General features: G+C 38.4%; 1 protein-coding gene, 1 long non-coding RNA gene and 1 pseudogene across 3 annotated transcripts; all 3 read right to left on the bottom strand.

The window, feature by feature from the left end:
• Positions 1 to 12,542: 12,542 nt before the first annotated feature.
• Positions 12,543 to 13,350, bottom strand: LOC128562349 (zinc finger CCHC domain-containing protein 17-like; annotated as a pseudogene).
• Positions 13,351 to 46,903: 33,553 nt separating this feature from the next.
• On the bottom strand, positions 46,904 to 110,226 carry SLC38A4 (solute carrier family 38 member 4). 2 transcript variants are annotated; one of them, XM_053555439.1, is made up of 16 exons: positions 110,097 to 110,226; positions 75,990 to 76,220; positions 73,211 to 73,301; positions 72,353 to 72,468; positions 69,565 to 69,638; positions 69,024 to 69,116; positions 65,151 to 65,232; positions 64,979 to 65,061; positions 64,792 to 64,850; positions 63,689 to 63,964; positions 63,476 to 63,555; positions 62,110 to 62,210; positions 59,693 to 59,817; positions 52,073 to 52,217; positions 50,879 to 50,976; positions 46,904 to 49,188 (listed from the first exon to the last, which is right to left on the bottom strand). In XM_053555439.1, exons 2-16 carry the CDS (start codon positions 76,106 to 76,108, stop codon positions 49,087 to 49,089), a joined length of 1,644 nt encoding a protein of 547 aa, XP_053411414.1. In that variant the 5' UTR covers positions 76,109 to 76,220; positions 110,097 to 110,226; the 3' UTR covers positions 46,904 to 49,086. The 2 variants fall into 2 exon arrangements, with proteins under 2 accessions (XP_053411414.1, XP_053411413.1); XM_053555438.1 differs by lacking the exon at positions 110,097 to 110,226 and adding an exon at positions 87,378 to 87,475.
• A 14,982-nt stretch (positions 110,227 to 125,208) lies between these two features.
• LOC128562426 (uncharacterized) lies at positions 125,209 to 126,549 on the bottom strand. Its single transcript, XR_008373421.1, has 3 exons — positions 126,404 to 126,549; positions 125,841 to 125,940; positions 125,209 to 125,413 (listed from the first exon to the last, which is right to left on the bottom strand). It is a non-coding gene; the product is annotated as an uncharacterized LOC128562426 (long non-coding RNA).
• Positions 126,550 to 144,179: the final 17,630 nt, after the last annotated feature.

Raw genomic sequence — 144,179 nt, 5'->3', positions numbered from 1 at the left:
ATCCGAGGACAGCAGGGAATTGGGACAATGGGAAGCCATCTGCAGAAGGATGCTTTAACAGATGGCAGAGTGCTTACCACGATGTCTTTATTTGGCACTGAGTAGGTGAATTTCCTTTTGCCAACTGAAGAATAGTGGACAGTGTCTTTAATTTCAAACATTTTGTATCTGCAAGCGTTCCTGCTCCTCTCTCTCTGTTGTAAGTTTGAAGTGCTTTTGGTCCTACAGGTGCGGTTGTAGAAGAAACATTCAGAAAATACCTGGGAATTTGAAGGAGAAATACGGCTGAGCCTAGAGGATGATCCATTAATAGCTGGAAAAAGCCACCACCAAGGACAGCTGTTTGTATTATGGTTGTGGAAAGAAAAGGCATCAGAAATTCTGAGTCCCCTGTTGTTAAAAGTATCCTATGTGCCAAAAAATGAAGCCTAGGGGGTTTGGAAGGATCTTCTGTAAAGGGGTGCAATGCTTTTCCTCACAAATTAGAAATAGAATATAAACAGAATGGGGAAATTTGTTCAAGGCACTCATCAACGTGCCCTTTCCATTTCTCCCTGTCTTCTTTTCCTGAAGCAGTCAAGGTATGTAGGTAGAAAGAGAGTGTCTCTAGTTACTCCTGAGAATTTGAGGTGACAGAATGTCACATGAGCTCCTTGAAGTTACGAACCACATCTAAGGTGTTTTTTTTTTTTTTTTTTTGGTGTCTTCTACAAATTATGGCATATAAGAGGCATTCAGTAACCAGGTTTTGAATATATTGTTTTCAGTTGACATTTATAGGTCAGACAATAGGTACAGTAAAAGCCCACTTACTTGTAACTATTGACGTACTTGGTTAGACAACTGCAAATTTTGATTAAGGCAGAAAATTATGACATTTCTATACCCTGAATACCCTGAATGTTTTATTTTCACTTAAAACGTTTTCATGACTGATCTTTCAATGCGGTGCCAGGGCTTTTTCCTAGATAGGGACTAATTGATCTATCTGTTACCCTCTGTTACTGCCAAGCTGTCTTGGTTATGATAGCTTTAAATAAAGTTTAATGCCTGCTGTAAAAATTCCTCCTAGTTTGGTCTTCAAAACTGTCTTGAACATTTTTAGTTCTTTGACCTTCCACAAAAATTTTAGAATCAGATTTGACTGTAAGTCAAATCTTCCCTCCCCACTATAAGTTTGGGATTTTGATCAGAATTATGTATTGACTATAATGTTACATTTAAAAGAAAGCAACATCTGGGTGAAACTTTTTTCTCTCCATTTTTCATGTCATTATTTCTGTCTCAATGAACATTTATAATTTTTTTCCCAAAAGGTCTTGACATTTAGGAGTCCTAAGTAGTGAGGACTACAGGCAGGCACCGCTAAGGCCAGCGAATTTCTTCTGTTTCTAGTAGGGGATGAAGTTCTTGTTTTGTTGCCCAGGCTGGTCTCAACCTCATGGGTTCAGGTGGTCCTCTCCTCCTACATCCTCCTCAGTCTCTGGCAGTACAAATGTGAGCCACACGCCCAGCTATTTCTTGGAACCTTAAATTTGTAATGGTATCTTTTAAAAAATTACATTAATTTCTTGTTGCTGGTGTTTCTTAGTGAAATTTTCAAATTTCTTCTTCACAATTAGTAAATAATTCCTCAGCAAATTTTGACAATCTGTTCAACATCCAGTAAATAATCTGAAATCCTCCCAAACCCCAGACACTCTCTTGGTCCTTACAGCCTCTACCATCCTCTTTTCCAAAGCCTCATGACTTCTAAAAGCGTAGATTAATTTTGTCTACTTTTAAACTTTATATCAACGGAATTGGCCCACAGGTAGTCTTCTGCACCTGTCTCTCTGCACGCAACATAATGTTGTGGAATTTATCCATTCTGTTCTACTTATTAGAACTTGGATAGTAAATCACTATATGAATATACCACAGTTTATTTACACATTCTATTGTTTATGAACTCTTGTTTATTTCTAGTTTGGTATGATTATGATGGGTGGTTCTATGAATGTTTTTATACATATTTTTGATAACAAATGTACCCATTTATGTTGAGTTCATACCTAGAATTTGTATTGCTGGCTCATGGGGTCTGTACACTTTCAGCTGTAGGAGATATTACCCGAGGGGTTTCAAGAGTGGTTTGGAATTTAGTAATCCTGATTTATACTTCTTCCAGCAGTGTATGAAAGTTATAGGTGGTCCACGTTCTCACTAATGCTTAATATTCCATTTAACCTTCCAGTGGTATTATAACTATAATGTGCATTTCAATGGTGAATAATAAAGTGTGTCACCTTTTCACAAATTTATTTGCTTTTTGGTCATCTTTTGTGAAGTGTCTGTTTAAGTCATTTCAACCCATCTGTAATTATTGAGTTGTGGGGATTCTTTACATATCCTAGATACAATTTATTCCTGAATATGACATGGAACGTAGAATAGTTTGTTATTGACTACCTCTAGTTATTCTTGGTTTTGTCAGCTAGTATTTAGTTGATCTTATTTATATAGACAAATTATTCATCATCATATTTCAACCATATTTTATGTGGCCAGGGTTTTAATTTTCCTATGTAGTTACCAGTTTCTTTGTCCATCCTTCTTTCCTGCATTTCATTCTGCTTCTGTGTTCACTTTCGCTCTGAAGTACCTCACTTAGAAGTGAGGCTCTGTTGGTGTTAAGCTCAGTGGTAATTGTCCAACTTGTATTCCTGGGGCTTATTCTTCGTGAATAATCTAGTGGGGTATAAACATCTAAGCTGACTGTTTCAGTGCTTGAATAAAATTGGTTGACTGTCTTTTAGTTCTTATTTTTGCTTTGTCCAGTTGTTGTTACTTTGTAGAGGATCTACTTTTTTCTTTAGTTGTTTTAATGACCCTTTGGCTTTGAATTTTAGGCAATTGCCCCGGTTTTGGATTTATTTCATTATAATTTTTGACCCCGAGAATTTTGGTCTTTTCAATTCTGAAAACATTTTATACTATTTCCTCTTTTCCTATCTCTCTATCTTCTCTTTTTAGAACTTTTCTTGGATTTACCTTGTATTTTTCTCATTCTGACTTTCATACCTCTTAAGTTTTATTTTATATTTTCCAACTTTTTATACCTCTCTGGGGATTTTAGTTTAATGTCTTCAGATTTATATTTTAGTTTATGAATCATCTCTTCAGCTGTATCTATTATTTAACCAAATCCTCTGACTATTTTATCTCTTATTACACTTTTTATTTCCACAAGTTATATCTTAATTGCCTAACATTGTTAGGATATCTTATACTATGCTTTGATTTTGATTCATCTGTTATGCATCTAATCATTTAAACATACATATTTTATAGTCTGTATCAAATAATTATAGTATCTGAACTTTCTTGGGGTCTGCTTCTTCTCTCATGATAGCTTTTTATCTTTACGGTTCCTAAGTATTAGCTTGTGAGCTCAGTTTTGACAAAACTTCGTGTGTAGGTTTTGTGTGGTATTCATAGTATTGGTTGTAACATTCAGCAAGTCATGGAGTAGAGTTATGCACAAATGATTCAAATGCCCCAGTCATTGCACTGGTGGAGCTTTCCCCAGAACTAACAAATAATAAAATTTTTAACAAGATGAGCCATCATCTTGCACCAGGGAATAAATATTTGAGCTTCGCATACAGCAAGATGGCATTTTCTTCTTCTTAATTCTCTGAATTTTCTTTCCAATCAGTCTCTAGTAACAAATGATCTTGAAATCTGAATACTTTAAATGTAAGTAATATTTTTATTCCCCTCAGTTTCATCTTCCTTTTGCATTACTTATAAAACAATGAAAAGTAGATCAATAAATTCAATCGGCAGGCAAAATAGAAAACAACAATCAATTTAGCTTGAGGCTGACCCTTTTGTAAACCTGATTCTTTAAAATCTCTGGTTGGCTCAGTGAGTAGGGCACCAGCCCCATATGCCGAGGATGGCGGGTTCAAACCCAGCCCCGGCCAAACTGCAACAACAACAAAAAAAAAAAATAGCCGGGCATTCTGGGGGGCACCTGTAGTCCCAGCTACTCGGGAGGCTGAGGCAAGAGAATCACGTAAGCCCAAGAGCTGGAGATTGCTGTGAGCCATGTGACGCCACAGCACTCTACCGAGGGCAGTAAAGTGAGACTCTGTCTCTACAAAAAAAAAAAAAAAAGTTGATATATGTAGCCAGTTTTTAAATATTTGTTTTGTTTGATATCGTTTTTTACTTTAGATATGTGAGCTTAGGAACATGAAGCACTTAGTAGCTAAGTTAAATCCATCGATGTTTAAAATTCATTAAGTGTAACTATGCATTTTCATTTTCCTTGTTTATTCAGAAAAGAGACTAAAACTGTGAATGTTATGAAAGACAAAGAGTGTCTGAGAATCCATCCCACATTAAAAGAGGCTAAGGAGATCTGAAAACTAAATGCAGAGAGGATCTTGGAGTAGATCTTGAACCAGGAAAAAAAGAAAGCTATAAAGCAGCATTCCCAACCATTTTGGTTTGAGGAACTGGCTTCACGAAAGTCAATTGTTTGATGCTCCAGGGGTGGGAGGACATTAGATTCTCATAAGGACCCTGCAACCCAGATCAGTTGCATGCACAGTGTAAGGAGGGTTTGCCCTCCTATGAGAACCTAATGCTACTGCTGATGTGATAGCAGCCAAAGCTCAGGCAGTGATGTGACCAATGGGGAGCAGGTGTAAATACAGATGAAGCTTCACTCCTGCTGTGTGACCTTGTTCCTAACAGGCCATGAACCAGTACCTGTCTATAGCCCAGGGTTGGACAGAAGCTGTGAAGGACATTAGTGGGAAAATGAGAGAAATTGGAGTAAAGTTTAGAAAATAAGGTTATGTAATGTTAAACTTCCTGATGTTCTTAGGCTATAAACTCATAAGTGTCTAGGGGCAAAGAGAGAGAGAAAGAAAATAATAAATGTGACAAATGAGAAAACTGAGTGATGGCTATCAAAGAGTTCTTTATAATATTCCTGTGAATTTTTTTGAAACTCGAAAATTATTCCAAACTAGAAATATAATAAAAACATAATAAAAGTATAAAGGCAGCACCAGAGAGAAGTCCTTTGATGGAGTTCAGAACCCACCTATTAAGTGAAACTTGCATTTTATTGATGTTTCTTTTTTTTCTTTTTGAGACAGAGTCTCATTATGTCACCCTTGGTATGGCAACACAGCTCCCAGCAACCTCAAAATCTTGGGCGTAAACAATTCTCTTGCCTCAGCCTCCCAAGTAGCTGGGTCTACAGGCACCGGCCACAACACCTTGCTACTTTTTTGTTGCAGTTGTTGTTGTTTAGCAGACCCGGGCTGGGTTCGAACTCACCAACCTCGGTGCATGTGGCTAGTGCCATAACCACTGTGCTATAGGTGCCGAGCTTTCCCTGATGTTTCTTATTGTGGATAAATACATTACTTTACCTGAGACTCTTACAATGGTGATTGTAAGTTACAGAAATTTGAATCTAATTTGGGGAACGTGAAGAATCTGACACCTAAAAGGACTGTAATAAAGCCCAGTGCCCCTTCCCTCCTTCCTTTTGCAGCCATTCTCAACTGGATATTGAAGAAAAAATTTTGATAGTATTGATTGCAAAGTCCAGCAAGTGAGGGGGAAGAATTATATATAATTCTCAGGCCCAACCAAGAAGAGTTTACATCAGTGTCTATGCTCATGCAAATGCCTCATATATGAATCTGGACTGAGGTTAGAAAAAGCTTGAGAACAGCTTCTTCGCATATTATAAACTCTCAGTCATGTTTATTTTTCTGAAATTATTTCTTATAAATTCCATATGTTAGAATCTGATGTGAAGGAAATGAAATTGTATCTAGTGATTCTAGATGGTTTTCTTTTATATTCTGTCATGCTTTCTTTTGTTTTAGTGATTTTATTTTTGAGAAAGAGTCTCAAGCTATCGCCAGGGGGGTAGAATGCTGTGGTTTCACAGCTCACAGCAACCTCAAACTCTTGGGTTCAAGTGATTCTCTTGCCTCAGCCTCCAGAGTAGATGGGATTACAGGTGCCCGCCACAACCCCCGGCTATTTTGTTGTTGCAGTTGTCACTGTTGTTTGGTCCAGGCTGGGTTCAAACCTGCCAACTTCAGTGTATGTGGCTGGCGCCCTACCCACTGAGCTTCGGTCGCTGCCTACTGATATATTTTAAAGCCTTTTCTGGAATATCAGTTAAAACATGCATAAAAGGAGAATCATTTTTCTCTCTCAAGGTAGAAAATATGTTATTTGAATAAAGAAGTGACTATGTTTCTAAACAAGGGAGCAGGAGATATGATCTGACCATATATTATTTAAGACACAGGCTAGGAAATATAGTTGAAACTTAAAAACGTTGGGAACTTCAGGTCATTTCAAAGGCCAAACAGACAATGGGAAGAATATTTAAAATTAGGATTTGCCTAGAGAATTTAAGCTGTATTTTATTTCATTCAATAAATATGTCCCAAATGGAATTCAATTTCATTCAGTGTGTTCCCATCATTATTTTTCTATTTGTCAATATTGTAAAGGCATTGGTGATACATTCATTTACTTGTCAGCTGTGAAGAAACAATTTTATGTACTTGCTTAGAAATTTAAGATCAAATAACTATTTATTAAAATGGTATGATGTTATGTTTTAGCCCAAATTGTTGTATCCCCAAAGTGTGTCAATGAATCACATTCTATGGGTTTTATGCATTTAGAAAGTGGTTTGGGGCATCAAAGGGGGAGGGGTGCAGAATCTGTGGGGAGGGCTGAGCCCCTGCCGACCACGCCCCCCACAAGCCCTGCAAGGCGGGAGGCGCGCGCCTGCCTGGTGGCAGTTGACCAACGGCCCAGCTGATCTCAAAGAGCTCCACCCGGGCAAAACGGAGACAGTCATCAGAATGAAGAAAGACCTCTGCCTGCTTCGCCTGCTGGCGTCCCTGCACAGGCCCAGCGTGCAGCAGCGCTTCAGGGAGGGAGGCACAGAGAGGGCTCTTGCCCCGTTGCCTGCTTTTTCTCCGCTTCTCCGGTGCTTGCCCTGCGGCCTTGTGGGGTGCTGCGCCCTCTTCTAGGGAGCCAAGATGGGAACTGCTGCGCTGCTGGTGGTAACTGCTGAAGGCAGGGACTTCGCTGTGATGATGGAGCCCTCCACTTCCGGTTTCCTCCAGCCGCCATCCAGGAAGAGGCCATGGTGTAATCATATTTTTGTCCCGAAAAGGATTTCTGGATGTGGCCTGCCTTGAATCCCGCAGATGGCATGAACTCTGTCCTCTGGGGGTCGTGGCGACGGCAGAGCACAGGGCTCAGTAAGGTCTCAGCGTCTCCTGCCTCTGGGGTTGATCCCTGGCTACCCTGGGATGTGGTCTAGTGAGGGCCTCCTTGTGGCGGAAGGTAGAGCTGTGTCTGTGAGGCCCAGTTCTACAGAAATGCAGGCAGGGATCTTGTTATCAACTGAACGGTTCCACAAAGGTCTGTGTAACAAATGGCAAGACTCTGGCCACCATGGTGTGTAGAATTATGCCCAAGCTCCACATGTCCACTGCAAAGCCATCATAATTTTGACCCCAAAAGAGTTTCAGGGCAACATGAGGTGCCCATCTTCTGGTATACTGTAAATCGTATGTCAAAACCAAATTCAGCATTTTGATGCTGCGATAGGCATCTAGAAAGAAATTTTAGAGCTCCAGGCCCTGGTGGGCAATTTTTTTTTAATGGCAGTATTGTATTGCAGATGCAGTTTTCTGGAACTTGCCTCTGGCCTCTTCTTCTTTCTTGCAGCCATGCTCTAGGATGTAGTAAAAGAGCTCTCTGCCACTGGTGTACTCTGGGACTAAATACAGGGTATCTGCGGTGTCGATCACTTGAAAGAGCTTGATGACTTTGGGGGGATTCAGGGCCTTCATTATATCGACCTCTCAGTATAGACTTTGGAGGCTGGGGGAGCTCTGCTGACCTTTCGGGATGACCTTCATGGCCACCTGGGCCCCAGTAAGAATGTGCCATGTCAGCTTCATTTTTTGAAGCTTCCTTGGCCAATTTTCTTGAGAAACCCATAATTCTTAATAAAGGTCTCCTTATCTGCAGAGTCAGAGGCCATGCTGTGCTACATAGTGACCTCTTTGCTTCACTAACTACACATCCTAACTAGGAATGCTAACTAAACCACTAACTATACAAACTATGCTAACTAGAAATACTAAAGAATATGATTGAAGTTGCTCTGCTGACATTTGTGGATGACTTTCACGGCCACTTCAATGCCAGTGACAATGTATGGCCAGCTGCACCTTGACTATAGCTGGGCACTGGATGGTGTCACCAGGATTCACCTCTCCCAACCTGTGACTCTGCTTATGTCCCTCTGTATTGGAGAGGTTCTCAAGTCCTCAGACTTGAGAGGACTGTTGATGTTCCTGTCCTGAAGGACCTGCCACTCTAGTGGGAGTGGACAGATATACTGGGAAGACAGTGGCTCCCACAGAAAATGGACTCCTGATGTAAGGAAGATTTGTCAGGAGAAAATAGATAACCTACGAACATACAGAGAAGGGAATGGTACTGAACTTGCCTCAAGACTGGACCAGAGTCTGTTACATTTCTTTCACCATCCTGGGGCTGTACCATCTTCCACCTGCTGCTGTTTGTGCACCACTACTTCCTCTTATCTTCAAACCCAGCGGCTCTTCTTTATTTACATCACCCTGACTTTGAAGTATTGTCTCCTTTTTTTTTTTTGGCCTGGATAACTAAAATGGCTTTCTAATTTTTCTCCCCAAATTCACATACTCTTGCCCATTCGTAATCTGCCATTTCTCACTTGAACAGAGGGATTTGTGAAAAGTGGAAAGTATTCAATGGTTTTGTAGTGTTCCTAGAGATAGACATCAAAATTTTGGCCATGGTGTGGAGTGGTGTCCCCTCTAGTGCCCTTGGTCAAGGTACCCTCCCTGTCAGAGGGTCCTTCAGCCCTGCCCTTTGTCATTCTCAGGAATGGCAAAAGGTTGGCTGATGACAGATGAGAGAAAAGTGGGCCCCTGCTGTGAGCACCAGTGCTAGAGGAAGCACTTTTCTCATACTGCCGTTATGACCAAAGCAATGATCTGGGTAGAGACTGTTCAGTCAGCCTAAGCCCAGAGCAGAAATAAAAGGGAGCAGAGCTGTGGTGGGAGATGAATACTCCTGACTGTTGGGCCCTGTGATGTGGGGGTTGTCTGTTACTCAGCATCACCTCGCCTTCTCTGACTGATGCATAGGGTCCATCAGCTCTCATTTACTATATCCTGTACCTTCTTGGGGACCCTCTGGCCTTTCTGTAATTGCACATGTTGCTCCCTCCTACCTTAGACATTTATTTATGTCATTCTTTCTCCTTTGCCTGGTTCACATTTCCTCACTAGTGAGATCAATTTCAGCTTAGATGTGAAATTCTCTGGAAAGGATTGCTGGGACCTGTGAAAAAGGTACCAAAAATTCATTTTCTTTGTCATTATGTATCTTTCACTAAACTATAATTTCCTTGAAGACAGAGAGTGGTATTTAGCTCAGGCTTTTTGAGTCCCTGCTCCATTTCCACTATGTTTGAGACTCCTGCTGGGGGGTGGAGGTAACAGGTGAGTCAGCCATGAGCCCTGCTCTCTCACACCCAGCCCGTAGTGGGGGAGACAGACATGTAAGCAGCAGGATTGGAACCTGCTGTGCGTTTGGGCAGGTAATGAGGATAAAGCAATGTCAGGCAGAGGGAAGGCAAGAGATATTGCCTGGAGGAAGGAGTCTCAGTGGCTTTAGAGGAGGAGTCAGTCTTCCAGGTGGAGAGCTTGCTGGGGTAGGTTGGGAGGTAGCTGTAGGGCATGGAGACAGGGTGCACAACATTTCCAATGGGAAGAACCAAATTTGAAATGGGAAGAACCTTGACCAGATGCATGCCTGCCACCTTTATTCCTGGGAATTATAGCCTTTTTCCTTCAAGATTTTTGCAAGTAACAAATGCACACGTGGTGAGAAGCAGAACTATGTGTCATGGACATTAACAGGAGGGATAGTTACTTCTCAGTGGGAAGGGAGAAATCCAGGGCAGGTGCAACAAGGATTCTTCTCAGTTGGGGTCATGTAGGGAAGGAAGATGGGCTCACCAGATGGAAGGGCACGAGGAAAAGGCATAAGGCTTGACTCTGTAAAGGCAGTGGGAGGAACAGGGTCTCTCTGGCCTCTCAGAAGGAGGGGAGGCTTCCTGGGGGCCAGCTGGCTGCATAAGGTCGTGTTGGCATGGCACAGTAGGGCCATTTTCTGTGGTGACCCTGGCCTAAAGGGTGACAATGAGCCCTTGCCTGGCCTCTGCTAGTTGAGCTATTTTATCAGTATGGGACTGCTGGGAGCCTGCCTACTTGAATGGTGGGCATAGGCAGCCCAAATGGATGGACGGGAGGGAGCAAGGGTTCAGGCCAGCTGAAGGAGATTTCAGGCTGTAGGGTTGATAACTGGAGAAGGTGAATCTGCCAAGTATCAGGGTCTCAACCAGGCCAACTCCAAGGCCAGTGGACTTCTCCTGGGTTGGAGTACGTGGGGTGGGATGCCTCGTACCTGCTGTCTGGGCTTCAAACTCCCAGGCTCAAACTGGATAGGATCTCTGGGTCAGAAAGTAGGTGTCATTTAGTGTGCCGTGTCTGATTGACCAACCCTGGCAGCCTGCAGTGCCAAGCTGAGCTGTCAAAGATGCTTTCATGTTCTATGAGAAAGAGTGCTGTGATCTATTAGTCAAGTCTGTTGTGGGTAAGGAAGGGGAGACCTATGATATGTTTGCCAATCATTTCTCATTCCTGGCACACTTCACCCTCATTTTGTGCATGGAGAAACTGAGGCCCAGAGGGAAGGATGCCTTCATCCAGTTTCAGGTCCTTCTGCCTCCTGTTGTAGCCTACTAGATTCCTATTATGGACATGATGAAAACTGCTGCGTGTGACAGGGAAACACTAGATCCATCTGGACCCACATTGTGTTCCTACTCTTTTTTTCTTTTGCCTATATCTCCAAATATTTAATGGGTTCTATACATTAAATATTTTATTGGATAATGAAATAATGATCGCTTGGAAATGTACCATTTAGTTCCAGAACACGAACATTCCCAAGAACTTGCATCCATGCATTTGTAACTTGTCCAACCCCAGAGGTCACTGCTATCCAGAATTTCATATTTGTCATTCTCTTGCTCAGAAGGTTACTCTATATGTCTAAACAGTATATTGGCATTTGTCCAGCTTTATGAAAATGATATATGTAAACTTCTGGAATTTGCATATTTTTATCAACATTTACTGTTTCTAAGCTTTATCCATGCTGATGTGTGTAGCTGTAGTTTATTTGCACAGGTATGAAATGTACAAATATTCCAGTTTATTTTTGCATTCTGTCAATGGCTATTTGGGTCATATCTGTTTTCTTCTGTTATTAACAATGCTACTATGAAAAAAATAAATGTCATTTGATGCAAATTAAAAATGGCTCAAGCCCTGTTAGAGACAACACACATTTAAGAGAAGGAAAAGGCAGTGCTCTTGGAAAGACAGTTGAAGAGCTTGTTCATGGTGTTGTGGGAGTGAGGAGTATGTCCACCTGTCACTCAAGCCAATCAATGGAAGAGAAATGAGAAATCAACAGTTTCACTTTTATTTATAGAAAAGTCAACAATTTTGGAGAACAGTGAGGATATCTCCTCAAAGAGCTGTTCTGCTCTGTTTTTCATTGTTGTATTTATACTTTCACAGTAAAAGTATTGTAATTATTCATCATAGTGTATGTTAAACAGATTTTTTCATAGGTTATAAGGTTATAAAATATCTCCCTATCTCTTTTTTTTTTTTGTGCCGGGAATTTAAGCAGGGACCTGAAGTAGAATCAATTGACTCACACAGTAGTAAATACAAAGTGAACAATGATCTTGGTTTCAGCTGTCTGGTTCAGTGGTCCGCTGGAATGTCATATGCTAGCTAAGTCACACTGCAAATGATCGTTTTCTGGCTGTAGCCACTGCTGTCACTTCTAGCACAGTAGAACCAGCTTGGGGGATGAAAAGAGTTAAGCACCACTTCTTAATACATTCTCCCTCTGCCCCCATGTTGGATGTGACAGAGAACACTCACCAATCAGCCCATAAAGACCAATAGGAAGGGGCTAATCAGTCTCCAACTATAGCCAGACTTACCTCCACAGCAGTCCCTGTGCCTCTAGCCTGGACGCCTGTGCAGAAATCCAGTTCTGGCAGTGACAGCTGGAGAAGGCACTAGGACCTCTTGCTGAATGAAGTTGGATGAATGAATGTGTGAGCTGCAGGGGTCACTTGCAAAGAGACCAGGAGTGATAAGGAAACAACTCATTCAGGCAGCTGCTTTTGAACTCTAGTTCCCAAACCTGCCTGTTGCATGAGGGGAAGCCATCTCCCACGGGAGTGAAGTTAACAGGGTGGGAAGCCATATTCTCACTATTGAGTCTTTCTAGGATCCAGGGCTTTCAGGTCACAACCACCCTCTGCACTCTTTCTACTCTCACTCCGTGTGCTGCTTCTTACGCTTCTTTTTCTTTTCCTTTTTTGCTGCCTTGCTGTCTTTTGATGTGTGCCTTGACCTCTTGCCTGTGTCACTCTCAGAGTCTGAGCTGTCGGAGTCAGAGGACTTCCTGTCTCTATGTTTCTTTTTCTTCTTTTCTTTTTTTCTTTTTCTAGAAGAATTTTTCATGGGGTCAGGCTCCTCAAACTCTGCTGACTTTGCTTCTTCCTCCTCTTCTTCCTCGTCCGGTATCAGAGAATATTTGGTCCCACCCAGTTGCACGAAGCAGTCCTTTGCAAAGTGGCCTTTACAACCATACTTCTTGCAGGTAGTGTTCAGGACAGCCTGGAGGGTGATCTTCTGCCCAGTGTAATCTGGGAAGGAATGCCTCCTCCTCTCTTCTTGCTCAATGATAACATTGTTTGGATTGAGGTCTTTCCCAGTCCCTTGGTTGACAACTTCCATGGACAGGGATACTTTTATTCTCTCAGTTTTCATCTCTCGGCCAATGAGCTTCACCCATACTTTGTCTCTGACATCTACTATCTCAGAGGGCTTATCCACTCGGCAGGATGACATATGAGTTCGGTGGACCAAACCTTGCTTCGACAACCTGGGATTTTGATAAAGGCTCCATAGTCTGTCACCATAGCAACCTCTCCTTGGAAAATAGTGTAGAGAGCAGGCAAGTTTTCCATGGTCTCAGGCATTCCTGAATTCATCTTTAATATTCTATGGGTCCTCCATTTCTCTTCTACTAAAACTAATTCAAGTGTCGCAGCATCAGCTCCAAGACACCCAGCCGCAGCGTCGCACGAAACACCAAACTCGGTCATGGTGCTTTCACCCCAATATCTCCCTATCTTAAGTGATTATATTTTAAAAGCATTTTTACTTTAGATTAAATTTATACTTAGTCACTACTTTTCTAAGTGTATTATTAAGTGTACTTTCTATACTGGCTCCTTGACTGGCACCATGGTCCTTGGAGCATTCAATTTCTTAACTCTGTCTACAACAGAAGGTCTATGTACATGAATAAACAATTCCAGATGGCATCACACAGGCCCATCCAGCCCCACCAAGGTCTGTCCAGTAGCATCCTATATGTAATGGTTATTTAGGGTAACAGTGGCTGCTATCAATGGCATGCTCAGAGGTGGCTGCTTATCAGCTTATGTGGGGCGGTCCACATAGAGCAAACTCCATGAGGGTTGTCTCATCACAGCATGGTCCCCAGAATCACCCTGGATGATTGTGATTATCAGTAAAGTTTGGGTAATATGGGTATGCAGTATAGACTTTCATGTCTTTCCAAATCGTTTTTGGTTGCCATACAAATATAAGACACAATGTGAAGCCTGATCTAAGGACAGTTTTACTATTTTAAATCAATAAACATTCATTAAATATCCAGTATGCCAAGAAATTTAAGAAGAAACGAGCTAGAGGATTTTGTTTCTTAAAATGTGATCCATGTACCACCAAATCATTATTGTCCTTTTTTTTGTTTGTTTTAATGCAGATTCATGAATTTAACCCCAGACTCTCTGAATTCATTATTTCTGTGGATGGGGCCTGGGAATCTGCACATTCAGTGAGCATCCTGGGAGACTCTTGTATATTAAAGATTGAGAAACTTTGCTTCAGGACATTTTAGCTAAATGAGGCTTTAAAAAATTCTATGAAAAAAAAAAAAGGAAGGGATGACTTCTTTCACATAGGGAAGATGAGGACGGATTCCCAGCAGAGGAGAGACATTTATGTGAGGCCTTAAACAATGAATGGATTTTACTAGGGAGGAAGGTGAAGGAAACCCAAGGAAAAGGGTCAAGTATGTGTAGAGGCGAGCAAGCATAATTCAAGAGGAGAGAATGGCTTACTATGGGTAGGGATTAGGGGACAAGTGATGGAGAGGAGAGAGAGTGAGGAAAATACAAGAATGGAAAAAGAAAAGAGCAGAGTAAGGGTTGTAAGTGCTCACTAAAGAGACAAGGACTGGTTTGGAGTCTCCTCATTGCTACCTCCTTCAAGTTCCCAGCAGATTCATGCTGTTCTCTCATTGCCCCGAACATGAACATCTATTAACTGATGGGCAGATAAATAAAATGTGGTATGTCCCGTGATTGAATATTTAGCCCTACACAGAATGAAGTATTGATACATGGTACAACATGGATGAACCTGGAACACATAATGCAATGTGAGTAAGCCAGGCACAAAAGGCCACGTATCATTATGGTTCCATTTATTTGGAATGTCCAGAATAGGCGACATCGTAGAACAGAAATGGCTGCCGGGGATTGGGGGGCAGGAGAATGGGGAGTAACTGCTCATGAGTATGGGGTTTCTTGCAGGGGTGATGAAAATGTTCTGGAATTAATGATGACGGTTGTACAACTTTGTGAATATGCTAGAAACCACTGAATTATACATTTTAAATGGGTGATTTAAATTTCAATTTTTTTAAATGAATCTAGATTTTGTTTTATTTCCTAAGAGCTTCCCCCATTGAATATCCTCTGAGAAAATCATTTAACTTCTTCCCAGAGAACAGAGTGAGATAAACATTATAAGAAGGAAGATTTTATGTCAGTGTCATTCAATCATTCCAAAAACACTTAGTGATTCTCTCTTGCTAGACATGAGGGATATGGTTTGAACAAGACAGAAATGGACTCTGCTTTTAGGTGGTATACAGCCTAGTCAGAGAACTTCCTACACATGGAATTGTCAGTAGTAAAACAATCTCCCTCCAAAGGTGTTAAGACTCAGGTGGTCAAGCAAAGGCTGGATGATCACCTGTTGGAGTTTTATAGATGGAATTCCAATCCTGGTAAGTGCCAAGTCTTACACAGCTTCATTAAGACCCGAAATTGTGATTCTCTGGCAAGCCTCAATAGTGCGCCAGTGGTTGCTACTTTGTCTTTAGTATTAAAGAACATTGAAGAGCGCTTCTAGATTTTGGCCCTGTTTTTAGAAATACTTATTACAGAATTGAAGGCATTAACAAGAGAATGCGTATGTTATGTTCTCTACTGAAATTATAACTACCTGCATTTTACTTTCTCACATCCTCTTTGTACCCACCCTGCTAAAGCTATGCCTGGGTTTTATTGCTTTGCTTCTGTCTGTGTGACTTGCCTCACTTTAAAATTCATTGCAGTAGTAATGATACAAGAGGAAGAATGATAAGGGTTCAGGTTCTCTTCCAAAAGAAATGGGACTCTCAGGATGCTTTTTGAATAGGTGTAGAGTCAGAGAGACTCACCTTTCAATCATGGTTTCTCTTCTTAATATTAATAATCAGGCATTTAACTTGCTAGTTTGTCGAAACGTTACAAATTATTTATCATGTCGGCACACAAGATGGTTTCTATAGCACAAAGGAAAAGTAAGAACTAAGAAGAGTCTTTTTTCTTTTCCGTAACAGTTTTATTCAGACTATGCATTTGTTTTTGAATCTGAAGATTAGCTAAATTATCTTAACCTTGAATAGGTAAGCATTGAAGATAAACGTGGGGCATTAAACAGAACATTGCATCGGAATTTGAAGATTCCAGTTCCATTTGTGATTCTGATGTTTGTGATCATGTGATCTTAAACTTAAGTATTTGAAATTCATCAATTCTTTCCTCTACCAAATATGAGGGCTACACTAATCAGAATTTTCCAAAAGGGTTCCTTGATTAACAATATGCAGTGTTTCTTAAATTTATTTGAGAACCAAACAGTTTTCATAGAGCATCTCATAACACAGTGTGGCACAGAACATATGCTGAGCAATGCCACCTTCACAATATTTTGGGAAGGCCTTCCGAGCTCCACGTACTGAGGTGAGCTCACTTCTGCACCTAAGAGTTATCTGAACTCTAGAGAATCCCTTAACCCAGTGGTTCTCAACCTTCCTAATGCCTCCTAATGCTGAGACCCTTTAATACAGTTCCTCATGTTGTGGTGACCCCCAACCCTAAAATTATTTTCGTTGTTACTTCATAACTGTAATTTTGCTACTGTTACAAATCGTAATGTAAATATCTGATATGCAGGATGTATTTTCATTGTTACAAAGGGGTCGCAACCCAAGGGTTGAGAACCACTGTCTTAACCTCGCTGAGCTTTAGTTTTATTTCTATAAAATGAGGATAATAGTGATCCTACTTACCTCAGAACTCCATTGGGAGAGTCAAATAAATAATGCCTTCTAAACCTTAGAAACTGCAAAACCTACACAGATATGAATTCTCATCATTATACACTTTTAAAAACATGATGGTTTGTTAAGAATATTCAAGAAAACATAGACGACAGATGTGTGTGCTTGTTTATTCTGACAAGAGTAATATGCAAATTTTCTTTCTTCTATAGCAAAGGAAATTTCTTGATTTTTCTTTGGGCTTAGGCTTAGTATGATGCATTTTGTAACTATTTATGATGATCCATACCCTCAGAATGGTTACTGATATAATTCATTAAGAAATGAAGTGAAACCATGAAGGCTCACTGTGCTCTTCAATTGCTAGGGGTGGGGGGTGGGTGGCGAAAGCACTCATAGGGGTTGTGTTTCATGCACTGTTTTCATAGAACGAATTCAGTGTCTTTGTACATGGGAAACAGAGTGGTTATGGGAGGTCGGGGGGAAAGATATTATAGAGATATGTGGTCAAATGGAAAGAACTCGATTTGGAGTCAGAAGACCTAAGTGTGGTTCTGATTATGTTGTTCACTGGCAGAGTTATCCTGGGCAAGCCATAACCCTGTGAGAATCAGATTTCTCCTCTCTAAAGTGGGCGTTTTGATAAGGCATCATATGGCTATTATAAAAAAAATGGAAAATCCTTTGTAACTCTAATTTTCTGTAGAAATACTAACCATGTGGTTTTAATAAAGTATTTGAAGCATATGCTGAATTGATGAACAAGAAACCACAAGAAAATTCTGATCATATAGGCTTGTACCAGCTTCTTGACCCTTATTTTTAGCATTAAAAAGCACATGAAAATATAATACAGATTATATTAGTTTGCAATACCACCAGCAGGGTAAAAGTTTCCTTCTCTGTACATCCACACCAGCTTTGAGACTTTGCAATGTGGGCTATTCTCACTGGGGTTAGGTGATATCTCAGAGTGGTTTTGATTTTCATTGCTCTGATGATTAGGGATGATGAGTATTTTTTTCATGTGTTTTTTGGCCATTCGTCTGTCTTCTTATGAGAAGTTTTTGTTCTCTTGCCCACATAATGGGATTGTTTGCTTTTTTCTTGTTGATTACTTTGAGTTCTCTTTAGATTGTAGTTATCAACCCTTTGTCAGATTCATAGCATGCAAATATCTTCTCCCATTTGAAGGTTGTCTGTTTGCTTTAGTTGTTGTACCCTTAGTTGTTCAGAAGTTTTTTAGCTTGATCATGTCCCATTTATTTATTTTTGGTGTTGCTGCAATTGCCCAGGGGTCTTCTTCATAAATTCTTTCCCCAGGCCAATTTTGTTAAGAGTTTTCCCCCACACTTTCTTCTAGAATTTTTCTTGTTTTGTGTCTTAAATTTTAATATTTTATCTAGCAGGAGTCAATTTTTGTTAAGTTGTGAGAAGTGCGTGTCCAGTTTCAGTCTTCTCATGTGGCTAACCAGTTCTTCCAGGACCATTTATTAAATAAGGATCCCTTTCTCCAGTGTATGCTTTTGGTTTTTATCAAAGATTTTATATTTTATCAAAGATCAAATGGTGATAAGTGGCTAGGCTTATCTCTAGATTCTCTATTCCACTCCATAGATCTATACCTCTATGGAAAGAAGTATGGAGAATATTCAAAGAGCTAAAAGTAGACCTTCCATTTGATCCTACAATCCCATTACTAGGTATCTATCTAGAAGAAAAAAAATAATTTTACCATAAGGATATTTGCACTAGAATGTTTATTTCAGCTAATCTCATAATTGCCAAGACATGGAATCAACTCAAGTGCCCATCAACCATCAACCCATGAGTGGATTAATAAACTGTGGTATATGCATACTATGGAATACTATTAAGCCATAAAAAGATGGAGACTTTACATCTTTTGTATTTATCTGGATGGAGTTGAAGCATATTCTTCTTAGTAATGTATCACAAGAATGGAAAAGCAAGTATTCAGTGTACTCAATACTATTATGAAACTAATAGATAAGCAACTACATGCTCATATGAGAAAAAACCATAATTATATCCAAATGGGGGAGAATGGGGAGGGGAGAAAGGGAAAAGGGGAGGAGGCAGGGAATTGATAATCTCTCATCTAATGTACACAATTTAAGGGTATATAGCATATCTCCTAGGTGAAGGGCTCAACTATATCTTGAATTTTACCTTTGAAAAACTCAAACAATGTACCCTAATCATTTGTACCTTCATATTAATCTGAAAAAAGATTATAATACAGTATAAACACATAAATTATATAATATACCATGTACAAAAATAATATAGCATGGAATTCAATATCATTTAGTTTATGGTAGACTTTAAATCTATGTTTTTGTACTCTTAACTTTATTAACATGGGCAGCATGGGAATCCTTTAAGAATTATTTCACTCAAATACAGATATAAAAGGAGCATTTTCAAAAGCCTAAAATTTCTAAGTAAAAGTCAGTGCACCTTTCCTTCTCTGCCTTTAAGACTCCATTCCTATATCAAAACAAATACTAACGCAAGGTATAAAGTACCCTTATTCACACGTATACAATGCTATCTTTCTGGAAAATGTATTTTCAGAAGCAGTTTAATCTGACATCTCCATTAAATAGAATTGAACTCAGGAACTGGTTGTCCAGCTTTTTATAGAATGAATCAAAACCCTAAGTTTTACCCATAAATAATATTCTTTTATGTTATATCATAATCAATAGGTATTTCTTTAGAGAGCATTATGAAGGATGCATTATAATAATCAGTTATACATAACCACATTTAATGAATTGGCCTCTTAGTAAATATGAAAGATTCTTAATTTCAGACAACTTTTTAGTATAATAAACATGAAGGTAAAGAACTGCCTTTATAAGTTTGGAAAAGAGAATGCAATGTTATGTATTTTTTTTCTTGTGTTGATTTCAAGATTATTTATTGGCCTTCAGCTATGGCATGGGTTGGAATCCATTTTCTCTGCAGTGATGATGAGTACAAACATATGGGGAAGCTACATTAGTTAGTTAGAGAAGAAGCTAGCATGGTCTAATGGGAATGGTTTATTAAGAACTAGTATAAACGCTTGATTAGAGAAGAACTAGAAAATGAAACAGGCAAGTAAGACAGACCTTGAAATACGTGAAAGCCTCAATGGCAACTAGAAGAAATGGATATGGCTCAGATTATAATTTGCAATGTTTCCTGTACATCTGGATCCCTGGGTAAGTTCCTGGTCTAATTACAGCATCACTAAAGTTACATGGTCAACTCGGAGAAAAACCTAAAGATATCAGTAGTCTCCTAAATGTTGACTTACTGGAATCCTTTCTATAATCTTAAGCCCCAAGTGTGGAGGTGACATGTTCTCCTTAGACTTGGGTCCAGAAAACTTGCCATGTATTCCTTAAATGAAGGTTATTGCAATGCAATTTAGAAAGTTTCTTAATAGGAGATATTTGTTTTGCAATAACCAGGTCAAATCTCTTTGGAAGATAGGTTTCTTGACGTTCAGGCCGTTAGCTTTGTGCTTTCATGATCAAGTTTTATATGCTTTCTTATATTAGCAAGCACTACATATAGAGATTCTTGCAGGAGTTCCACTTACTGTTTCTTATTGAAATGATATATTTTTTACTCATCTAATCTTCTTTTTTATAGCAGCCCTTTAATTCCTTAGCTTTCACCTCTATGATCTCTTTCCAGTTTATTTATAAATGCTTTGTAGTCCCTAGGCTGTTCATTCATTGGGGTGTGGAAGGTAAAGTAATATGCCATTTATTATTGTTTATTTTTGTCAGGTTTTATCTGTATGGTAGATTATTAAAATGACCATAAATTCTTTCCCTCTCTCATTCTTGTAACATGATGTTGTAGATCCTCTCTTTAAGGGGGTTGATCTCTATCCCCCCTTTGAATATGGGTTAGTCATGTGTCTTACTTGGCCAATGGGACAAGAGCAAACCTGATGGAAACAGAGTCTTGAAAAGCACTTGCATATTGGGGCTTGCTTTATTGCTGGGCTTGGAACTTCAAACAAACCATTAAGTGAACAACTTGACCTAACCTGCTGAAAGATGGAAGAAAATTGAATAGTGCTGGTTTACCACACAGATGCATGAAAAAGTCCAGAAAAGACCAGATAATCCTGCCCAGGCCAAAACAACTATCCAATTGACTCATGTAATAAATCACCCTTAAATGTAATAGCTTAAAACAACAAACATGTATTATCTCATAGTTTCTATAGATAGGAATTCAAGAATATGGCCTCTCATAAGGCTGAGGTCAAGGTGTTGACGAAAGCTGCAGCCATTTCATGACTTGAGGGGGAAGGGTCCACTTCTGATCTCACTCACATGACTTGAGTGAACTGCAGGTACCAGTGGGCTGTTGGCTGGAAATATTTATTACTTACTACATGGGCCTTCCCGCAGAACTTGCTTTCCCCAGAGTGAGAGATCCAAGCAAAAGCCAGTGGAAGGAGCCCCCAAGGCAGAAGCCACAGTCTTTTTATAACCTAATATTGAAAGTGAGATCTCACTACTGCTACCAAATCTATTAGAAGTGAATCACTAAATCCAGCCCATATTCAAGAGGAAGGAACTATACAAGGTCATCATAACAGGAGCACTCTCTTTGAGTCTGCCTATTTCATATGCCTTTAGAAAAATAAAATTTCTCATTTTCTATAGACATTGTAGCAAGTAGCTACCTCACAAATTTTAAAACCATTTAATAGATCAATTACAATTTGTCTCATTGAACATGCTTTTGAAAGCCCAACCAATCAATATTAGCACCCATTTCTGTAAATCCATCAGTTAGGAATGAATTTATATGAATGAGCACACCTCTGAGTATGACCACCTGTCAGCCAAAGTGTCACCCAAGTAACTGTGGTTCAACAGATGATGTTAACTCACTTATGACCCTGATGATGTGCTGATCTTTAAATTCCATGTATCGCTTAAACCTTCTGTGAGACCAGCAGTTGCTTGGCCTGGAAACAGTGCCTGGGCAGCATCACTGTCTCCCACCATGTGAGCAAGGAATCCAGCCTTGTGTTTTTGTTTGGGTGTTTCAGACAATGAGTGAAGGTCTAGACCCCTCTAACAATTCAATAGATGTTTTTAGCCACTAAGTGTTTAGTAAGTTGTTAGGCAGCAAAAGTTAACTGATACACTGACAAGTAGCAGAACCATCACACATTCTTCTGTTTTTCATCCTCAAACAAAGTAGAAGCCTGACTCATTTGACATGGAAATCAGAAAGTACAGATTGCCAACCATTAACAGAAATGATGGCTTGTAAAAGTGGCTAAGAGTCGAGTTATCGTCATGAATTCAGATTAATTTGTGATTCAAAACATTTTATTTTGTCATTCCTTTTAAATTCTCTAATTATAAATGTCTTAAGTGTTTCTGACACATAATCTGTTAAATGCATCAGGGCTTGACTTCTCCTCTTAAAATACCAAAGATGCTGGTATTAATACACAGAAGGCATATTCTCACGTAACTGCAGAATTATATTTGAGAAGCTGGTATCTGGAAGGCACGTTTTAAAGGCTCTGATTTATTTCTATTGAGAAGGCAAGAAAAATTATTGTGCTCACATGAGAGAGAAAATAAATTCAAGAAGTGGAGGAGGGGTTACCATGCTAACAATGTAACCTCACATAGATCTGAAATTAAAAAAAGAAAATTCTTAGAAATGTGCTATGACTAGGCTTCCCTCCATATATATAGGTTTTCATGTGAAGCCCCTAAAGTGCAGCATTGATCAAAAGATGTTTATTCCATGGTATCTTGTGCTCATTTTCCAAAAGAATAGCACATTTTTAAAATTCTGAGGTTCGTCAGCAACCAGATGTTCAACAAACCCTACAAAGAAAGAATGTATCAAGAAATAGTCTGAGAAATATTACATATTTAACTTAAAACACATCTCAGTGAACACAAAGAAGTGGTGCTGAGAGGTTTCAAGCTGTAATAAAATCAAGGTTGAATTTTAAATGCCATAATAAAGAATTCCAAGTATAATTTTATATTTTACTTCCGAAGTATTACTGGGGTACCAATGTTTTGGTTACATGACTTGCTTGTGTACAGTTTGAGTCAAAGTTGTGTCCACCACCCAGATAGAATGCATTATACCCATTCAGTATGAATTTAACCTTCCTCCTCTCCCCCTCCTTCCTGCTTACCTTCTTTGAGTTTTATTAACATATGGGTGTTGATCCATTAGTTTCAATTTACTTAGTGAGTACATGTAGCATTTATTTTTCCTTTCTTGAGATACTTCACTTAGAAGAATGGCCTCCAGTTCCATCCAGGTAATTACAAAAGGTATTAGTTCACCATTTTTTATGGCTGAGTAGTACTCCCTGGTATACATATACCACATTTTATTGGTCCTCCCATCCAAGTATAGTTTTAAAGAACATAGGGAGCTTTTGAAATTGTTTAAACACCACAATGACATAATCAGAGCCATGTTTTGGTACTATCACTCTGGTGTATGAGTGTGACAGAGAGTGATGGGGAGGTGACAGATAGCAGCAGAACAGTTAGGAACCATGGGTCCTGGGCACGCACTGCTGTTCTACCACTCACCACCACCAGACTCTTGTCTATAATACAGTGTGAGGTTGAGCTGTAAGTGCCTGAGGTCCTTTGTAAAACCTAAAATAAAACCCACAACTCTTTAACTCTCTGAGGATTTATAAAGCAAATTAAATCCACCTAAGAGTTGAAAGAACAAAAGCCAACCTCGGTGAGTGTTGATCAAGGATAAGCCCCCTTTGTTTACTTCCACCATCTCCCAGTCCAGAAATCCCACCTACCTAATAATCGCCAGATGGCCATGAGACTCTGCTTCACCGCCTCTGGTAACAGGGACCTCACTCTTCTGAAAGATGCCGCTTCATCTTTTGCTGGGCAGGTCTGTGTTTTTATTGCTTTGATGTCAAGGTAAAATGTGCCTATTATAATCAGGTCTGATCTCTGGAATTACACAGAAGTCCACTCTTTCTTCTGTGAGACGACTAAATGAGAGCCTGGTCTCCCTAAACTACAGTCTAAAATATTTTTAACTGTTTTCAGAAGGTGTGATTTTTGGAACCTTCACCAACTTGAGCATCCAGAGTGAGAAGGTGGCAGCTAGGTGAATCTCTGTAGTGGCATTGTCTCTTCCTTCAAACTCTACCCTGGCCATGGCTGTCAGAGTGACAGCACAGTTCAAACATGCTCCCTCCAAGATCAAAACTCATGTTTTCCTAGTGCTCAGGCTCCCAGGGTGAGGCTTTTGGAACGACCTGGGAGTGCTCCGCAGATCAACAAACTGGCTGGGACTGAAGAGTCCTCATTCCCAGTGGGAAGGCTGCACTTGAGCTCAATATGCCAATGATCTCTGGTCTAGAGGCTTCTCATGGCAGGAGGAGCTGTGGATTCCTATGAAACCTTAAAGTTTGCAGGTTCTGGGCAGCAAGCATTTCTCAGTACTCCCCTGATTAGCAAGCAGTTAAATCCAGACTGCTCAGCACCTGCATCAGAAAATGTTGGTTATTCCCACTTAGAGTTCCACTTTCAAGCTCACACCTTAAGAAAGTGAGTCACAAGAGTTCAGGTCCCCTTTACTGTAATGCTATTTGCAAACTCATCGTGTGTTTGGCGACATTGCTTTGGGCCTCATGCAACCTGCTGAGTCTCAGGGGTGCTGAGAAGAGAGGACCCTCCCAACCTCCTCCTTCTGGTCCTTGGGTTACACACCTGCCCCATAAATTTTGTTCCTTGTACTTATGTTGAAATTATGAATTCACCCCCATCCATCTCACCTCAGAGCTGTAGTACACACACATACATACACACACACACACACACACACACGTGGTTCCCATCCTAATTTCTTCCCCTTGCTGAGGGATTAGGTCCTAATTTTATCATTGGAAATATTTTCTCTTCTCGAACCCATGTGCACTGAGTTTGTCTCATAATGGATTTTCTGAAAGCAAAAGTATTAATTCCAATCACCCATTTCTTACTCAAGAGGCCATACATGCTCTTAACCCCCCAAAGAGAATGTTACTCCACAAATACGCCTGTCACCTGAAAATCAGGTCTGGGACAAGAGACTCAGGGCTCTCCAGGCCTCCAAGAAAAGTTCCCTGCCTGGGAAAAGCCTTGGCCAGCCAGGCTCTGGGGTGTGCCCCAGCAGGAATGGGGTGCCAGGCCTTCTTTACACAGATTTCTAGTCCTAGAGCCTAGGCTTCCTGGTAGTTTCTTTGTGAAGGTGGGGATTTGGTTCCCTGAGACTTGTACCATTGTCATCACACAATCACGAGCAAGTGGAAAGAGTCTGCTACTGGCTGCAAGTTCTAGGTGGCTCCTGGGTGAACCAGAGACCCTTGGGGAGTTGAGGGGGCCTACAAGTATAATCCAAAGAACAGGAAGGCTGAGGGAGAAGTTCACATCTGTTCTTTTTCTTTTGCCAAAACATCTTCATTTTATATCAGTCAGGGGAAGAGGCAGGGCCATTTCCCAGAAAGGCCCATTTTCCTTAGTAGAGGCAGACCTGATTTCCTCCCAGTGGTGTTGGTGACATGTCTTCTGAATATGACAGGTCATGGTGAATACTGCAACCGGCTAAGGAGAGCTGGACAGGGTCTTTTCACTGTGTGTCAGGCACTGTTCTAATTGCTTTACAAATTTTAACCCTTTTAATCCATAGAACAGGAATCTGGAGAGGGCCCTCGCAGTATGCTATTTGATAAGGAAGGAACTGAGGCACAGAGAGTTAGTAACCTGCTCCAGGTCACACAGTGAGTAAGAATGACAAGGCCAAGATTTGGACCCGGGCTCAGCCTCTGCACGGACTGTCTCTCCAGACATGCCACCCCTTCAAGACAGCCCCAGTTTGCCTTCCCAAGTCCTTCTCTTTACTGGAGTATTTACTCTTTTCTGAATAAAATCCGTTTTCCTCAACTGCATCCTCTTGTGCCGGTCACCCAGCACCATCCCTGCCTAAAAATCTCCCACCTAGTTTGGAGAAAGTCCATCTCAAAGATAGCATTAAAGTGAAAGAAACTAACATTTGCTAAATTCCTACTATCATTTGGGTACTATGCTAAGGAAATTCACATAAAATATTTTATTGAATCCTCAGTCTAAGTCTTTGACATAGGATGGTGGATTTCCCCATTTTCCAGATAAGAAAAATTTCCCCCCTTGGCTGGTGAAAGTCAGCACTGTACTGAGTGGGGCTGTCTTCGCTTTCCCTGGGCCTTTCACATTGGCACTTGGTGCAGCTCTCATGAGACTTTTCCCTCCCATACATCATAAATGTTTGTATGATAGACCCATAAAGAGACTTCTGATGGCAGGAGTCATGCTCCTTTCCTGCCTGGAGTAACCAGCCTAGTCCTTTGTACCCAAGTCAATTAATAGATATTTGTATAATCGAATGAAACGAATTGAGGACCAGGAGCCTTTATGGAGGAAACAGGCTCACTCTTGCCAACTCCAACACTTCTTCCAAGTTCCTGAATAACAAGCTGTTGGTTTCCTGAAGTTGCTAGGCCTTGAGGGAAGAGGAAGTGAAATAAAACAAGCAGGTACGTGCCTCAGTCCATCAGGCGGGGAGCTCCTGCTTTCAGATGTGACAGCTCCCCACACTATGTGAGTGCCCTGCGCTGGCAGCCAGCGCAATGTGTGGCTGCAAGGGCACGTGTGGACTGCTCGGGAGCTGAGCCGCAAGCACAGAGGTGCCAGAACACATTAAAACACCACGAAAGTGAGTTAACTTGAATTTTACGTGGCTCCTGCAAAAGTAAGTAATTCGCTTGGCAGCTTCCTTTTATCATATGCCATGTTTTTACTGAAATGCGTCTGTTAATTAGCCCATGTTTGTTGTCTGCCAGCTGCCTCAGTCAGCAGCTAAGGAGCCCAAGGCAGCATGTCTGTTTCACCAATGCTGGATTTTGAGTTCCAGAAAATGAACAAAATGGGAACAAAAGAAAATACCTTCCTTTCCAATACCTGCTGCCTTCTTCTCTCTCATTCTGATGCACAGGGCTGAGAGCCATAAAGATAATCCAGCCATTCAGGGGCTGCAAAAAAATAAAAAATAAATATAAATTGCAAGTTGTCAGTCCTCCTTATCGTGCTCTGATTCTGAACAGCTGAAAAACAAGAGATATTTTCAAATATATAAACTTAATGATACAGTTGCTAATAAAATATAGCAGAAGAAAAGAAGGAGCGTAGCTTACATTTTATCCTATAGATAAGGTTGCATACTGGGCAGTTAAGGCAGCATGATGTAGTAAAAATTGGGTTTGAGTCAATCAAAGGCTGTTTGTATAAATGATAAATTTGTATGGGGAAATAATTGGATGCCTGGAGACCAGGATAATAGCTGTGACAATAGTTCTGTAAAACTGTGGTTCTCGAAATCTGAGGTGCAGACCAGTCCCAGTCCCTGGTCTATTAGGAACCAGGCTGCACAGCAGGAGTCCAGCAGGTGGCAAGTGAGTGAAGCCTCATCTGTATTTATAGCCGCTGCCCATAACTTGCACCACCACCTGAGCTCTGCCTCCTGTCAGATCAGCAGCCACATCAGACTCTCATAGGAGCATGAACCCTACTGTAAACTGCACATGCAGGAAAGGGAAGAGTTTGGAGGACTTTGTTTTGTGACTTGGGTATCAGCTTAACCATAGTAGAGTGCCAAGAAGACTCCTGAAGCCTCTGATTCTATGTCTTAGTTCCTGGGTGGCATTTCTAGATCCACTCTAAGCCAAAAGAAACATCCTTCCCTGAAAGGAAGAACTCTGTCCTGGCAAGTCCTGCTGACTAATGATCCCTTGGGCTTTGAATAAATATTAGAGGTAGCCAGACAGCTACCGCTAATAAAGGGCTTTAGGTGGGACTAAGCTGTGACCTGGCACAGTCCCAGCTGCAGTAGCCTCGAGGAAGTGCACTTCTCTTCCATCTCCCATAGCCCAAGCACAGACTGCGAGGGAAGGGAGTGAGAGACGTTGATAGTCCAGGGAATTCTCCCGTATCTTACCCAAGTCCCCCATAGCAGTACCACTGGGAGTCTGCAAGAGTCACAGCATCACTGGGCTTGGGGCACCCCCAGTGCTGAAACAGCTGTAGTGGCCAAACTTAGAACCAGAGTGAAACACTCAATTTTCTTTGAATATCTAAAAAGCTTTCTTAAGGCCAGTGATAAAGTTTGGATGTTTGGCTGCTCCAAATCTATATTGAAATTTGATCCCCAGTATTAAATGTGGGTCTTGGTTGGAGATGTTTTGGACATGGGAACAGATTTCTCATAAATGGCTTGGTTTCCTCCCTACAATAATGAGTTCTTGCTTTATTAGTTCATAAGAAAGCTGGTTGATTAAAAATACCCTGGCACCTATTCTTCCCTCTCTTTGCTCCTTCTCTTGCCATGTGACATACCTGTGTGCCCTTTACCTTCTGACTTTATTGAAAGTTTCCCAAAGCTTTCACCAGAAGCAGCTGCTGATATGACGTTTCTTGCATAGTCTGCAGCACTCTGAGCTGAGTAAACCTCTTTTCTTCATTCATTACTCAGCCTCAGGTATTTCTTTAGAGTGGTTCAAAAAAAATTGATGGGTTCAAACAAACCCACACTGGAAATATATTAGAGTAAATACTTACCTCTTCAAGGCCCAGACATTGATGAACATACACAAGCATCAAGAACATCCAGGAAAACAAGACTTCAACAAATGAACTAAATAAGAAACAAGCAACCAGCCCCAGAGTGATGGAGATATATGATCTTTCAGACAAAGAATTCAAAATAGCTATTCTGAAGAAAACAATGAACTTTAAGGGAATACAGAGAAGGAATTCAGGAGCCCGTCAGAGAAATTTGACAAAGAGATTGAAATAATAATAACAACACTCGAGCAGAAATTTTTAAGCTGAAAAATGCACTGGCAAACTGAAAAATAAATCTGAGTCTAGGCTTTCTTTGGCTTCAATGGCAAGCCAAAGAAAAAATTAGTGAGCTTGAAATATATTTGAAAATATACAGAAGAAAAAGAAAAGAATAAAGAATAAAAAAGAATGAAGCATGTCTACAAAATGTGGAAACTAGTTCAAAGGGGGCAAATCTAAGAATTATTGGCCTCAAAGAGGAGGTAGAGAGAAAGACTGAGGTAGGAAGTTTTCTAGAAGAAACAATAACAGAGAATTTTCCAAACCTAGAGAAAAATATCAATATCCAGGCACAAGAAGGTGACAGAACACCAGGAAGATTTAATCCAAACAAGACTACCTCAAGGCAGGTAATTATCAGGCTAATGGAAGCTCCAATATGTCTGGCAGCAGACTTCTTAGGAAAACCTACGGGTCAGGAGAGAGTGATGTAACATATTCAAAGTGTTGAGGGAAAAAAACTCTTCTCCCTAGACTATTATATCCTGTTATTTACACACACATACATATTTCATCTATCCATGCATGAACTGATGGACACTTAGGTTGATTTCACATCTTTGCTATTGTGAATTGTGCTGAAATAAACATTGGATTGGGTGTCTTTTATATAAATATATATATATTTGTTTTTAATTTCAGGTTAATATAAGGGTATGAATCGTTTGCTTTTGTTAGGTAAAGTCCATGTTGTAGTGGAGCTCTTCACCCAGGAAATATGTCATATACCCCGACATTGTGTCCATTAGGTGATAGGTTACCAAACCCCTTCTGTTCTCCTCTCTCCCATCTTCCCCCTTTTACCTCTCTCTTGCCTCTACTTGAATGTGGTTTTGTTTTTCTCTCACGTGATGTGAGTGTTGTTCATCTACTCGTTTCATATTAGCATCAAGTACATTGAATATTTTATTTTCCATTTCTATAATACTTTACTTAGGAGGATGTTCTCCAAATTCATCCAGGTAAAGACAAAAGATGCGAAGTCTCCATCATTTTTATGGCTAAAGAGTATTTCGTGGTATATATACCATTATTTATTCATTCATGGACACTTGGGTTGTTTCTACATCTTGGTGATTGTGAATTGAGGGGCAATAAACATTCTAGTATAAGTGTCTAAAGTCATTTTGTCAAAAATACACTTAGAAATGACTCTTTTTGACAAAATGACTTTTTTTCCTTTGGATAGCGGTGGGATTGATGGATCAAATGGCAAGTCTACATTTATTTCCTTGAGGAATCTCCATACCGTTGTCCTAGAAGTTGTACTAATTTGCAGTCCAACCAACAGAATTCATTTCCTCGTGTTTTCACCAGCTTAGTTTTGTTGTTATTTGTGATTATATATAGTAATTTAAAGGAATGGCTACAAATTCTTTGCACCTCTCCATCAGGAGGTAAAGTCCATCCTCCACTTCTTGAATATGACCAGGTTTATGAGCTTTAACAGATAGGACATAGAGGAAGTAATATTAAGCAAGTTCTGAGTCTAGGCTTCAAGAAGTGTCACAGCTTCTGCTCTAGCATTGGGAATCATTATTATTATTATTATTATTATGAACAAACCTAAAATAGCCTTTTGGAAAGCGAGAGAGTATCTGAATACTCCACTGCATCTCAGCTATTTCAGATAAGGTCCCAGAAATGGGAATGAACCTAGACACGAATAGCTAATTCTGCCCCAGACCAGAAGGACCACCCAGTTGTTCTCAGCCCAAACTCATAACCACAGATGCATGAGCCAGATAACATTCTTATTGCTTTAAACCACTAAAGTTTGGGATGATATTTTATATAGCAATAGACAAATCAGCAGAGATTTATAATTTTTTTTTAGCATACAAGTATTCTCTTCTTTAGTTTGACTTTCTGACAGTGCTGTAGTCAGAAGTCTGAAGGCAGTTAAGAGGTCGTATAGGTGGAACTTGAGAATATGTCTTCCTTCAAGTAGGGAGAAAACAATTTCAGAAAGGGACAGAGAGGGTGATTCTGTAGTTAAAGGGTGTTTAGGATAGTTTGGGGAAACCAAAATCCTCTCAAATATCACCATTCTAATTCTCACAGTTCCACTCTTTCTCAGTCAATGCCCTAAGAAATTCCTTGGTTCTCTGACCATGTTTTGATCCAAAAATTAACAACACTGAGACTAGAATTTTCTTTAAGTTCTGAAGTGCAGTTAGAAGCATCCAACCCTTGGTGGAGACGTCATATTCCTTGTGTCTCTCATACTGTGCAATGGAAGTAATTCCCATCTGCCTAAATAATTTCTTCCATATGTACTTTATCTATATGGCTACAGGTGATGGTTTCAGGAGCAGTTTTGCCACTGCAGGTTGTGAAATGTAAGCATTCCATTCTTTAATGCAACTGGATTTTCACTGCTTTCCAGCCCAACCAGATCAAACAACCAGTCCCAGTCAATCAAGGTGGCCTGGTTAGAGTAGCAGATAACAGAATCCATCAAGACAGTATAAGCAGAAAGATATTTATTGTAGGGAATTAGGCGCTTTAAAATTTTGAAAGCTGAAGAATCAGAATCTAGGCTGAACTTTCAAGAATGACTCCCACAATGGTATTGCAAAACTGGCCTACCAAGGGATCTTGTGTCACAGCCACAACCAAGAACCTGAGTAAACAGGAGGCTGCTGTCATGACTGCTGGGTCCCCCCAACCTCTGTCATGATACGAGCCAGGTAAATGGATACACAGCTTCTTACCTCTAAATGCCCATAAACGAGGTACAGTCCCAAGTGACCACTTGCTCTTATAGCTGATACATAAATGCCTCCACAGCACTCTTCTACTTGAGAACTAATAGAAGCATAGCTTTCCCTTCACTCAACACCCTTGAGTCTTCCAAATCATATGCAGGTACATTCTGTTTGGCCTAAGCTATGTGGCTTGCTGAATTATATATATAAAAGAGTCAAGGAAGCCTAGTCTTTCACTGGCTATCCTCTGTTTCCTGACTGAATGAAGCACATCTATAGTCCAACAGTATCAGCATCATTTGTAAGGAAACAGATCAGCAAGACTTTTTGCAGAATATGGCGCAAGTGTTTAAAGCTTAGCACAGTGTCAGTAAGGTAGGGAACATTCCATTAAAGTCAACTGTTAGGATCATTGCTATTGCCTAGCATTGCTCTGTAATGGAAAAAGGAAAGTCCAGGGTATGGAGTTCTTGGCAGAAACACACCTTTCCAGAAAACACACCTTTTCTTTTTTGTTTTGTTTTGCTACCAGCATCATGCTTTTTTTTTTTTTTTTGTAGAGACAGAGTCTCACTGTACCGCCCTCGGGTAGAGCGCCGTGGCGTCACACGGCTCACAGCAACCTCTAAGTCTTGGGCTTACGCGATTCTCTTGCCTCAGCCTCCGGAGCAGCTGGGACTACAGGTGCCCGCCACAACACCCGGCTATTTTTCTGTTGCAGTTTTTGGCTGGGGCTGGGTCCGAACCCACCACCCTCGGCATATGGGGCTGGCGCCCTACTCACTGAGCCACAGGCGCCGCCCTACCAGCATCCTGCTTTTAAAAGCTTCTCCAAAATACCTGTGCTGGAAGGGGGTTAGATTTTGCCAAGTCACTTTTCACATTGTCCCTTTTGTATCATTAACTCTCTTCATCAATTATCTCAGGGAAAAACTTCATTGACAAGAATTCCTCTTTCTGTGTCTCCTTCCCCATCCGTGTGTTTCTCTTTGTCTTTCAGCTCCCTGGAGTACCTCCCCTTTCTCTTCCTTTTCCCCTCTTTGTCTCGCTTTTCTGCCTTAAAAGTAGGATTTTTACCTTATTAGAAACATTTGTTATCACCCTTTTCCTAGAGCAAAGCCCTTTTTACCTTGCAATAAGGCCTTAATATTTGCAAAGCACTTAAGATAGTCCCACACATAGTAAGTGCTGCTGGAATATTCACTTTTATTTATTTATTAATTATTTTTTAAACAGACATACTTCAGGCACATTCTGGGGCCCATAATACCTTAGTAGTGATTTCTCTTAGAACTTTAGAACTAAATCCCTTTCGAAGGGATCCCAATTGAACCTATTTTATGCTCGATTTTGCTCTTAGGTGAAAAATAGCAGAAGATGATTTCAGCGTTACCCAGAAAGGATGGTAAACCTCATTAATGCTGTAGCTGAGCAATGCATCTATTATTACATAATTAAACAAGCATTATAAATGAAAATAATCCAGTTGTTTTAGAGGCTCAAGTCTTCATTTTTGTTAAACACCTAATTTCTCACCTGTACTTCTTCCTAAGAGACACTGGTTTTTCAGAAAAACCCAGGAGTAACTGGAAGGAAGCCATGTACCTATTCATCATGTATGCATTTGTATTGAGGATAATTTCAATCATAACCTAAAATTTTTAGAGGAACTTGAAGATAGCAAGAGAGTAGAGGCACAGTGAGAGACAGCAGCCCTTTAAGCCTGACAGTGTGCACCAGAGACTGGATTCCAAGTCACACCCCACAAAGCTGGTGGCCTGGAGGGCCTGGGCCCTGAAGCCGTCTTCTCAGATGTGCGATGTACAGGGACGGGGGGATGGGTGGGAAGCCCTGTGTCTGACTCACCTGTGATCCTTCCAACCAGCAGATGCTTTCTCCTCTTGCACTTCATGCCTAGTTAGGTTTAGTAAGGCTGTGCTACGGTCTTTTCACCTGCACTTACTTCCTTTTGTCTTCCTTGGATGTGACTGGCCCATGTGGACACTGCCCATGCAGAACTCTCAGACTCTGAGATAACAGTTGTATTCCTTTGGTCTCTTCAAAGGAGCCTTTTACAACGTCTGCCTCTCAGCTTCTGAGCATGAGGAAGTGGTCATTTTAAACAAGCATCGCAAGAGTCCTCTACCTTGGCACCTTCTTTGTTAGATTAACCACTTCAGGAGTACACAGGATGGCAGAATGGGAGCTTCACATCCATAAGAATGTACATTAGCAGAGCCTGATTCAAAGACCAGCAGCTCCTGATGTTTGCAACCGTCCCTTACATGAAGGTGCATATATTGTAAAGGGAGTCGTAGGAGGGATGGCGATGAAAACCTGCACATAGTTTTTGGTTAAGCGAGGATTCATCTATTTTCTCAGGCCTGGCCGGGTCCTCCCAGTGCAGTCAGTGTGATGGGCAGATGACTGCCTTATGGAGAGGGTGGCCATGTAACCCCATTTCCCCGGTTTGTGTATCATTCCTGCATTTATCCAGTTCCTAACCTCACTCACACACACGTCCAGGTTCAGATGATGAGTTTCATGGCCAACTTACTTATAAAAAAACAAGCGTCAGGAAGTTCCAGCCATTTTTCTGGTAAATTGTTGTGATTTCTGCTAATTGGGAACTTCATTGAATCTTCAGTGACAGCAGTAGAGTGAAGAAATGCCTTCTCGCTAATCTTTACCATCCCGAGTGCTGTACCCTTCCTGCAGCCGTCTCCCCAAACTACACAACCCCGACCACTGGCGCCATGTTGCTCCTTCCCAACCTCTCTACTCCCTTCCCTTCTTGTAGATGTTCCTTCTCCTGTCCTCTTCCTCAAAATTATTGTTCCAGATTATTTCAAAAGGATATTCTCTTTTTTTAGGAATCTTTGCTCAACAGTTCACTGTGTTTTGCAGCTGCCCCGTTAAGAAGTTATTTGTCTGAATTTCACACTTCACTAGTGACTCCTTCTCTCTTTCTTGTATCCCACGTCCTGCCTTTTCTTGGATTACGTTTTAATTTGAGCAATATTTTCAGAAGGGTATGTGGGTGGCAAATTTTCTAAACTGCTCGCATATTGGAAACGATCTTCACTTTGTCTTCATTACTTCAAAGGTAATCCAGCTGGGAAGAGTTTACGACTCCCTTCCCCTCAGAATATTTTGGCTATAGCTTCAGGATTTTCTTGCTTCTCGTCTTCCAGAGCGGCACTCTGGTGCCAGATTTATTCTAATTCCTTTATAATTTTCCTTTTCCTTCCACTCCCCTTCCTCTTTGAAATGTTATATTCTTTCTTTTTATCCTTGGGATTCATAAAAATCACAAAATATGTTGCTTCTCAATATTTGTGGGAAGGGCCTAGCGGGGCCCTTTTGATCTGAGCACACATGTCTTTCTTTAGCACATAGAAATTTCTTCGGTTATTTCTTTGAATTTATTTTTCCCTCTCCACTCTCTGTTCTCTCATTTTATTAAATAAATATTGGGTCTCCGGATACAGCTTCATGTTTACTAACTTTTCTCTCATGGTTATTTTTCTTTTCTTTTCTTTTTTCTTTTTCTTTTTAACTGTGTTCTTGGAATTGTCCTCAGCTTAAGCTTCCAGGTTGCTAAGTCTTTCTTTAGGCCTCTCCTTTCTTCAGTTTAGTCTTTTTACTGAGTTTCTGTTTTTAGCAATCTGATTTTTAACTTCCGATAATGATTCAGGGCTCTCATGTTTAGATTTCATAGTATTTCATTTTCATTTAATGGATGTGATTTTCCTGAACTCTCAGGAAACACTCCTGTGATTGATTTTTAGGACTTGCTTAGTTTCTTGCATTTACTGTGCTTCCCTTAAAGTTAATTCCTCTATTTATGCCACTTACTGGCTTTGCTTTCTTTTTTCTCAAGTGTGGGGGCCTGTGTGACTGGGGGGCTTCCTCTGAAGGCCACAGAAGCTTGTCTTCTGACTTAGGGACTCCATGTGTGCAGTGAAAACAAAGTGACTGGGACATGACCCAATATCTTTCTTGAGCCCCAGAGCTCAGGTTGGACATTCCTAGATCTAAGCTCTATTTTTTGGAGAGGTCTTCTCAGGATCTTAGACTGGGAGCAATTGCTAACAGGCAATGACTTGGATAGTGGATTCCCCTACTGTTAGGTTTTGTCTAAGTCCAAATCCATCTGCTTTATATCTGAGAGGAATTTCTTAATATTCTGGTCTGCCAGTGGCATAGCTTTCTGGTTTTCCAGGGCTTCTAAGCTTTGTTCTTTGCTTTTCTTCTTTTTCTATGACATTTAAAACAGAGCAATAAGTGGTCCATCTATTTTTAAGACATATCCATACACTAATCGTGCTAATCCCAAGACAAGTTTGCCCAAACTGAACCCCTACGGACTTTGTGGTCAATGTCACACATCTTGCTATGTGCATCCATGCTTAATTCTTCTAATGTCTAATTCATTTGTGGTAGGACCTGTAGTTCCTCCTCTAGCCCACACTCTGACTCCCCACCATATTTTCTACCAAATCAGAGTCTGAGATCCTGGCTAGACTTCAACATGTTAAAGTAGGAAATTTCATGGTCTCCAGGGTAAAATAAATCTGTATTAGGATCCTGACTTCACTGCTGATTAGTTGTATAATTTTGACTGTTTTGAAGTTTAGTTCTCTTTTACATCAAATAAAAGTAACAGTAAGTACCTCTCAGTGTCATGAGGAGTATATGAAAGTGGAAATGCTTGGGACATAGGCACCACATAGTTTTCTTTTCCCTTTCCATGAGGACAAGATCTTTCCCTTCTGCTTCTGTTCTGTCTTCCAACTTAGCACAGTTCTGAAAACAACTGTTTATTTGATAAGCACTTATTTACAAAAGCCTTGTTTATTTTAATGATATTTATTTTTATAAAATTTTTACTATAAATTGAAAAATTATAATTGCATACATTTATGAGGTCCCAAGTCTATTCCTCCTAAATGAAATATTTTATTGATTTTTAATTGACAAATTACATACATTTGTGGGGTACGATGTGATGTTATCATATATGTATACAATGTAGTATTATTGAATCAAGCAATTAACATATCTATCAACCTCACATACTTATCATTTTCTGGTGATGAGAACATTTTCAATTTTCTGCCTTAGCAATTTTGAAATAGACTTTATTATTACCTGTAGTCACCAGCTGTGCAGTAGATCTCAGAAGCTTATTCCACCTGTCTAAATGAAATTTTCTACCCTTTGATCAACTTCTCTCCTCGCCCCTTCTACTCGATAGGCCCTGGTAAACACCATTCTACTCACCACTTCTATGAATCCAGCTGTTTTAGATTCTACATGAAGGTGAGGTCAGGTGGTGCTTGGCTTTCTGTGCCTGGTGTGTTTCAATTGGCATCATGTCTTCCAAGTTTATCCATGTTGTCACAAATGGCATAATTTCCTTCTTTTCTAGGCTGAATGATATTCCATTGTGTGTGTACCATAGTCTTTATCCATTCACTCACTGATGGCAATTAGGTTGATTCCACATCTTAGCTATTGTGAATAACGCTGCATTGAACATGGGAATGCAGACATCTCTTTGGCGTACTGATTTCATATCCTTTGGATATATAGTACACCCAGAAGTGGGGTTGCTGGATCATACAGTAGTTCTCTTTTCATTCTTTAAGGAAACTTCATACAATTTTAAGCAGTGGCTGTATGAATTTATTTTACACCAACAGTGTGCACATTTCTCCACATTCTTACCAGTATTTATTGTCTTTCATTTTTTTCATAAAAGCCATCCTACCTGATGTGAAATGATATCTCATTATCATCTTTATCTTGTATCATAGTACAAAAGTCAACTCAAAATGGATTAGACTTAACTATGAGAAACTATAAGTTAAGTTACTATAAGAAAACAGGGAAAAAGCTGACTGACATTGCTCTAGGGTAGGCAATGATATTTTGGATTTAATTCCAGAAGGACAGGAAACAAAAGCAAAAATAGACAAATGGGATTGCACCAAAGTAAAAATCTCTCGCACACAGCAAAGGAAACAATTAACTGAATGAAGGATAGCCTGCAGATTGGGAGAAAATGTATGGTTTGCAAACAGTTTGGGTTAATACCAGAAATCCATAAAGAACTCAAACAAGGTGAAGAAAACAAATAACCTGACTTAAAAATGGACAAGGGACCTAAATGAACATTTCACAGAAGAACACATACAAATGGCCCACAGGTGTGTTTAAAAAGCTTAATCATTAGGAAAATGCAAACTAAAATCACAAAAAGTACTTCTGACTGCTTGCCTCCACCTGTACAGACATGGATATGTATCAGACACCACGCTGAGCGCTTTACACATGCCAACTCAGCAAGCCTCACCAAGTGTTAGTCAGGAGAGTTTTCCAAAGTTACAAAGGTAGTAAGTAACAGAATTAGAATTTCAATTCAAAGAACTTCAGGTTATAGTCCTTATTTTTAACCACTGCATCACATTGCCTATATTTTTCCTAGTGAATTTAATCTGCTCATTTTTTGGCACTTTTCTTATTGGTAGTCACCTCTGTAGATATATAAACAAATTCTCTCAATTCTTTTTTCTTTTTTTTTTTTATTAAATCATAGCTGTGTACATTAATGCGATCATGGGGCACCATACACTGGTTTTATAGACCGTTTGACACATTTTCATCACACTGGTTAACATAGCCTTCCTGGCATTTTCTTAGTTATTGTGTTAAGACATTTACATTCTACATTTACTAAGTTTCACATGTACCTGTGTAAGATGCACCACAGGTGTAATCCCTCCAATCCCTCTCCCTCTGCCCACCTCCCCCCTCCCTCCCCTCCCTTTCCCCCTTCCCCCTATTCTTGGGTTATAACTGGGTTATAGCTTCATGTGAAAGCCATAAATTAGTTTCATAGTAGGGCTGAGTACATTGGGTACTTTTTCTTCCATTCCTGAGATACTTCACTAAGAAGAATATGTTCCAGCTCCATTCATGTAAACATGAAAGAAGTAAAGTCTCCATCTTTCTGTAAGGCTGCACAATATTCCATGGTGTACATATACCACAAAATTCTCTCAATTCTTATCTCTCCTTACCCACCTCTCAGAGTCATACACTTCTCAACCAAGCTGTATCTTTCTCCATATTATAAACATCACTCAAGATTCACTTTTCCATAAAGCCACTTCTGGTTCATAGTGGGCCCCACAGCATTTCTATGTTTGCATAGACCTCGTATTTTTGTCCTTGGTATTCTTTCCCTCTAGTAACTAATTATTTGTGTGTATTTTGTGTTCCCTAAGGTGACAGTATCTCTTCAAAGTAAGGTTCTTTGTTCTGTATTTATTTTACAATCCTGTCTCCAATATAATTGGGACCATAATTCACTTTGCCAACCCCAAATATTCAATTATATGCTTCCTGAGTGACTAGAAAAACCCTGTGGTTACTTACACTTAGATTCAGGGAGTAGAAGCCAAAGTAACAACATAATGGGAAGTGCGTCTGGTCTATATACAAATTTCGTATGACAAAAATAACACTTTCAAGTCAGAGAAAGGATAATGATTAACCTAAATGGATAAAAAATTATGTTCCCTCTTGATAACTGTATTCGAAAATAAATTACAGATAAAGACTTAAATTTTTTTTAAAGAAGTTTAAAACAGAGTATTTTTATGACTGAGAACCCACAAGAAAAATGAAAGTAGAAAAATGATAAATAAGACTACATAAAAATAAAAAGCTACCCTATAAAAAAAGACATTATATAGGATGCTAAAAAGCTAGGCAGGTAACCAAGTATCCAGGATATAAAAAATATGAATTGGAAAATATATTCTAGGTAATGAGGATGTAAAATAGAGCAGCCACTGTAGAAATCAATATGGAGCTCCTTGAAAAGTAGACTTGGCACATGAGCCAGCAATTCTACTTCAAAAATTATTAAAGACAGGATCTTAGAGTGGTATTTGCACTCTTATGTTCATTGGAACATTCTTTGCAACAGCCATGAGGTGGAAGCAGCCCAAAGGTCCACTGATAAATTAATGGATAAAGAAAATGTGGTGTATGCATACATATAATGAAGTATCATTCAGCCTTAAGAAAGAAAGATGTCCTGTAATATATGCTACAACTTGGATGAAACTTGAGGCCATCATACTAAAAGTGAAATAAGCCAGTCACAAAAAGATACAAACTGAATTTGGCTGTGGCAGGATTCCATTTACATAAAGTATGGAAGCAATCAAATTCATGGAAATAAAAAGCCCCCTGCTAGGGGCTAGGGGTAAGGGGGCAAAAAAAAAGAGTATTTGTTTAATGCATGTGGAGTTTCAGTTTTGGAAAATGAAAATGTTCTGGAGATCTGCTACACTACAAGGTGTGCATAGTTAACACTACTGTACACTTAAAAATGATGAGATGGTAAATTTTAGGTTTTATGTCTTTTACTCACATTCAATAATCAGAGCTTTAAATCTCAGTTTGTGAGAAGCTTTATATGCAATTACTCCAGAAAGAGGGAAACTGGCTTGTATTTAGCCTCAGCTCCAAATGCCTGGCATCAGACCTTATTCTAATGGCAGGTTTTCATACCAGGAAGGATGACTGAGAACATGAAACTAGCAGCCTTCTGAAGGGGCAGTGGGCACGCAGGGTGTCAAACAGGCAAGTGTTACTGATTCAGTAGGTCTCTCCTGTTCTGCAACTGTGGTCACCTCTTGATGGGAGGAGCAGCACACACCTGGTGGGTTTGGGTTACCATCTTTGGAAACCATCTACCGTATTTCCTTTCCTCTATTATAGAAATCCTTCAGCTCTTGAATATTTTGCTTTACCCTGTATTTCCCATCAAAGTTCACTTAAAAAGATTTTGAGGGAATCTTTTACTTTAATTTTTAATTTAACGGGTCAGTCTTTTTTTTTTTTTGTAGAGACAGAGTCTCACTTTATGGCCCTCGGTAGAGTGCCGTGGCCTCACACAGCTCACAGCAACCTCCAACTCCTGGGCTTAAGCGATTCTCTTGCCTCAGCCTCCTGAGTAGCTGGGACTACAGGCGCCTACCACAATGCCCAGCTATTTTTTGGTTGCAGTTTGGCCAGGGCCGGGTTTGAATCTGTCACCTTCGGCATATGGGGCCAGCGCCCTACCAACTGAGCCACAGGCACCACCCAGATGGATCAGTCTTAATAGGACATTTACATTTTATATCTCTGTCTGATAATGGAAAGACATGATGGAAAGCCAAGTTCACACATCAGCAAGTGAGAGCAAGTTTTCTCAGAGTCTTGCTCTTAAGTCTCAATTCATGGTTTTTAAGTGCTTCACCTCCTCCACTTTTGTGAAAGATGGATGTAGGTAAAAGTGTAATGTCATCTAGGAAGGATTCAGCTCTCCGTTCACAGAGGCCGCCCCAGAGTGTGGCTTCCAGCTTCTGACAAGTTGTTCATTGTTACGTGGAATGGAGCTATCCTCAAACATTCCCATGGACTTATGGGTCACAATTAGGAGATTGGCTATGCCAGATACCAAATAGAAGGCAGAGACATCAAGAAATCATCATTCAAAAATATTTACTGGCCAATATAGGTAAATGCTAGGCAAGGTGCTGGGCGTATCCGTAAATAAGTCAAGCAGGATCTTCCCTCACAGTTTATGGTCTGTTGGGGTACACAGGCAAGGAAGAAGTAAATTTTAAATACAAATAAAGGGAAATTAAATACAAATAAAGACCTGTGAGAAGATCAGGAGAGTATAATCAGTAGTATACTGGTAAATGTTTAATAGCTAGCTCTACTAAAAAACAAAACCAAAAAAACTCTTCTGACTATTTTTCTGTATTTGCCAAATTCCATGGGCTAAAGACACACACCAATTTCAAGCAACAAATGACATCACTAAGTGGAGTTACAAAAAGGGGTATAGTTCTTGAAAATCATACAGTACTCCTCTTATTTGCAGAGAACACATTCTAAGACCCCCCCAATGGATGCCTGAATCTGTGGATAGTACCCAAATCTACATATACTATGTTTTTTCTTATACATATATATGTATACCTAGGGTAAAGTTTAATTTATAACTCAGGCACAGTAAATAATTAACAACAACTAAAAATGGAAAAATTATAACAATATACTGCAATAAACATTATGCAAGGATGGCCTCCCTCCCTCCCTCTCAAAGTATCTTGTTGCACATAGTGCGTAATAATTTCAGATCATGGTTGCCATGGGAAGCTGAAACCACAGAAAAAGAACCCATGGATAATGGGGGGCCTACTGTTCAAACCAACTGGAGGACTCTGCTGGATTCAAACTAGTTGAGGTAGAAGCATGGGGATCTCAGGAAGGCCATCTAAGATGAAAACTGAAGGATGAGAATGAATGAACCAAATGAAGAGGGTCACAGGGAAAAGTTGCATGTACAGTGTGTGTCAAGGCCTGAGCAGTGACAGAGGTCATGACACTCTTGGGGAATTGCCCACCAGTGTACTGAGTGGTTTATAAGTAAGGGTAGATGTAAGAGGGTCATGTGTACATGGGCTTTGTGTATGTGGTATGTATATATGCATGGGATGGTACGTACATGTGTATAGTATGTTATGTGTACATGGTACAGTGAAGTATGTGTGTGTCTTTGCTTGTGTCTTGGTCAACTTGGGCCACCATATTCAAATGCCATAGATGGGGGTGGCTTAAAAACAGACATTTATTATCATGGTTTAAGTGGCTGAAAAGTCCAAAATCAAAGGCCTCTTCCTAGTGTGCAAATGGCTACTTTCTCACTGCCTTTACATGGTGGAGAGAGAGCTGTGGTCTCTCTTTTCTTATAAAAACACTAATCTCATCATGGAAGCCTCTCATGACCTTCTCTATACCCCTACATTATTTCCCAAAAGCCCCACTTCCAAATACCATCAATTGATGATTATGGCTTCCACATATGAATTTGAGAGAGGACATAGACATTTGGTCCACAGCAGCAAATTACTAAGAGAAGAAGCAAGGGGCTGGTATGCAAAGAGTTGTGTAAACCACCAGGCCACCTTCTGACTCTCTACTTTAACACAAGATCCTGCCCAAACCATGGGCCAATCTATCCTTCAGGGAGATTTGTAAAATAGCACAGGAATCCAGCTATTTTACAATTTTTCACTTGGTAAATTTTCCTCTAGATCAGCGGTTCTCAACCTTTGGGTTGCGACCCCTTTGTAACAATGAAAATACATCCTGCATATCAGATATTTACATTATGATTCATAACAGTAGCAAAATTACAGTTATGAAGTAGCAACGAAAATAATTTTATGGTTGGGGTCAACATGAGGAACTGTACTAAAGTGTTGTGGCATTAGGAGGCATTAGGAAGGTTGGGAACCACTGCTCTAGTTGAAAGGCCCTCTACTTGTTATGCCCTAACTCCATCTTGCTAAAGACTTTGCTAAGGGCTTTTAATACTCCCTTGTTAAACTGGAAGCTCAGCTGAAAGAGTTCAGTAATAATTGTAAAATCCTGTGAAACCCCCGCTCTCCCTTGTAAGCGCTTCCCTTACCAGGTGTTGGCTCTTGTGAAATTCCGCTTGCGTTAAGGATTCCTCCTCCCCTACCAAAAGCACCTTATAAAAGATTTCCATCCTTGCTTCTAGGGGTGGAGAGACTTTGAGGTATGAGGGAGCTCTAGGCTCAGCCAATCAATAAAGGACCCTTGCTTAATTTGGACTCAGTGTGCCGGCTTTCTCTATTTCACTAGCTTGGGGTGTAACATATTGACTCAGAAGGTTCCTAGGGATGATCCAGTTCAGTTCACTTGTGTTTTCCGACGATAGAGCGTGAATGGAGAGAAAGGCTTTTCCAGAATCAGTGATGGTAAATGGCTTCTAATGCTCACACCCCCAGAGCCTCAGTCCTCATTTTTCTATCTCCCTCAGCAGAGCTGGAGTTGAAAGTAAAATAGTTAATTCAACCCTTGACTTGAAACAAGTAGCAAAATACCTACATAAAGCTCTATTAAACAGTACTTCATTTTATAATATTTTGAAACAAAATGGCCCATGTGATGAGCACTTTTCTTGGGTAATTATTTGATGAAATAATCCAACTTCTTGTTTTCATTTTTCTATGCAGCAAGACGAGGAATTCTATCCTTTTGGCAGCAGCCCTACCCTTGCAGTAACCCATCAGCAGCTGGCCAAGGTTTGTACCTTTAGGAAAAAGATAAATGCAAAATGGCAATGATTTTTTGGCTTTCTTTAAATTACCGAGTTAGCATAGACTGAAATAAATGCTGATTATCCATCTGGGAACAAGTTTGGACCACAGACCAGGCTTAGACAATCTCCTACACACCCAGTAAAACTTGGTTAATTCTGCAGAATTTTAAGTTAACGTGCTGGCAATAATAGAAGAAACATGCTCATTACTCTTTGGAAAACAGCCAAGTTTTCCTTTGAGATAACAATACCGGGAACCTAATAAGAGAATAATCAATCTCAAGTAGATTATTCACAACTGACCCTTTTGAAAAACTTCATGAGCCTGAGCCAGGGAGTCTGAGTCATGCTGAACAGAGAAGAAATGGATTTTTGTCTTTCTTCCTTCCCCCCCAGGGCTGGTGGAAAAACTCCAGCTCAGTGATACTTATACTTGATGTCAAAATAAGAGTTAAGGGAGCTCTCTAGGATTTATTGCTAGGCTAAAACACTGTCTGAGCAAGGCTTAAGACTTACAGAGACCATGAAGTTCAACTGCAACATAGTTCTCCTTCATTCCTGGGGGCTTCAGTCTCCTTTTAGTACAATGTATATAATATATATTCTTCTTATAAGTGTTCTAAGCTAATTAAATAGACCAAAATGAAACCATTTTGGAAAAAATTCATATTGTGGTGAGTTTGTGTTTTATTTGGTCACCGTCTGTAACCCTTGTTTGGTCTGGCCTCCTTCCCACTTCCAAACCACACACATGCTCTACTATCCTCACGTTAGAGAGGCATGCAGGGATGCTGATCATACCATTTTGTGCTACCATCCAAAGAAACTCTAGAAAAATGGCACCCATATCCTTTTAGCCACAGGACATTAACAAGAATTTTTTTTTTGAGAAATAAAAAGCGTATTTTATAAAATTTAATATTTTTGGTTTTAAGATGTACTATTTATGAACCACTGGAAGAGAAAAACTACTTCCAATTCAATGTAGACACAGTGTTTTATCCTTTTATTTCTGTCAATCTTGCTAGAGGATTATCTATTTTATTGATTTGTCTTTAAGAATCAGCTTTTGTGGCCAGGAGCAGTGGCTCATGCCTGTCATCTTAGCACTCTGGGAGGCTGAGGCAGGGTTGATTGAGCTCAAGAGTTGAAGACCAGCCTGAGCAAGAGTGAGACCTCATCTGTACTAAAAATAGGGGGGAAAAAAAACCAACCTAGCCAGGCATTGTGGCAGGCACCTGTAGTCCCAGCTACTTGGGAGGCTGAGGCAAGAGGCTCACTTAAGCCCAAGAATTTGAGGTTGCTGTGAGCTATGATGACACCACAATATTCTACCCAGGGTGACAGAGTGACACTGTTTAAAAAAAAAAATAAGGTTTTGTTTCATTGATTTCATCTATTGTTTTCCTATTTTCAGTTACACTGATATCAACACTTCTCCTTATCAGTTGTCTTCTTTCCGCTTGCTTTGGATTTATTTTGCTCTTCTTTTTCTAATTCCTCAATGTAGAAACTCAAGATTATTGACTTGAGACCTTGCTTCAACTCTAAGGTAAGCATTTTAGTGCTATCAATTTTCCTCTCAGTACTGCATTAGATGCATCTTGCATATTTTGATACGTTGCTTTAAAATTTTTACTCAGTACTATCAATGTTTAAATTTCCTTTAATATTTTTTCACCATGGATTCTATAGAAGTGGGTTGTTAAATTTCCATGTGTTTAGAAATTTCCCTATTGCCTTTCTGTTATTAATTTTTAGTTGATTTGATTATGGTCAGAAAACACATGCTGTAGGATTTCAATTCATTTAAATTTGTTGAGATTGGTTTTGTGTCCCAGGATATAGTCTATCTTGAAAAATGTTCAGTGTGTGGTTTAAAAAGTTGTGTTTTCTGCTGTTGGTGGTGGAATGTTCTAAATATATCGATTAGAGTCTATTGGTTGATCGTGTTGTTTGCATCATCTATATTTTTGCTGTTTTTTTGTCTAGTAGCTCTATTATTTTCTAAAAAGTGGTGTTGAAGCCCCCAGCAATAATGTAGATTTTTCTGCTTCTCCTTTCAGTTGTCACAGTTTCTGCTTCATGTATCTTGAGAACTTTTGTTTGATGTGCGCACACTTAGGATCATTATCTCTTCCTGTTTATTTGATCTCTTTGCCATTACATAATTGATAGGAACAAATAGATACCTGTTGTCTATAGTAATTTTCTTTTCTCTGATGTCTGTTTTATCATACAGTACTATGTGCTGATTATGGTTTTATACAAATATTTGATTTACAATAACTTTTTCCAAGTTACTTTGTATCTTGATAGATGACCCAGTACTACCTAGACAGGCCCAAGATATTAAAACATTGAATTATGATAATAACACTCCAATTCATTTTATCTCATTAAGACATGAATTACAGAGCTTCAAGTTATACAGATCTGGCCCCAGAAAGATGTAATTATGACATCTTTAGGAAAATGAGTAGGTATGCCATAGATTGGGAAAATTTGTTAGCAATGTGACAAAGGATATGTATCCATATTTAAAGAACTCCTAAAAATCCACAATAAAAGAATATACAACCTAACTTTAAGAATGGGCAAAAAGTTGAATACACCCTTCACAAAAGAAGATATATGAATGACCACTAAATACATGAAAAGTTTTCAACACTAGTTATCAGGAAAGTAGAAATGAAATCACAAGGTCCCATTTCACACCTAACTACCCACACCTCTCAAAGTACAAAGACAAGGACAAATGTTGGGCAAGAATATGGAGCCACTGGAACTTGTATAAAGCAAAGTAGAAATGAAAATGGCAGAACAATCTTAGAGAATCTTTGGGAAATTTCCTATGAAGTTAAGGGTACACTTAACATAAGACTCATCAGTCCCACTGATGGTCCATACACACGTAAGCCTGAGCACTTACATGTTGCTTCTCTTGCCCCCATATGTTCCATTGTTTTTATTTTACTATTGTCATGTTTCTTCTATTTTTTCACATCCTCAACGAATTCTCCCTAATTAACCATAAGAGATTTATTTCTTCTACATTCACTAGGAGTTATACATGTGGTGACAAAAAAAAAAATCAGTATTAGATGTTTATTTTGCAAAATAAGATGACAACTATTGTCTTGATGATGACTGTAGATATTAGCTATATGTCACAGGTAACAATGAAAATGGAACATACGAGTATACCAATATAAGAAAAACAACATTCAGATTTTGAATTTTGTTTCACATACAAATAATTCAGAGCCTTCTTTAACAACAGAATGAAAGCCACAGAGTCATTTGAAAAGTTCATTTATTATATACCAATATACACTCTCTGTAATAAAAAATCCTCCCAATACATTGAACCATCTTATAAATGAAATATGAAAATAAAAATTTCATCTGTTTACAAATGGGGTTAAATTAATCAGCACAAGATACCATATGTATGTCTGCCCTGAAGTATATGCAAACTCTAATCCTGAAAATGGCCATGAGAAAAAATGATGCTTTATCCTTTGGCATGATTGTATTGCTCTTGAATATTTATATAATTATACATGTTGATACGTTCAAGCTAGTCATTTTAAATGTAAAGCATTCAAAATATATACAGAGTTTACAGTTTTCCATTTTGGGGGTTGATCATTGATATTTACACTTACGTACGCTTCAATTAAACATTTTTTAACATTCAGAAACACTTTTTTCCACTTTCTACTTTAATACACTCTTCAGATGAAGGAAAATGGAACTATGTCTTAAAGATGATACTCAGCAATATTTTTCAAAATAATGGTAACTCAGAAGTTATCATATTTTCTAGTTATGATCAATTTCCATTAACAAAGTGCATCATTTTATAGTATTATGCCTGTAGAAAATAACACATAAAACCAATATATATTTTCTTGGGCACAGCTCAGAAAAACTACTGAATATGATTTAATTTTATCATAGTTATATGATACTTGTATTTCATAGTTGGCTTTGCTAAAATATAAAAAATACAAGTGAACACTATGACTTGGAAAGAAAAAGTAATAAGTTCCAGAAATTCTAGGCACTGAGTAGCAATTTTTAAATCCATTTTATGTAAGTGTGTTATAGAAGTGCGCAAGAATGATAGTTTGCATTTCTTAGTAGTGTTAGCACTTTTGTTTTTATGGGACAACCACTCGATGTTGTATTTAAATAAGAAATGAATGTTGGCAAACACCTATGCAAGCTCAAATGAACTAAATGCTATTTTAGACATGCTAATTTAAAAGAACAACCTTCGTGTATAATAATCATCTGCAAGTAAGGAACTGATTGTCTTGTAGATGATTATAATATTGGAAACTTTGAAGAAGAGTTACTGAACTACATAACTTAGGTTTCAAATTTGAAATATTCCCAATAAACAGATACATACAAATGGATTTTTGAGCCCACTAACTTAATTCCCTGCCCTCACCCCAATAATATAAATGTTTTGACCGTGAAGAAAGAAAACTACACATGTAAAAAATAAAAATCAAATGTACCATACGTTAACATTCTGATGACTATAGAATAAGGTTATATACATAAACATATAGCAAATCACAGTTTCCTGCACTGAATGTTTATCAAATAAAAATGTATCAAACAATACTGGGTAGTGTATGTCCACGTGAACTGTGGTCTTCTAAAAATTCTGCGTGAGCATGGAAGACGAGAGGGAGAGCATTGTTCAAGGACAAAAGTATGACGAAAGAACTAGAAATAACATTAAAAAGCAGGTGCTTCCAGAACAGGCAGTTTAGCTATAAGAATGATATTTGTTGTTGCTCTAGAATTTAAATCAAGCCCCTCTCTATGTTTGGTAAGATGTTTTAACATGTACCCAAAAGTCCATTGAATGAAAGAAGTCATTAATTCAGTGCCACCATCAAGATGGGCAAAAGATTCCGTTGCTGTTGACAGTAAGATGCTCTAGGCTGGTGTCTCATCATTTGTATACCTTGCAGGGATGGTTTATGAGCCACACCATTTGCCTCAGTTGGTAAACAGACCCAGAGTTTTTGGTGTAAAACTGGGAGAAGGCATTAAGTGGTGATAGCTTTGCTACCAGGGCATTTTTGTTTAATGTTCTAAGAGTACAAGTATTTGGTACTTTTGGGAGGGGGGAGTACTATCCAATAACCATTGTACACAGCTATCATATCTGCTCATACAGCAGTAAAAATACACCATGGTCATCTCACACTGCTCTAGTAAAACCTGGGTAGAAAAGTGCACCACAGATTTTAAACACATAGACAGCCATTCTTGCCAAAAATGACGATTTTCTCTTCCGCAGATGTCTGGTGATATTACTAGCAAATGTCTTTGGAATCCTCCGGTTATTTGCTATGAATAACATTCCAATCAGGATAACTCAAGTGTCTTTTGGTGCATAACTTACAACCATTTCCAGTAGAAGAAAAAAAAAAAAGTATTTTTCCTTGTGTTAGTGATGTTTGGAATTTGGAGGATCATAAATCCAGTCAATTATAATAAGTGCCATGCTTCCAATCATGAAGATGATTCCAACCACAAGGAAAACTAAAGCCTGTAATTCAGAGAGAACTTGTTAGGGAGTGCAGAAACCATAATTAGCACAGTTTGTTCTTATAAGTTGTTTACGTAAGGCGGCAATCTGATTGGCATATTGAACCATATCCGTATTATTTTTAATAACTCAGGTGCCATGCCTAACAGAGCAGTCAATTTAAAACCCTAGCTGGGGAAAAAGGAGGAGCACATGGGAGAAATATACCCTAAAGCTTAGGGTAAATAATCCTAAAGCTTCAATAATAGGATAGTGGCTATCCTATTGGTAGGATACCTATTGGTATCCTATTGATTTGGTACATCGAAATGATGGAATACTCCATGATCATTAAAAACCAAGTTATAGAAAAAGAGGAATCTTTTGGTGAAAATAAGCAGGTTATAAATGAATAGTACATATGATATAATTCTAGTTTTATAAAGCAAACAAAAACAAAAAGCCTAAAGATATGTTTCTACAAAAAGTGTAAATATGAGTGTTTACATACATATAGTATACACATATGTTACATACAAGTATATATGTCTATACATATATATAAAATATTTCAGGATTTTAACAGTAGAAGAGGCCTTACATATTACCACATGGATTGACCTCCCAATTCTATATAAGAAAGCATCAGCTAAAATTTTTTTCATTAGAAAGAGTCTAGGATATAATTTTATTCATTTTACATCTGGTCAAACTGAAAATGGGTCACAAACAGGACAATCAATCTGCTAACGGGACACTGTTGTATAAGTCCAAGCAAGATGGGTTACATAGAGGTGAAAGTCAGGGGCAAGATGATGGGAGGACTTTTCATTTTTTATTGTTGGGGATTCATTGAGGGTACAAGAAACCAGGTTACACTGATTGCATTTGTTAGGTAAAGTCCCTCTTATAATCGTGTTTTGCCCCCCAAAGGTGTGTCTCACACCAAGACCCCACCCCCCCTTGCTCCTTCCCTCTCTCTGCTCTTCCTTGATGGGAAGGGTTTCTGATACCAAACTCTCCTGAAGTTCCTGAACAATCCCAAGAGGTGAATAACTTCAAGGCAAAAATTCAGAATAATTCAGCTGTTATGGATAATATTTAATTATTGGAAAAACAATTATTTCTAGCCTATGTTTCTGTAGTCCTAATTATGGAAAAGATATTTTCCATAATTGGTAGGATCCTCTCTAATTTAATGAGACTATACTATTTTATATCTAAAGAGATTAACTGAAATACAGATGATTCTGTTCTGGCTCTCAGTCCGTAAGGGACAGCAGAGTCCTCTGGAGGAGAAAACAAAGGCAACATTTTCCTTTCATCAAATAATTCAATAATTTGAATTATTTAGTAACAGTGCTGGAGATTCTCCTTCCTTCCTGCATGACTTCATGTGAATATTGCAGTAGCTTAGTATTGGAAACAGGTATACACATAACACCCGAGTCCCAGCGGGAAAAGTTATCTGCATTTGACGTATACAAGGGACTCAACACAAGACGTTTGATACTCAAAGAGAAGAAATTCTAGTAGAATCACTTGAGTTTCAGAAATCTACCCCCTTTCTCTGTTACCAGAAAGTTCTAGGCGGTTCTTGATATTTGGTTCTTGTTCATTGATTCATTTTTCTGAACCACGTGTATTTTCTGGTTTATTCTAAGTAGTCGAAGAGCAATTAATAATCAGGGAAATTATAAGCCTTACTTACCCCGACCTTTTGGGGTGACCTAAGAGGTTCTTTCTTGACAAGCCTAAGATAAAAAGCTGCTGGAAGAATAAAAATCAGCATGGTGGCAGACGAAGCCCCTGTGGAGACAAACACAGGGCAGGTCACCGTCTCACCCAGCATGGGACATACCCAAGGGCATGTACTTTAAAACAACGAAATATTAAGCTATCCTATTCTTCTTGGCCTTAGGAGCACACATTTAAATCATGCAAAGCTTGTTTGTAGAAGATGTGTTTATACGGAAAATTAAAATGTACCTAGCATTATAGTTGCATAAGTATATATAACGTAATAAGAAATAAAAAGCTGAATTTAATGCACATTTACAGGGGATTAGTAAAATAAATGTATATCGAGGAGACGGAACACATCACTTACCCTTCCCATCCACCTCTTACTTTTCAAGTTGCCTACACCTGATTCTTTTAAAGCTTTAGAAGATGTGTAAAATGAGTAACTCTTCAATCAGTAAAGCAAAATGTAAATCTTAAGAAAAATAATATGCTTTACAAAATCAACCTATTCCTCTGAAAATAACTTTAATGTTCAGCTGATATTCCTAGACCTAGGAGACCTTCTGGTAGGTAAAATCTATCTTTCTGACTTTTTTTCCAATGATAGAGTTAAGACCTAAGTCCAAATCCTGGTTTGACTTCCATGGGGTGCAGTTTTTCTTTTTTTTTTTTGTAAAGACAGAGTCTCACTTTATGGCCCTCAGTAGAGTACCATGGCATCACACAGCTCACAGCAACCTCCAACTCCTGGGCTTAAGCGATTCTCCTGCCTCAGCCTCCCGAGTAGCTGGGACTACAGGCGTCCGCCAGAATGCCCGGCTATTTTTTGGTTGCAGTTCAGCCGGGGCCGGGTTTGAACCTGCCACCCTCGGTATATGTGGCCGGCGCCTTACCGACTGAGCCACAGGCGCCGCCCGGGGTGCAGTTTTTCATCTGTCAGAAAAGGCAGTTGGATTAACTGACCTATAAGGTAGTTTGTTCCCAGTGTCAGTTGGGAGGAAGGGAAAGTGACCAGTTGAGCCACTGAAGCTGATAGATTAATGGGAATCTGTGAGCCTGAGAAGGACCCGTATCCTAATCATCCAACACTGGCTCCTGGTCCACCATTTAAAAAGATTTCAGTTTGGGTTGACTAAATAAATGTCTTTCTGAAACTTACCTATGAATCCAAAGATGTATTTTATAGTTGGCACAAGGATAACCAGAACATTATTAAGTGCAATAAGAACGGCTGCAATCAGGAAATGTCTTATCCAGCTGAAGGGTCTTTGGGGAAATAATAGCGTCGTCACTGACGTACGAATCTGCAACAAGGAAGTCGAAAGGCTAGGTCACTGCTTTGTATTTGGCTTTATCTACTGCCTCAAATATTCTCCTCACTTGAAAGCATTTTCCTTCTTTTCCCTTTCTTCCCCATCGAAAAGATCTTGATGCTTTTTTGCCCAACTTTTTTATATTGTGGTAACATACACATATTGGTGTGAAGTGCAGTTATGCACCATATAACATCATTTGGGCCAAGAACAGACCACAGATATAATAGTGATTCCAAAAGATTATAATTCCACACTTTTGATGAACTTTTCTACGTTTAGTTATGTTTAGATACATAAATAACTAACACTGTGTCACAATTGCCTACACTAATTCAGTACAGTAACATGCTGTAAAAGTTGGAGGCCCGGGGGCAACGGGCTATACCACGTGGCCTAGAGGTGTAGAAGGCTAGGCCACATAGATTTATACTATTACACTCTCTGATGTTCACACAGTGATGATGTACCCTAACAGTATATCCCTGTTGTTAAGCAACGCGTGACTGTGCATTCACATGGTTGTCAAAACTTGATGCTGAGTTTTGATTTGAGAGAATGTCATTTTCCCTTGGTAATATACTGCATTCACTTTCCCAATTTTCAGAATTTTTTGCTAAAAATAATCGTTGTCAGACAGATAAAGTAATAGGTAAACTATATAGTGCAGACGCATGGTAAAACCCTCGTCAATCACTAATCCTGTCTTGTCAGACTGGATTAAACCTTCAAGGCAAGCACTGAATTGATTTAGAGGAGATTGTGAAAGGAATTTTTACCAACCTAGGTTTTTCTTAATTTTGCATTTTATTTAACATTTTGGCACTGATATTTTTCAAAAGATGATATTTCTGCATTTACTCCTTTCTCTTTCTCCCCTATTTCCTCCCCACACCAATAGATTTTAAAGCCACAAAAAGACGAAAAACAGGAGGACTCAGTCATCTTAACATTCCTCGGTTTCCAGATTACTGCCTTACACACAGAGGACACTAATAGATGTTCAATCAACCTGAGCAGTAGAAATCTTCCCACTCCCTTCAGGACCCTCCACCGATTTCAGCCCTTTTTCAGCACTTGAAATAAGTCGGTGAAAGGTCAAAAGAGTATTTATTTGCAGAGGCCGCTCAAGTTACTCTGATGTAACTGGATAAAGAGATCCCTATGGGCACAGGGAGGGAACACTGTTTATATTTGTACAGCTTAACAAAGTTGAAAACACTCTTAGGAATCTTTTAGAGGATTTTTTTTTTTTTTTGATGTGAAATTACTCTGCTGGCTTTTCAATAAACACACATTTCAGTTAAATTAGAAGTCCACATTTGGGGAAATGCCGTGATTTATTTTGACTTAAAAATTTCAGTTCTAAGATCTCTTAACAGTGTGGTGGTAAGCACTCACTTAAACGAGAGAAAAATTTAAGACATATTGTATGAGCGACAAAAAAAATTGAGCCCAAACTGCTTGACAGTTCTCATGTGACATTCCTTTCATACCACTCCACCAAAAAAATTAAAGCCATCTGTTTAGTTTGAAAGGCAAATTCATTTCAGAATGACAAACCAGATAGTCTCTGGAAATAGTTTAAGAATGACTTTGCAAAGGATTTTAAAAATGGCATTAGTGAAAATTATAGAACTCATTCTGACAAGAAAACGGAAGAAAGCAAATAGTTTGATGTTGTTTTTCTCAGCAGCTTTTAAATTTTCTATTATGACCAGCAATTAGTGCTTATTGAATATTGTCCAAACTGGTCTAATTAGTAGGCTTAAAATAAGGTTTTTAGTGATACATAGATGGTGCGTCAGGACTTACTAAATGGATAGAACAAATATGTAGAATACAAGTTCATTTTCAGAAAGAGTTTAGAATGGGCAGTTAGCCCTTTGTTAAAATGGTACACTCGATGCCATGACCTGAGTTAGAAGCAATCCCGTGAGTAAATACATGAATGTTAATGCAGCTTCCTAAGGCCTCATAGCCACCGGTAAGACTAAGGTTTGGCCCCATAATGTAAAAGTACAGAAAGTTTATGGGAAAAAGGGTAGAATAGTTGGAGTAAGTAGCGAAATGTTCCTCCTCATAGTGAATAAGGAATAAAAAAATTCCAAACAAAATGAAAGGCAAATAAAGTTTCCAATGCCTTCCTAAAGAGGGCAACAGAGCAAAGAAGAGCCAGGAAGCTTGTGAAAAGGACAAGAAGCAGATTTGCTGGCTATTTCTCGTTAAAGTATTGCCCTGAGGAGCCAGACTGGGATCAAAAGGACCACAGCAGTTCTGTTTACCCAGGTCAGGACAGAGGCATTTCTGGCTCATTACCTGCAGAGCCCGTCTGCTCGGCCACTTATCTGTGTGCCCTTTTCTTTACTGACAGAAGCTAATGTGGGTCGGATGCTGTGGGTGGGGGAAGTCCCCACCAAAGCCTGGGCCTCTGACCCAGAAGGAATCCAGAAAGGTTTTTTGCAGCTGTAGAGAAAACACCTGTTATTGCCAGAGAGAAGGTCCTGAACAGAGCCTGTTAGGAGGTGCTGTGTGCTGATGGGGGACCCAATGAGAAGTCCGAAATGTGGGACTGTATCATATTGAATGGAGTAGAATTGAAAACATTTCCACTCAGATCAGGAACCAGGCAAGGTTGCCCATTGTCTCCACTGCTTGTTAACATTGTAATGGAAGTCTTAGCCATTGCAATCAGGCAAGAGAAGGCAATCAAGGGTATACAAATAGGATCAGAGGAGATCAAACTTTCACTCTTCGCAGATGATATGATTTTATACCTGGAAAACCCCACAGACTCAACCACAAAACTCTTAGAAGTGATCAAGGAATACAGTAGCGTCTCAGGACACAAAATCAATACTCACAAATCAGTAGCTTTTATATATACCAATAATAGTCAAGCCAAACAAATAGACAAGGACTCTATTCCCTTTACAGTTGTGCCAAAGAAGATGAAATATTTGGGAATTTACCTGACAAAGGACGTGAAAGATCTCTATAAAGAGAATTATGAAACTCTGAGAAAAGAAATAGGTAAAGATGTTAACAAATGGAAAAACATACCATGTTCATGGCTAGGAAGAATCCAAATTGTTAAAATGTCCATATTACCCAAAGCAATTTACAAATTTAATGCAAACCCTATCAAAGCACCACCGTCATACCTTAGAGATCTGGAAAAAATAGTACTTTGTTTTATATAGAACCAGAAAAAAACCTTGAATAGCCAAGACATTACTCAGAAATAAAAACAAATCAGGAGGAATCATGCTACCAGACTTCAAACTATGCTATAAATCTATAGTGATCAAAACAGCATGGTATTGGCATAAAAATAGAGGGGTAGATATGTGGAACAGAATTGAGAACCAAGAGATGAACTCAGACATTTACCATCATTTGATCTTTGACAAGCCTATCAAAAATATAAATTGGGGGAAAGATTCCCTATTTAACAAATGGTGCTGAGAGAATTGGCTGGCAACCTGTGGAAGACTGAAACTGGACCCATACCTTTCACTATTAACAAAAATTGACTCTCACCAGATAAAAGATTTAAACTTAAGACATGAAACTATAGAGATTCTTGGAGAGAGCACAGGGGAAACACTTGAAGAAATTGGCCTGGGAGAATACATTATGAGGAAGGCCCCCCGGGCAATTGAAGCAACACCAAAAATACATTACTGGGATCTGATCAAACTAAAAAGCTTCTGCACAACCAAGAACAGAGTAAGTAAAGCAAGCATACAGCCCTCAGAATGGGAGAGGATATTTGCAGGTTATGCTTCTGACAAAGGTTTGATAACCAGAATCCACAAAGAACTCAAACTTATTAATAAGAAAAGAACAAGTAATCCCATGTCATTGTGGGCGAGGGACTTGAACAGAAGCTTCTCTGAAGAAGATAGGTGCGTGGCCTACAGACACATGAAAAAATGCTCATCATCTTTAATCATCAGAGAAATGCAAATCAAAACCACTTTGAGATATCATCTAACTCCCATAAGACTGGCTCACATGGCAAAATCTCACAACTACAAATGTTGGTGTGGATGTGGAGAAAAGGGAACACTTTTGCATGCTGGTGGGAGTACAAGCCAATATGTCCCTTTTGGAAAGAAATATGGAGAATACTCAGGGATCTAAAAGTAGACCTGCAGGGTGGCTCAAAGGGGTAGGGCGCTGGTGGGTTCAAACCCAGCCCCGGCCAAAAACTACAAAAACAAAAACAAATAAAATTAAACCTGCTGTTTGATTCTGCAATTCCTCTACTACGTGTATATCCAAGAGACCAAAAATCACTTTATAACAAAGATATTTGCACTAGATTGTTCATTGCAGCTCAATTCATAATAGCAAAGTCATGGAAGAAGCCCAAGTGCCCATCGACCCATGAATGGATTAATAAATTGTGGTATATGTGTACCATGGAACATCATGCAGCCTTAAAAAAGATGGAGACTTTACCTCTTTTACGTTTACATAAATGGAGCTGGAACATATCCTTCTTAGTAAAGTATCTCAAGAATGGGAAAAAAATATCCAATGTACTCAGTACTATTATAAACCAATTTACAATCACTCACACTTTCATATGAAGAATAGATCACAACTATGGCCCAAGATGAAGGAGGGAGGAGTGGGAGTTGGGAGGGAGGAAGGAGGTCAGATGGAGGGAGAGTGAATGGTGGGATCACACCTATGGTACATAATGCAAGGGTACATCTCAGATCTAATAGTATAGAGTATAAATGTCTTAACACAATAACTAAACAAGATGATGTAAGCATTCCTAATTCTATATGAAATCAGCACATTGTACCCCATAAATGTATTAATGTATACATGATCTATGTGTTTATGATTTAATAAAAAAATAATAAAATCACAGTAAGATATCAAAAAATAAAAAAGAAAGAAAAGAAAAGAAATGTGGGACTGAGAGCCCTAGTTCTGAAGTCTTAAAAACAAACAAAAACCAAAACAAAAACACAACAGCAAAGCAACCTCTCCTTGTTGCTTAGAAGTGACTCACACTTTCACTTTGCGAGTTTGCTGTGGGACACCTGTGAATCACTATTCCACTGCATTTCCCGGCAACCCTAGGCTACATTTCTATGCCTACAGCTGCAGAACTTCCAAACAGACCTGAAGGCTACACAAGGGCAACGCATGATTTTCCTGTGATAAGAAGAAATGCAAGTAGCTAGAAAATCTGAGACGTAATCTTTTTGAAAGGCATGGCCGGTAGAATTTGAGTCTGTGTGTTCATGAGAAACTCGTTAGGGTTCATTGGTTTTTAGTTTTTCCCATGGAAATATGGGAAGTTACTGCACAGAGGGAAGCACACACCGAAAGTGGCATGAAGGATGGGTCCTCTGGAAGGAGCTGCCATTCCTAACAGACACCCCCCCATGCTCCCTCCCACCACTGCTAAGAGGGAAGGACCTGGGGCTGCCAGTGAAAAACCTAGAATCTTAATTCACGTCATTTAGTCAACAGGCATTACAAGCAGTTACTATGTGCCTTTTACTAAGAAGGAAAAACTAACTTGATTGTGGAAAAGAAAGATAATAAGTGAAGTAAAGGAAAAACAAACCAACCCTTGTCATATGCCTTATCAGGCTCCTGGGAAAGAGAGCCCAATTGTCACTTGTTGAAAGAAAGGAAACACAAAATAGGTAAGGCTGATAAATTCTAATCTAGATGAGGTTTTATCTGTTTTATTATTTATATGTGGGGACATACCAAGGGAAGTAAATAAACTTCTTATCTGCACAGCATCCTAGGGTGAGGAGGAGACAATGTGCAAAATGTCCCATCAATGCTCGTTTTGAATGAAAATGCGTAGAGAAGGGTAGCAGTTATTTTTCTGACTTTTTGTTCTCATGGTCAATTTTGGTTCTAATGGCATCTAATGTTTACAAAGTATTGCTCTTCCTGATGGTCAAATTTCTACTCGTGCTTTATCTTTCACGCAGGCAAAGAATTTGTAAGGGGAGATTTGGGTTGTCAATGTTGAGGATTTTCAAGGTTTGCCAGTACATGACTTTGCTTCCCCCCATGACTGCAGCATGCGGCAGTGTTAGGCTACGAGCTGCACCGGCTCAGTTATCAACCAGCTGTGTGACCATGGCCAAGTCCATCAGTCCCTGGAGCCCACAGCGGGACAACACTAGGTGGATAGGAATGAAGCAATACTGAGGCACACACAATTCTCTTTCATAAAACGCTCAATGATGTACCAGCCTACTGTGTGCCAAAATTTAGTAAACAATTTCACACAAAAGGAAGGGCTACAGATATTCTTTTCTTGGTGAAGCTGTCTGCTTGGAAATTTTACCCTAACGTACACCTTCTGTTTATAGCTGTCTTCTGTCTTGTACCCACGATGAAGCTAATTTTAGGCTAAAACTGTGTGCATGTCATTTGAAATACTTTCAGACATAGTAGAGGCAAGACATTATTTAAAGAGTAAAATATTAGCCACCATAGTAATAAGGATCTGATTTCATGAAAAAGGAATGTGCCAAAATATATTTCAGCACACAAGCTGCATTTAAAGCAATCATAGTGTCATTATATAAGTAGTTCTCATAGCCAGGCCCTCCCTGTATGGAACATTCTGTGCAGGACAGTGCTGGTTACTGTGTGACTTATTTTTCCCCCCTGAAATGTATGAATAAATTTAGTGTTTAGGAAAGAAGAGTTGGCAGGAGGGTGAAGAACTGTGTTTATCCATAGGTGGCAGTTTTAACTCATACAGCTCAAATCTCTACCACCAGCCCGGCTCATGTTATTCCAGAACAAACTGACGCCAAGGGCAAGTGCCAAAAAGGGGTGACCAAGGTCTGAGTCTGCCAGAGGGCATGTGTTGGTTTTTATTGTGGGGGAGGTGGGTGGATGAGAGAAAGATAGAATAGATAACACAATTATGTTTTCTGAAATTTTCTCTAGTATATAATTTGTTTAACACAAACCCTCTTCTCATCAGCCTTCAAGGCATCAGATTAAACAAGGTGCCTTTTGGATGGTATTGCAACACAAAAAAGTTGAGAAGAAACTGAAATACCTTCAAAATTGTGGTGAAATTCAACATGATTTGAAAGTTAATGTGGCTTTGGTTTTCAAATTTCAGAAGTTACACGAACTCCTATTCCTTTTTACTAATCTCCAAGACAGAAGCTCAAGCTCCACTTTTTGAATTTGAGTTTAAAAGTAAATTTCAGGATTTTTTTACCCCAAACTTAAAAAATACTTACCACCTAAAAGTACTTTATCTATCTACATATTATGTGATCAATTTTAAATGGCTCCAAAATGCTATATGAAAATAATGATGGCTTCTAGAATTGCAACAGCAAACTCACATTATAATTAAATCCACATTTAATCAAAATACAGCACGGCCACTAATCTATGATGTCAAATACGTTTCCTTCATCAAAGCCTTAGGTACTTACTGGGAACAGGACAATGGGCACAGTTAGCGTTACTGCCACAAGGACGGCCAGGCGTACCATGAGAAGAGGGGTATCAAATGTGTATACTTTGCTGTAAGCATGAAGTAATTCATCTTCAACTTCTCCTACGGACAGGAAGAAGGCAACAGGTTCAATTGGTGTTGTCAAGTTGGCACTGGTTGCTTGCAGCAACATTTTATGGAGGAACATGGTACAGCAGAAAAGACCCAGGTCTGGGAGTCCAGACACTTTGGTTCTTACCATGTGTCTGAGCTAATTAACGATGAACCTTTTTTAAATGACCAAAGGTTTTGAACACAGGTTTTTTTTTTTGTGGGGGAAGTGAGTGGATGGTGAAAGAGATTTATTACAGGTAACTATTTTTTGAGAATCTTTTCTTATACGTAAGTTACTGAATGTGACTCCCTTTCTCATTAGCCTTCAAGGCATCAAATTAAATAAGGTAACTTTTGGATGTTATTGAAACACAACAAACTGGGAAAAAATGAACAAAAGGGGCCCTAAAGATTATAAAGCTGCAAGAGCTCATATGAAATGGCTTAGGAGCTCCTTTGCATCAGGATATCGCTCTCTATATGATACAGAAACATCACAAACCCTCAGAGAGGCTGAGGGGCTCCAATCAAAGAGAATAAGAGGCATAAACCCCACCAGCTTGGGGCATGGGAGGGGAGGGGGAGATTTGATGGAAGGAGGATAAGCGGTGGGACCATTCCTATGGTTCACATTGCAAGGGTACATGTCAAATCTATGAAGTAGAGAGTATAAATGTCTTAACACAATAATTAAGTAAATAAGGTGAAGGCTATGTTAACTAGTTTGATGTAAGCACTCCTAATTGTATATCAAATCAGCACATTGTACCCCATAAAGGCATAGATGTGGACATGATCTATGTGTTTATGACGTAATAAAAAAAAATAGTCTATCCACAGGGGACATGGTCTCCTGATGGAAGGGAGGGGTTAAGTAAAAATAAAAGAAAAAGAAAAAGAAAAGAAAAAACCTCCACCAGCTTGTCTTTCCCATTCCTTCCCTTTCCTTCCTCTGCCCCCATCTGTCCAGCTGAGCCTGACGCCAGTCATCCAAACTCAGTCTGGAAACTCAGGACAAATGATCTCTAACATATTTTCAAGTTCAACAATTATGCCTCTTACGACACTATCACAACGCTGAAACATATACTCCAGGCTTTTTCAAGTATTGGCTTGACTTATGAAACTCACTAAAGTGTAATTAACATGCATGTAAGGATAAATTAGTATGATTTTTCCAGGGTTGCCCATGAATAATGCTGTAGTTTTAAGATGCTGTCCTCCTTGAAAACACATCCATTCTGAGTTCTAGACACAAATGGCAGGAAATATTTACTCAATCAGATGTAGTTTGATTTTATCTCTCCTCCCCTTAAGGTCAGACATACAGGGATAAAAACACCTTTGGTGATATGACCCTGACTTTCATTAGTTCACCATCAGCAAGAAGTTAGCATCTAATAGAAAGCACGTGCTTGGTTAATAGTCAAATATTAGTCTAATTAAAAAAAAATCTAAACAAACGATGATCTACTCCTGAGTCTTTTTTCTCTACAAATTTAATTACCAAATGATTCAGAAAAAAAAATTCAAAAAGAAAGGCTTATACAAAAAATATCTTTACATTGACACCCTGATTACTGTGAACATGTGCTACCGGTTCAGTGTTTGATTCCATAAAATTTGTCTGTAGGGCCATACTTCATAGAAGGAATATGATTCTACCTGCTTTGTTTACTGTTAACATGCCAGAGAGGAAATGTTTCAGGAGTAATCTAAAGTGGCCATAGTCACATATTTTGTTTTTTTGTAGTGCATTCCTAGATTGAAGGAAATTCTGTCATGTCCTTATCTTTCTTAGAAAACCATTCACTATAACCGAATAGGATAAGCCAAAAATTTTACCTAATACAAAATCCTCAGATTTGACTCAACTGGTAAATAAGAAGCAAGTTCATACTTGAAGACTTTGTAATGTTTCTGCCATATCCTTGGTAGTTAATTTTTCCATCAAAAGAGCTTTACCACATGCAATTGGATTCATTCTTGTTGCTTCTACCCTGAACTGGATTAGGCAGTCTAGTCAAAGAAATAGCTATCCCTGATGGAAAATAATTTAGTTGGAAGGATTTTTTTTTTTAAATAGAATATCTGTGGGTTCACAGATTGTAACTTGTTAACCAAGCTGGTTCAGGTCTCATTTCCTTAGGTCAAATAACAAAGCTAGAATAGCATGTGAATTGAGAATACATCATCTATAGATCATGCTTATAAAGGGCAATTAAAAAATTCTATCTAGCCGGGTCAGTGATCAGTCTAACCAGGATTTGCACAGACAATGACTTTGATGGAGTGGCCTACCATAGAAGGTTAGGTAGCCAAAGAGGGCAGCAAGCAGGTACATGATGAGCATCCCCGTGATGGAAATATTTGACACTGTTTGCATTTTCCTCCGGGACCGACTGAAAAGAAAAAGAACACTGAGCTTTGTTTTTTAAAAACATATGACAATGTCACTTTTTAAAATTAAAATAAGAATAATTTAAGTATGACTGTATTGCTCATAATGAAACTTCATTTCTTGTGCGTAAACTTATAGCTGATATAAATTTGTCTTTAAACCAGTGAGGGTTGGTTTCCATCTTTCTTAAACACTATTCCTCCAGTCTTCCTCAGTCTTAGCAACAACCATTTCCCCATAAGGGGAACAGTCTATTTTATATCAATAAGAAAGCTTATCTACTGAATAATTAAGAATGCAATTAACAGAAAGATCAACCTGGCTTCTAATGTAGAAAGCTTTTGAATTTCATGATGAGCTGATTTTAATAACAAAAGGAATCTACTAGATTCAGCAAAATAACTACTGCCAAGAGTTCAGACAACCAGGAAGCCTGATATTGTTACTGGAACAGCTTCTGGAAGTCCTTCTAGAGGGCACCCAGCTGCCTAAGGTCAACTGTCGTCTTCAAGAGTAATGGCATCATGTGATTTTCAAAGTAACTCAAAGACTTCAAAATAATTTATGAGCAAATCAGAATTTGTAGGGAAAGGGGTCACTATTTAGTGAGAATGAAGACTGAGGTTATTGACTTCTGGATTAAAGAAGTTGAGAATTACCATATGACACCCTCCCTTAAAGGTAAAAAAGGAAGATGCTATAGTGAGCTCAGATCCTTTGTCCCCAAGCAAATGTCAACAATCTCAAAGAGAAGATAATATTGCATATGAACAAATCATAGATCATCAGCTGAAGGAAGAAAGATATTTGAGCCAATGTCTTCATTACACAGATAAGAAGACGAAGGACAGATATTGGCACATTTCTTGTGCTGAATGTCTTTTAGACAAGGGTTAGGAACTGACCATAGAGGACACCAGTGGCTTATCAAGGCCACCATAACCATAATTTTTGGTATCCTGGGTGTTGCCATTCCTGTCCAGATGACATCATTTCTTCCCACCAAAATTCAAATGTAAATTCCCAACATCTTCCTAAACCATTACAACCATTTGCTGATCCTCATTTCCCTGCCCTGAACCCTCCCTTCAGCCATTGTAGTGGAAAGATGGGAGAGAAGGAGGCAAGCAAGGTATTAATGAGTAGATGTAGCACAAACTTCTTCTGAAGAGAAAGCTATGAACCATGTTTCCTCTTAAAGCACCTTTGAACATATGAGCAGATTTTCCAAAGCAAATTAGAATGCTAAAATGATGTCTGCCTTACTCTTTAAGTTCACTGTAGATGGGAAGAACCTCAGGGTGGCATACAAAAGCAAATGCTAGGATAGGAATTGCATAGGCCGTCTGAAAAACAAAGACAACACCACATGTTTAGCATTCCCACACAGATGCTGATCTCAGGCCATCTCATTTTGTGAAATAAAAGCTCAGAGGCCACATTACTTAGGCTCATGACAGGTCTGGGCCTCTCACTTACCCGAGAGTTGAATACGAAGTATTTGGGTTGACACTTGTCATCACTATGGGCTTCATACTCCACTCCACTGTCATGAAGAGAGCCCTTGGCCTGATTCTCATCCAGCCTGGCAGGATTGCGGTGGGTGTAATCCATCATGAAGTTTACATCTGTACTCTCAGAGTTGTTGGGCAACTTTATCACATGCATTGGAAGTGTGTTGTTGAATGTCAGATTTCCAACATTGTGATCCAGAACAGGCAGAGGGCAGGGTATCTGGAATTTCTTAGAAATCACCTAGACCCAGTCAAAAAAAAAAAAAAAAAAAAGTCAGCCTTTTAAGGAAAAACAATGAAATAAGCATCTAGATGTGGGCTTAAGGGGTGGGGGAGAAGGAGCTCAGTTGGGATTCAGTTTAGACTAATGGACAACATAGACTCCCTCTTGCCTCTGTTATCAGGAGAGAGTTGGAACTCTGATTGGCAGCCCTGCCCCTTAGAGTCAACAGGACAGCATTTTGCACGAATCCCACCCAAGCCTCTTTCATGTTCTTCCATATGAAAGATAATCATTTCTTTGCTAAATTTCATATCCTTTATTTCTTCTAACTAATTATGGCATGGGTTATCACAAATTTTCTATTCTTTCTTTACTTTGTGGGGGAATGAATAAATTTTGGCATTCATGGTAGTGCAAGAAATTCTCCCTTTTGTCAAGGGCAGGGAGAAGATTTCTATAATCCCACGGTGGTGGCCTTCTCTTAATGGGTAGAATGCATAAGAGAGAATAGCTGATTCATGGGTTCATGGTTTAGCCCACTTCCTCCACTTTTCTACGTACTGGGTTATTGTAATGTTCCTGCCTGAAGTGTTCCTTTTGTCCAAAAATATACCCAGTGTGCCCAGAACATACCATTAGCAACCACCTTAGCATTCAAACTCAACTATTTTTAAACTCCTGGATGCTCTTTTTTCATTCCAAATTAGTATACAAGAAAATCCTTTGTGATGCCAGAACCACGTCATGCTAGTGAAGTGCTTTCACGAACATGAAAACACTAATTCAGGCACAAAAAGCATCTCATGCTCACCAAGCTACAAGAATCACGTCAACCCATCACTTACCACACTGACAAAAAACACCATGCAGGTAAGAGAAAATCCACTGGTATAACCAAGGTAACCTAGGAGTCAGCAGAAAAAGTTTGGAAGGTGAATATGGTATCTATGATCAGCTTATCTACAAGACTATGACATAAAATTGGAAATATTTTCAGCTAGAAACATATTTTCAGTTGGAAAATATTTTTACCTAAATTTTTAAGAAGAGAAAGTGGAAGAATAATTCCAACAGACACAAATATGATGAGGTAGTTGCCGTCCAGGTACCATTCTCTAGACAAGAAAGAGAGACAAAAATATTAGGATTGGAAAGACCAAGTAGAATGATGGGGTTGATATCACAGGGGGAACATAAGACATACCCAGTATTTTCTTCAAGTCCCATGAATGCTCTGATTACTTCAGGTAGTTCATATTTAATGATAAAGAGGTAGCTTGACATTGCTAAAACAGAAAATGTGGCAGCTTAGTGGTAGTGCATAGCACTGAAGTCATAGTCAAATCGTAAGAAGTCATGACATTTTGGGCTGCTATTCTCTGTAAGATGAACATCTAATCCCCCAAATGGAAAGAAAAGCCACTGTGTATTCTGTACTGCATCCAAGTTCTTTTCAAAAATAAACATTTGTCCCTCTAGCTCTTGTAAAGGTGGACCTTTGCTAACAGTATTGGTGTTGATTCTGTGTTAAATCCAGCTTTAAAGTTTACAGTGAAGCTGTAGTTTTAAAGTTTTATCCAGGTCAATTATAAGTCATAATGGCCTGTACTGAGTATGCCTGTTTTAGTGTCTATCACTTGGGCAATGATCCGGGAACAAAAGGCCTGGGCTCAACCAGAGGGGGGCAGAGCTGTGAAGCCTGGCTCGCTCCAGGTGGACGCCAATCTAGTTCTCTGGGTTCTCCCTGAGAAGGACACAACGTCTCAGACCACTTGTTGTTGAAGCTGGAGATTTCCTATGCTGATAAAAGAATACAAAAGATAATTGTTTTCCCCCACCCTTTGTCAAATAAGAAATTATGCAAAGGGTCAAAATTTTATGAACATGTAGGTACATGATATGTAAGTTAGCATGTACTCTTTTGAAAATCTGATGTAATCTATAAATGCTCTCCCTGGAAAACCGTATATGTATCCATATGTATAACAATTTTGCCTAAAATTTTAAACACTGTTGCAACACCCTCTTTCTCAAGTCATCCATACAGTGAAGTGTGATATAAATTTGTTATTTGACACACAGTCAAGAGATTCAATTAAAAATGAAACTGACTAGATTCACATGGAAACTTTACATATATGCTACATCCTTCTGGTGGATTTTTGCTAAAAGGCATTTAAAACAGATTATCTAGGTTGTAAATGGAACTATTAATAGTTTAAAAATATTTTCTTAACTTCAAATGTAGATAATAAGGGTGATAAGAATTCTCCACCTTATTTAGATCTGCACATTACTTCATTTGATCATCTGAACAGCCCTGTGAGATGACCAGGTATATATTGTTATCTTCCCTCTGCAGTGGAAGATCTGAAGATTTTGGAAGTTTAAATGAGACGTCCAGATCACACAGCTTGAAAAGGACAGGCTACCTCTAAAACACAAGTGCTCTAACTCCTGGTCTGGTGTTTCTGCCAAAGTAAAATGATTTTTAGAATAGCTGATATATCTTCTGTACACATTATTTGGTTAATCTTTACAGAGATCCTGGCTAAAGCTAAATCTTACAGAGCATAAACAGAGGAGACATTTCTGATTAACTGACTCAGTGAGGTCCTGTTCAGTGTGAGAGCTATTAATCGCTGACTGTCAGTGATGTCACCACTGTTAATGTGTTTGGTCTTCAAAAATTCAGAATGATCCAGACCAGTCTGAGTAAGGTCAACACTATTCTGCTCATTTTAAAACATTTGCAGTAAATGTTAATTTTTTAGGGGATTGGGAAAATTCAACATGCTAACGGTGGGATCGTTAAATATAGAAATACACTTTCCCTTATGCCAAATATAAGCTAATCATGGAGTATCCAAAATAGGAGCATTTTCTGGGATGGTATTAGGAAATTTCGTCTTACTTCCTTGAAGCCACATGTCTCATAGGCATGTGGCTTGACCTAGAGACCACTTTATAGTTTATTCCATTATTTAGAAGCCTAATAGTGGTTGTATTTGAACTATAGATGCTGCTGCTGCCACTCAGCTACTGGAGTTCAGGGATAAATATGGTTTTGCCTGGTTATTTCAGTTGTCAAAACAAGTAAATAAGATCAACTATGAGGCGATCCTATAAAATTCTAGATACTTTAAATCTTAATATGGCTGAGAATTTGAACCAAATGTAAAGCAGTCTATTCGGTGGGATTTGAGAGGCTTCTATACTTATTCATTGCAGCATTTTTGTGAAAGTGAAAAATTAGAAATAATCCGGCTACTTATCAATAAGGACTCTGTAAGCCAATCATGGTACATTTGTATAATAGAAAACTCAAAAGCTGTTAAAAGAATAGCATGCGAATATATTCAAGCACATTGTTAAATTTGAAAGCAAGCTGAAAATCAATATTAGGAGATGATCCAATTTTAACAATACCAAATTAGACTTGGAGAAAACCTACAAGTAGATATTTCTGAGGGTGACTTAGGTAAACTTTTCTTGGTAATTTATATATTTATGTAATATTTTAGACTTTCACAATTAACATGTATTTGTTTTACACTTATAAAATGTTCATTTAAACACTAATCGGGGGGCTCCAGAGACATGTATACTGAGGCAGAGAACCAGGGAGTAAGGAAGCAGGTACTAACATGCTCATTATGTGCCATCTTTTTTTCTTTCATCCTCACAATGACTTTGTGGGAGACTCAAAAGGCACGTAAAAGATCAAATGGACAGGATTGGGCATTTGATTGGACTTTCAGAAAAGAGAAAAAGCGTTTTGGCTGACACCACCACCACCCAGATTTCTGGCTTAAGAAACTGGATGGCTGCTGGTGGTATTCATTGACAGAAGAAAGAACAAAGGAAAAGGACAGCAGGTTTGGGGAGTGGGACGGAGGTGAGGAAATAAAGTGCCACCGTGTGGGAATACACTTGGGGCCAGGCAGCAGGACGTAACCAGCAGGACATCTGAACTATGGGTCTGGATGCCTCCTGAGGGTCAAAGACACACAGAACCAGTGTGAAGCTGGTAGACAAACATGCCAGCTAGACCGCTGCTAAGAATACGTATTTCCAGGCTCTACCCTTGAAATTATAATACAGTGGGAATTACAAGGCTCTGTAGAACCAACAAGACTGTGGCTTATAGTCCTGCCACCTAACCAGAGTTTTGCCTTAGTATAACTCCTAATGGAGTTGGGCTGGCCTCTCCAGCGGGCTGGCTCTGTGCAGGCTGTGTCTCAAGGACCAAAGCATTTCACTGTGTCCCCCTTGCCTGTCCCAGACACCTGCCTTTCAATTTTATGGAATAAATTAAATTATGCTTAGAAACATTAACTGTTGTGACAATGACAGAAATAAATACACGTTTTACTTTTTAAAAATAATAATGCTGGGTGGCACCTATGGCTCAAAGGAGTAGGGCGCCAGCCCCACATGCCAGAGGTGGCAGGTTCAAACCCAGCCCCGGCCAAAAACTGCAAAAAATAAAAATAAATAAAAAAAAAAAAATGATGCGGGGCGGCGCCTGTGGTTCAGTCGGTAGGGCGCCGGCCCCGTATACTGAGGGTGGCGGGTTCAAACCCGGCCCTGGCCAAACTGCAACCAAAAAATAGCCGGGCGTTGTGGCGGGCGCCTGTAGTCCCAGCTACTCGGGAGGCTGAGGCAAGAGAATCGCTTAAGCCCAGGAGTTGGAGGTTGCTGTGAGCTGTGTGAGGCCACGGCACTCTACCGAGGGCCATAAAGTGAGACTCTGTCTCTACAAAAAAAAAAAAAAAAAAATGATGCTATCACAGCACCAAAAATCAAGAACGCTTTTATTTTATATTTTAATTCTAGAATTAAATTGGTAGGTTTTATATATTATTTCATTCTTATATATTGATATTTTTAATAAAAGGACAGTAAATCTACTTAAAAAACTTCATTTTTTAAATTTAAGAATTATAAGGCACAAGAAGGAAGCAGTGATTTTTCTGTATTTAAAGTGCTCGTTCATTACCATAAGAGAATTTTCTTATTTACTGAACATTCTATAGAGAGGTTAAGTAGTCCATTGGAAGCTATATCCTCTTACCTCCAATGTTCTGCATTGTAATGGAAACAAAAGCTCCAATTTTTCCAGGCCATCCAAATGCTTTTTCCCCTAATTTTTCATAAATTAAAGACCCTACAATCAAAGATGAAATAGCCTTGTTAAAAAGACCATATTAATGACCAAAATATTTCTATAATATAATTCTACACTGGAGTCTCAAACATGTAAATAAACATCATCTAGAAATTATAAATAGCAACGATGCAACCTCAAAAACCAATATGTTAAAATGTTCTTCAGGCAAGAAGCAATGGCTTCATTCATTTCAGGGGCTCATAGCAAATCCAATTGTTCTTTCTACCATCCACTAAAAGTTTCTTTTTTTTCTGAGCTACTTGACTTTCACTCCTCCCTCTTATTTGCCCGAACAACTGAAAACATTGAGAGACCGTGTCACTGAGGTCAGAAGAAAATGAAATGAGAAATTGACTGAAGTCATCCTAAGGTTATAAAGCTCTAGACTGAAATACTCTTTTATGAGAATCAAAACAGAGTGTCTTGGATTTAAGGGGAAGCATACCTCCTTCCTTGGACGTCTTTAATAAAAGGTGAACTGAATAGAGGGATAGTATGGCCACAGCAAGCAGCATGATTCTATAAAGGGAACAGAGAGTCAGTAATAAGGTTTCTACAATAAGTAAGTCATAATAATGTTAGATGTTACATAGATGATCACATGGGTCTTTTTAATCACCAACTTTCCAAAAGCATGTGGATTTGGGGGAAGCTGAGAGATTCCAGAGCTCTACACATACCCTTTAATGCCACAGAATTAGCATTTGCTGTATTTTACATGCCCAAACCTGCTACCTTACATTCCTAACAAGTATGCTTTAGTGTTACTCAATTGTAGAACCTGGCTCATAGCTTAGATGCTAAGAGTACAGCAAAAATGAGCAAATACTGCATCTACTTACTTAGCACATGCACATATGGCCATTGTATTTGCATGATGGTCACATCAACATTTAGAACTAAAGGGCTATTCAGTTGCCTGACTGAATCTTAACCTAAAAGCTAGGAATCCAGAAGCCAAGGCATGCAGACTCGGCTCCTCACTGCTGTTCCTGTACATTGGTGATACAAGGTTCTCCGCCAACCAGAGAGTCAGGCAGTTGCATGTGCAATGGAAAAGGCAGAGAGAGGTAAATCCAGGGGGCAGGAAAATTCCTTTATTCTATTCAGAAAGAAATCATTTCTGGTGCCAGAATCCTTTCACATGTCCACACGCATGTGTAGTTTCTTCATGTTTACACTGATCAGCATTTTTCCAAAACCAACAATTGGAGCACAAAAATAAGAGGGTAGAGAGAGCATCTATGTCATAAATAAATTCTTACCCGATATTAAAAGAAATCTTTCTTTATTTTACATAAGAACACACTAAAGATTTTTTCCACAATTGATCTAACTTTTTGGTAATTCCCAATAAAACTCATGTTATAAATGTACATTTGAACCATGAGTTACACATTTTATATTCACTCCAGCTATAGCGTACTCTCATTTTCATCAACATGTCTGCCACTCAGTTGAACCAATGACGTAGTGTTACATATTTCCACTTGCCTTATGAACTTAGCTATTCTCAAAGAATAAAGAACATTTCCTATATCCTAAACATGTACTTGTTTTGGCAGAGAATACTAAAAATAAAACCAATGGAATACTATGTTATTTGCGATGAAGTAAGGGAGAAAACTGAATCTAGTCTGTGCTACTTTGACACACAAAACACCCCCATGATATTTAACACTTTCACTGCTTTGACCAAATCAATCTGTTAAAAGGTTATAGCCCTAAAATGAGGTCCTTGTTTTAAGAATGGAATATTCTTCTCCTATGAACATGATCTAGGACTCTGGGGATTTAGTAGGGGAAGTGTCTTGTACTTCTTTCTATTCATCAGTTATCTACTATAACTTTCTAATAAGGAGAAGGCAGTCTTTTTTGCCTTAAAGGTAATGCACTTTACAAAAGCATGCAAATACATGAATACACCTCTAACCACGAAGACCCAAATAATAAAGAAAACCCTAGTTTATTTCAAACACAGTTTATAAAAGTAAAGTTATAGAAACCTGTTCACCTGAAGAATATTATACACAAAACAGCTCAAAGCACTAACACAATATAAATGTTTATAGTGCTGATCCTTAGCCCTCAAATAACTGTCTGATGATCTAATCATATGTGATGTTCAGAACATAAATAATATATAAATATATATGTATATATATATACACACACACAACGTAAATGTTGCATTCTTAGACTGTTATTTAACTCTCTAGCCCTGCATTTGGGATTAAGGTCTGCATCAACATTGAGGCTTAATATTAGATTTCATTCTTATGAAGCATTCCACTGCTGCCAACTATGTCTTAGAAAGGCTGTTCATAATACACATACATGTCTGTGGTTGTCCATCACAGATGACCCTGTAACTATCTCACAGGTCAGCATGAGACGCTGCGACCCCTCAACAGTATTTGAGCAAGTTAGGTGAAAGCACACAGGTTTGAAATAAGCTTCAGTCATTCAATGAATATTTTCTGTACCAGGCACTGGGTTAGGTCTTGGGGATCAGACATGTGGTGAGCGAAAACAGACATGGACTCAACTGGCTAGAGATGATAGTGTTGCAATGGAGATGAAAATTAACCGAATGAATCAGACAATCGCATTAAAATATTAAAACTGTGGCAAGTATATAGTAAGGTGATTTCCCCCAGCCATGGAGGTCAGGGAAGGCAGGTGAAGCTGAGCTGAGATGTGAGGAATAAGGAGATGAAGGAGAAAGGGAAGATTTCCAAGACCATGTGTGAAGGCTTCATGGTGAGGACAGTGGCACCTGCTTGGCACAGAGGAAAGGCTATCATGTCCAGTGTGTCTGTCACAGATGGGTGAAGGGAATGGAGTCTGAGGTGGGGCCAAGACATGCAGGGATCTTCAGTCTGGTTTGAGATGGGGATTTGTGCTAAGAGTGAGATAAAATCAGATTTGCTTCTGGGAAAGATCTTTTCAACTGCTAAAAGGAAATACTTCGTGAAATGGGCTGGGGAGGCAGCTCCAGCCTTTAGGTGGTTGAGCACATAAATTTTTTGCCATTTGGTTAGGGATAGTTGGGTGAACAAGTACCCCGATTAGACTGGTCTGATTCTTCCTTGGGTTGCTGTTTTATCTAAAAACAAAAGGAACACACTAATTCTTTCTTAGATTTTTCATCAAACTTCAGATTGTTAATTGAAAAATCACCAAGTATGCATGGACTTCATTGCCAAATGTAGACATGTACACTCACTTACATAAAAAGTATGATCCCTGTGTTGGCCATGGCGTAGGACAAGCCCAGGATTCCGCTGCCCATGATAGCGTTACTCAGGTTGAATGAAGACATCCCAAAGGAGGTGGTTCCGGGATGCTTGAAGAAAAAGGAATGTATCAAAGCAAACATTTGCCAAAGGGTAAACTTTGGGGGGTTATTGGGAGGTTATTCTTTTTTTTTTTAAATTAAGTCTTTTGTACACAGATCATAAATACATTTATGCCCATTTCAGTGTGTTAATTATTTGTACAAATTGGAGTGCTTACATCATACTAATCAGTATAGCTTTCATCTCATTTACTCAATTATAGCATTAGGACATTTGTGTTCTACACATGACAGAACCAACTTGTACTTGCAATGTGCTCCATAGTTGTGTATGGGAGGTTATTCTTATTCTCCCATTATCTTTAATGGAGGAGCTTATAGCCCATAATTGAAGACTAAGAAAAAAATCACAGCAAGTAAAAACCATTATTCACCATCAATAAAAGCATGTAATTTTCAATGGAATGCAGCGCTTGGTTTCAGCCAAGGTCTCAGTAAAAAAATAAAAAATACAAGTGGAGTAACACAAAGAAGGGGAGACATGTATGACTGCAGATTTACATTTGGGTTAGAATGGTTTCTCCAAAAAACAAGTAAATTTCATAAATGATTTATGCAGCCATATGGCGAACAGGAAAAACAAGCCCTTATTCCAGTAAGGGCCTAAATAAACAGAGAATGTGCTGATCAAAGCTTGGAAAATTTCAGTGACAATGTTTTCCCACAGAGATCTAGGTAGCTCAGATACCCTCAGTCCTGTTTGCTGGCCTGAAAGCGGAGATTCACTTACATGTTCACCGTCATAATCTGCCAGCTTCTTCTCTCCATAAAATCCATTTGTCAGGAATTTCTGACTTTCAGCATCTTCATTAGCAAATTGACTGAAGATGTACACACATGCACACAATAAGAAAGTAAAAATAGCCAGGTAAATGTTCTGAATTATATTCACTATTCAAGTGATCAACTAACTGAATGAGGGGAGGAAAATGAAGACACCTAAAATTTTTTTCTTCTCCTCCTTCCCACAAGTGCTCTTACCAGACTAATAACTGAGCATCATTTACAAATATACTTTGGGAGAGAGGAAGGATGTGATGAAGGAAGGAAATATTATTTTAAGTTGAAAAATTTTTTATGCCATATTTCTTCCTTTCCACATTAGCCATGCAAGAAAGAAACTAATTAGAACTCATTTGGTTCCCATTTAGGGCCCTTCCGAAGAAAAGGTCCCAAGTGATGACTCTTGAGTTTTCTGAAGTGCTACCATAACATACTCAGATGATCTTATGAATTCAGCCAATATTTATGAAATGCTGGGCACTCTGATCCTTGTCTCATTTGATGCTCAAAATATCCCCATGAGAGGAATTTTCATGCTGTTACTCCAGAGATGAGGCAATTGTGGCTCAGAAAAGTGAAGTAGTGTGCCCACATCCGCAGGACTCTAAGCCTATGATTTTCCGTGGCATCAGAAAGTTCCAGGCAGGGCCCTGTAGCTGGTACTTTCCCTCTTGGGGGGCTCTGTCTATTTATACATACAAGCACATTTGCAGGAAAGTAGGTCAATGATAGCTCTGTGTTATATTTGGTTGTGTGCGAGCATCTTAATAGCTCTGAAAATATACTTGGGTTATTATTAGTTAATGGATGAAGTTAAAATAAAATTATAATATTAAGGCAACCCAATAAATTAGTAGAAGAGTTGGGAAGAAGAGGAGACTTTAAAATGTTGCTGTCCATAGAACTTGTGATTATGGTCTTCTTGGGTGTGGGCTGGAAGCTGCACAGCTTGGTCACAGAGCCACCCCCTTACTATGCTGCTCAGCCCCTGCAGTCACACACCAAGGGTCTCAGAGGCTATGGACCTAAAACCAGCCAAATTCCTGTAAGACTTGACTAATGAGACCTGCTGCTACCACTGCATTGCTATATTGCAAAATATCACACAGACTTATCATATAAAATGCCCAGATATATATGCTTCTTAAAAGTGCTTTCAAATTGGATAGATTGCAATTTTTAGGACATTTCTTACATGAAAGAGTAGGATAAAATAATTGAAGAATGTTTTATTAAAGTGATCCTGAGAAATAAAGTAGAAAAGAATTGTTATGGAAGAGCTGTACAAATTACTTTTTATAAGAGGAACTAATCCTAAGTATTGGGTGAGGAAGAGGAGTGGCAGGGTCCTTTTGAGAGTAGAGAACAATATAAGGTGTGCATAGAAATAGCAGACAAAACCACAAAGTTTTATGTACTTTTCTAGAACTCAAGAAAAGTAGACAGCACTGAGTGTACAGATGAAGAACCTTCTCCCCTTATAGCTCATGGAAAGCCCCGAGTTGTCACCTGTCTCAATTTCCACAGGCCCCGTCACCTTTCTGTGATTTACTCAGCAATAATTAATATGCCTGCTATGTGAAGACTGGTACATAATGTTTGCTGTTGGAAACTGAGACCAAAGGATGAAATGAAGCCTAAAAGAGGCCTGAAAAAGGTCTATACAAACAAAAGTGTCACCTGGAATTTAAATTCGAATATCCAATGCTTAATTTCTTTTACTTTAATCAATGAACCAGTGTCTATACTCCATGAGTAAGCGTTTAAAGTGTAAAATTTGAAAGTAAATAGATTTTCTCTTTTTGAGGCATTTGCATGTTCTTTTTCTGGCATGAGATGAATTGTAGTCATAAAACATACCAAGAGTGTAATAATACAAGAGAAATGTCCCCAGTGTGTTAAATGTTTTGCTACCAAACCCAGCATCCATTAAAAACATAAGTATAATGATCCCAAATAAATACATTATGCTGGAGTTCTCAAAAATTTACATTTAAGGGTTTAATCCAAACAATTATGGACAAAACCCATCTTTCTAAAATGGTTATGAAATTGCAAACCTGATGCCCCATGTTTAGGCCAGCAGTTAAGAGGTAAGTCATGATGAGTGGCCCAGAACTCACTGCATGAAGTTTAACAAAAGCACTGTTGCTCTTTCCATTACGGCTTTGTGAAGACCCAGTGGAATGACCCTAGGACGGTTCTTGGGAAGGTGTCTCCTACAGCTTAATCATCCTTGGCATAGTTGTGTGGATACCTCTCAGAAACAAAAGAATCCTCATATTTGGATCAATTTACTAAAGATAATGAAGTAAAGGAGAAAGAACAAATCTTTATCGACTACCGTCTATATTCCAGGCACTATTTTAACCCTCATAAAAGTAGCTATTGATTTGCTATTCTATGGTTTCCACTGACGCTCAAAGAAGATAAATATTGTCTCCAAAGTCAGGCAACCACCCCTGAGACTCCAAAGCACTATGTTCTACCACACTGTTTTCTCAAGAGTCACCTGATTGAGAAAATGCCATGATCCATGTCTCGGTGACCTCTCTAGCCCAACAACCCTGAAGTTCAGGATCAGGGAATTGATGCACCAACATCAATGTCATTGTTATCTCAAATTTATGTGTAATAAATCCAGTTCTTCCAATGAGACCCCTGTTTTCCTGTCCACAAACCTGTGTCATTTTTTCTGTAGAACCTGGTAATTTTTAAGCCCCTACCTGCTCATTGCGGCCTTTTCTGAGCTCCCCATCCCGGTGTAGCTATCTGGGGCGCTGTCTCCACTGCTGCTCTCATCATCTGGCTCGGTGTTGACATTTCTCAGCTCCACGGGATCCATTTGAGCTGTCAGCGCTTTCTTGTCCACACACAAGCCCCTTCAGTGTAAATAATATACTGTACCTTCAGTTTGAGGCTCTTTCACTTTGTGTTGATGTTCAGAACACTCTGTTCTGCAAACAGAACACAATATAAATCATTATAATTTTCTTTAAATTAGTTAAGTGAATATGAATCACCTACTTTGAGTGTGCTCTCTATAAAACATGGAAAGGAAGTAAACTTCTGAGTCACATAAGTATGTCCTTACCCAATACAACAAAGAAAAAATGGAAGAGAAGCAGTAAAATTACTAATAATTGCTAAACCAGCAGATATTTATGAAGTGCCTATGTATAATGAATGAGGCAGATGCTTTACTAGTCACTAAGGAAAGAAAGAGAAATCTTAAGACATGGCAGTGGTCTTCAAGAAAATGTAGGTATTTGTAAATACAGTACATGCTTTAAAAGAAAGGGAAGCAAAACTAATTGTTGATAAAATTCTACCAAGGCAGAATTGAACAATGTCTTTGCTAGTCATACCTGCAAAGAAAATTACTGCTTTAATTTAATTGGGCACGAAAGAATTACCACTACCTAATGCTTGAGAATATGCAACACAACACATAATATCATGCTTAGGAAAACACTTTCTGGGTTCTTGGATCCTGAAGCCTAACTTAAAAATAGTAACAAAAGAAAAAATACAGGTTTCCTATTGAATCAGCATCAGTCACCATCCATATCAAATTAAAATGTGTTTTAACAACTAAGAGATCTAGTGTTTAGTCTCTGCCTTTAATTTGTTGGATCTCAGCACAAAGGCATTTAACTTTTTTGACCTCCTTTTCCTAAACTATAAAGTGAAAAGGGGTGGACTGGCATTGTGTTTTTAAAAATGCCAAACCTTTGTTGTATATTGTTGATACAATTGCCTCTGAAATTTTTACTGTTAGATTCATTCCATTATTTTGAAATGTTGTACTGGGAGAAACACTATCACTCTTGGAAAGTGTGGTTCTGAAATTTGTACTAATCATTTGCTAAGAAAATCCTGAGTACAGAAATGAACATAAAAATTGCTCCAGAAGTCCTGAAATCCATAAATCACCTGATGAACAGAAACTGCCACATACAAATGCCTCCACAATCCAAATGCCATTGCAGTACACCTGTGGAAGGCTTGGCACCACACCTGTGGAAGGCTATACACACTTGAGATAAGTTTACAACCTCAAATTACAAAAGTTACAAAGTACACATGGAAAAACTCACTAGTATGAGTGTCAGTAGGCAGAAGAAATGATAAGATTCAAGCCTGAGGAGCCATAAACAACAAAGCAATTTAAAAGGTTAAGTTAAAATTTTAAGCAGTTTAAAATTTTAAGTTAATATAATAAAAAGTGATTAAAAGATGTAAGAGAGTAATATCCATAGGGGGGGAAAACATTTTAAAAGAAAAACAGGCTAGTGTGAAAAAAGAGCCAAGGAAAAGGGAGGGGGCAATCTAAAAATAAAAATTAGAGTCACTGAAATTTGAAAAAAAAAAACAGCTGAAAGGAGAGTTATAAAATTGGAAAACAGATCTATGGAAATCACTCAAATTATAGCATAAAGAGAAGAAATAATATGAAGGAGAAGTTAAAAGACAGGAGGAAAAACAGAATAAGAAGTCATTCTAATATGAGAGAACTGTGAGATGAGGAAGAGACAAAATAGAAAGATAGTGGTAGAGAATTGCCCAGAAATGAAGAAAAACAGTAGCTCTCCAAATCTAAAAAAGTGAGGGAGGGGGGAGGATGAGCGGAGGGAGGGTGATTGGTGGGATACACCTGTGGTGCATCTTACAAGGGTACATGTGAAACTTAGTAAATGTAGAATATAAATGTCTTAACACAATAACTAAGAAAATGCCAGGAAGACTATGTTAACCAGTGTGATGAAAATGTGTCAAACGGTCTATAAAACCAGTGTATGGTGCCCCATGATCGCATTAATGTACACAGCTATGATTTAATAATTTTTTAAAAAATTTGCATTTCCTAAAAAAAAAAAAATCTAAAAAAGCACATAGAGTTTCAACTAGGAATAGTAAAAATGAATCTATCCATTACTATAAGGCTATCTAAGTGCATAACATAAAAATATCAATAGAAAAAGCTTAAAAACCACCAGAGAAAAATACAAGTAAGACAAGTTAAAAGAAAACACAGAAACTTGTGAAATGAATGTAAAGGTTTTCCTCATCTATCATACAGTACCAGTCTTACTTCCCAGCAGCAACCACTAACAGTTGTTTCTGGTTTTAGTTCATTTAAAGTCAGCCATTCTAAATTTAAGTAATTTGCTAAAACCTCTCTGACTTGGTTTACCAGCTTTAGACTAGTACCTATGAAAGGCCAGAAACTCAGCATACCTTTTTTCTATCTCCTTTCTCCCACTCTCCTATTTTAGTTGATGAAATACTTTCACAATGTTGAGGATCATAATACTTTCTTCCTGTCCTATAAAACAACTAAATCTTCATAATTTGTCTGTAGATTATTTCTAAGCACAGAAAATTAGATCAGCATTAGCAACATAAGATTAATGTGCAATGTTAAGAGTATGTCCCCAAAGAACCAAGTGGTATATTTGATGACATCATAAATGAAATATAATTCTATGTTTTCAAAATGTTGAAAGGAAATTTTCCATTCACTTTTTATTTTCTGAATGGCTTCCTCCTCTAACCTCTGGATCCTGCTCAGTTACTAAAAGTTCTTAAATGCCATTCCCTCTTTTTCTCTTCAGCTTATTCTGCATTATGCTTAAATACTGCCTTGAATAACTTTTTTTCATACAATGGACCTGTATTTGTAAACAGGACTTCTGCATTGTTTTATGTCAGAAAATGTCTTTATGTTGCTTTCAAACATTGTTGATTGTTTGAATTCTAGATTCAGAACCATTTCCCTGAAAATACAGATTGGGGGGGGGGGGTCAAAGACTTGTGTGTTTCTCCTGTTCAAAAAAATGTTCTAGTACTTAAAAACACGATTTCTTCCCTGTTATTTGCTTTTTCTAACACTTCCATTTGTCAGGTATTGGACCTCTTTGTCCGTGTTTTTAAGTTTTTCTTTTTATTTTCCATCTGTTTACCTTACTGCTCAAGGGTCTGGGTATCTCCTCATGTCACATCTGAAATAACAAATTTAATCTTCAGCTATGTCTATTTTATTTTACAACCTGTCAACTAACCATTTTTATCAATCATGTTTTTAATTTCTAATAATTTGTTCTTATCCTCTTTCTCTCTTTTTAAAATCATCTTTCTCTTTGTTTTATGGATGTATTATTTTCTCAAGTCAAAGAATATTGGAGGTTTTCAAAAGTTCCTTTTGTTCCCTAAATGATGTTTCCTCTGGCATTAGTTATCATTTGTTCATCTTGATTCTTCTCTTTCATGATACTGATTTCTTAAATATTTAGTGATCCTAGGTTGTCTGCTCATATTTACAAATTAAAGAATATACTGGTTAACTTAGACAGCTAGTGCTTAGGGTCTCCCTGAAATTATGCAGAACTATTTCTGGGTGGCCTGCTCCCTTATAGGTTCTGAATAGTAGCCTGCAGATTGTCTGGGTGGAGCCCATCGCAGAGGACCCCACTCCCAGGTGCAGCTGCCACTCTAAGAGAGGAAACTCTGGCGGTTAAACATGTTACTGAATTTTCCTCTTGGTGGAGTTTCCATTCCTGCTTGTTATACCTCTGTCTGCTATGGTGGCACTAGTACGTAACCCTAGATCCTTCCTTGGGCTTTCTTTGTAGACTGAATCATAGGCTTATCCTATGGGCCAAAATGGCAGCCCAAGCACCATCACATCTACACCGAAGTTCCTTGGTGTGTATCTGATCCTGCCTGCCTGTGATCCAGGCCTCCGCTTTGGACTGACTTAACTCTTGCAGAGCTCCCGCTGGAGAAAGCACACTTACCCTGGTTCCTTTTGTTTTTCTCTAAGTTTCCAACTCTATCTGCCTTTTGGTTTCTAGGAATTTTAAGAATTTCTGTTTGTTGATGGCACCCCTATTGTTTTTCACAGTTTTTGTGGGTTTGTCCTTTTAAAAACTATCATTTTTTTAAGTTTCATTCCTTGACTTCCTTCCCTTCTTCCAATCTATTCCCAAGATTTCATTAGCTGTGATAATTAAGCTTATGTGTCCCCTTGACTGAACTAAGTGATGGCCAAATAGATAAAACATTATTTCTGGGTGTGTCTGTGAAGGTGTTTCTGGAAGAGGTTAGCATTTGAATCAGCAGACTGAGTAAAGAAGATCTGCCCCTGCCAAGGAGGATGGGCATATGCCAATCCCTTGAAGGGCTGGACAGAACAAGGTGGCAGAGGAAGGTGAACTTGCTCTGTCCTTGAGCTGGGACGTCCATCTTCTCCTGCCCTTGAACAACGGAGCTCCTGGTGCTTGGGCCTTCCAACCCTAGGATTTGCACCAGCAGTCCCTTGGTTCTCAGGGCTTCAGCCTCAGAATAATTTATACCATAAGCTTCCCTGCTTCTTTAGCATGTAGATGGCATATTATAGGACTTCATGGCCTCCATAATCATGAGATACAATTCCCATAATAAATCTCATCTATATCTATATACATATCTTTATCTATATATATTTCTACATCTATGTCTGTTTCTATTTCTATCGATTTCATTCTGTTGGTTCTATTTCTCTGGAGAATTCCAACTAATACATGTTCCAAAGACTCCTCAGGTTCCTTCTTTCTGCCAAGGTCTCTCTTTTGAGTTCCAGTTGCATGTGTCCATTGGCCTAACTGATATCTCAAAGGCAGATTAAATCCAGCATGTCCAAAAACCTAACTTGTGATAGTCCCCTCTTTGTCCAATGTTTTCTATCCAAAGAATGTTGTTACTATTTTATGCAATTACTTAAGCCAGAAGCATAAGTCTTTGATTATAAATTTTTTTTTCTTATCTACCACATCCAGTTCTTTACAAAGTCTGGTTGATTTTACAGCTAAGTGAAATATTTCTTTCTTTTTCTTTTTTTTTAGACAGAGTCTCACTCTGTTGCCTTGGATAAGAGTGCTGTAGCATCATAGCTCACAACAACCTCCAACTCCTGGGCTCAAGCAATCCTCTTTCCTCAGCCTCCCGAGTAGACTGGTCTATAGACACCCACCACAATGCCCAGCTATTTTTAGAGACAGGGTCTTGCTTTTGCTCCGCTTGAACTCCTGAGCTCTAGAAAACCATCCACCTTGGCCTCCTGAAATAGTTCTTAAATTAGTCTACTTCTTTTCATTTCTTCCACCATCACTCTTGTCCAAGCTACCATCATTTCTTATGCTGTCCACTGTAAAAATCCCTGAATGGATCTCCATGAATCCTCTCTTGCCTTCCCTAACCTACCCATTCATTCTTGACAGAATAGCCAGAATGATCTTTTAAACACAACAACAATGACACAGATCATATCATTTATTTGTTTACAACACTTTAACATCTTCTCTTTACTCTTAGGATAAAATCCAAAATTCTCAGCATGCCCAAGAAGATTCTACACAGTCCTCCCATTCCTCTGGTTTCATCTCCTCCCACACCCTTGCAACTGTGTGCCCTCCATTTCCAGAAATTCATGTGTTCTCTATGACCTCAGGCCCTTTACACATGCGGGTCACTGTGCTGGAATGTTCTCCCCTCCCCTATTCCACCTTTGACTTATCCAGCTCCTCTAGGCAGCCACAGGAGAGTCTCTTTCATCTTTCATGATATCCAGTTTAGTCTGGAGGACCAACGAAGGTTTCTTTGAGTTTTTTGTTGCCAGATGTACACATGTCTGCAGTCCTGGGGCCTTCAGAGAAAGTCTGTTTTATTTTGTACTTAATCATAGAAAACTCACTGATTCCATTTGTATTAAGCCATGTTAATCCCAGGATTAAAAGAAAAAAGAATATTAAATGCCCATGTGGCACTTACCACATGTCAGTGTCTGTTTTAAGGCTTTACATTTACTCTTCAGAGAAGCCCAATGAGGTGAGCACTAATTTTTTTTTTTTTTTTTTACAGAGTCTCACTCTGTCACCCTGGGTAGAGTGCCGTGGAATCATAGCTCACAGCAATGTCAAACTCTTGGACTGAAGCAATCCTCTTGCCTCAGCCTCTTGGGTAGCTGGGACTACAGGCACCTGCCATAATGTCAGGCTAGTTTTTCTATTTGGGGTAGATATCAGGTCTCATTCTTGCTCAGCCTGGTCTCAAACTCCTGAGCTTAGGCAATCCACCCACCTCAGCCTCCCAGGGTGCTAAGATTATAGGAGTGAGCCACCATACCCACCTGTGTGAGTATAAATTTTTGTTATTATTCCCATTTTACAGATGTGGTAATGGAAGAGGAGGTGAAGTGGCTTCCCTGCCAAGCCACTCTGAGTTGCTGTCTCTACCCCAGAAAGATATGCAGGAAACCTTATTTCATACTATTTTTACCATATATAAAAATATTCCATTTTGGCCTTGACTAAGGGAAATCTCATAAAAGTTGGCATATATTTTCATAGCTCATCTATTCAGCTTTGGAGATTTGGTTACTGATCTATTTCAAGGGGATAAAGGCTAAATGCACAATTTTAAAAGAATTAGAATATTATGAAAAACTAAATATTCTACACCATTTGCCTGCAGCACAAAGTAAGTAACTTGAAGCCTTTAGACTACCTCATACTTGCTCAAATTTAATCACATGATTATACTTAAACGTGAAAGTGTTTTACAGATGGCATTTATTTATTTACTCAATAAATATTGAGAATAAAACATAAGCCAAAAACTATGAAAGACACAGAGAACGGATAAGACAGGATCCCTGCCCCAGAGGAACTTGGGTTTTTTTCTGTGAAAATGCTTACTGAACTAATTGGTGACTCTCTGCATGAGTAGTATAGAAAAGAGCAATACTGGCAAACACCGTGATTGAAAAATATAATTTTAGTAAGTGTAGATTCTTCTGCCTCTTGCCCTCTCAGGACACAGTACCTCCATTCACCCAGTTTCTCATGGGAGGAGACCGGTTGTCAGCCTTGACACCTCCTATTCTCTGTCCTTCATCTCCTACTCAAATCCAACCTGTGCCCAAGACCTATCAGTCCTTATTTCCACATCTATTTAAAATTCATCACTTCTATCTCCATGACCATTAGGTTATTCTAAATGACTACTCTAGTAAAGGCTCTACCATGATTTTCTCATCCCTTTTTAGACTAAAGTCAACTCTCACAATTTGCTGTTAAGTGCCCTCTACTTTAACCCAGATGTAGATCTGTAGTCCCATACTGAATCATACCCCGTCACTCACAGAGTAACTCCTGGCTTCTTTCATTTTCCCATTGCCACATCAAGACCTTTTAATGTGCTACTCCCTCTGCTTGGAACGCTCTTCCCCACATTCTTAACTCAAGTGTCTCTCACTGTTAACTAAAACAACCTCTGTTAAGTCTTTAAGGGTCATGTGGTTGGAGGGACCATCCCTGCCTCCACATCTGAGCTAGACGCTCCCACCATGTGCTGTTGAAGCATGTTCTTGCTCCTGCATAGTACTCACCGTACTTTGTAGTTAAGTTTAATTGTGTGATTAATTGATAAATAACTGTCCCCTGTCCTCCACTAAGCAGGAGGCTTCCTGTGGATGGAAACAGTCCCGCCTTTGTAGACTCTACATATTTCTAGCATCTAGCACAGTGCCTGGTGTTATACTCTACTGGGACCAACACAGCTTGATCGGATCACCTTTATAGATACAGGTTTACATTCCTCTTATGGTTTTCTAGGCTAATAAATCAAAATGAAATAGAAATATCCTCCTCTAGATACCAGGAGAAAGAACAGTTTTGTTGCACAAATAATGTTCAAGATGCTTCTAAAATAAAAACCAAATTTGGTTGGATAGAATGTTCTATTGTCTAGCCTATCTCTCCATTGAAATTAAGTTTCTCTGTGACACAAAGATCTTGCAAAAGCAGACTGGATATTCCAGTGCAGTGATCAACTGCATTGTTAATTCAATGTATTCATCTATAAGGATATAAAACCAAAACCGGAAACAAAAGAATTTATAACACTATCACAAGAGAAGAATTCCAGTTCCATCACATTTACTAAGAGAGACAGAAGTGTTCTAAGTAGCTGATCTTCCTATCTACACTGTACTTAGTCAACATGACCTTCCTATCTACACTGTACTTAGTCAACATGACCTTCCTATCTACACTGTACTTAGTCAACATGACCTTCCTATCTACACTATACTTAGTCAACATGACCTTCCTTTCTATACTGTACTTAGTCAACATGACCTTCCTATCTACACTGTACTTAGTCAACATGACCTTCCTATCTACACTATACTTAGTCAACATGACCTTCCTATCTACACTGTACTTAGTCAACATGACCTTCCTATCTACACTATACTTAGTCAACATGACCTTCCTATCTACACTGTACTTAGTCAACATGACCTTCCTATCTACACTGTACTTAGTCAATATTCTAATGTCTTGTTCATTGAATAGGAAACTCAGAAGCTCAGAATGGAAGATTCTCAGAACAGCAAATTTCTCAATTTTTACTATGTGGTTCAACTTCAAAGAAAGGCATAAAATTTGGAAAACAAAACTACCCCTGGGGTCAAGAAGCAGAAGTTCTGACCTTCCCTAGTTACTGCAAACATTTATTTTACCTGATAAGTGAAAGCGACAAGGAAGTTAATGGTGTCAGAACAGATTTCCCATCATCCCTATGTGTCTGTCTTTCATGGTTTGCCAGTACTGATAAAACTACTCTGAAATCTAGGTTTCAGGAACAGATAGCCTCACATGTCATTTACCCTTTGGTTGAGCAAGTGAGCAGTAGCTGGTCATGCACCTGCTAAAAGCTAAACTATCTTGTACCCAAGGAAGTGATTTAAATCTCTATTGAACATGTACCGCAGATACATGAATGTAGCTTTGACAGTGAAAATCAATCTAATATTACCTTTATATTAAAATCTCTTAATTTCCCCAACAATGACAGTGAGATTTCTTGTTAATCTAGGGCATGATTTCTCAAAGAAATTAGCTTCCACAAAACCTAGAAAAGCAACTGCCAGTAACAACAGACCATACTTACTTAACTATTTCCCATTGCTGGTGCTAATATTTTAACATTTCAATTCCTTTGCTCTACTCAGATATAGTTTAGAAATAGTATCTAGGAAGAGCTAGAAAGTTAAAATAAATAACCTTATGCTCAGGTCTTTTCCCTTTGCTAAAAATATTACATGCGTGCTAGCGTAAGAACTAAAAACCAGCCATTTGATGAGGTATAAAGAATTATTTATAAAATGTGAATATGCTATTTTGCTTACAGACTTCCTAGCTCTCTTTTTAGAAGACAGCCTTTCTAGTCATCTTAAATATAAATTCCTACATAAATTTTAGTTAATGTTTTCCTAAACAGTAGTTTCTAGAATGTCCAGAGATATATAGCATCTGATATATACTATACACGATATTGACATAGTTAACTCTCTCCCGCTCTCTTTTTTTTTTTTTTTTTGAGACAAAGTCTTACTCTGGTGCCTAGGTTAGACTGCAGTGGCAGTCACACAAACATAGCTTACAGCAAACTCAACTCCTGGGCTCAAGTGACCTTCCTGACTCCTCATCCTGAGTAGCTGGGACTACTGGTGTATACCACCATGCCTGGTTAATTTTCCTATTTTCTGTTGAGACAAGGTCTCACCATGTTGCTCCGGCCAGTCTTAGACTCCTTCTTGATCTCAAGGGATCCTCCCACCTGGGCCTCCCAAAATACTAGGATTACAGGCATAAGCCACAGCACCCAGCCCACAGTGAACTCTTTATGCTACATGTTTTAATTCATGATACTTAATATCTGTGAAGAATTATGGATGCAATATATTCCTAAATGTCTACATTCTTTATAATAGACTACCCCTCTAATAAGATAAATTATTTTTATTTTCTTTAAAATAACTCATATGTTAAATAGCTTCAATAACCCTTAAAACATATTGTGTAACACGTATAAGAAAACTCAAGAGTTTAACCACTAAAACTATATTTTTGAGAACTTAAATGTTGCTAATTGGGGATATAAATGTAATACTTTTTAAGAAATTCCCAGAGCTAGGAATATAAATGTAACTACTTTTCAAGAAATTCCCAGAGCTAGGAATATAATTATATTCCAGATATAATTATCTAAATAGAAAACTGAACTGGAGGATCTTGAACTGTAAAACAAATGTCAATCTTTTCTAGAAAGCATACCTAAATTGCTTTTATTTGTCAAAAATAAAATACTTTTTTGACCAATGTCCATGAATATGACCTAGATCATCAGTTGAAATATTCTTCCATGCAGTTACAAAACACTCTTTGTGTTTTATACTTTTATACAAAACATATATAATGTCTTATATAAAAACACTTTGCTACAGCCTGGGCATTTAAAACTATCACCATATGCTCAAGATGCAGGGATACTTCAATCCACTGGGAATTTTCTCCCTGTATGTTAGTAAATTTGAGGAGAATGGCTCTACTTTCAGATAATTGATTCTTCTTCAAAATCTAAAGCTACGCTTATATTCACTTTAATTTCCAGGCTTCTCCTAATAATTTAGCTCTAAATATACGAAATATACTCCTTCATTAAAACAGCCAACTTAAAAAGACAAGGTAAGACACCACTTTCTTTTTATTTGGTAAGGATACAACCTAAACCCTTAGCTGTTCACATCAACTGCCTTCAATGTGATATTTCTCCTTTGATTAGTCTAAATTTATGTGGGTTTCTGTTTTGTTTTCAAGATACAGAAAAATCTTTAAAGGCATAATATTGAGAATGTACTTCTAAACTTTTCTGTTTTTTCCTAAGATAAATTAGTCATCTCTTTGTTACATTCAATGATCAACCAGAAGATGTAAGTAACTAAACACTTGTTACCTGTACCTTTTGCAATGTTTCCTTTTCCTATTATCCATCGTTCTAATTTTATGCTCAAATCTAAAATTCACTTCAAATGTAAATTGCGATCAGGATCTGGGTAAATAATTTTAATGTTTGACATTATATTGAGTTGATCTTTCCTAAAAAAGATCTTTTTACCCTATTTGTATTTTCAAACATTTTAATTTGCAATGAATAAACAATACCATAAAAAGAAAAAAGTAAGCATTATTTTAACACTGCAAATATTCATGTAAACATAGCTGTACCTTAATTATTTATCCAGTCCTGTGCAGTCTTCCTTGAATTATTTGGAATGGCCTTCCCCTGTAACAGCGTTGACTTATGCGAAACTTTGGGGATCTAGACAATGATTTAAAGACCAGTGGGAGTGAACAAGGCAGGCCAATCAACACCACCACCTTGCCCCCAACACCTCCCTCTCTCCAACTTGCGTCAGCTCTTGAAAAAAAAAGAGACACCAAATCAGTTTACTGTTGTACATTTGGATTCAACATTGGTTATACAAATTACTATTTGCTTTTAGAATTTTGGCTTTCACACAATAAAACACTCACTGAAAGTTTTACCTTGGGTGGTGTCATTCTGTGTCAAGACTGTGTAAGTTAGTTGGTTGAAAAATCCTGAAATGTTAAAACTTTTTTTCAAAAGATTTCTGAACTGAAGTCAAAGTAAAACAATCTAATAATAATAGTTAGTGAGTCAGACTGCCTAATGTAATATTCAGAATTATAGAAAGTATTGATTACACAGTGAACGAATTATTTTCTTTTGGACTATTGACCTCTTCAGAGGTAATTTTACAGAATGACAGACACTTCCAAATAGTACCACGTTACTTAAGATGTGCCGAGGTTGGAAATCATAGGCCATTATCAGACACTGCTAGGCTAACACTCCAAAGGCAGTGTGCTGAGTCAGTAAAAGGCCGTTTGGTATTTTTAAACCATTTCTAAATGGACATTTTTCCCCCTTCTAAACAATCTACTTAGCTCTTTACATTTCAGAGGAAGAGTTAAAATGTACTAGCAAATAATTATTCTGTTGTGAAAATGGATCAACTGGACGTTATTTTCAAAGTGAGGTAGGAAAACAGATTAGAAGTCAACCCAGAATTAAAGGGTTTTTTTTCTTTTAAGTATTTATAGTGTGAATGAACAATCTGATAACCAGTCAGAAGCAATGCAAGAGTACAACAGTTGTGCCAGTTCCTGCATCTATAAAAAAAAAAAATTAAACACTGTTCCTCAAGTAAGAAGTTCTTATGTTGATGCCAGACATTAAACATTTAACAAAATGTCTAGTTACCCATTTCTCTTTTCCTTTCCAAATGTGCTCATTTGATATACAATTAATAGCTTTACTACAGAATATCTACTTTACTTGTCTCTTAGCTTGTTCTTTATTTTATTTTTTTGAGACAGAGTCTCACTATGTGGCCCTCAGGAGAGTTCTGTGGCGTCACAGCTCACAGCAACCTCAAACTCCTTTGTTCTTTATTTTTTGAGGTTGCCTGTAGTTTTGTTATTTATCAGATGAGAGTTATTATGGTCTAGAGAAAAAACGTTTATAACAATGTACTAGTTTTAACTGCAGGCAAATCTAAAGAATATTCCTTTTAGACTACTGTGTCTATCATTTAATTGTGACCTTTTGAATTTAAGATTTCTTTCTGTTTGCAAAGTTACCAGATGAGTATAAGATGAACCAAGCAAACCCTTGCAATAATTGTTAGAAAATCAATTATTTATGTTTTGGTAAAATTCTGTTTAATCGAGGGTCAACTGAACAAGAATGAATGCACTCTACTATGTGCATTAATATTATAATATCTTCATATAAAATAGGGCAGAGATAAACATATACATATTAAAGTTTTACCTCCCTTAAAAATTTTAGCTTTGGTTCCCTTGTAATTCTGATCTTGAGGTATACTAAATTAATTATCGTAAATTACCATGTTGAATCAAAACAAAGACATACGTAGAAGACTTCTATTGAGGAGTCTTATGTATCTTTTGGACCTACTCTAGGTAACAAAATTCTTATCACAAAACTTTTCTCATGCATGTGAAAACTAATTTGGCAAAAGTGAATTAATATAACTAAGCAACTAGTTTTTTGTTTCTCTTTTCCCCAGATCATTTGATATGCTTAGGAACAGCAAAATTAATGAAGAAGTGTATGATTTGGCCTTGACAAAACTCAAAGTGATTTTCCTTTCATAAGGAAAACACAGAATTATATTCAATCTTAGCCAAAAGGGTAAGAAACGAAGAAAATACAGACTGAAACATTATAATGTTCTGAGTATTTCTTAAACTCATGCCATAGTGTAATCTCATATACATTTAATGGTGATAAATTTATACTGTTTTGGTTTTTAAAACATGGCAAATGGAACAGGTTCAGTCAGGCTCTGGTTTGGTTCGCATATTACTGTAGAAAGAGGCAACGGACCAGAATATGCACAGACTTTTAAAATGAATACAATGAAAAATCATAAGTAGTGAATAATGAAGCAAGTCTTGGAATGAAATGGCAAACATTTTAAGTAATCCTCCATATAAGAAATTCAAGTAAGGGGCGGCGCCTGTGGCTCAGTGAGTAGGGCACTGGCCCCAAATGCTGAGGGTGGCGGGTTCAAACCCAGCCCCGGCCAAACTGCAACAACAAAAAAAAAAAATAGCCGGGCGTTGTGGCGGGCGCCTGTAGTCCCAGCTACTTGGGAGGCTGAGGCAAGAGAATCACGTAAGCCCAAGAGTTGGAGGTTGCTGTGAGCCGTTGCTGCCACTGCACTCTACCCAAGGGCAGTACAGTGAGACTCTGTCTCTACAAAAAAAAAAAAAAAAAAGAAAGAAATTCAAGTAAGTGCTACCATGAGTAAATATATGAGACTTACTCTGTGTCTATGTAGGGGTGGGTGGTGGAGGTTCATATATGCCCACATAAAAAGATACTTGGTTTCCCAGGCTATAGCATAATTAATGGCAACAGAACTGCACAATGAGCTCCAGGACTCCAGACGATGAGGAGTCTCCAGGGAAGTCCAAGGTTTCAGGGAGCCCATGGACCCTAAGCAGGGTCTTAGAAGTCCATGTGAGATTCTAATAGGTAGAATCTTTTTCTAGAAAGAAAAAGACATCCTGGATGAAAAATGCAGACACACTATGAAAGCATATTCTGGCCTGAGTGGGAATCATTCTGGCTGCAGTGGAGACTTTCTGGAGCAAAATAGGATCTTAGAATGGAATAGTGCGCCCTGCGAAAGGGAGTAAGCGTAGGGAACTTGGATTTTCAGTGATGAGGAACTTTTGAAAGTTTCTGAAGAAAATAACAAAATCATCAGAGTAGGAATACAGGAGGAATGATGAGGGGTGGGGATGGAGGTGAGGATGACAACAGAGAGAAGGCTGACTGATAGTTTGGGTTTGGTGATATTTGCCTATCTGAGAATGATGGCAGAAGGAAAGATAGGTGAACAGAATTTCAATGAGGATCAATGGTAATTTGAGACTTTTTCTTGCATCACTATTTCTTTTTATCACTTTCACTAGCTCCTAACACATGTTACGAACTTTATGAAAAGCAAGAAACAAGCAATAAAATCTTCATTTTTCTTTACATAGAGAAAGAGACTATATGGTGATAATTCATCTATTTCAGCACTCCTTCAATCAATCTGTGCCTATCATCTTCAACTAGTACAGAGAAGGTCCTAGAATATACTTCCCAATATACTGTTATCATCCCATTTAAAATTTGCACCTTCAATGATGTCCAGTTGTCCAGAAAGTTCCACCTGGATCAAGTTAAAATTAGTCAACAATTACAAAAAAAAAAAAAAAAAAAGAACCTCTCAGTCAGATGATCATGGCATTTTGCAATGACGCTGGGAAAGATAACCTCTTGTTCTCATAATGACTGTACCCAAATATCTAATTTTAGTCATGGGACAAAATAATACTTGGAAATAGAATTTGGTTATAGCCAAATTGGAAGAAGATGGGTAGAAACAGCAATGAGCAAGAAACAAATTACCTAACTTTTAACAATTTTGTGTTGGCTCTGTTTCTGTATTCATTACTTTTCTTTCCTCCCACTTTGTGTTTTAGGTCATCTACTTTTTTTTTCTTGTTCCTTTTAAACTTTGCTATACTACATTCCTTCTCCAAGAAGCATTGCCTTTTATCATTTTCAGTTCTTTAGATTCATAAACTCATAATCTCATCAAGTAGATCAAGTCCTAAGACTCACCATGTCAGTTGTCATCGTCAACTAATATTTGTGTTTCCAAATATGGACAACATTTACATCAATCAAACTGCTTTTTATACTATTATAAGTAAATCTCTATCTATCTTACCTACCAAGTCTTTCTAAAAAACAGAAGACACTAACAAAACTGCAATTAGAAACAATAATTTGATTGCTTCCTTTTAACCTAAGATACTGTCTGACTCAGTTTTTAGGTCTGCAGTGTTAAAAATAATTTTTGATGTCACAGGTTTGGCACCCCAAATTCTTCATCTTATTTCTGTTTTAATAGGGACACTTACAGGGAAAAAAAAGCACAAAGCAAACAAACAAACCCAAGAAACTCCACAGAGAAATGTTATAGAAATTTTCCTAAATTATCCAAATAGCAGAATTCCATGTTATCATGAAGATAAGCACTTACATACTTGTGCTATCATATTCTTTGCATTACTTGTAGAGTGACAAAAACTAAGGTGTTCTACAGGTTTCTTTTTTCATGATTCTATAATAATTAATCTCAATTTACAGAATAAAAAATAAGAAATAAACGAAGATAAAACTGAAATATTACCTCCCTCAAAAGCCACACATCAAATCAATTGCAAACAGAGAAGTAAAGATTAATAGTTTTCTAAGTCCCCCTTGGTGGGTCCTCTCAGATATACATAAAAGTTGATTGAGTTACTTCTATTTTTTGGAGGATCAGATGTATTTTTTAAAAATTGTTTTAGTTCCAAACAGGATTACTAAACTGTAGTACATTTAAAATTTTTCTATTTAACAAAATAATACCTTAATACACATACAAACACAAATGAGCATATCAAATAGCCTCATTCAATGATTCCTTCAAAATGTCTAAATTTGAGACCCTCCCAAGTATGAGGCCCCACAGGGACTCAGGGACAAGGACTTTGGCTCCTAGTTGAAGCCCCTGGCAGGGACCCTGATTTTCATTCTAAAAACCCCATCAAGTGAAACCCAATGACCCATGAGTTCTGAGGACATTGCTTAGTTGATGGCATCTCCCTCTCTCTGACCCAACATAAACCACCTTTACAGTTATACAATTGAGCGTTTTGGAAGTGTTTGAATAGTCAACCACAATATTGCAAAATTAGCAAATAAGTTTGGTTCAAGTTGACAAATTTATTGACTTTGCCACAGACCTGAACAGAAAACTGCCTTCAGTCTCAGCTGGAAAAAAAAACTAGTTGGTAGATAATCCATCATGTAGATATTTTGGTCCATTTCATTTTTTGATTCTACATTGACATGATGCAGAGAAAAGTGTCCCAAATTCATTCTAGGTTTCTACCTAAGCAGATAAATCACATAACAAGGTCTGTGAAACTTATGGGTGGTTAAAAAAAGACTGAAATTCTAAATGTTAAATTAGAAATTTTAAAAACTTGCTTTAAAAAATGATTCTTAGCCTTAAATATACCTATTTTGAGAAAACTAGCACTGCCATGAGATCTACAATTAAGTATAACAACACTTTCTAAACAAGCAAATCACCTTGTTCCTATAAATTCTTCACATAGAATGTAGCATTAACACAGTGCTGGGTTGAATCAACTGCTTTTCTTGTAACTGGTAAAAAATAGTTTACAAATTACATTCTTAGATCACAGCACATTGATTTCTGTTGCTCTTTTTCATACCACTACCCATCCATTTTTTTTAGAAGCAAATCAAATTTTGATGCATTTTGATTTTGCAATTTCATTAGTGATTGGACTTGTAAACCTGCTATCAACTTTCTTGAATTTGGACTCCAACCGTTTCACAAGCTGTGACCTATTAGGCTGTATGGGAGACTGAAAGCACTCAGGAGGACTTTGAAAGGAAATGGTATAAAAGAATCAGTTTCTCTACTCACCAAAGTTATATTCAGGCTGGCCTTTTTAGTATTCTATCCAGAATGTTGAAATAAGGAATGCATATCCTTCAGAAAGTATTCTTCACATGAATTTGAGAAGAAAGAAGTTAAATAATAGTGTTGTTGACATCTCCAGAATCACTTTTCAGTGAATTCAAAAGGATTTCCTGAGTCAGGTCTGTTCAGTAGAGGAGAGAGCAGGTTTCTGTACTGAGAGCTCATTTCTACTGATGGGGTCCAAGCAACTCAGGGTAGAGCCATGGTGCAGTCAGCGTCCTTCCCAGGGCTTTACTGATCAGCATGCCCATTCTTTGCTATGAGAGTTAGTAGCACTCAGCATGGTTACATTCACTGAACTTTTTGTTCTTTATGGGTTGCTTTAGTTAGGAATTATAACTCTTGGAGGGCTAGGAGTATAGTAGCACCAGTCTTTTTTTAAATAGAGGTATGCTTACCCAGAAAAAGTAAATGTTTTGACTTCACTTAACAGGACAGCAACAGAAGGGAGACTTCCAGGCACATGGCCTATTTAAAAGTTGTGGGGATGGATTCAAGTGTGTCTAGACAGTCAATTTGGGATAGTTATAAATAATCTCTTTTGTTTGTTTGCCTCGATTAACATTAGACTATGCCTGACTCATAGTAGGTACTGTGTAAATGTTGAATGAAAGCCTTTCTTAAAGGCACTAATTCAATCCGTGCATTCAGAACTTTTCTTTAGAACTTATCTATGAAGTTGCAACAGGAAACATTCTAATAACTATTCTAACTGATGGATCTTGTGATATATTAAATGCAATAGTTCCTCCTTATGCTCAGAGCCAATTGTAAGACATAAACGTGGGTTGCAATATTCAAGGACCCATTAGTTGCTTTAGAGAGAGCTGCCTTCCAAAAATATTAAGCAGTAATTACAAATCATGTATTCAAAGATAAGGACCTGGAAAAATTATAATTATGATGTTATAAAAAGATATAAATCTAATAATATCCCTGTATTTTTTTAAATTATGTATACAATATATAAAGTATATGCAAAAGGAAATAACATATATCAACATAATACTAGTTATTTCCAGACTATGGAAATATAATCTTTCTTTTTTCTCATCTATACTTGCCAACTAAGTTTTAAAAGTTATGAATTATTTTATTACTAGAAAAAGAATAAACATAATTAGAAACAAAAACAAAGACTTCCTCTTTTAGGTTTTTCAACAATTGTTAATCAATCCCAGCCGTTAACCTCCAGTTAAAGCTCTAGTTTTAGAGAGAATATTTTTAGTCCTTGACTAGCAAACAACTCCCTGAAAAAAAGTTTGATTCTGAATGGGCGCTTATGAGCTATTTAGAATCTGGATAAAATTATACATCTTAAGCTTGTTATGAAAGGATGAATGTTTTGTTCCCCACCTACAGGATGCAATTATTGTAGATCTCAAAATATTGTTGAGAAAAATGGGGATCAATTTTTTTTTTTTTTTTTTTTTACGATGCTGTGAGACAATCTTTATTACGACATAGTAAGAAGCCTTCTCATTCATTCACTAGTATAACTGAACGCCTACACATGCCAGGGGCAAAGACAAAAGAGATAATAAAAAATAAGACCCAATCTCTTCTTTCAAGACCTCATCTCCCAGGTGAATCCATACTTACATAGGCCATGCTGATAAAGGGTCTAAGGGGTAGGAGAAGTGTGGCACCCAACTCAGACTGAAAGGTACAGGGAAGACTTTCTGTAGGAGGTGACAGGCGGGTCAAGCTGAAAGAATGAATAAGAGTTGCAGGAACAGCAAACAGCATGAGCAAAGGCACCTCTTGGCTGGGCCAGATGTTTCTGGAATGAAGGAAAACCCCACTAGAGGGGTGTTTTCTGGCTAAGAACAGAAAAGCTCAGGCTCATGAGGCATGTTTCTTCAAATAATATAAAATAGATGAAAAAAAGGTAATTACAAGTCTTATAGGAACTAAATATGTTGGGGTTACTTCTTCCTCCATATTTGAAGATTATTTTAAAAGTTAGAATCTAAGTTTCAATATACAGTAGAACCTCTGTAGTTGACCACCTCCCTACACTGACCGCCTCCTTTAGTCGACCTAATTTTTGTAGACGGGACATGCACCACATGTACACAGTGGAAGTTCCTTATGACCATCTCTGTATACTGGCCAATTTGGTACAGTCCCTTGGGTGGTCAGCTTACAGAGGTTCTACTGTATTTAAACTTTTCTAAATTATTTTCTATTACACCTAAAAGATTGATGCTTAAGTGAATTATATGAGTAATTTCCAAGCGATATTAATGTCTTAATTCGCAAGTTACCTATAGTCTCAAATTCTCTAAGATGGTCTAGTATAGTGTGGTGAGTAACAGAGGACTGATGCATACTTTTTAGACTGGCAATCTGATTTTTACATGTGCGTTAGACAATCATGTGGGCTCAAATAGTTTTGCTTGCATTCTTTCTCTGTCTTTAAAAGGCTGATGGCATTTCCTTTGAAGTTTGCTTAAGATGTTTAGCATTGGCTTCTTCTAAGGAAGCCTGAGAGAAACTTCACTGTTTTAGACTTGAAACCTTCCCTGCTTATTCCCTCTAAGCTACATGAGAAGCCTTTTGTTGTCCCCAGGATCTGAGTCTCAACATGTTCTTCTTGTCTGTGATGCTAGCACTCAGCATCAGATTTCGATTCAGAAGATTTGGGTTCAAGTTCCGACTATCAATTACCAATTGTGGTGTCAGTTTAGTAAACTCTAGTGAGCCTTCATTTTCTCACTTGTAAAACAATGCAATTCCTAAAGACACGACAGGACCCCTGGCAGAAGCAAGTAAATGTCACATATTCTTTTATTTTAATAAATTAGAAAATGAAATTTTAAAACCCTAAACTACACTATAAACACAACTGTAGAAATTTCTTTCTTCCTATGGAGCTCCTTTTTACCATTGCTTGCACTAAAACACTTAGCAATGTCAATTATTGGTAACTACACGTATACAGCGGTCAAAGAAAAATCAGAGTGGTTGTCCAATTTTACACATTGGGTATAAAATTCTCATACGTTGACATGAAACCCCAATTCTACATATTTCTATTTAATTTCGCTCATCAAAAATTTCACCATAAGCGAAAGTGAATAAATTGTCTTTAGTTAAAACAATGAATTGTCTTTCTTTTTTTTTTTTTTTTCATTTTCTTTCCTGTTTTCAATCAGTTGATTAACCCATCATTCATTCAGCAAGTAATCATTGAACATCCACAGTGGGCCCAGAAGGGTGCTCACTGGTGTCTCCGTGCCTTTAGCTTTTCCGTCTGCTTCCTAACATTGGCTCTGTTTTATTCGAACCATTAATCTCAGAATAACTGGGGGGCTTTACAGTTGAGTTGAATTATACTAGAGTTCTGTCAATATACACATATATATATATATAAAACTATGAAATATACGTTATATGTTTGAAGAGAGAGATGTGTAACCCATACCTATGTCTGCATTTATATCTACTATAAGGCATAGGTTTTATTTTTCCCTGTTCAAATAAGCTCAGCTTTGACCCTTTGTTACATGGGGTAACATAGAACTTATCTATGTTCTGATAAGTTCTGATATTGTTTTCTTACTGCAATTTCAAACTCTTTTTATCAAACATAGGGCTGTCCTATCATATGAGAGCACACTGGCTCTAGATCTAATCCCTGCTCAGTTAATTCATGATGAACAAAAGACTTGAATCTAAGGCAGGAAACTATAAGAATTCTAGACTGCCTTGACTTAAATCTGACTGTCTAACTCTGAGCAACTTATTTGCCATTTCCTAAATGGCCTCCGTTTCCTCATCTGTAAAAAAGGAAATAATGATAGTTGCCTACCTCATGCTGCTGTTGTAAGGATTAACAAAGTTACTGCTTATAAAGCATTTGGAAGAGTATCTGGCGCATAGTAAACATTATGCAATTATTTGTTTTATGTATGTCTAAAAAATTGTCTCCAACTTCAATGTCACAACGATTTAATGTCTTTTTCAATAAGTAAAGTCATGAGAATATTCTGGAACTCAGTTTTCCCTTTAAAACTGTCTCGAATAAAAAATTAGACAAGGTTATTTTGAGGGTCAAAAATGATAGAAGACATAGAAGCATTATAAACATAGAAGCTACTTTTATTGCTCTTCTTTTGTCAGAGTGATATGACATTAGCACAACTGATTTCAGAGTAAAATTAGTTTTAACCACTCTTGCTTTGGAATGTATTGCTACTGTGTATTAGATCACCGTTTCATGTGTTAAATTATTGATTAGCAGTGTGGTAAAGCTGGAAAACGGCAGGTTTTGACCCTGACCCATGGAATCTCAAAAAACAACCTCGTAATAAGACATGGTTTGCAATACGTGTTTGTTTAATATTAACCAATCTGTGAGGCTGCAGAGTGCCATGGTACATATTCACCTCTGAACCTGTCCCTCACAGCCAGTGTTTGAACATTCAAATGTGTTGGTAGACTTGGGGGGCAGGGAGTTTGGCTTGATTTGCTTTGGGTTATTGTTCTTTCCTGTGAGATTGATAGAATGTAAAGACCCAAATATGTACCAAGACACATTTTCCAAACGCCAGAGTAAGTGATTTGAGCTTGCTAGGTGTTTTGGCACTAATTGCTAAATCTGCTGGCTGCACAGTTTTGGTCCAATCACAGTTGACCCAAATGTAAGACCCCTTTTAATCATTATGAATCAGTGCCTAGAAAAGCTAGCAGCACGAATGGATCATGGACACTCTTTGAGGCAGCTTCTTGATCCAATAAGATCACATAATTTGTGGGAATCTTTGCATCCCTTAAATTCAGGGAAGTCTTTCAAGCATGCGTATATGCTGTTTCTTACGAATTTGAAGTTAATCTGAATAAGATTGCTTAGAATATGAGTTGAAGTTGAAAAAACTGGAGTGTCAATTTCTTCATTAAGCCAGTTTGACTCATTCTTTGAGATTTAGAAATGAAGAATTTCAGCCAGGTGCCACGGCTTATGCCTGGAATTCTAGAACTTTCTGAGGCCAAGGAGGATCACTTGAGGTCAGAAGTTCAAGACCAGTCTGAGCAACATAGCAAGACACTATGGAAAATGGAAAAATTAGCTGGGCATGATGGTACATGCCTGTACTCCCAGCTACTTGGGAGGCTGAAGCAGGAGGATCACTTGAGCCCAGGAGTTTGAGGTTGCTGTGAGCTATGATGATGCCACTGGTCCCCTGCCTAGACAATAAAGCCAGACTCTCTCTGTCTCTCAAGAAAAAGAAAAAGAGAGAATGAGAGACAAAGAGAGAGAAAAGAAATGAGAATTTTCATTGATTTCACTGTGCAGAAACAGCACAGGTACCATGGCTTTGTAGCACATGAGTTTTCGCCTGAAGTGCTTAAGAAACAATTTTCTTTCAAAGCTTTGCTTTATCTCCTGTAATCATACTTAGTTATTCTATATTATGGCTACTGAAATTATTTAAGAATAATTGCCCACAAGGTATATAAGAGTATGCTTGTATGAAGTAGATTTGGGGATCAAAATGACTTTTCAAGGATTCTAACTAGCTAGAGAATCTCTCTCTGTGTCTGTCTATATGAATCATATTGAGATGGCCCTCCCTTAATCTTCTGAGTAGACTGCTAAATTAAGACCTCTTCTTATTTTTTATTCTACCCTTCCTCCCTTCCCCTTTCCTCCCTCTATCCTTCCCTTTCCTCCTTTCTTATTTTTACACAGAACAGTAATTTACTAAAGAAAGCATGGATATTCTTGTTAAACATTTCTGCCATGAATAATACATGTAAGAAGCAGAGCATGGTCTGGGACATAGTAAGAATGAAATAAATCCAATCATTATTTGTTGGTTGTGTATTTCCAAAGCAGTAGAATACATAAAATAGCCTCAGTACGTAGCGTTTTTATGGGAATCTGCTCTTCAGCAGTGGATTATTTTAGATTGCTAAATAACTAAACTCCAATCCAAAAATTTAATTCTTTATCCTTGGCTAAAAAAAACACATGACAAATTTAATTCCTAGGCCTCCAGGCACACATTTCAGGAATGGCTCCCCAACTTTTGTTATTTATATTAATAGGTCTCCCAAAGAAATGGCTTTCTTTCATGGCCCCCTTTAAAAATTCAGCCAGTTGGGCCTTAGCTTTCCTCACCTTGTTGTTAACTGGTTAGGGAGTTAAAGTTTTGCACAGAGAGAACCCTGAAGCATACATATATATTTGTACATTTATAACAGAAATGCTGATATCATCTTGATGCCTGTGGCACTGCAATGTCTGTTTACTCTGGTCTGGTATTTCATAAAATACATACACTCACTATAGCAACCCCTGCAACACAAAACACAGATGTGTTTCTAAGATAAGGAGAACTTTTTTTTTTTCAAAGAAACATACAAAAATACAGTAGCTATACAAGTACTGACTAGGTATCTCGCCAAATGGAAACGTACATGTAGTACTAGTATTTTATAGTAAAAGGACCATAAGAATACTGTAAAATCCTTTACTAAGAAAATTTCTAAGTTATTTACGATTCTTATCTTACAAAGGTAATCTTAAAGATTAAGAATACTTGGATGCACCACAGGGCCTGGCAAAGAGCACAGAACCATACCAAGGTAACAATTTAGGGTAATGACTCTCACCGTAGATAAAGTATGATTATGTAAATATGACGTCATGTTTTTATCTTGCCTGACATTTTCTGGATGTTTGAAGTTTGTTCATGCAAACCTTGAAAAACTCCTTAAAAAATACCTTGTACGTATTTCTAAAGTACATGTATAAAATGTTGCTTCTATTTTTATTGTGGAAAAGTATTTGCACTTTATTGTCAGGTAGGCAGCTGATCAGGGTGTCCGGTGGCCTAATTCCCATGAGGAATTTGAAACTTACTGTGCTTGGCTATTTCCTTACTTTCCCTACTTAGAAGTCTGCCACCCTCATTTATTTTTCTCAGTTAATTTTGGTGGAGAATAAAGGAGTAATAAAAATTTATTCACATGTGCTATTGAACTGTTTTTCTAAATTTTTTTTACAAACTTAAAATATTTACCAAGCTAGACACTTAGAATTCTATATATTTGTCTTATTGAGGGAGAGTATTACAAGGGGCGCCAGAAAGATTTTCTGATCAAAAATTTTAAAAAGTAGCTATGGAGAATGTAACAGCTCCAAGGTACTGGGAGATTTTGGCATAGAATAACCCCTTACCAGTTGAGAGGATCAAATTCCTGAAAAGTCTATGATAGGAGAATTTCAAGTTGGGCAACTTAATAGCTTACGGGGAATTTTATGGGGTTGTGGCCAGGCCTGTGTGAATTTGTAAAAAAAATTTACATACATAGAAGTTAAAATATCACCAATGATATTTTTACAGATTTTTAAGCGACAGTAATAAGTATAATTAAATTTTGATTTCCTACCTTTTACTCACTAAGTTTCTAGAGTCTTTCTGGACAAGAGCTCCAACAATTGCAAATTCATACTACTCTGCTGTAGATAAACACGCACATACCAGGGGACATTTTTGGTGTTTGGTATTTTTCCCTTAGAATGTCCAACACCTTTCTGCTCTATGGACTAGACACATTGTCTCCTACTGGCTAACTCCCAGTGGTGGCCTAAGAAGGGGACTAACTTAGCTATTCTACAGTAGAGAAACTTCTAGAAACTTTAAGTAACCTATCAGGCCTCTCAAAGCAGTAGTTTTTAACCTGGGACATGAAAACAACATCACAATGCACAAAGTGCCAACCTTGTTTGTCACTGGTGGTTACTCTATCCCCTCAAACCCAAACCCAGTTCTAAGGTAGTACCTCAAGCCCTAGGCTTTATGCAAAAGCATCCTCTCTCACTGGGCATCCAGTTTTCTTCCTTTTCCATTACATTTAGAGTTCTTACTCTTTTTCCCTTAATTATGCTCAACTAGACTGACTGAGAATTGCATATATGATGTTAAATTCAAGCAACTTTCAGAAAAGATATATTGAAGTAAATACATATAAATTTTGCAATTCCATAGCTGATTACAGTTTAAAATTAATTACTATTGATGACATTAAATATAATGCTAAGGAGGTAATAGAAAATTATTATTAAGGATATATGTCCTTTAAAAAGAATTGTCTAGGCCAGGTGCTATGGCTCACACATGTAATCCCAGCACTCTGGGAGGCCAAGGTGGGTAGATTGCCCAAGCTCATGAGTTTCAGACCAGACTCCATCTCTAAAAATAGCTGGATATTGTGATGAGCACCTGTAGTCCCAGCTACTTGGGAGGCTGAGACAAGAGAATCGCTTAAGCCCAAGAGTTTGAGGTTGCTGTGAGCTGTGATGCCACAGCACGCTACTGAGGGCGACTCAATTTAATTCAAGCTGAGGGAATAGAGAGAGGGAGAAGAGCAGAAGGGAGAGGGGGACTGATGTGCTGTCACCTAATGGGCACAATGTAAGGTGTAATGGGCATCTCCTCCCAGGTGAAGGGCACAGCTACAACAGGGACCTCACCTAACAAACACGAACATTGTAATCTAATCATTCGTTCCCCTGCATTAATCTGAAATTAAAAAAAAAGTATTTTCCAGTATGTATGAATAGTGTAAGCATAAGGTATTTATCTTTTCAACAGTTGAATGAAATAATAACTAAATAATTATAAAATAATTACTAAAAAGTAATGAGGAAAATGAAATAATTACTAATAACAAAGTTTAAAGGTGATAGGTTTTTGGAAAAGTTTGCTTTTGACCTTTACCTTGGAAGCATAGGCCCTGCATGCTCGTCTGGCATGGCAGCAGAGAGTGTAGTGTGACCTTCATAATCCAGGTTGGTGGCTTCATAAACCACTTATGGGATAATCCAGTGGTTTGGGTCTTGCTGCCACTGTTCTTCTGAGAGTATTCTTTCAGTTATTGGGAGGTTGCAAGGGCAGGCCAATGAGTTCTGTCACACTAGAGAGTCTTAGGAAAGGCAGTGTAGACGAATCACAAAACCTATGAACAGCCTCTAGGTGAGTCATATTTTCATTCACTCCAAACCATTTCTCCCTTTTATTTAAATATTATTTGTATACTGATTTTTTTTTTCATTTAAAACTGACTTGTTTTTAGGTAAATCAGAATTGCAAAATAAAAAAAAACAAGTACATTGTACCTTAAACATGAATTTTTGATGATTCTTGGCCAAAAAAGGCATGACAACCTAGGCCCCCCAAATGAAATGTGTCATTACTTAGTTTTGGTAACACGGTATGACTTGTTTTTACATCTTATTATGGAAATTTTCAAATTTAAACAGAAATAGATAGAATAATATAAGGAGCCCTCACGTAGGCACTACCCGACTACAATCATTTCAACCATGGCCAATCTTATTACATCTAAACCACCCCTCCACCTCTCCCATCATGTTAAAGCAAACTTCAGATGTATAATCTCATAGTAAATGTTTCTATTTGTTTATTTAAAGTTTATTTGTTAAAGCAAACCTGGAAAACAGAAGGTTTTACTAACAGAAAAATACTTTTTAAAAGGTAGTCATGTGGCACAATTTAAAAAATCAAAACATCACGTATTGTTTACTGGTTATGTCTTGCAATCTTAGAGAAAGTTGAGCAAGCTCCCAGGGCAAGTAGACCAGTACGCATTTTGAAACCTGACTGAAAGAGCCCTCCAGGTGGGCCAAGTTCTTTCAGGAAGAAGTGTTAGGTAAACCCTGGGGGTTAAAGTGGAAAGATTGGGAAGATATTGGTCAAAATGAGGCAAAATAAGGACTAGAGGATCCTCATGGCAACAGGAAAAGGCACAACAAGTTGCAATTTTTCTTTAAAAGGGAAGCAATTTTATGAGAATTAGGTTGAGGAAGGCAGAATTTTGGATGACATTTTAAAAGTCATGTAAATCAACAAAATCCAGAATATTAATAATTCTATAGGACAAAAAAAACCCAGGTTTCATCATCAAATAAATTGCAAGGGCAGAGGGAGAAACAGATGAGAGGTGATTGAACCTAGAGATTTAAAAGACCGAGAGGGTGAACTCTGTTTAAACTCGAATTCAAACAAACCTTGAAAGAGAGACAGTGTGAGAGAGAGAGAGAAAGAATGAGAAAGAGCGCAAATCAAGGGTATTTGAACACTGTCTGGATACTGTATAATATTAAGGAAATGTTTGAGGTGATAGATGTGCTATTTATCCTGAGTTGATCATTACACACTGTATATATATGTCAAAATGTCTCTCTATACCAATTATGTCAATGAAAAATAAAAATTAAAAGAAAAAAGAAATGTTGGTTATATTTAAGGTATAATGATATTTCAGTTATTCTTAAAAAGGTTCTTTTCTTTTTGAGATATATACTGAATCATGCATGAATCAAATTATATGATGACTTGGATTTACTTGGAAATAATTTAACAGTGATTGTGGTGGGAGTAGCAGGGGAGGAAAGGTGTAGGAGCCAGTAAAATACAACAGACAAGAATTGATTATTATTGAAGCTGGGAGACTGGAAGTTCATTCCACCATTCTGCCTACTTTGGAACATACTAGAAATTCTCCATATTAAAAGGATATTTTTTTAAGTTTGTGGAACTGCTAAATACGCTTTTTTTCTTGATGATTCCCTAAAAAGGCTGAAAGCAGGAAAAAAAAATACTGAAAATTCCTTCAACCAACTAGCACTTTTGAGTTTTGCCATTATAGATGAAGTTTACAATGATGACCCTGAGCACTCTGAAACATTAAAAAGTTAGATTATGTTCACTAAATTTTGGGTTTAAAGTGAAACTTACTGTATTATTTTTTTAACAGTTTTATTGAGCTATAATGGATTTTATAACAAACGGTACATATTTAATTAAATATAAGCAATTTAATGAGTTTGGATATATGTATGCACCTGTGAAACCATCACCACAACCAATGTAATCCATCACCTCCAAAAGTTTCCTTGTGTTCCTAAATTAGTAAGTCTTGTTTTGTTTGTGGCAAGAACACTGACCATGAAATCTACCATATTAACAGAATTTTAAGTTCCTAATGCAATACTATTGACTAGAGGTACTATGCTGTACAGCAGACCTCAATCTGTCATTGGATATGCTGTGGTTTCTGTGACTTTGCTATTGTGAATACCACAGCAATGAACACAAGACTGCAGGTATCTCCTTGAGATTCTGACTTTAATTCTCTTACATATATACCCAGCAGTGAAATCGTTGGACCATATGGGAGTTATAGTTTAAATTTTTGAGGGACCTCCATACTGTCTTCCATAGTGGCTGTACTAATTTATGTTCCCACCAGCAGTGCATGAGAGTTCCCTGTTCTCCACATTCTTGCTAATACTTGCTATTTTCTTTATACATATATAACATCCATCCTAATGTGTGGTGATATCTCATCATGATTTTAGTTTGCATTTCCTGATGATCAGTGATGTTGAGCATCTTTTCATGTATTTTTTGGCCATTTGTATGCTTTCAAAGAAATATTGATCATTTCTTTGTCCATTTTTTAACCATGCTATTTGTTTTGTAGGAGTTCCTTACATATTTTGGATATTAAATTCCTTTTAGATATATGATTTGCAAATATTTTCTCCCTTTTCATAGGTTACCTTTTCATTCTTTTCTGTGCAAAAGCTTTTTAGTTTGATGGAGTTCCACTTGCCTATTTTTGCTTATATACTTTTGGTGTCATATGAAAGAAATCATTGCCCAAGTCCCATATCAAAAAGCTTTTCCTCTGTTTTCTTCTAGAGTGTTTTACGATTTAAGATTTAAGTTTCAAATCTTAACATTCAAGTTTCTAATCCATGTTGAGTGTATTTTTGTGAATGATGTAGGATAAAGATCTAATCTCATTCTTTTGTGTGTGTATACTTTTTTCAACACCATTTGTTGAGGAGACTATCTTTCCCTATTGTGTGTTCTTGGCACCCTTGTTGAAGATCCATTAACTGTGTAAGTGTAGGTTTAATTCTGGGCTCTGAATTCTATTCCACTGATCTATATGACTGTGTGTATGTCAGTACCATACTCTTTTGATTACTGTAGTTTTGTAATGTTATTTTAAAATCAGGACATGTGACATCTCTAGCTTTTTTCTTCATTAAGATCACTTTGACTATTTTGGATTTTTTTGTGATTCCAAATAAATTATAGGATTATTTTTTCCATATTTGTAAAAAAATATCATTGGGATTTCGAGGAGAATAGCATTGAATCTGTAGCTCACTTTGGGTAGATGGGCATTTTAAGGATATTAAGTCTTCCAATGAATGAACATGAGATGTGTTTTTCCATTTATTTTTCTTCTTTAATTTCTTTCATCTCTATTTTATAGTTTCCAGTGTATAAATCTTTTACCTCTTTGGCTATGTTTATTCCTAATTGTTTTACTCTTTTCAATGTTAAAAGAAATCAGATGGTTTTGTTAGTTTCCTTTTAGGATAGTTCATTGTTAATGTATCAAAACTCAGCTGATTTTTGTGTTGATTTTGTATGCTGCAACTTTACTAAATGTGTTTATTAGCTTTAACAGTTTTTTTGTGGTGTCTAGGATTCTCCTACATATACGATCATGAAATTTATGCATCCATGTATGTGTGCACCCCATTTGGAAACATCTTAGGGAGAGTGTCATTTTGACACATATGTATACGTAGGGTTCTAATCAGTTAACAAAAAATATTATTTAAGGTGCATCTCCAAGAATAAGATAAAGTTAGAATCTGTGACTATACCCCTTATCCCAAACCCATTCTGCCTTGATATTTATTTAAAGTACTGCTGTTCTGTTTGTAATTGTATGCTATAGTCTAAACAAATTACTTGTAGATTTGTAAATCAAAATACAAAAGGTGGTTGCTTACATGTTAGAGTTACCAAAGAGTAATAATGGTTATGTTCTTGATTGAACTAAAGCTATGCCTCAGTAAACATCAACTGGTTTGTAGAGGAGTATCAGAAAACCTAAGAATTTGGTATTATGTAGATCAGATAACCAGTTAATTCATTAAAATTTTCACTTTCTAAGGTTATAGATTGAATATGTAATGAGTTTCAAAGATGGGTGACTCTTCATGAGGTTATTTTAATTACTGTTTGAAGCCAATATCTAGTGTTTATTCCCTTCTTTGTAGGAATTCATTCATGTTTTGATTATCTCTTTCCAAAAATAAAATCTATGCCAAGTCACACATACTTTTTTTAGCCCTAGGAAGTGAAGAATCTTTCTGTCTTCATTTGTTTGTCTAACCTCAGTGGGTGGGCAACTTCAGAGTCTCTCTTCCTGGTTGACAGGCATAGATGGACCCTATCCCTTCTTATGACAGCAAGTAGGGTTGAGAGCCACAGAGAAGCCTAAACAATCAAGTATTGTGGTCAGCATCCTTCACTCAGGTCATAATCTTGTTAATTTTGTAAAGTCTGAAATCTCCTTTTTAAAGTTCTCACTAATAATAATACTATTCATTATAACAATAATAATTTTCACAGAGCACTTTGCATGTATCACACCAGCAATAGCCTCACTTCGGAGGTAGGTATGATTATCCCTGTTTTACAAGTGAGGTAACTGATGCTCAGAAAGATGGAGTAACTTACTCAAAGACCAAAGCTAATAAGGTCCTGAGGTCTTGGCTGAGCCAAAATTCACATTGCCATGTCTGACTTCAGGGTCCAGCTTTGAGGACATTACATTACCATCAAGTACCTACTTTGTGTTGGACATGATTTATAACACTGGATTCCTGTTTCCAAGACATGCTAAATCAAGCTGAAGAGCTCAGCATGAGAACTGGGGCAAAGAGAGCAGGTTTTGTGTAGGATGAGTGATATGATTTCAGAGAGAGAAGAAAGAGCTCCAGTCAGAAGAAATAGGATCAGAAGTCTGACCTTGGTAATACCAAACAAGACGCTACTTCAGCTAAAATGGAGTGTTGGAATAGAATTTGGCTGAGGTTGAGCTTGACTACCAAGGGTAAGGAGTTTGAAGTTTAAGGAATTTTAGTATAGAGAATAATGGAAAGCTTTATATTTGGTTTCATTCTTCAAAGTGTGAAGAACATTTTATAATACTACAAATGTAATTATACAACTAATGCTTGATATCTGGTTGGTATACTACACAAGGCATTTCTATTTATTTTTATTTCAAAAACTCTACTTATTCTCTTTAAAGAAAAGACTTTTTTAAAAAAAGAGAAAAAAACTATCTTATCACTCCTTAAAAAAGCAATGCCTGCCATGTTGGGAACCATAGTCAACATACTTAAATAGCATATCATACTTTCCTAATGACTGTCGTCATTAGTCTAATAAGTAAACAGCATAAAATAATTACAGTAAACAAGAGTCAATGGCCCTTTTGTTCAATTCCCTGACTTATAACTAAGTGTTCACCCCTTCAAGATTATATGACTAAGTTATCCACCCTGCCACGTGCTATGGGACCTGTGGTCCACACACACAGATATGACCCAGAAGAGCAGCCTGGAAAGTGACAGGCAGTATCTAAATAAATCAAAAAGACAGCACATATGATTCTATTCCCATTTTGAAAGATTAGAAAAAGCCTAGTTGCCTTAAAAGGAGTTATATATTATTTGTGCTATGATGTCCCTTCATGTTTTTTTAGACTTTGGAACCACCATCCCTGCCTACCCTCTATTCTCTCCCAAAGATTAGGATAAGGAATACTTCCTGTTAACAGAAATCATTAAAACAGAGATTTACAGCAGTTAGACTCAAGTCGGCTCAGGGCTCCCGGCTGATGGTTTGTTTTATTCTGTAAATTGACAAACATGTCTCTGAAAGTCCAGACTATAAATTCTAAAAACTCAAAGCATTCACACATGCTTTCAGGCAGGTGACAGTGAAGTAGGGGAAACTTCTCCAATGGCTAAAAGGAGGGGTTGAGCCTAACTCTTCTAGGGACTCCTCAGAAGTGATGTGTTTCCCTCAGCTAGTTGCAGGCTCAGGTTTCTCATGTTTGTGGGCATGCAAACAAAAGATGGCATTCTTTTTTAAAAACCCGACTTAAAGGGACTTCTGAGAGATGCTCCTCCTACCAGCAGGTGGAATAAAAGGTCAGAGTAGGATAACACTGAACCAGCCTCTGACCCTCAACATCCTGACCTTAATAGTTGCAATAGTTGCCCACAGGCTAAAATGCTGTTTTAACTCTGGGTGACCCCTGTCAAACCCAAGAGCCACTTGCTGTCATTTTCAGCCATGTTGTCATTTCTAGCTGTGCCCTGAGGTGTCTGCATGTGACTGAGCATACACTGGCAGGAAATTTCCTGTTGCAGAGGCATTGTTCTGACTAGTTTTTAAAAATCTGAGTCTTAAATAAAGGTAAATTTACAGAATAAATTATCATACAGGTGTAAAAATTTTGAGAGGTGTCAGATTTCCTCCACCCTATTCCTTTCTCCTTTCCAATGATTGCTGTTTTAAATAAAGACATAATTTATACATTCTTTTGCCCTATTACACACAAAAGTCATTTTGAAAAGAAAAACTTATTCAAATTTTGTCTTCACACTTTTCACCTCCCCAAGTAAGTACCCCAGCATCTCTTTAATCCCACTGAATTTCCAACTCAGTAGTTCCTAAATTACAAATGTCTGACTTATATATGACTCACACTTATGAATGGAGGCTTATTACAATAGGTAAATGTACTTGTTCCAAACTGCATACAGATTCCACTTAAGAACAAACCTATTGAACTTATCTCATTAGTAACCCAGGGGACTCCCTGTAAATCTATTGATAGAAAAGTGTACCACTAGTCAAGCAAATCAAAATCATACTCAGCAATAAAAAGGACCAAAGTATTGATTAATGCAACAACTTGAAAGGATCTCAAGACCATTATATTGAGTGAAAAAAAAAACTCAAAAAGATCACATACAGTATGATTCCATGTACATAACCTTTTCGAGATGATAAAAATATACAGGTGAAAAATTTCAGTTGCCAGGGTAGGTGGGGAGTTAATCAGAATAAAAAGATAGCACTAGGGAGGTCTTTGTGGCAAGGGGAGTGCTATATCTGGACTGTGGTGGTGGTTGCACAAATTTACACCTGTGATACAATGACATAGAAACCATGCCCACACTATATCAAAGTCAGTCTTCTGGTTTTGATGTTGTCCTAAAAGTATGTCAGATGTAACCACGGGATGAAGCGACGTAAAAGGCGTATGTGGCCTCTCTGTGCGGCCTTCGCAACTTCCTATGAATCTATCATTATTTTAAAATAAAAAGTTTAAATGTATATGTCAACCATTCAGAATGGACTCCTACATACAGAAGGAATAATTAAATATGCCCAAAAGGGTGTCAGGTGTTTTTTTTTTAAAAATTATGCTGTTACTGAAGAATTGCTTCCCAAGACACGAGGGATAAGATAGCAACGACTGTATTCTCAGAACTGTAGTAAAATCGCTCCATTTTCTCCTGCTTTTCAGGCTTTCGCAAAGCAAAGTCGAAAACACCAATTCTTTCGGTTAGATCACTTTGACAATAAAGATCAATTTGGTGGTGCATTTTGGAAGCATATCCTACATCCGCGTAACGCATTCCTCCCACTTGGAAAAATTCCAGAAACAAGACCACAGCCTGTGCAGCACCATCTGGCAAGAGCGAGGGCCAGCCTTCCTCCTTACAGAAGCCTTTCCTCCCCCTGCCCTCCTTTTTCAGTTCTTTGCTGCATTTCTTTTTCCTTTCCCCTTCCGAGTTCATCTCACTCACTTGCCGGGTCTCTCTTACCAAGTTAACCGCGCCGAAAGCAGCCAGCAATCCTGCGCTAGTGCGCGTCCGAGGCAGCAGCCTCCCGCGGCTCTCCGCGCGCCACCAGCCGGCTCAGGCTCCCCGAGCGCCGCGCACCCCCAGGGGCCCGGGCCGAACGCGCGCGCGACCCGGGAGCGCCAGCCACGCCCCTCGATGCTACCCGCGGCCCGCACCGAGCACCAGCGCTGCAAACGCGGCAGTGACCCGAGCGGCCGTCAGCCAGTGGCTTCTTGATCAATTACATCTTTTTCCTTTTTCTTCTTTAACATTTTACAGCACCCTAGTGTACCCAGTATTATTAAATTATGCCAAAACAAAGAACAAAGTCCCTGCCCTGAGGAGTATACAGTGTAAAAGGAGCGAGTGACGCAAGGCAAAATGACAGGACAAACATGGGACTCGTTGAAAGAGTTACCAGTGAAAGGTAAAGTGGAATCAGTAAGACTTTTTCAATGGACCAAAAAATGAGAAGGCTAAGTCAGTGCAGCAAATCCTCATAGCAGATTACAGAAGTAAAGATTGCAGCAATATCCATATAACTAACATTTTAAGCATTTATTGTGTGCCCTACAATATCATCACCATAATTCTGTAAGGTAGGTCCTATAATTTTACCTAATAGAAAAATGAAGGTTCCTTTCTACCGTTTAACCAGTAACTCTAGTGCTTACAAAGTGCCAGGTATGATTTTAAATGTTGTACAAATATTAACTCATTTAATCCTCATAAAATTCCTGTGCGGTGGGAACTATTATTTCTCCCCATTTTACAGATGAAGACTGAGGCCATCAGGTTGACAATTAACTGGTTCAAATCGATCACTCTGGTAGAAAGTCGAAGATCTGAACCCAGGAGTGTCAGCTCTATGATGGCACTGGGATTCGGGTTCACACCCTCGATTACCTCATTAATCATATGTGGTAATGCACATTAAATAAACAGTTTAAAAATGTTTAAATTGACTATCAATAACGCACAAATTCACTTTGCAAAGACCTTTAACAGTTTAAAGAGAAAGGGTTTATTTGACGAAAACTGTTAAAAATAGAGAAAGAAGCAGGTTATCCTTCATTCATTCAATCAACAAACATGTACCAACATCTTTTAATGCCAGGCACTGTGTGAGGCACCAGAGTGACAAAAATTAAATTAACAAAGGGGATTGAGATGATGTTCATTTAATGACAAATATATACTGCATTCATTACAAAGCTTTACAAAGAAGTGGCCAACATGTAGAGATTATTTTATAAATATTTTGTAAAACTTGTAATAAATATTTTGTAAATCAACATACATTTACCTACATTTTCCTATTTTCTCTACGTTTGGCAACTTTATATGTGACCTTTGGAACACTCTGTAGATTTATGAGGAACAACAGGGGAAAATAGCCAATGAGAAGTCAGGGAACATTTTAACCATATCATACAGGTAATGACTTCATTCCCTTGGCTGGACTGTCCTGGGTGACATTATTTAGTCTTTTTTTCATTTCCCCTCTCGTTTCCTTTATTGCGTTTATGACAGTTAAAGGAAAGCACACTACCAAAAAACATTTAGTATGCACAGTTGTTAACATTTCAAATAATACTTTGGTGGTGGAAGTAATAACATTAATAATAATAGCTATCACATATTAAGTGCTTATTAGGCATCAGGGATTGATCTAAGCATTTTACGTGTAATAACTCATTTAATCCTCATTAACAATTCCATGAAGATGCTGTTAAGATCCTGATTATAGATGATGAAATTGAAGCTCAGAAATGTTGAGAAACTTGCCTGAGAATTTAATGCTGAAATACAGAGGATTTAATCTAGTTACTGAAATTAGATTTTGGATTGTTTATTGATTTCATTTGTCCTTTGAATGCCCTTCCCAGTAATATTATGACCAATGATATTTTACAAAGTTTGGATAGCGTGAAGAGATATGCAGACGTCTGAACTTGGAATGAAAAGTTGGCATAAAAGATCCCTAAAAGACAAAGAGAAATTGGGAATTACCTCTTCAAAGTCTATTATGAAAAGCCAGAATCATAACTAGTATAAACAGCTACGATGAAGATAAAAAGATGGCTTTTGTTATTGTCATTCAGCTCTTCATCTTGCTTTTCTTTTCTTAAAAAAAATACATTTTTACTTCCTGAGACTTCTGTAACATAGTAAAATGAAAAATAAAAGTACTGAAAACTAAAATCAGGGAAGAAGCTCTCCTTCCAGAAAAAGACAGAATATTTATTTGGAATTTGTGTGTGATGTGTGTGTGTGTGACTATGTTGATTATATCTATGCTAAAACAGGATACACCCTCAAGAGCCAGAAAAATAATTTGGTTTTCCTATACAGGAGACATCAAAGTCTAAATGTTCCATTTGAGCACTGGTTTTAAACCTTAACATTATAATCAGTTAAAAAAAAAAAGCTATGTGCTCCCTATGATGGAGCCACACTAAAATGATAAAGTAACAATGTATCACCACTTCCTGTATTCAGTCACTGTGTTCTCTGTTAGCCCAGATCACATCCAAAATTCAAGGGAGGGGCAGAGCGAAGGGACACTTGCAGAGAGAATATGCAAGGACCTCGCTGACCACACCTCCCTCCCCAGTCTCCTCCCTTGGATTCTCCTCGAAGTAAGAGCCCTGAACTCTTAAATTCCTACCTTCTCCTTTCACAGTTCAGGCTGGTCTCTCCACTGAGAGTCCTTTCCTCTCCAATTCTTTGACTTCTATTTCTGCTTCAAAACCTAGTTCAGGCACCACTTGGTCTTGAAATGTTCACTGACCCTCTCTCCTGAGCTGGGTTCTGTGGTGGAGTATTCCACTCTGATTTTTCCCTGGTCTGCATCACTATGTAGTGCAAACGTTTGCTTTTTTATTCGTTCTTCCACCAGACTAATTCACTGTTCAGAAGCATTTCTTGTGCACCTAGTATTTACCAGCACTGCGCTGGGCGTTAGCCAGACAGAGATAAAAGAAACTCCCTCATATGGTTTCTGGAAGATTAAGATACTCAGTCATTATTCGTGGAATGAATGAGTGGAATTAGGTCATTACATAAATAGTGGAAGGAAGAAGAGAGAAAGATTAGTAGTCACATGAATATGACTCTGTTTTTCCACTTCTCTGTCTCCTGCATCCTATTGTGCTGTGTAACAGTGTTAACCCTTCTTCCCTGAAGTGTTTGTTCTCCCTTCATTTGTGTTTTCTGTTGTCTTTATTGGAACAAGCAGGACTTTTGTCATGGAATGAACTTGATTCTAATGCTGGCACTGTTGTTTGCAAGCTGTGTGACTCTTGGCTCTTTCCTTAACCCCTCTGAGCTTCAATTTTCTGTCTGAAAACAGACTCCACAAAACCTCCAGCCTAGAATGTGTATGAAAATTAAATGAGGTTCACACTGGTAAAGGGCAGAGCCCAAGGTCTGGCTCTAGGCGCAGCCACCTCTGCTTTCCTTTGGCTCTCCCCTTCTCCTACCTGGATTCTTCCCACAGGATATCATGAAGATAGTAGTAGCCATCAAGATAATTTCCAGTGATACATGGAAGCACATTGTTAGATACTATTTTGATTTATATCAGAAATATGTAAATTGGCGTTAAACCCTCTAATCTTCTGATTTTTATGGAATTCTTTGCTTGGGATATGTAAAAAAAAGAAGAGAGAGATTTAAATTTTCTAAAATAGGATAAGGCAAAAGAAAAAAGAACAAAAGGAATAGATAAATAGATGCTTGCGAACACTATAGAAATAAACAAAGACAATACCATATAAGAAGAAAAATGTTAAACACAAAAGTCCACGAGCTGTTATGTGTATTGTGATTGTCCTAAGCACACATTTGTACTGATAAACTGACATCAAACATAGGTGTACTGTGCATTTCTTAAATGTCACTCCTGTGAAAAATTCAGCCCCAGGGGTGCAAAGATTCAGAGCTTTTAGCTGCATGATCTTGTCTCTAGCTCTCTTAGGACAATATTGTTATTAACAGAACAAGAAGTGAGATTTTGGTGTCTAGAAGTCACCTGTCCAGCTCTGCTCATGCTAAAGTACAAAGTGAAAGAGAATTGCTCATTTACATTAAAAAACAATTAGAGCCTCAGTGTAACTTACAACATGCTCTATGTTCCCCACACTGTGTATCTCCATTTTATGAGCTATGAAGTGGGTATAATGGAATCTATCTCATAAGACTGTTCTGAAGGTCAAATATTAACATTAAAAAGCACTCAGTAACCTATAAGGAATATAGTAGTTGTTATATGTATGTATATGTGAGCCATTATTATTATGAATCTAGAAGAGACCAGCCTCTAGCTCACCTGCTATGCTAGCGGCCTCAAAAGAGAGTTATTTATCCCCTTATACCAGTCTTTCAGCTTTTTTTTCTTTAGGGATAAAATCAGCCGGATACAAGCTCCTTGTCTCTGAATGTATTTTGTATTCAGGAATTTGAGAAAATCAGATATTCAGCGTCTCTAATTTTACAGACTTCTGCCCCAAACATGGATTTTCTTCTCCAGACTCAGTTGTCCGTTTGGAGAGGCTGTCACACACAGGCACTGCTTGTGTCGCGTGAGCAAAGAGCCTACCAATTCCAGCGACTTTTTAAAAACTTGTTTGCCGGGGGAACAACAAAAATATAACCCGGAATGATTTTCCCACCACACCCCGTACCAGGCCCTGGAAACTGTAATCTAGGTGTAGGATGGTCTCTTTAAAACATCAGACAATTGGATCCTAATGATTATGTCAGCGCTGCCCAGAAGCAAATAAGGAGGGCTTGAGAAAACTGGAAATCGGGAAACAGGCCAGCCATCCTAAAGTCCTGGCCACTGCCCTCTTGCCTGCAGGTGAGAAACAGCGCTCCCTCCGCAGGGAACAACAAGCACCCAGGGCCCTCGGCTTCCGGGGTTGGGGCGTGAGGAGTAGAGTACGCGGATCCCCCATTAGACAGGTAGCGATGCACCTTTTGCTTGAGAAATAGACATAAGCACTAACCTGTCCTCCCCACCTCCCCACCCCACGAAACCTGGCCGGGTTCTAAAGACTCAGAGGAGGCCGGCTCGGGGATCTCGAGGGCCCTAGCCCTGTCTGTCTCACAAGTCTTCCCGTCACTGACCCCCGCACTTCCCGCACACGCTCTGGAACAGCCGTGGACCATGTACGCTTTGCCTGGGCTTCCAGCTTAGTTCGCCCCTCTCGCTCCAACAAAGTCAGCAGCCGGGTGAGCACCTCCCCCATCTCCGCATGCACAGAAGGGGCGCTCTCCGCACCTCTCCTGGCTGGGTCACTAAAATGAGCTCGGGGATTCGTCGGCTCCCTACAACCTCTCATCCCACTTGCTGGCCTGGGCACAGCGCCCACCGGTGCCACTGCTGGTTTAAGAGCCGGTGTCCGCGCGCCACCCCAGCGCCACCACAGCGGGTCGTCGGTCTGTCCGCGCGCTCCGCTAGCACCTCGCCGAACTCGGAGGCGCTCCCGGCTCATCCTCCCCGGAGCATCGTGAGGCCAGGCTGCCTTGCTCCCCCTCCTCTCCTCCGTTCAATTTTACCCCCTTTCTCCAGTTTTCCTCCCGCCCCACTTCCTCAGGTCTAGCGTCTTGTTAAATCTCGCCCTCTCTCTCTCCAACCCCGGCTTCTCCCTTCTTCCTTCCCTGGACACCACTCCTTTTCCGCTCAGCGTTCTGCAGCTCCCTGGATTCGCCCCAGTGCTCAGCAGGCTCCCCAATCTGAACACGTGGCGACCCTCGGAACCGCAGGCTCACTTTTAGGGACACCCTCCTACCCAGAGACAAGCCCCCCCCCTCCCACCAACACTGCCCTCCCCTCTTCCCCACTGATAGGGACTCCTTGGGGACGCCCCAAGCTGGAGTCCCGCACCCAGGGCACCACGCTGGCCTCCTCCCAGCTGTCAGAGAAGACGGGTCTATTTTACGCACCCAGCGTCCCCGCCCTAAGGACGTGGGCATCGGTCTAGAGTCTCCGGTAACACCTTGCCAGCAAGATCCGGAGCGGTCTCGAAACCCGCTCTCCGGCAGAGTCGGGTCCCAGAGAAGCAAGTCGGTGGAAGGGGGTCCCGAAGCCACCAATTCGAAATCCAAGCGCCAAGCGAATCCCGGGGCGGGGTGAAGAGGTACCCTATGCCCCAGCTTCCCTGGGAATAAGCTGCCTTGTCACAACTGCCTTTCCTTGAAAAGGGAGTCACACACGCGCCCACCCTACTAGGTTCTTTTTCCTCCGTGTGCCCCTCTTTATTTCTAGTCAGTCTGGTCTTTAGCCTGTAATAACCTACCCAAAGTGGTATTTTTCTGTAAAATAATTAAATTACTATAAGCCTGTTATAAAGAGCCATCCTGCCTAACCTAAGCCTTAGAACGAACTGCACACGTGTGCGTGTCCTCTGTGCAAACACACAAACACTGATCCAGGCTGGGATTTAACCACGAGTTTGCACATTGACAAGTCTCTAACAGAAACTATTAAAAAATTCACTCACCCGCCTGTTGCTACCCTCTCCGGTTTGGGATTCAGCGGAAGTATTGGAAAAGGGTGGATGAAGGGACCCTTCTTTCTTTTCTTTTTGCCTTTCTAAAGGGTGGAAATTTCCATCATGTGACAGGGGCAGCATCCCCAGTGTCGCGTTTCCTGCGGACCCTCCCTTCCAGTCCAGCCACCAATCGTCGGGCAGCAACCTGAGATGTAAACGAAAGCATCCTCCCAGGTGGGGCCAGATGTCCAGCTGTCCCCTGGGAGAGAAGCCTGGGAGCGGAGTCCCCACTCCGGCTTCTCCCGGGTCCCAGAGAACGGAGAAGATCTTGGTGGGAGTTTATTTCTTGACAGGTTTCTTCATTACTCAAGGTTTAAGTTATTGGATCTGTCCTATAAGCAGGAATGTTGATCTTAATTTGGAAGTCTGTAAGGGTCCTCAGGGTAAGCGACTCATTAAATTTCCTCCAGGTTTGGGGATGGCAAACCTCAACATTACATTAAAAAAAATTCCGGGGAAAGGGTATAAATAAAAAATCTGTCATTCACAGTAAATGGAACTGCCATTCTGAAACATGAAAAAATGTATATACAAAGTTTTATGAAAATTTATTATCTCTCTCACCCTAAGCCAAAAGTGCAGTATACGTTTTAGTTTATCATAACAAGAAGTGTACAATTTGTGGAGTTAGACTCTGACAGAATAATTTGGAAGTCCCTGTAGGCTTTTTGAAACTAGATTCTCTTTACCCTATCACACTTCTCTATTGATTCCTATTTAATAAACATAAGCATCTTTTATAAACCTAATAAAATGTCAAAGTTGATAGCATTGGGAGAGGCTTAGTGAAAGATCAAGGTAGATAGCGTAGTAGTTAGGTATTTCTCTTTGCCTAACCTAAGATTTAGTAATAGCAAGACCCAGGTATATAAAACAAAAAGACATTCCAGAGAAAACACAGATGAAGATGAGATCAAACAATTCTAAGACAGAAGCTGGTTTATTTCACAACTGCTCAATTTTTAAATTAGTTATTTAATCAGTTCTTGGCATCAAGATCTTAGGTAATACAGAAGAGATAAAAAGCAGTAGTTCGTAGCCTAATTTTACAGATTATATATAATAGTAATATTAATCAGTTTATGGGTGAAGGCAAAATGAGTCTTGTACTCACCTATAAAGCAATGAAGTAATAAGCAAATTTCAAATTTGTCATCTTTTGTGGTTATGGCACATCAGTAGAGTTTTAGAAAATCTCAAAGCAATGTCAGGGTGGAATGAAACAATTGACAACCCTTTATCTTCTGTGTTACAATCAAAAGCTTGAACCATTAATGGCCACGTTGAATCTACCCAATAATCCTCAAGGGCTTTTTTTAAACTAGAGTTGGAAAGGATGGGAAACATTTCTGACCAATGGCATGAATATCCCTGCAGGGCCACATCGTGAAACATATTGTAATTTCTCATCACTTCATTTACTGGCTCTGGAGAAGCCAGAGTCACCACCTACTAGCTATGGAACTTGACCAAGTCATTCTCAGTGGCTGTTTCTCTATCTGAAAAATGAGGAATATTTTTTGAAATATTGTTTTCCACGCCTAAGTCATTTTCAGATAGTACTACAAATTTACCTAGTGATTGGGAGAAAATCTCACAGAGCAGTTAGAATTTACTCACCATTCTAACAAAGCAGAATCAATTGGACCTCTCTACTCTAAAATTTTAGTAACAGCTTGATGCATTGGCATGCACCAGCTACTTGGGAGGCTGAGATGTGAGGATCCCTTGAAGCCAGAAGTTCAAAGCTATAGTGAACTATGACTACACTAGTGAATAGGCACTGCACTCCACCCTGGGCAACATAACAAGGGTCCATCTCTACAACAATCAAAAAATAAAATTGTATTAACATATCAGTCCTAGGAGATGTTACTGATTTTGTTGTGGCTGCTTTTGTTTTAAGAAGAATCAATATTTTAAAATCCCCCAAATATATTCTTTAAATCTAAAGCTAATACTTAAAAACAGAGTTCTATGGACCATTAAGTTTTCAAAATTCTGTTAAAGTTATTCTATGATACCTGTGGAGCTTTATTTTTTTAATAAACATACATTTTTGGGGGCTCATATGATAATTTAATATATTAATATAATTTAGAAAGATTATAGCCGCATAAGGGGGATATTTATCAACTTAATTTTCTTTTTATTAAGAAGCACAAGTGAGTTTTTGTTACATGCATGACTTGAATCCTCGTGATTTCTAGGTTTTTAGTATACCTGTCCCTGAATAGCATACATTGTACATGACAGGTAATGTTTCTTTCTTTCTCCCCTTCTGAATCCATTGTACCACTCTATGTGCCCCTGTGTACCTGTCGTTTAGCTCCCACTTATAAGTGAGAACATATTTCTCTATTCCTGCATTGCTTCACTTTAGGCAATGGCCTCCACTTCCATTCAAATGGCTGAAAAAGACATTATTTCATTCTTCTTTATGGCTGAGTAGTATTCCATAGTGTATATATACCTTACTTTCTTTATCAACTCTCAGATGGTGGGCATTTAGGATGATTCCTTATCTTTGCAGTTGTGAACTATCCTGTAAAATGTTACAGGTGTCATTTGACATGGCTTCTAAACCATGAGGATGAAATGTTTTCCCATTTGTGTCATCTACAAGTTCTTTCATCAGTGTTTTGTAGTTCTCTTTGTAGACCTCTTTCACTTCCTTGGTCAGGTATATGTCTAGGTATTTTATTATTTTTATGCAGCTATTATAGATGGGGTTGAGTTATTGATTTGATTCTCAGCTTGGTCATTATTGGTGTATATGAGTAGCAGTGCTCCTGATTTGCATGGGTGGATAACCTAAGACTTCACTGAATTCATTTTTCAAATCTTAGGGTTTTCTTGACATAAAATGTTAAAAATATCATCATAGACAGAGATAGTTGGACCTCTTTTCCAATTTGAGTGCCCTTTATTTCTCTCTCTAGCCTGATTGCTCTGGCTCGAACTACATTGAATAGATGTGGTGACAGTGGGCATCCTTGTCTTGCTCTGTTTCTTAAGGGGAATGCTTTCATCTTTTCCTCATTCAGTGATGTTGGCTGTGGGTTTGTTATATATTACTGTTATCATTTTGATGCATATTCTTTCTATGCCTAGCTTGTTGAGGTGATCACTTTACATATTTACCTTTTCTTTAGGCCAGACACATTCTTTTTTTAGGTATTTGGAAATATATAATAGATAATTATAAACTATAGTCACCCTACTAATCCATCATACCAGGTCTTATTTCTCCTCTCAAACTGTATTATTGTACCAAATAATCAATTTCTCTTCATCCTCTCTTCCCTACCCTTCCTGGCTTCTGGTAATCACCAATCTACTCTCTGTCTTCATTAAATCCACTTTTCAGCTCCCCAGTATAAGTGAGCACGTGTAATATTTGTCTTTTTGTGCTTGCCTTTTTTACTTAACATAATGACCTCCAAATTCATTCATATTGCTGCAAACGAGAGAATTTCATTTTTCTTTATGGCTGAATAATATTCATTGTGTAAATATACCACATTTTCTTTACCAGTGTATCCATTGATGGGCACTTAAACTGATTCCATGTTTTAGTTATTGTAAATAGTGCTTCAATAAACATGGGAGTGCAGATAACTCTTCAATATATTGATTTCCTCTCTTTTGAATATATACCCAGTAATAGAATTCCTGGATAATATATAGCTCTATTTTTAGTTTTTTTAAGAACCTCCCATCTATTCTCTGTAGTGACTATACTAGTTCATATTCCTATCAACTGTGTATTAGGCTTCCCTTTTCTTCACATCCTGTCTAGCATCTACTACTTCCTGTCTTTCTCAATAAAAGCCATTTTACTGAGGCAAGATGATATCTCATTGTGGTTTTGATTTGTATTTCTCTGATGATTAGTGATGCTGAGCAATTTTTGATGTATCTTTTAGCCATTTATATGTCCTCTTTTTATTTTTTTTATTGCTAAATCATAGCTTGCACATTAGTGCAATCAAGGGGTACAATGTGCTGGTTTCATATACAATCTGAAATAATCTCATCAAACTGTTCAACGTAGCCTTCATGGCATTTTCTTAGTTATTGTATGTAGACATTTGTATTCTGCATTTAGTAAGTTTTGCCTGTACCCATTTTAAGATGCATCATAGGTGTGGCCCCACCTATTACCTTCCCTCCACCCTAACCTCCGCGCTCCCTTCCTCTCCCTTGGCCCTTTCCCCATATTCTTGTGCTATAATTGGGTTATAGCCTTCATGTGAAAGCTATAAATTAGCTTCATAGTAGGGCTGAGTACATTGGATACTTCTAAGTCATGGAAGAAGCCCAAGTGCCCATCGACCCATGAATGGACTAGCAAATTGTGGTACATGTATACCATGGAATATTATGCAGCCTTAAAGAAAGATGGAGACTTTACCTCTTTCACATTTACATGGATGGAGCTGGAACATATTCTTCTTAGCAAAGTATCTCAGGAATGGAAGAAAAAGTATATGTCCTCTTTTGAGAAATAATCTGTATCTTTTGCCCATTTTTAATTGGATTATTTTTGCTATTGGATCGTTTGAGCTCCTTGTGTGCGCTCATTATTAATGACTTGTCAGATGGATAGTTTGAAAATATATTTTCCCATTCTGTGTGTTGTTTCTTCACTTTGTTGATCACATCCTTTATTATACAAAAGCTTTTTAGCTTCATGTAATTAGATTTGTCTATTTTTGTTTTGGTTGCCTGAGCTTTTGAGGTCTAACAAAAACTCTTTGTCCAGGCCAATGTCCTGGAGTGTTTTCCCAATGTTTTCTTCTAGTAATTTCATAGTTTCAGATCTTAGATCTAAGTCTTTAATCCATTTTGATTTGATTTTTATATGTTGCAAGAAATAAGAGTGTAGTCTCATTCTTTTGCATAGAATTCCTCTTGGTGCCTTTGTCAAAAAAAGAGTTGAGCTAAATGCATAGATTTATTTTTGAGTTCTCTGTTCTGTTCCACTGATCTATGCATCTGTTTTAATGCAAATACTATGCTGATTTGTTAACTCTGCCTTTGTAGTATAGTTTAAAGTCAGCTAGCATGATGCCTCTAGCTTTTTAATTTTTAATTTTTTCCCAGGGTTACTTTGACTATCTGGGGTCTTTTGTCCTCAGAGATTTTGATCAGTCAAAAGCTTTGTGACTCTCTTGGTATGGAGCTTGCAATATTTCTCTTTGACTACAAACCATTTTTGAAGGAGTATCTCTCAAGTCTAGTGATCCAGAGAATAGCCATTAATAGATTTTAACATAAATGAATGCCTTAGGCAGGAAATAGAGCACAGTTTTCACTTAAACACAATATGACAGTGCTATGAAGTTCTTTGGTTTATGGATTATCATTGTGAAGTTTGAGAGCAGTAATTTTAGTAGGCTTTTGCATAAATGATATTTTCTTTAACAGTTGAGTTTTAACATTTCAATTAATAATTATCATGATTAGTAGTTTTAAATTACAAAGCACCTTCACATGTATTATACCACTTTATACTAAAACAAGCCTGTTATGTAGGTATTATTTTCCCCATTCAAAAGGATAGGGAAATGAGGTTCAGAGAGGTTAAGTGATTTTTTTCCATAGATACAGAGCCAATAAATAAAACTGAAGCACTAACCAGGATTTCTGACTACAATTTCAATGTTCTCCCTTCTATACTTCACCTCTCTTCTTTTTTGAGTATAGTCTTCACTCAGAATCGTTATTGCTTTTCTGTCTACAATGGAGCACCCCAAGTGGCGTGTTTGGCCAGAAGATATGATAATTCCTATGAAGGAATTTTCTTTTGCCTTTTGTAATTACATGAACCTCTCCAAACCTACTAATGGCAGTATAATGATTTTCTTTTATATGAATTTGAATTTGATTTATGTGAAGAATTGAGTAATACTGTGAATTATGTTTATGGTTGAGTTTCTTTACTGTTATGTTGTCTAAACGGGCTACTATTTGTTACTGCAGTAGGAAAAAGACAATTGAATAGACCCCTTACCATCTCAGTCTCCCTCATAATGAAAACAACTAGATACTGGATCTGAAAACAAAAATATAAAACTAGATCTGGGATTTTTTTTTTATTATTATTATTTAGACCTGGGAACTTGGAAGATCCAACTGTCATGTCCAAAATTGGGATTTCAGGGCCCAGACAGTGAGGTTCCATCCAGAAGGCAAAAAGGGACAACAGAGACCAGACCACTCAGCACCTGGACACAGTTCAGAGAGGAAAATGTGTATCCGAGGTCTGTGCCAGACACCCAGCCCCAGGGAGGTCAGCGTTCATCTTGCTTGTCTGGAGATGACACTACAAAGAGCTGATCAGTGAGACCCATCAGGGCATCTACCTTCCTTTCCAGCATGACACTCAGAGCACCAATCAACCCCTCTCTCCAGCCCTTATTCTAAACCACTCACTGTGAATTTGAACACACTGTCCCCTCTTCCTGGAAATGCTTGCGCCCAGCTCTTGGTGTCAATTTCACCTTTTACTCATCTTTCAAGACCCAAGTCTCATGTTACCACTTCAGTGAATGAAACTTTCCTAACTCCCTCACCTTTGATCTTTTTCTTAGTAAGTTAAAGGCACGGGGTGATGAGGGAAAATAGAACTATCAACTATCATGTTTGGGCATGTGATTTAGGACTCAGAACCATCCTGTGAGCGGCTGTTTTATCTTTCTTTCCAGATGAGTAAGCAGAGGCTGAGCAAGTTAAATGGTCTGCTGGAGGCAGAGCGAGAACGAGGATGCAGGCACAGTGATTGCAAAGCTCTCCTCATTCTCCTGGGTAATTAGACAAGCCCTCATCTGGGCTCTGGAATTTTACCTCCCCCCAGACTGTGAGCCTCTTAGCAACCAGTCTTTGTATTATTCCTACCTGTGTTCCTGGCATTGGCCAAAACATCGAGTATGTAGGTACTCAGTAGATATTTGTTGACTGGGGGAATAAACAATGAAGAAAATTTTACTGACTTACACCTTGTAACCAGCATTATCTATGCCTGAGTTATTTGTTAATTACTGTGATCTATCCCTAATGATTTTTGTATTGTCTATGTTTTTTCTCCTCTAAAGTTTAGAGGCATGTGATTAGATGCCCAGTTATAATTTTGGTGCTTAAAGAGACACTCCGTGATGGAGTCTCCCAAACTATCAGCCACTCTGGCACACTTCGCACAACTAGTGTTTGAACAGAGATGGACATTGATTTGATATTGCCAGGTAACCCAATAGCATGGCAGCTTTCAGAGACATCAAATCACTCTGAAAGCAAGTTTTACCCTTCATGACATTCCTTTGAGAGAGATTCATTCACCAAGCTGTAAGTTTGTATTTTTCTTAACTGGAAAAAATAAAATAAAAGGACTCAACAAAAATTAGACATTTAATGAGAATTGACATAATAAACACACACACACATATACATATATATATGAGGTCAGACAATTAAATTCACGACTCATCCTAGAAAAAGTGCTACATACCTTATTGCAGAATATTACTATGGTCACCTTCCAAGTACTTCCCTTGGGAAACTATGCACCAACACCAGCACCTAGTTTACTCTTCAAAGCAATTTTGGAACCCTTTTTCTGGAATGACCATCACAGCTGTCATTGTATGGAGGTCTCACGATTAAGTTCGGGAACTTGCCATCAAGCATGCTATAAACAACTTGAGAAATTTCATAACCTTGGTATATCAGTGTCTCACAGCTCTGTTTGTGTCAACATGTGGTGGTGTTTTGCTGAGTGGTGTTCATTATTGCTGCTGTAGGCCCTACAACAACAGCTCTATGGTCTAAAATTACTTTGAAGGGTGGACTAGGTCACTGCATAGCTTCCCAAGGGGAGTATGGTCTGTATGGAGTACTTTGAAGGTGACTGTAATGATATTCAGCAATGAGGTATATAGCTCTTTTTCTAGGATGAGTTCGTGAACTTATTTGTCTGACTGGGTCTATGTTTTCTAAACATGGAAGAGGTAAAATGTGAGGTTAAACACATGGTTTCTGGAGCCAGATTCCCTGGATTTGAATCCGAGTTCTGGCACTTACTAGCTAATTACTGGTTACTAGTTATATAATAATTAGGCAATTTATTAATTTCTCTGTTCTTCTGTTTCCTATTTTGTCATTTGTGGATAATAATTATACCTATTCATAGAGTCGTCAAAAGGATTAAAATGAATTAACATGTGTAAGGCACTTAGAACATGAAATGACAATTATAGTCACATCATTTGTTAGAAAAATTCTTCTAATTACCTCCCAAAAATTCATTTTACTGCCCTGGGCCTGTTTCCTTATCCTTTGCACAAAAGAAAAGACTAACTGATCCTTATATCCTGGGTAGTCTTATGATTTTGCAATTACACAGACTCTGGGTAGTTACTTCTTTTTATCCCTTGCTTGCCCCAATAAGACCCCAGTTTTCATACTATTTTTCTTCTGAAAAGTTGAGAAATAAGAAACTCTTTTTAATCTATCTTCTAATTTTCCCCAAGCCTAAGTCTAAAATAAAACAAAAACTCGCAAAGCTCCATGGAAACATTTAATTTTTTGTCTTCAAATGTGAGAGATTGATGGTGTGAAAGAAAGCAGGATCACGTGCTCATCTCTCATCATCCCCGGGCATCTGGCCGTTCCAACGTTGCAACACAGTTTTCTCTTTCTCATTGTAGACGTCAGCTGTTTGCATGGGTCCTCTTGAGACTGAAAATTCGGTAGGCACTTTGTCAAAACATTTTTGCTAAATAAATCAGAGTAGGTAGATGGAGAAATCAACTGGTACTTCTCTACTTTTCAGAAGTTTGGGTGAGTAATGATTTTCTCAAATACGAGAATGGAATTCTCATGCATATTAAAACACTACAGGAAAGATGACTTTGGAATTTAGTGTTTTAAAATTGTGCCCTCGTTTTACTAGAGGCCTTATCTTACTTCAATCTAGAAGGGAGGGATCTTCCTAACCCTGCGAGACTGTGACCTTGGGGAAGTTGAGTCATACTCCTATCATCTTCTGGGTGCCCCTATGTAACTGCTGCTGACCAAGGGGAATTCCACCCTCTACTCCACTCAGGGGGCAATGCCCTTCCACTCCCTATTCTGACTAGACTCTAAGGAAAGTGGAAGGCCTCACCCTTCATGGTCTTTCGTGGTCAACCTCCAACAGTCCACAAATGCAGGATTCTGTACACACGCCGAGTTCTGAAGAGTCAAGCACATCTCAGCAGGGTATTCTGGGGCAGGAAAATAAGAATGGAAATTCTGGCTAATTTGGCTACAGAGGACACAAAGACCCTTTCAAAGACCCCCGGACACTGTCTTTTCTTGAGATGTCTCTCCCACTGCGGACTCTCCCTGCCCATAGATAGCCCCTATTCACGTCTACTGACCCGTCTCCTCCCTCAGAAAAATAAGTGCTGCCCACATTTCTTCACCCTTTCATGTGACAAGTGTTTATCAGGTACCTCCTAATGAGAGATGTGAGACAGAATAGTGAGCAAAAAAGAGACACAATCTCTGTCCTTGTGGAGTTTATAGCTTGGTAGGAGAAAATGTTTTATCAAAATATGATGTAAATAAATATAGGAATAAAATGACAAAACTATAGGAAAAGGAAGAGACTCTGGGCCTGGAAAAAGACTTCCATGAGGAAATGAATGACTCAAAGATGAGTGTGAGAAGGTCTTTGTTTCTTACGCTGGTTGCAACTCGGCATATTTATGTGCTGTGGGAAGTCCAAGCCTGCAGGTGAGGCGGTTGTGTGCTGGTGCTCCTGAGACAGGGGATGCGGTCACCTCAGTGGGATGATAGCCTCAGGGGGCAAGAGGACCATCTGACCTGCTCAGGTGTTCTCATTCTCTGCAGAGCCAGAGAACTCTGGTCTCTAAAACAGAATAAATATGGGACTCGCATTTCAGTTCTGTCTCCCCATCACAGGTCGGCTAGTCTGTGTGACGAAATGCCCAGTGAATCAACACACCTCGCAAAGACACACATTACTTTTCTAGAGGTAGCTAGAAAAGTACGACTGCTCCTGTTAGCCTGGTCCTCTAGAAATAACAGGGAATCCCACCCCAGCCCTGTGCAGTGGTTTTGTCTTTGTCTGCCCCGCCTCCGGTCAGCCACCTGGCACTGGACTATGGGGCACATTAGTGGTCAGTGGCTGTTCCACTGAGGAACAAGATGAGGCATGGAGGAATTTGTTAATTCAATTTGTCACGAAGAGTTCAGGGAGAAAAAAGGTTCTGAAGTTTATAATAAGCCAAATGGTGAACTAGAAAAAACCTCTGAGTAATTCAGAAAGGGAGGAGGCCAAATGCACGGGCACTGAGCACCTCCATTCTGAGCAGGGTGGGTACAGGATGCAGAGAGAGGTTCCTTTAAATCTTAAACAAACAAACACAAAAAGTGGGAATGTCGATTGGAAACTGAGATGGACACTCAGACCAACATTTGTTCTGAAACTTGTATTGACATATTGCAGCATATGGTACATTAGGAAAGACATGTTGCAAGATCCTGCAATATTTAATGGGTAAAGGACAAAGTCACAACTCGATTCTAAGTTCTAGTTCTGGTTTGTTTGTTTTTTTTCCATGCAACCAGTTTGTATGCTACCAGTTCAATTTATAGCATCCAGGAAAAATCCCATTGGGTAAACTCAACTATTCCTATTCAAAGGCATGAGCTGGTCACATACCTTGCAAAGATGCCCAGGGCATTTGATATCTGAATATAAATCTCAAACCTCCTCATCACATTGAGTCTTCTGCTCATCAACCCATTATTCTGCCACTCTTGCTCTCAGTTTAAAATCATCCCACCACAGAAGGACCCCCACTTTTTACCTGAGCACACCCCCCGTTAGATTGGTGAGAGACAGAGGAGTAAATTGGAGGGAAGTTGACTTTGGCGCTTCGTCCCACCTTCTCCTTTGAGTGTCCTTCTCTTTCCGCTAGTCCCTGCATACCTGTGCATTGTCTTGTTTCCTATTTGTTGTAGGACAAAAAAGATAATTCTACCCTAATATGAAAGCAAACTCTACTTTGTTCCCAGGTGCAGTGTCTCGGCCTCTGGACACCCCATCAAAATGGAATGCCCTCTTCTTCTATCAGAGGCTTGTTCTTACTTAGATATCAGCAGGCTGGGGATTTAGGACAAGCAAGCCTTTAAACACTACCTAAACAAAAACCCACAGAGAGCTACTTTCTCTGTGTGCCCGCAGATCAAGCCCTAAAGAGATCTATACCACGGAAGCCTACCAGGCACTGCACTTTACAGAGCTGACCTTAGTAAAAGTGTGTCCATTTGACATCTACCCAATGTGTCTTCAGCTTTCTCTTGCCTCATGAGAGGTGGCAGCCTGGGGTCTGCACATTTTCAAACTTCTTCATATTACATTTGCTTAGAGGAAAAGGTTTGACATTAAGATGTGAGGAGTAAGCAACAAGCTTCTGTTTATTACTTAACAATTTTTTGGGACATTGACATGTTTGGTAATGTCTGAGACACAGGAAAAATTAGACATTTTGTATTCTTAGACGCTTGCAGTCTAGTGTCCATGTAAAAAGAAGAGACCTTGACATAGAAAATTCAGGGAGAATTTCAGTCCAGATGGCCTTGGGAAATGAAGGTAGGATGCCAGGAATTCCCAAGAAACTGGAGTCCAAGGCAGGTTACCCAAGAAGAATTTAGATAGGAGAGGCAATGCAGGAACCTGCTCTTAACTCTGGGTGCACAAGTGATTCAAGGTGGAGTCCCTGAATATGAGATTCTTCTGGTTTGGGTTGAAACTGGTTCTGCAGGTGGAAAGTATCATGCAGCTATGAGCTAAGGAAGGTGGAAGGCTGGAAAGGGCAGTGCTTGACGGCACTACTTTCATTGCCAGGAGGGCTCTGGAAGAGAAGATGGCCATGGCATGCTAATTACCAGAGGAAGGAGGTCACATACCTAAGCTCTGCTGTAATCATTCTGCAGTGAGATTTTCTGAAAGTACCCTGAGTAGTTGAAAAAATTCTATTCTGTTTTCACTTATGAAAAGCATCTAATAAAATTGATTTGTTACTTTTGCCCATTTTAATAACCAAAGTGAAACAAAAGAATGGAAAGTATAGTATATAATTGAGAGAGGGACACAGATTAACTTTAGTTCAGATCATCCCATACTGGAGATGCTTTGTAAAAATTGATATTCTATCAGCAATTTATATAAATTAGAATAAATAAAAATTTTAAGATGCAAAATGATGCAAGAAGATAAACTCATCCATTGTCTCTGTTTGTAAGCAAGGTACTATATAGAACTTTAGTGTCCTAAAAAGGTATGTTTTTATTATTTATATTTTTATTTGTTGCCCTTGGTAGAGTGCCATGGCGTGATAGCTCACAGCAACCTCAAACTCTTGGGCTCAAGCAATTCTCTTGCCTCAGCCTCCTGAGTTGCTGGGACTACAGGCACCTGCCATAATGCTCAGCTATTTTTAGAGATGAGGTCTTGCTCTGGCCTAGGCTGATGTTGAGCCTGTGAGCTCAGGCAATCCACCTGCTTTGGCCTTCCAGAGTGCTAGGATTATAGGTGTGAGCCACCACACCCGGCCCTAAAAAGGTATGTTTTTAATAGTACTTTCACTCATAAATATTTATTGCATATATACTTAAATTTAACCAAGGATAATATGATATGTTATCATTTCATATGATAAATGTTATGGCATAACATAGTCTAACACAATATAATATAATTTTGTTATTTACATTTTGTATATATATTTTCTTATCAAAGTAACACCAGGATCAGGTTTCTCTCTTTCACAGCCCCCCTATTTATTCTGAGCCTGTCCAAAAGGGGCATCTTTGGGGCCCCAGTTTTTCAGGAGTAGTCACCCCATTTCTCCTCCTGTGTTTGGGCACCCATTTCATTCCAGCTGTCTGTGAACCTCTTGGAGAAGTTCAGAGAGGGACTTCCCTGCTCAGCCTTAGCAGTGTGGTCTCTAAGAATGACCAAGCTTCCCTTCCCAAGGGGGTCATGGCCTGGATGGGTGAAACACCTCTGGGGAGAAGGAAATAGTCAGCCCTTGGGCCTCAGGGCAGGAAGCAGAGGCCACACCAGCTCCAGTATCCACCTTTCTCTTCCTCCTCCTCCTCCTCTTCCCTTCTCCTTCCTTTGCCCCTCCCCCTGGGGCCATAAAAGCCTTCCCTGCATGTTAATGGCAGGAAATTAGTTGGGGCAGGGGAGACAGAGGAGCTGGGGCCTGAAAGTGGATCCTACACTGGCAGGATACAAGCTCAAAACTTCCAACGTGAGTTTCTCATCTGCTGAGTTTCTCATGCCTGGGCTATAATTTAGCACTGGAGTGTACAATCATTTCTTTTCTTTAACTCTTTAGACAACTACCAATTATGGTCTGGGAGGCAAACACTGTTTTTAGGGAAACATTGTTTTAACTCTATGTGGGATCAGAAAAAAGGAAGGTAACTTTTAAAAGTGTTTAGAATGCCAGTATTTGGGTAAAGAATATGACATCAGCAGTTAATAATTGAATTTTGCTGTTCTAGTAAATTATTTTTATTACCTAGGGAAACTTATAAAATATGACATTAAAGTTTCATTTAAGAACACAAGGAATGTGGCTTCCTATTACAGCATATTACCATCTCACAAGTAAGTACAGTAGCTAGTGACTTAACTAACAAAAGAGTCAGTACACTTGTGGTGTGTGGGGGACCTGCTTAGGGTTAGTAGAGTCTGGAGGAAAGGAGGCAACAAGCCTCAGGCCTTCACTTTAGGAAGCTGAGGTCCACAGGCTCTACTTCTTTCAGATAGAAATTTGCCCTCCCCCTCCTTCTCTCTGGGCCAAAGCTTAAAGTCACAAGATTTAGGAGCAGTGGCAGTGATGTTGGGTGAGTGGGATAGAGGGGGAAGATGGGAGGAGCTCTGTCTATTTCCCTGGCCTCACACCTGGTGGTATTGGGGTCCCAGTGACCTAGGGTCAGGGATGGATCTCCATGGTCCAGGGACATTTGCTATGTTCCACCCTCAGGACCTCACCCTCCTGCACTAAAAATTAGACAATTGTACCCAGACAAGATTTATGGCTACTGGGCAAGAGAAATGTATATACAGCCCTGCTCTCAAGTTTAAAGAACAGGTAGCTTTCCAGGGTCTCTTGACAAAGAAAGTGCACAAGAATCACATAACTTGCAGTATTTCCCAGCCACCTTTCCACTTATCTCATGTAGGCACTAAAGAGGCATTAGGAAATTCAACTGTCAATAACATATTGGCCTAAGTGCTTGGCTCTTATGGAAAAACTTCCCTCAAACATGCAGAGATGGAGTTGCCAACCTGCCATCTCAAATTCCATTCCTAGAAACCATATTAATATACAGTAGAACTGCTGTAAGATGACTACCCAAGGGACTGTAACCAACTGGTCAACATAAGCAACTAGGGCTACTGTACTAATACATACATGTGGTGCACGTCTGGTCTATGAAAATTAGGTCAACTTAAGAAGGTGGTCAATGTAGAGAGATGGTCAACTATGGAGGCTCTACTGTACATGGAAAAAGAGGAAGGATATGAGGAACTCAAGGAGGTAGTTCCCTTTCAGTTCCCTGTTTTCAATGGGAAATGTTAAAATGAACAAAAGTTGAAAAGAAAAGGAACATTTCTTGAACATCTGAATTCTCTCTTGCAGATGACAGAATACAAACATGAAGGTGGAACTCATAATCTATGGGGATGACAGACAGAGTGGGCTAAGTATATACACTGGTGAGCTAAGCAGAGAGAGCACGCTGGGGCATCACATTCAACTTCACCCCGGGGCAGGAGAGAGTGAGGAGGGACTAACACCCAAACTCCCTGAGTTGCAAAAAATCATGCAATATGGAGGCCAATGGCAGCTCAGTCTTGCTGCTAGATGGAATTTGATGAAGATCCAAGAGAAATGCTCTTTTTAGACCAGAGTTCTATGGAGAAAAAGATCTCTGCAAAACCATGGAGTTTTGGTCCATGTCAGGGGAATGCTTTTTTCCTACTTCTCCCGGGAGGAGTAAGCAGAATCTGTCTTTGTTGGACAAACAGATTTCTTTAAAGTAGTTTTGGTCCAATTGGCTTCTTAGTGATCTGGCAATTGAACTATACCCGAAAAAGCCTTATCACTAGAACTTACGATTGTTAATGTGAGAAAACTAATATTACAGCAAAAAAAAAGACACTTGATTCTCAATGCTAATGATGGAAAGGTGAATAAACACTCTTACAGAAAATAGGCTTTTTAAAATTGAGTTTGTTTATGAGTGCCACTTAATAAATCATGGTAACCGAATCCTATATGAAGTGCTTCATATAGTATGTACTTTGTCCTTCCATGAAGAGCTTTTAATGTACAGTCTTTTTAAAAAAATCTGCTGGTTTTACTGAACAGTCTTCTTAAACAAGGACACATGTACCTCTCCTCGCTGTGTTTACTATGTGCCAGGCACCACGACAAGTGGGCTACCTGCTGTCCACCCCTTCTGACACTGCCCATGAGATGTGAGAGCTCTACTATCCTTTTTACAGGTGCTTGAAGGCTCACACAGAAGTTTCCAAAAGGAAAACGCCTCACTGCCTGTTTCAGTCCACATCTACACCTTTAATAGTATTCCTTTAATATTATTTATCTAATCACATTCTTCTTAATGATTTACACAGCTACTCTTCTTTCATTGGTAGTTAGACCAAATACATCCTACTTATTAGTTTTAAAAGAATCTTTTAATATAATAAAAGATTCTGGGGGCTCATCACCAAAGCTGTATAATGTGGTGGCTCCAGGGTCATCTACCTAAGATTGTAGCCTGGTTCTGTCACTCAGTCCCCGAGAAAGATGTGTTACTTCTCTAGGTTTCCATCAGTGAAATCAAGGTTAATAATGGTGCCTCTTGTGAGGTTGTTAAAGTATGGAATAAGAAACCAAAAATGGAATAAAATGGTACCTGGCAGATGGTAAATACTCAGCAAACATCAGTTATTAATGTGATTGTTGTTATTATTAATTACTATTACTTTCTGCCATTTACAAATGAATTTTCTCGCCAAACCAATGTTGTGGAGATTTCCCACTATGTTTTCTTTTAATAGCTTTCCATTTTCAGGTCTTACATTTGAATCTTTTATTCATTTTAAGTTGATTTTTGTATATGGCATGAGATAAGGATCCAATTTCATTCTTCTGCATGTGCATATCTGGATTTACCAATACTATTTATTGAAAAGACTGTCCTTTACCTATTGTGAATTCTTGATACCTCTGTCCAAAATCAATTGGCTGTAAATACTTAGTTTTGTTTCTGGGCTTTTGATCTTGTTTCATTGGTCAATGTGTCTGTTCTATGCTACTACTGTGCCATTTTAATTATAGCAGAATTATATTTTTAAGTCAGGGAGTGTGATGCTTTAAGCTTTATTCTTGTTGCTCAAGACTGCTTTGGCCATCTGAGGTCTTTTCTGGTGTCATATGAACTTTAGAATTATTTTTTCTATTTCTGTAAAAAAAAATTTCTATGTCACTGAACGCTCTAGGGCACCAGCCACATACACTGGGGCTGGCAGGTTCGAACCTGGCCTGGGCCTGCTAAACAATATTGACAACAACAATAAAAAAATAGCCAGGCATTGTGGAGGGAACCTGTAGTCCTAGCTACTTGGGATGCTGAGGCAAGAGAAGCATTTAAGCTCAAGAGCTTGAGGTTGCTGTGAGCTGTGATGCCACTGCACTCTGCTGAGGGTGACACAGACTCTGTCTCAAAAATGAACAAACAAAAGAAAGACATAGAAAATTTGCAAGAAATTGCAATGAATCTGGAGGTGGCACTGGGTACTATATTCATTTTAATACTATTAATTTTGCTAATCCAGGAACATGGTATATCTTTTAGTTCATTTTTATCTTCTTTAATTTCTTTGTTCAATATCCTATAAATTTTAGCACACAGATCTTTCATCTTTTTGGTTAAATTTATTCCTTAGTACTTTCCTTTATACTCTAATGGTATTGTAATAAGATACTTTTCTTAATTTCTTTTCTGGGTAGTTCATTGTTGAATAGAAATGCTGCAAATTTTTATATGTTGATTTTGTAATCTGCAACTTTATTGAATATGTTTATCAAGTCTAAATATGTTTATCAGTTTTTTGGTGGAGTCCTTAGTAGGGTTTTCCTACATAAGAACATGAGATCAGTAAACAGACAATTTCACTTCTTCTTCTTTTGTATGGATTCTCATTAATTAAATTTTCCCTCTAATTTCCTTGGCTAGGACTTCCAATACTATGTTAAATAGTAGTGGCAAGAGTGGGCACCCTTGTCTTGCTCTTTATCGTAGGGGAATAGATTTAAACTTTCACCATTGAGCATGATATCAACTGTGGCTTGTCACATACTGTCTTTATTGTGCTGAGGTACATTATAATACAGTCTAACACATTTATGTTATAATATAGTCTAACACATTTATTGACTTACCTATATTGACCATACAGGCATTCCTGTGATAAATCCTACATGATAGTGGTGAATAAACTTTTTATGCAGTGTCCAATTCATTTTGACAGTATTTTCTTGAGAATTTCTACATTTATGTTCATCAGGAATATTGTCCCCATAACAAAAGGTTTTCATTTTCTTGTAGTGTTCTTGTCTGGCTTTGGTACTAGGGTGATATTGGTTTGATAAATGAGTTCAGAAGTATTCATTCCTTTTTAATTTTTTATAAGAGTTTGAAAAGGATTGCTATTAGATTTTCCTTAAATGTTTGAAAGAATTAAGCAGTGAAACTATTAGGTCTTAAAAAAAAAACAAAAACAAATTAATTTTCTCTATTATTTAAAATATGTTCTCTTTCCTGCCATCTGCCCCAAAACTTTCTATTTATCTACAGATTCCAGATCAAGTATATTTTTCCCTCTGAAAACTTTCCTGATCCACACTCCATTTTGAGTCATAACTAAAATTTGTTATATGTGTCTTCAACCCTACTTATTCCACTGTCTTGGTTAGTTGCTTCCATGTCTATTTCACTAATAACTCTGAGCTCATAAGATTAAAGACCATATTTTATTTATCCTTTTAGTTTCAGCACATAGCTTACAGATATCCAATTAATTTCAGTTAATGAATGGATGATAACCGTGCTGGAAGGATAATATTATTCATTTTTAAAATAAACTGTACATATTAGAGCAGGAAGAGATCTTGGAATTAATTTAGTATAATCCCATAATCCTATCTTTTTACAGAAGAAGAAATTGAGGTCCAAAAAAGTAAAACTTAACAAGGTCATGCTGCTAGTAGGTGGCCAGAATATAAATATAAAAGTGCTCAGCCCTTGCCAGGCAATCAGAAATAGTTGCCAAATAAGAAATCAAACTACAAATTCCATGCCTTTCTTTTTTTACTACATTGTTTTCTCTTCATCATTAGTCAGTATATATAGGCAGTCCCCAGGTTATGAACAACACAGGTTCTTTATGTGTGTTCTTAAGTTGAATTTGTACGTAAGCTAGAATAGGTACATTTACTAATTCATATTACCTATAACAGTTTCCATTGGTAAATGTGGGTCAGATGTCACTTGGATTTGGTTATAACTCAGGGACTTACTGTAATAGCCTCCCTTAGTAAATGTGAGTTGTATAGAAGTTGGACGTTTGCAACTCAAGAACTTTTTGTATATCAGTAAGGATGCTTTCAGATAAAACTCAGATTGGTTTAAATAACCAGGACTCCTCTGGCTCTTAAAATTGGCAAATCTAGAAGTAAGGTGTACTTCAGAGACCGTGTGATTCTGCAGCTCAGTAATAACATATAAGACCTGATTCTTTCCATGTCTCTGTGTTGCCTCCTGCAGTATCAGCTTATTACTAGGTCAGCTTTTTCTGAAGGTCCAGGGTGGCTGCCAACAATACATACTTTGACATTCACAGCCAGAAATGAGAGAGAACAATTCCAATAGCTATCTAGTACTCATCAAACCAAAGTGCTAGACTTTCTCTGATGGGAACATATTATCTATACTCTTCAATCAATTAATCAATCCAAAGGAATTAGAAGGCTTTGGTCACTAGTGAGCATCTTCTCTCTGCATCCTGAAGTAAGGTCAGTCACAACCAAACCACTTGCTTTCTACCAATGATGAAGTGATGGAGTGGATGTTAAGGCAACTATAAGTGTGACAATAGTCATTTTTATTTTCTAATGTCTTTTGATCCTCTGATTTGTATCGGCTGTTCAGATGCGCCAAAGAAGGTCAAAGGGAAAGAGCTGAGAAAGTGCATGTGATGGCAAACTATGTAATAAAAAGTTCAGTGAATGATTTTCTTAGATGTTCCATATATCTATTGCTGCATAACAAACTTTCCTGAAACATAATGATTTAAAACAAAAGCATTCATTTATTTCACCTACAAATTTGCTCAGCAGGGACAATATGTCACTGCTCAACATGGCAGAGCATTCACTTCTAGGACTGCTAACCCACATGACTAACAAACTGGTGTTGCTTGTCCGGAGCTAGGGCTATAGTCTGAAGGATTCAGTTTCTTTCCTCATGATCCTTTGTTTGGAATTGCTTGAGCTTCTTCACAGCATGATCACTGTTTTCCAAATTACCAAGGAGTGTCACTCAAGAAGTAAGAACTGGAAGCTGCTAATATCTTAAGTCATGGCCTGAGAAAAGACAGTGTGTCACCTCTACACTATTCTATTGGTCAAGTACTCACAAAGCTTGACCCCTGTCCCTACCTCTTTCTGTCAAGAGTGTCAACACTCTGAGACCATTTTGAATCTACCCCAATGAGAATGAATTAACAAGAATAAAAATGCTATCATATTTTATGAGTAGTAATGATAAAATATTATATAAATTATTTTTAAAATGTTAAACTTATGGCATTTCCTTCAAGCAAAAGGTCTAAAAATAGTATTAGAACTTATTCTGGAATAAGCAGCTTGAGGATCTCTACAGACCCACTCTTCAGAGAAACAACCATACTATTTAAAATTATTTAAAAATAAAAATAAAACAATAATTTAAAGTCCCTGGTAATTGTCCTAAAGACTTACAGTAAGTGAAGAAACATTTACCTAATAAAATATGCTAATTTTGGTAAGACTAGCACTTGAGCCACAACTTCCTCCCCTACTCCCTAGTTGAGCATGAAGGAAGCTCCACTGTGGGGATGTCACTAAGAAAATGGGGTCCCCTCTTTCCTCAGATCACAGTCAAGAGATACAACTTTTTACCAGGGATACAGCATTTCTCATCACCTCTTGTTCCAAATTACAGGGGCTAAATTTTAGATAAGTGCAACCAAGAGGTCAAGGGTTTTTTCTTCCATCCAGCCTCCACTCATAAGATAGATACACCAGGTGTAGTAGCCAAGAATACTGGAACCTAATTAGCCTCACACCAGGACACTCACAGAATAGAAGTTCTACCCCAGGAGAGGCAGCAGGGAAGACTAGAATCTGTCCTTTTCACCTGCTAATAAAGTAAGGGTGTCACTCTGAAATAAGTGAACAACTATTCCTATCCTGAGCTCCAGAGATTTTGCCTAAAAAGAAAGGCAATTCATAAGAATAGCTCTAAGGCTTTCTAAAGAGGAAGTTATTTTATTTGAAACAAACTGTAGGGAAGTTCAAGGCCAAATGCTTTTTAAAACAATGGAGATTTGGACATAAGCAATTAAGAATAAGCTGATAGCTTCATAAGAGCAATAAGCTAAACTGTAGGCCATTTAGTTTACCAAGAAAACCAGGGAAAGAAACAATAGAGAATAGCCTTCCTGGGGTTAGACAAAACTTCAAAGACTGGCTTCAAAGACTATTCTGGCAAAAGAGCTTGAATTTAATTGGATAATATTGTGGAGCAATGTATGCCCTGGGGCTTTGTCAAAACAACAGAGCAGCCTGCCAGCAAGTAGTGTGAAGTCTAACATCTGGATGTGAGACCAACAGAGGCAGACAACTTAATAGTTAATATATAGAGAGAAAGAAACAGAGAGTCCTGCTAAAGCCACTATCCTCCCAGGGTTGACATGTCCATACTTAAGACTTTGCCCTGTGAGGAATGACACTGGATGTTTTACATTACAGGGGAAATAGACTTCATTCAAAATATTATACCAAGGTTACTAAACAAATGAATAAGCAAACAAGAAAAAAAGAAAAGAAAAAGCAAGCCCCAGGGAAAGGGGAGAATAGTATCCAGCGTTACTATATTTTCAAAAAATGTGTAGTTTTTAACAAAAACAATTTAATGACACATGCAAAGATATAAGGGGACGCATACACAGGGTAAAAAAACAGGCAGGAAAAATTGCTTCTAACAGGTCCAGATGTTAGATTAAATAGACAAAAATCTTGAAAATAGCTGTTATATATATATTTTCAAAAAATTAAAGAAAACCATCCATAAAGAAATAAAGACCTCATGAAATACAGAATGTCAATAAAGAGATTTTAAAAATTTAAAAGAAGAAAATAGAAATTCTGAAGACAAAAGAACTGAAATGAAAAATTCAGTGGAGGGACTCAACAGTTGATTCTAAGCGGCAAAATAAGGAATTAGAAAACTTGAAGTTCTTTCAAGACGTATTAAGCAATATGAAGAATGGAGAGAAAAAAAGCAGAATCTCAAAGACATGTACTAGAAAAAAATCTGAAAAAATAATGGCTGATAACTTCTCAAATTTGATTTAAAAAAATCTGCACATCCAACAGCTAAAAAAACCTTCAAATATGACAAATACAAAGAGATACTCACTCAGACACATGATAGTAAAAATTTTGAAAACCACAAGAGAAAAATGTATATTATGTACAAAGGAGAAACAGTAAAATTAACAGCCTACTTTCCATCAGAAAGGGAATATTCAGATGGCAGTGAAAGGATACATATGAAAGGTTCAAAGGACAAAAATGTCAATCGAGATTTTTATATGTAGCAAAAACTACCCATGAAAAATGAAGCTAAAAAAAATTCTCAGAGAATTAAAAAATGGTAAAAACTAAAAGTGTTGTTAGCAAACTCGATTTATAAAAAATAATAAAATAATAAAACAAGTTCTTTGAGTTCAAAGTAAATGTAAATTAAAACTTTACAGGTTGGGCACAGTGGCTCACTCCTGTAATCCTAGCACTTGGGAGGCCGAGGCAAGTGGGTTGCCTAAGCTCACAGGGTCGAGACCAGCCTGAGCAAGAGCAAGACCCCCATCTCTAAAAATAGCCGGGCATTGTGGTAAGCACCTGTATTCCCAGTTACTCTGGAAGCTGAGGCAAGAGGATCACTTGAGCCCAAGAGTTTGAGGTTGCTGCAATCTGGGAAGACATGACGCTCTAGTGACTCTGTCTCAAAGAAAAAAAAAAAGACAAAATTACAGAGAGTAATAATTATAACAATAATTATAACAATATAATTTGAAATTTTTAACATATTTGGATATAATATACATGATAATAATAGTACACAAAAGGGAAAATAGGGAATAAAGTTACCTAGGGTAAATGTTTGTACTTCTTACTAAAGTTAAATTAATGTAAATCTGAGGTAGATTCTAATATGTAGGATGTATATGGTGAACTGCAGAGTCCTAGAGTTCACTAAAGGAATGAAAATGTTACACTAGAAAATATTCATTCAATGCAAAACAAAGCAATAGATGAAGAAGAGAGTAACAATAATAAAAAATAAGATATATAGAAAATAGTAAAAGGATAGATATAAATTCAATCATTATTAATAATAATATAAAGTATGGATGGGTCAAACAATTAATAAAAAGACATACATTGTCAGACTGAATTAAAAAACACAAGATTCAACTGTATGCTGTCTATAGTAGATAAACCTTAGATTCTAAGCTACAATAGATTGAAAGTAAAAGAAGGGAAAAAGTTATATCATAGGTGGATATACTAATATAAGAGAAAAGACTTTACAAGCTGTTACTAGACATAGAGGGACATTTTCAAATGGTAAAATGGTCAACCAGCAAGAAGAGATAACAATTATTAACATATATGCATCTAACAATAAAGATATTTGTACCAGAATGTTTATTGCAGCCCAATTCATAATAGCTAAGTCATGGAAAAAGCCCAAGTGCCCATCGATCCACGAATGGATTAATAAATTGTGGTATATGTATATCATGGAATACTATGCAGCCTTAAAGAAAGATGGAGACTTTACCTCTTTCATGTTTACATGGATGGAGCTGGAACATATTCTTCTTAGTAAAGTATCCCAAGAATGGAAGAAAAAATACCCAATGTACACAGCCCTACTATGAAACTAATTTGGGACTCTCACATGAAAGCTATAACCCAGCTACAACTTAACAATAGGGGGAAGTGGGAAAGGGGGGGGTGGGTAGAGGGAGGGGAATCGGTGGGATCACACCTGTGGTGCATATTACAGGGGTATTTGCGAAACTTGGTAAATGTAGAATGTAAATGTTTTGGCACAGTAACTGAGATAACGCCGGAAAGGCTATGTTAACCACTGTGATAAAAATGTGTCAAATGGTATATGAAGTGAGTGTATGATGCCCCATAATCATATCATTGTATACAGTTATGATTTAATAAAAAAATTAAAAAAAAAAAAAAAGCTCCAAAATGTGTGAAGGAAACTGGCAAAATTGAAGAGAGAAGTAGACAGTGCAACAATAATAGTTGGAAACTTCTATAACCCTACCAAATATCTATAGAATATTCTGCCCAACAAAAGCAGAATAATAAATAATAAAGTTAAAGGGATTGGAATTATACAAAGTATGTTCTTCAAACAAAATAAAATAAAATCAGAATTCAGAAGCAGAAAGAAATTTAAGAAATTCACAAATGTTTGGAAACTAAACAACAGAGTTCTAAATAATGATTGCAAAAAGAAACCACCAAAAAAAGAAAAAGAAAAAACTTTGAGATGAATGAAAAGAAAAATACAATATAACAAAATTTATGGAATGCAGGCAACACAGTTCTTAAAGGGAAATTTATAGCTATAAATGTCCATAATAAAAAAATTCTCAAAAACACCTCACATTCTACTTAACACACTAAAACCTAAAGAGCAAACTAAGCCTAAAAGAAGCAGAAGGAAGGAAATGATAAAGATTAGTGTAGACATTAATAAAAGAGAGAACCGAAAAACAAGAGAAAATCATCAAAGCCAAAAGGTAGTTCTTTGAAAAAAGCAACAAAACTGACAAATTTTTCACTAGGGTGACTAAGAAAAAGAAAGTGGGCTCAAAGAACCTACCACTTGATCCAGCTATTGTGTATACGCTCAAAGGAAAAAAAAAGTCATTTTATCAAAAAAACACCTGTACTTGAATGTTTATTGCAGCACAATTCACAATTGCAAAGATGCAGACTCAACTCAAGTGTCCATCAATTCATGTGTGGCACACATGGTCACAGAGAAAGTAAAAGTCATTGGAAATCAAGCAGGGGAGGAGAAGAAAATAGGGAAGAGGCAAAAACCTACCTAATGAGTACAATGAATGCTATTCAGCCTTCTAGCATTCTTAGGAAAGGGAAGAGGAGTTGACTCCTGTCTGCTTCTAAGTGATCCAGTTGTATGCTGGTCCTTAAAGTTGTGTGTTCCACTCTGCTCCACTGCCGTTGGCCACAGGCTACTGCCTCCTTTGCTTCACTTTATATCTGCAAACTCAAGATTTGCAGTCACTCTCAAAAAAAGGCTGCCATAAAAAAACCCGTATAGCTAAGGCAGTTCTCTGTAACAAAAATAAAGCTGGGGGCATCAGCATACCAGATTTTAGTCTGTACTACAAAGCCATAGTGCTCAAGACAGCACGGTACTGGCACAAAAACAGAGACATAGACACTTGGAATCGAATTGAAAACCAAGAAATGAAACTAACGTTTTACAACCACCTAATCTTTGATAAACCAAACAAGAACATACCTTGGGGGAAAGACTCCCTATTCAATAAATGGTGTTGGGAGAACTGGATGTCTACATGTAAAAGACTGAAACTGGACCCACACCTTTCCCCACTCACAAAAATTGATTCAAGATGGATAAAGGACTTAAACTTAAGGCATGAAACAATAAAAATCCTCCAAGAAAGCATAGGAAAAACACTGGAAGATATTGGCCTGGGGAAAGACTTCATGAAGAAGACTGCCATGGCAATTGCAACAACAACAAAAATAAACAAATGGGACTTCATTAAACTGAAAAGCTTCTGTACAGCTAAGGAGACAACAACCAAAGCAAAGAGACAACCCACACAATGGGAAAGGATATTTGCATATCTTCAATCAGACAAAAGCTTGATAACTAGGATCTATAGAGAACTCAAATTAATCCACATGAAAAAAGCCAACAATCCCTTATATCAATGGGCAAGAGACATGAATAGAACTTTCTCTAAAGACGACAGACGAATGGCTAACAAACACATGAAAAAATGTTCATCATCTCTATATATTAGAGAAATGCAAATCAAAACAACCCTGAGATATCATCTAACCCCAGTGAGAATGGCCCACATCACAAAATCTCAAAACTGCAGATGCTGGCGTGGATGTGGAGAGAAGGGAACACTTTTACACTGCTGGTGGGACTGCAAACTAGTACAACCTTTCTGGAAGGAAGTATGGAGAAACCTCAAAGCACTCAAGCTAGACCTCCCATTTGATCCTGCAATCCCATTACTGGGCATCTACCCAGAAGGAAAGAAATCCTTTTATCATAAGGACACTTGTACTAGACTGTTTATTGCAGCTCAATTTACAATCGCCAAAATGTGGAAACAGCCTAAATGCCCACCAACCCAGGAATGGATTAACAAGCTGTGGTATATGTATACCATGGAATACTATTCAGCCATTAAAAAAAATGGAGACTTTACATCCTTCGTATTAACCTGGATGGACGTGGAAGACATTATTCTTAGTAAAGCATCACAAGAATGGAGAAGCATGAATCCTATGTACTCAATTTTGATATGAGGACAATTAATGACAATTATGGTTATGGGCGGGGAACAGAAAGAGGGAAGGAGGGAGGTGGGTGGGGCCTTGGTGTGTGTCACACTTTATGGGGGCAAGACATGATTGCAAGAGGGACTTTACCTAACAATTGCAATCAGTGTAACCTGGCTTATTGGACCCTCAATGAATCCCCAACAATAAAAAAAAAAAAAAAAAAAAAAGCTGCCATGTTTGCAAAGGCCTTCTGGAGGTGTATTGCATTGCTAGATTACTGTAACAAATTATCAAAAACTAAGTGCCTTAAAATACCAGAAATCTGTTACCTCACCTTTCAGAATCCTAGAAGTCTGAAATTGTAGTGTTTTGGCTGGCTCTTTTTTCCTCTCCTAGTTTCTGCTGACTTCTGGCAATCTTTGATGTTTCTTAGCCTATGAGTCTCTCCAATCTCTGTCTTCATCTTCACAAGGCCTTTTCTTTTTTGTGACTTCCTCTTTTCTGTCATATAAGGAAAGTATTTATTGGATTTAGGGCCCACCCTAGTCTGGAATGATTTCATCTAGAGCTCCTTGCCTTAGTTAACATCTGTAAAGACTTTTCTGCCAAATAAAATCACATTGTAAGGTTCTGGTGAACAAGGATTATTGGAGGAAACTATTCAGCCCACTACAGGGTGTGTGTGTGTGTGTGTGTATTAATGTGTGTGTGAATCTATTTTTGTTTTTTGCTTGTTTTTCTCTACAGTATCACTACACAAGATGTTATGGCTTAGTCAGGTTTTGCTCAATATCACTACACAAAATTATGTGGCTTAGTCAGATTTGTTCAATATCACTACACAAGATTATGTGGCTTAGTCAGATCTTGCTGAAAGTTTGGCAAAAATACAAAGTAACTACAGCAAGTAAAGGAAAAACAACTAAATGCTAAACATAATTTTCCTGTACTTCATTTAAAAAGTCCTTAAGAAATTAAATCTTTCTTAGCCATCACACCATGGATGACTTAAGCCCTCTACCACAGATCCATGAGCCAATGGGAGGCTTCTGTCTTCAAGCCTTGACAATGCACTCACTGCTTTAATACTTCAGGGGCTGGCCTCATCCTAGGAACCCTTCCTTTTCCTCCCAGGTAGTGCCTGAGACCTGATCATTTTTATCTATTTGTTTTTTAGGTCTAAGTTATTTACTACTAGAGTAACACCACAGGGATGACTTCAATAGGAAGGTCTATGGTAAGCTTGGGAACCCCTAGCCTAGCAGAATAATCTGGGGGTAGGTATAGCACTCCATGTTCAGTTTTTTGGTGGCTCACACCTATAATTTTAGCACTCTGGGAGGCCTAGGTGGATGGATTGCTTGAGTTGAGTTGTTCAAAACCAGCCTGAGCAAGAGCAAGACCTCATCTCTAAAACCAGCTTGGTGTTGTGGCAGGCATCTGTAGTCCCTCCCAACTACTCA

This window comes from Nycticebus coucang, chromosome 12 (genome assembly GCF_027406575.1).
Source record: "Nycticebus coucang isolate mNycCou1 chromosome 12, mNycCou1.pri, whole genome shotgun sequence".
NCBI classification, from domain to species: domain Eukaryota; kingdom Metazoa; phylum Chordata; class Mammalia; order Primates; family Lorisidae; genus Nycticebus; species Nycticebus coucang.
The sequence above is the reverse complement of the archived record's forward strand: the minus strand, read 5'-3'. Positions and strand labels throughout refer to the sequence as shown.

What these genes read in the sequence shown, in the direction of transcription:
- SLC38A4 (XM_053555439.1), bottom strand. Translation starts at nt 76,108, where the DNA reads ATGGATCCCGTGGAGCTGAGAAATGTCAACACCGAGCCAGATGATGAG. An exon ending in TACAATGCAGAACATTGGAG is followed by an intron (nt 65,233 to 69,023) that starts GTAAGAGGATAT and finishes TTTCTGTTTTAG; the next exon opens with CAATGTCAAGCTACCTCTTT. An exon ending in TGGTGTTTTTTGTCAGTGTG is followed by an intron (nt 63,965 to 64,791) that starts GTAAGTGATGGG and finishes GACTGGGTCTAG; the next exon opens with GTGATTTCTAAGAAATTCCA.